This window comes from Xyrauchen texanus, chromosome 49 (assembly GCF_025860055.1).
Source record: "Xyrauchen texanus isolate HMW12.3.18 chromosome 49, RBS_HiC_50CHRs, whole genome shotgun sequence".
Taxonomy (NCBI): domain Eukaryota; kingdom Metazoa; phylum Chordata; class Actinopteri; order Cypriniformes; family Catostomidae; genus Xyrauchen; species Xyrauchen texanus.
Window position 1 is genome coordinate 4,827,417 of NC_068324.1, and position 121,896 is coordinate 4,949,312.

General features: G+C 38.9%; 1 protein-coding gene across 4 annotated transcripts; it reads left to right on the plus strand.

The window, feature by feature from the left end:
• The first annotated feature begins 16,825 nt into the window (after positions 1 to 16,825).
• LOC127640717 (leucine-rich repeat and immunoglobulin-like domain-containing nogo receptor-interacting protein 1) lies at positions 16,826 to 108,470 on the plus strand. 4 transcript variants are annotated; one of them, XM_052123420.1, is made up of 4 exons: positions 16,826 to 17,010; positions 26,236 to 26,334; positions 62,128 to 62,268; positions 104,545 to 108,470. In XM_052123420.1, the coding sequence occupies exons 2-4, from the start codon at positions 26,236 to 26,238 to the stop codon at positions 106,402 to 106,404; spliced, it is 2,100 nt and encodes a 699-aa protein (XP_051979380.1). In that variant the 5' UTR covers positions 16,826 to 17,010; the 3' UTR covers positions 106,405 to 108,470. The 4 variants fall into 4 exon arrangements, with proteins under 4 accessions (XP_051979380.1, XP_051979383.1, XP_051979382.1 ...); XM_052123423.1 differs by lacking the exon at positions 26,236 to 26,334; XM_052123422.1 differs by lacking the exons at positions 16,826 to 17,010; positions 26,236 to 26,334; positions 62,128 to 62,268 and adding an exon at positions 80,182 to 80,481.
• The last annotated feature ends 13,426 nt before the right edge of the window (positions 108,471 to 121,896 follow it).

The following is a 121,896-nucleotide window of genomic DNA, read 5'->3' on the forward strand; positions in this document are numbered from 1 at the left end:
TTTATACTTGGTCACATAAATGTGTCTCTGCCAAATGGATATACTGTAAATCTGATCTTCAGTTCCTGCGCTATATGTGTTAAACAAAAGTTGTTTAAATATTAATAATATTTCAAAACAATTCATAATTTTCTATGAACAAAAATCATAATTTTTAAAAGAATAGTACTAAACTATACTATGCTAACATTTACTTTTTCAAGAATTTCAGACTTTTTTTTATTTATTTATTATTTACCATTTAGGCTACGTCTACATTAATCCGGATACATTTGAAAAAAAATAAATAAATAAATAAAACAGATGAGCATCACTTCATTGGTAAATTTTTTTTATAAATACGCCGAATGTTAGTATATTTTGGAAACAATCTTGTATCGCTGTGTTATGATATGCCACGCACGTTCGGTATAGACAGTGTATTCGAATTTGTCTACATTTGAAAACAGCGTTTTCCTTTCAAAACGCTCTCCGTCCACACTAACGTTTTCAAGCGTTTTCCAAAAGTTGCTCGTCCACACTGAAATGTATGAAAACACTTAAATCGTGTCATTGCGTATGCGGAAAATCCCCGTTGCATGTACGGTCTGAAACGCAATTGTCCTCGTGTTCCGTCGCCGGACACCAATTCCGAGTAAACTTCCCTTCGCCTTTGAAGGAACGCAATGTGAAGGTTGTACAAAGTGACATTTATTTTTTAACAACGTTATCAGAGTATCAGTCACAACAGCGCCGCTATAACACAAGCCGCCATCTTGATTATTGTGGTTGGATAGATCACATGACTAAAAATACATCATTGTTTTCCAAAGCATCCGTTTTCACAGTCCACACTACAATGAGAAAACAGCATTTTCAAATTTATCCACTTTAGAGTGCGTTTTCAAAAAGCTCAGTTTTCGTGGACAACAACTCCATCTCTGTGTGGACGGAGGGCCAAAACGGAGAGAAAAATATTCGTTATAAAAACTAAAACATATTAGTGTGGACTAGGCCTTAGACATTTTTTACTTTAACCCCCATAAAAAAAAATATATATATATATATATATATATATATATAGATAGATATATATCAAAATGTCTTTGAATTTAGAATTTAAAAGAATGTTCATTAGAGTAAAGTTTTATTCAATAAAATGTTTCATGTGCATTTTTTTTATGTATGTTTCAATAACTTAATAGGTCCAGGCGAAGAAAAAAAAAAAAAATCGAAAACAGATGAGCATCACTTCATTGGTAAAAAACATAAATAAAATATGCTGAATGTTAGTACATTTTGGAAACAATCTTGTATTGTTGTGTTATGATATGCCACGCATGTTAGGTATAGACAGTGTGTTCGAATTTGTCCACAACAATAAATCCTTCAAGGCAGCATAATTTGACTCCCTACTATGTGGAACAGCCTCATGACTGGAGCACGCCTGTGGTGCCCAAAAATGCTGTGTAGGTAGACAGCTCTGTAGGGTTTGGAACAGAGCCATTCCCTCCTGTCAAATTACTTTGAGGGAGCAAATAAGAGACCAAAGTGACTTTTTTGTTGCACTAAATGAAATGAGAAAGGCAGTAGTATATACGGCCAGCAGCACTTTGAATGCTACTGACATTTCCCGTTGCTGATGACACACATGGTTCTGAAGCCAGTGATTAGTCACTGCATGTCTCTGCATTTACGTGCAGTTCAACGGTAAATGTCAAATATAATTGCAGTTCTATTCGTTAGCTAACCTTCACTTCTGAGCTTTCTTTATCTCTCCAATAACTGTCTCTATGACAGCGTGATTTTCACCCTGAGAAAGGCCTGTAATGTTTGGCCATTGAAGCAAACATATTCTGTTTTCTATCCACCAAGATTCTCGGAGAATTGGGGCCAGTGTGATCTGAAGATCTTGCCCAGAACAAACATGGAAAGACTCAAGCTCTGTCTTCCCACTGACTTCATATAATCTTCTTACATTAAAACCCTTCCCCTTCAATGATCTGGCCCTGATCTGGAATGTAATGTCCACTGTTTGCAATGCAATCAATTCCTGATGGATAACATGAAGTCCTGCTCTAAATGTTTCTTGCTGAATGTCACTTTTCTATATATATATATATACAACTGGTAGTTCTGGTCCTCGAATCTGATTGGACAAGAGACGTTCCATGAGCGCTGGTCTGACTCCATCATCACTCGGACACTTCACTGTGTGTATCACTCTGCTTGTGTCCATCGTCCTAAACTAAAGTGTAAGAGCAGTGCATATGTGATAAGAACTAATGTAGACTGTGTCTTTTTTTTGGACAACACAATATAATGGTGGTACTTCGATTAGATTATTTTATATTATGTGTTGTGATAGTATAATCTTTTTTGGATATGTACTATATCATGTTTTTTGGGGCATTTACCATGGTTATAAGATAAGATTCAACTTTATTGTCATTGTGCATAGTTCAGGTACAGAGCCAATGAAATGCAGTTGTTTTCACATATCCCAACTAAGCTGGGGTCAGAGCTCAGGGTCAGCCATGAAACAGCACCCCTAGAACAGATAGGGTCAAGGGCCTTGATCAAGGGCCCAACAGTGGCCCAACTGGGGCTTGAACCCCCAGCCTTTTGGTCAGTAAACCAAAGCCTGAACTGCTGAGCCACCACTGGCCCAATACCATGTTTTTGGACATGTACCATGATAATACTGTGTTTTTGGACACTATCATGTTGATAATTTTATGGTATTCTTTGAAGTGCCTTGGAGCACCATATAAAACTCAAGGTACAGTATATGGTAATCGCTCATATATAACCCTCACAGTAGTTTTTGTTAAAAGCGTTGATTGATTGGAAATTCTGGCTTTGAACTTGTAAATATTTGACCAGTATACTATACAAAAAACTGAAAATGATTGAGAAAACATGATCAGGAAATGGTGCAAGCTACACTCCAACTCTTACTGGCCACACACAGGAGCACAACATCTCAACGTGCCAGACCGGCACGTTGTTTCTAAAACAAAAAAAGTTATATTTGTGATTCACACTGTGCAAAATAATCCCGCTCGTGTGGCGCAGAGTCATTTTTCAGAGGCTTTTCCAGTGAGGAGTCATTTGAGGGGAGAAGGATTGTATTGCACTCCATCTGAGAGGTAATTAATTTCAATTCCATTCATTCGTCTCTTCGCTTGACATTTTAAGGAGTGACACTGATGGGTAGTTTATATGGATTAATACCCAGCTCGTTCCAGTTCAGGCATTATCCTGCTTTTTTGTGTGTTTATCAGAGGAAAACAGACCCGAACGGGAGCGCGGCTGACCCACATCATTAACCAGAACTAGAACAAACGTTTACAGGTAGTCTCAGGTTAATGTGACATCTGATATTCGTTTACACAAGTGCGGCCTGTTTACTGTCCTTCACAGGGAGCCACGGAACAAAAGATTGCGGGAATATTAATAAAGAGGCTTTTGTCGTGAGGATGCAGTACATTTATCAGTCTGAAGCCGTCTAATGAGAAAACATACAACAAATATAAAAATTCAAAGCAGTTTTAAGGGTGAACAAACGTGACGGTTAAATATGAATTTTAACTGGCCATGAATGGAACACAGGACTCTGAGCTGGGTGAGGTTATCATTTATTTGAACAAAACGTGTTTATTCATTCTGAAACAGGCCTTGTTGGGTTTTCCAAGGTCTGCAGGGATGAATAGAGACTCTCGATAGGAGAGTGTGAGTGGGCCAAACCCCTCTGGGTGTTGAGAGCTTGCTCAAACAGAGACCAACAAAAGCTTCATCAAGCACTGCTCCCAATCCAAAATACCAAATGCCACAGCACTCTTTAGAACAAATGCATACACACACACACACACACACACACATCTGGACACACGCTCACCTGCACAACAGGGTTGTGTGCCCTTCAGGATTGAATTGATTGAAAAATGCCTTTTAATTTTCAATAACATTTCTGAATTTGAACGAAGGTAGACAACAGGAGGCGTACTATTAAAATTGAATTAAATTCTAAGAAACATAACTGCGGCAAGTGTCATTTTTAAAATAACACATTTCATGTTTCTGTATGAATTATCCATAAACATGTTTTTCTAGAATGATCTAATTTACTCTATAGCTGTATAATATAACCAACATTACAGAGGTGGGGGACTCGAGTTTCATGACTTGACTCGAGTCGCAAATTTAAGGACTTGTGACTTGCATGACTAAATGAAGAAAATGACTTGACTTTGACATGAGAACCAGCGACTCGAGACTTGACTTGAACTGCATGACTCGACAATGACTTGAATGTTTTTTATGATTATTATTTTCAATAATGTATTATAAACAGTAATGAAATGTGTTTAAAAATTCCTCTCAAGTTTGAAATGACCTGACATTGTCTCTAAATGTGTGTGTGCCTTTTCTAAACCACCTCCACAGTCAACAATATACCATAACCATTTGTTGGCAATATAAAAACATAACAGACAGATTTGCAGTCACAACACTTTATTTAAAATAGTATAAAATATACAGAATGACTCGTGAAGAAAGTGCTCTCTTAGTGATTATGACTTCTGATGACTTTAACTAAAGCTCTTGAATGCAATACTTTTATGACTATTTTACATAAATATATCTCTGAAGGGAAGTCTTCAGAAAAGTTTTGATAGCATTTTCTTTTCATATTACCTCAGTAAAATGCCTAATAAAGTATTGTTAATAAGCAGGGCTGCATGTGTACAGGTGTTACCAGGGTAACAGCTATATTTCTGCTGCATAAGCGCCACCTACTGTCAGAAAGCGAATTTGCATTTTCATTCAGCCGTCTGCCGTTTCTGTTAGATAAGTGTGAAAATCTGACTGCATTTTTACACAACATACAGTTGCAGTTTTATACATTTTAACTGGTTAATTCTAAAAATCAAAAACATTTGGATAAGAAGGTATTCCCAGAATTTTTAAGTGCCCACAATACCGTGCATGTTCATTAACGCGATTTACTCTCTCAATACATTTTTGTATTATTATGTTTTCTCATAAAAATAATATGTTGCATTATCGAAATTCCTCTGTTCCTATGTTTAGGAAACCCATTTGCTCTTCAAATGTTTTCTTTTTTTTTGTGCATGTTTATTATGTGCTACTAGTACAACCCCAGTTCCGAAAATGTTGTGCGACAATGTTGAAATTCTTGGAACTGTAATTCAGTAAATTACTCTTCCTTTCATTCCAATTTAAATTCCAATTCATGTATTGAATGGGAGCCAGTTCTTAAATCCTGGATTTTCCTCTTCCCTGCACACACACAATTTTTATGCACACATTTGAGATTCAGAGGGCCAACCTTGGTCCTCTCTCCCTCTTTTATTCAACTCTGTTGTGTTGCAACATCTGCTGTTGATGGATGATGTGCTGCTCTGGATATAGCTGCAGTGTGTTCATTGTGCAGCGCTGAAATTTGAAGCTGCGTGAATCTCTCACTCTCTCTCTCTGAACGCCCCCTTATTGCAAAGCAGCTTTCAAAAGCAGCCTCTTCGTCCTGTGTTATTATTTTGATTTCTCCAATGAAGTCTGACAGTATCTTCCCACCACTTTATGATTGTGTGTGTGTGGCTCTCATAGGACAGCATTCTTGGTCTCAAAACACAGGAGCATAATTGTCACCAGGATATGTTGTGTTTAGATGATGGTGTGCTGGTTTTCCAACTAGGCCTCCAACTGCTAGGTCAAGCATAGGTCAAGGACCAACCACGAACCATCAATAACCATCATAAACCACCCTGGACCAGCATAGAAATTCATTCTGGTCTAAGCTAGTCTTACAGTGTGTCTATATATAATGTATACAATAGAGATGGTTGTTGACTTTAGGAGAGCACAAGGTGAACACACTCCGCTGAACATCGACGGCTCCTCTGTGGAGATCGTCAAGAGCACCAAATTTCTTGGTGTTCACCTGGCGGAGAACCTCACCTGGTCCCTCAACACCAGCTCTATCACCAAGAAAGCCCAGCAGCGTCTCTACTTTCTTCGAAGGCTGAGGAAAGCACATCTCCCAACCCCCATCCTCACTACATTCTATAGAGGGACTATTGAGAGCATCCTGAGCAGCTGCATCACTGCCTGGTTTGGGACTTGCACCGTTTCGGACCGCAAAGCCCTGCAGAGGATAGTGAGGACAGCTGAGAAGATCATTGGGGTCTCTCTTCCCTCCATCAAAGACATTTACAAAAAACACTGTATCCGCAAAGCAACCAGCATTGTGGACGACCCCACACACCCCTCACACAAACTCTTTACCCTCCTCCCGTCTGGCAAGAGGTACCGAAGCATTCGGGCCCTCACGGCCAGACTGTGTAACAGCTTCTTCCCCAAGCCATCAGACTTCTCAATACTCAGAGACTGGTTTGACACACACGTGTCCTGAGTTGCACTTTAATAACTGTCACTTTATAACCGTCTGCTACCTCAATAACTGCTATGTGCATAGAACATTATCTCATAGTATGTTATGTTTACATTTTTAGAAACTGTCATCTTTTTGCACTACTGAGTACTGGTCGGCGCTGCACTGTCTATTGTCCTGTTCATTGTCAGTAATTTGTTGTACTGTCCCGTACTTTTTGCACATGTTTGCACGTGCACTTTATATAGGTAGTTTATATAGGTATTTTATTTCGTTGTGTAGTCTCATGTGGTCCTATGTTGGTCCTTTGTTGTTTTTATGTAGCACCATGGTCCTGGAGGAACGTTGTCTCGTTTTGCTGTGTACTGTACTAACTGTATATGGTTGAAACGACAATAAAAACCACTTGACTTGACTTGACTTGAGTCTTTATGTGTGTTGAAGTTTCTGTTCAGTCAATCTTGTCATTTTTGAACTAGTATTTTTACATTTTAATGACTTTTATTCTCTTTCACACAAATCACAAGTAAACGGCAGAATATCAGTTCATAAGCAATTACTTTTGGCCCTGCTCATCACACAAGGATAGTTTATGACATTAAAACACTTTAGTGCATGACTTGTAAAGCGATCCATTTTAACATTGGCATGCATAACAAACTACTTTACAAGCTTGTACAAACACGATTCAATTGTGCGGTAGCTCAACTGTTTTGCACCTGCGATTCAAAGGACCGGGGTACGTGTCCTGAAGAGCGAGTTGACATGTGAGCCAAAAGTCTCATAGAAGCATCACAAAATGACTTGGTTGCAATTCAGCAAGGGAGCATCCTATAGCTTTCCTGTTGCCAAGTGCATTTACTCCTAACATCTGACCAAAGGTTTAGTTCAGGCTGCTGAATATGTTTGCACCACTCAACATAGTTGGTAGACATGGGGAAATGGTATCTTAATGGTATCTTTATCTTAATATGGTTGGCAGTTATTGGCAATTAATTGAATCAGAATTAATTAAGCAAATTTCTGATTGGTAAAATGCTTCAGCACTGACTTGTTTGACAGTGCAAAGAACATTGAGATTTGGTTGACAAAGTAGAAAAAACTATTTAACATAAAACCCTATTCAAGTCAAATAATTTGTATTTGTATAGTCTTTTATTTGTTCTTTCCCAGTACACATTATTCCAAAGCAGCTTTACAGAAATTAGCTGTAATGTCTGTAAAGTCTCAAAATCATGAATAACCAACACTCATGGATACATAATAAACAATGTGTTAAAAAAAACATTTCATAGCTTGGTATTATTAAAATGTCTTATTTAAAAAGGCCCATTGCCCCCATATGAGGACATACATGTTTAGGAAACCTATTTGCTCTTTTTTTTTGCTAACAAAAACAAAAATGAGTGATTTGTTATATTTATAGCACTAGAACTACACATCATATGATGTTTTAAACTGTGAATTTCATTTTTTTTTAAATGTACAGTAATTTCAAATCAGATGATTGCAACACGCTGAGTGTTTACCACTGTGAAACATCATTTCTTCTAATGACATTTATTAAGCGTTTGGACACTAAAGAAAAAAGCTTGTTAAGTTTAGAAAGTGGAATTTTCCCCCATTCATCCATTATGTAGGTCTTTAGCTGCACAATTGTACGGGGTCTTCGATGCCGTATGGTGTGCTTCACAATACACCACACATTCTCAATTGGAGACAGGTCAGGACTGCAGGCAGGCCAATCTAGCACCCACACTCTCTGCTTACACAGCCATGCACTTGAAATCCAGGCAGTGAGTTGATTGCAGTTGTCCTGCTGAAAAATGCATGGACGTCCCTGGAAAAGATGGTGCTGGATGGCAGTATATGTTGCTCCAATATTTGTACATATCTGTCTGCATTCATGGTGTTCTTACAGATGTGCAAGTTACCCATGAGCACTAACACACCCCTGGCCCAAACAGACACTGCCTTTTGGACCTGACACTTATGACAGCTTGGATGGCCCTTTTCATCTATGGTCCGAATAACACGACGGCTGTCTTTTTAAAAAAAAAAAATCAATGTGAACTCATCGGACCAAAAAACATAGTTCAACCGTTCTACTTTCCATCTAAGATGAGACCGAGCCCAGAGACGTCGGCAGCGCTTCTGGGCAGTGTTGATGTACGGCTTCTGCTTTGCATAGAAAAGTCTTAATTTACATCTGTGGCTGCAGCAGTGAATGGTGTTGACAAACAAATGTTTACTAAAGTAATCCCAAGCCCATGTTCATGTTCATGATATCCATTACAGATGAATGACGGTTTTTAAGACAGCGATCAGAGATTGCGCATTCAGAAATGGTTTTCGTCTTGCCCTTCCCTCACCGAGATTTGAGTATGACATGCCCAAAATCCTTCCAATTTGTCTTTGGGTAACTGGCCCTGCTCTCCCTGCTCCGAATAGGACTCGAACCGTCATCTCCAGCGTGAAAGGCGGGTGCTCTAACAAGGAGGCTAAAGACCTCTAACGTCGTCGCTAGTGCACCTCTTGAGGTCACGAGAGTGAGGTTTTACACACTGCACAGCTATCTATCTACCAGCTAGCTCTCATTACACTCACCCCCCTAAACCTCACTCCCATCCGTGTCACGGCACCATTGTAACCGGCCATGCTCGCCCCGCGCCGAATGGGACTCAAACCTGCGTCTCTGGCGTGGGAGGCGGGTGCACTAACAAGGAGGCTAAAGGCTACAGCCTCTAGCATCAGTGCACCTCTTGAGGGCAGGAGAGTGAGGTTTTACACACTGCACAGCAATCTATCTACCAGCTGGCACTCATTACACTCACCCAACTAAACCTCACTCCCATCCGGGTCACGGCACCATTGTAACCTGACATGCTTGCCCTGCTCCGAACAGGACTTGAACCGGCATCTCTGGTGTGGGAGGTGGGAGCGCTATCAAGGAGGCTCAGTCGCAAGCGCACCTCTTGAGGTCAGGAGAGTGAGGTTTTACACACTGCACAGCTATCTATCTACCAGCTGGCTCCCATTACAGTTACAAATCAAAAACGGAAATTAAATAAGCACACAGCAGTTGTTCTTGGGTCTCAAGAGTTTACAACATCTTCTTTTGTGTTTTGGATAAGAAAGGACACCATTCAGTTTTAGAATGACAGGATGGTGAGTAAATTATGACAATTTTGGGTGAACTATTGGTTTAATACACTTCCCTGTTTTTACTGTGCACAGTACACATTATTAAAAAGGAAAGACTACTGTCTTTACATAAGTCAAAAATGCAGAATCCCTCGCAATATTCAGATGCAGTCTCAACGTTCACTTCTTTCAATAATTCTTCTTGGGCCATATCATCATGACACTTGTTGTGGCTAGACACACTCCACTTCTAGTAAATAACCATAGAAAAATCATTTCAGTGATGAACTGGCTGAATGACACATTTTGGAAATAAAGCCTCCTGATGGTTGAAAAGGAGTGTGGTTATGACACTACTCGTGGGCTACTTACAATGCCATTTCAACATCTCTTCACCAGCAGTTTTGCTCCAGTTCACATAATGTAACAGAGGGGTACAGGAATCTTGATTCCCACTTTTAGTGAAGTGAATTCTACATTTCACTCTGCTATGATCTATATGAAAAGACCTTCAGAATAGCCCTCTATAAATCTGGTCTATTGATCATGACAGTTTTACATAAGCAAACTAAAACACTCTTTATGTCCCTCTGAATATACAGTAAGCATCTACTAAATGTTTTGAACATAAATGTAAATGGTGAATGTACTACATTATTAAACACTGTGGGAGTTGATAAGCTTAGCACATCTTCATTCCATTGAAACCAAATGCGATTGTAGAGCAGACAAATGCACTTCCGGCGGCACGATTTTTGCGTTATAGATTCACACAAGCACTAAAGAAGCGCTAAGCTGCTTCTTCCCTTTGCTCCACAGAACTATTCATTTATTCATCATGTAATAAAGGCAGCCTCTTCTGTGAATGATTTGGCTTTAAAAGTGTTCTGCAGAAAATTCAGGGTTCGGACAGCTCCTGTTCTGGTGCTGTGTGTGTGTGTTTGAGACTCTCACCAAAGCTCGATGCCAAAACTGAGAGATAACAAGCCCCCTGATGATCATTAGCTTGAATGACTGTATAATGAGCCTGGAATATATGCAGAGGTCAGGGATGATGGCCTTGATTTAAAGTATTATTAATCCACAAGGGTCAAAGATCAGGACGTTGAGAGCTGAGGAGTGCTCCAAGGTCCGGTTGAAGGAACTCAATGGTCATCTGTCACTTCATGAAAGGGCTAAATATACAATCATATAGCATTATATTGTGATTATTTTCTGATGAAAATGCTTTAATACTATAAATTAGGAGTTTTCAATATTTACTTACCCTTTTGACCCCATATATAAAAACATAGATTTTCTAAGCACCTCTTTATAATAACTTTCATAAAAAATATGAACTTACATAATTACAATATCTATTGCTATTAGATCATTAGTTCATGTTCAATTCAAATACTTGATACTAAGCACCCCGGCTTGAGATCATTAATGTGATATTTATTTATTTATTTATTTGTATGTACATTAATGTATTATAATTTCCAACATCTAAATCAAAATAAGTGCTAATTTTACAACAGTATGTCACAGTGCTATCAGTGAGATGCCATACTAAACAAAAGAGATTGAAACGAATGCCTGGTCGAATTATGATTTAATATTCAGGGTTGGAGAGTAACGGAATACATGTAATGGAATTACGTATTTAAAATACAAAATATAAGTAACTGTATTCCACAGAAGTAATCCAAAGTATTTAGAATACGTTACAGACCTTGAGTAATCTAACGGAATATGTATCTATAGTGGAATAAATTTCAAAAGTAACATTCCCAACCCTGATCATATTGCATCACAATATATTGAATCTTGTATGTATTATACACACCAATTACTGTCTTATTGGTCATTATAATTCTGAAAGTGGTCCGATACGAATAATGAAGTATTACACAGTATAGTTGTCGTGTTTTTCACAAACATCCTTGAAACAAAATTGAAAATAAAAATTACATAAGATATTTAGTATAAAAAAAGCCATCTCTATATATACACTATATAGTGTGTGTGTGTATATACTGTATATATATATATATATATATGTTAGAGTGGTCTGTCCACACTGTGGCCATTGTGAAGAAACCTCACCAGTGCCACTTCTTCATGTATTTTTATTGTATAAAGTCTTCTTATTTTGTGTAAACTGTATATTGTATATTATGTTGTATAACAGATGTGTAAACTGTGTTATGTGCAAATCAAATATAGTAACACAATGAACCAGGAGAGAGATGGTGGTGGAACCCAAATGCATTATTTTTTATTGTATACAGTATTCTTATTTTGTGTATACTGTAAACTGTATATTACAGAACAGTTTGTGACAGACTGGGGAATGACCTCTGTGTTCGTGAGCACTGGCAGTGACTGGGATCGACCTCTGTGGTCATGATCATGGGCAGTGATAGGGGAGTAGAAGCTCTTCTTCTCCGCTTCCGCTTACAGATGGACGTGAGCACAGCTGTGGGAGACGCGGAAGGCGGAGCTGTGGGATGCTCGAAGGGCGGAGCCATGGGAGGCTCGAAGGAAGTCTCCAGGTTCACCGAGGCTGGGGAGAAGTTGATCTCCGTTGAACTGGTGCCATAGGGCGAGGCTTCAAGAACTAGCTTGTTAACCATGGCAGGCGGGGGCATTGGCTCGTTGGCCGTGGCAGGCGGGGGTGTGGAAGGCCTGGAGGTAGGAGCCGTGGAAGGCCTGGAGGCATAGGAGCCGTGGAAGGCCTGGAGGTAGGAGCTGTGGAAGGCTTGGAGGAAGTTGCCGTGGAAGGATTGGAGGATGGAGCTGTGGAAGCCACTGCAAGAGTGTTGGCCTCCTCCATCACTCCTACAATGAAGGTTGATCCACTATAACAAAGCCATTTCAATGAATTTGGCCAGGGTCCAGGGACTTTTCCCATAAGGCATAAGGGCCTGGCTCACTCAAATCAACCCGGAAGAAGTCTTTCAATGCCACATCATTGAAGTCCACCTCATTGGCCAATTCACAGAATTCCACAACATACTCTTCTAGCGAGCGATCCTCTTGATGCAGCTGGAAAGTCTCACCACTGGGTTCATGTCTTCAGGTGGTCTAGTCTTCTGTCACGCAATGAACCAGGAGAGAGATGCTGGTTGAACCCAAATGCAGTATTTTAATGAAGTACAATATAAAAATACAAATAGCACAAGGCTTGGAAAAAATAAAGGGGCAAGTTAGCTTCACTGCTACTATGGATAAGACTAGACAAGGAACAATTAAATATGAAGGTATAAATAGGGGCACAAATGAAGGCAAACGTAAAACGTGTGGAGTGGTAGTGGTGGTGGTGTAGTGGGCTAAAGCACTGGTAATCAGAAGGCCGCTGGTTTGATCCCACTGCCACCACCATTGTGTCCTTGAGCAAGGCACTTAACTCCAGGTTGCTCCGGGGGGATTGTCCCTGTAATAAGTGCACTGTAAGTCACTTTGGATAAAAGTGTCTGCCAAATGCATAAACTTAAATGTAAATGTAAAACAGCTGAACACAATGATGGGGGACAGGTGAGGATGATGACTGGCCTCTGTGGCAGTGAACACTGGCAGTGACTGGTGAGTAGAAGCACTTCTTCTCCTCTTCCACTTCCAGATGTTTCCAGAAATGGACAGAGCAGGATTCCTCTTTGAAATCTCATGTTATTGTAAAAGATTGTGTGTAATAGAATTCAAACAAAATAGCATAGAGAGATGGGGGAATCCAGGAAAAGCATCTCTTAGGAACTATCTCTCAGGTTCTAAATGGTTCCTCGATCTGCTGTCTGATGAATTCAATTATTTAGCCCTTGCCAAACCATCAGGTGTTCAAAGCAAATAATATCGCACTGTTATATACTAGCCATCTTCAGCAGGGTTAAAACATTCACATCAATTCTCCAGCTTGTTCCGAACAGGCACACACACGTTTCACAGTCGGGGCAAGTACCTCTGGGGAGCTGCTTTTTCGCGAGACTCTTTAAGCTAAGGTCTTCTGTGTCTGGCATCCGTGCAACAGTGCAGCATCTTGCTCATTCTGGCATACAGCAGCAAATGCTAAATTAGGACACAGATTGCCTTCATTCCAATAAAGCCTCAGCCTCCTGAGTCAACGGACAAAAAGATCAGGGTTTGCTGGAGGAGCTGGTAAATTATTCATGGCTTCATACGATTTGCTTGGAGCAATTCTCTCTCTCTCTGTCTGTTCCTCTCTCTGTTTCACTCCTCTAGTCAGTCTTCTCGCTTCTCTAGAAAATTTTCCTTCAACCTGCCACTCAAGACACTCAGTTTCCTGTCAAATATTTGACAGGATCTGAATATTACATATCTGAAAATTCTAACTTCTAACTAATTTGATTACTAGATTTGCTGAGATTTTTATTGCTTTAATTGTGAAAAATGTTGACCCTAACTCTAATAGTGAATCAAATTGAAATGAGTGTGATAAACTAACAAGCGACAAATTCTGTAGCTTCCAAGTTCATTTGTTTGTCCTAACTGTGACCATGACAAGCCAGAAACAACTAGATATTCGGTTTGTCTCATGGTATCTATTTCAGTTTGATTATACTGTGTAGCTCCGCCCACAGTGAAATCTCACTGGTCCAAAATCCTGCTCCATAGTTATATATCGAACATCTGATTGACAGTGTTTTTTCGCCAGAAAATGACTTTATGCTGGAAACTTTCCTGTTGACATGGTGTGACATTATTTTCATACCTAACAAAAATGTTTTATTTTTTTTATGAAAACAGATTAATGTGGATATGGCTTAATAAATGCAGCACTCCTGCACAAGGCACTGAAAAAACAGCAAGACACGGTGCAAAATAGCAACTTGCCGCATTAATATAGATTTCAAGTAATGTGCAGTCATACTTTAGGTGTGGATGTATCACCATATGACTTGAAACATCCCATCAGAATATAAAGTCAACACTTTTCTTTTCCCACTATTTCAGTTTTAAATGTCCTCATTTTACATAAAAGGTCAATCCAGTTCAATCCATGATCAACTTCAGCCCCAGAACAAATTAATCTGACCAAACAAACAAACAACAGCCTTTGTTGTCTTCGCTGAACAAGGATATTTGAAGAATGAAGTCTTTTATCTCATGTGAGGAAACTTTCTGAAGTCACACTGATCCGTCGCTTTGATCCTGAGCTTTCTGTTCTACAGGATCCTGTTTCTCTTTCTCGTTTTCCTCTTCTCCAAAGTATTTCTTTCGCTGTGCTATGTTGTCTCTACCAGGCTGTTAGATTGCGGTCATCATTGTCTTTTTGTCTGTCTATCAGACTCATGATGTTTAGACTTCAGCTAATACACTTTACAGGAACATACAGTAGGAGATCCATCACTGTCATGCATGGAGAGAAAAGCGATTGTGGGACAAATGCAAGGAACATAGGATGTTCCAACTGAAAAGACCAACACATGTTGAGTCTTTGATTCTAGTCCTTAACATGGGATGCTGGTGTGCTGGTGTTGCAACCAGGCTTCATAACTAGCTAAACCAGCAAGACTTCATTGGTCAAGCAGCTATGTCAGAAAGACAATGTGGGTCTTTCGTAGTTCAGCTGACTTGAGGAGTTCTCGGTTAGTTAAGCATCAACTGTCTCAGATGATTCTCCTTAAATTCCAACAATTGTTGACAATCAGTACAGCTATGAAATTACTGTGGATGGCATACTGTAGCTCAGATATTCTGGTCTTGGAAACATGAAATGAGAAACATTTTATTTAATCCTAAAATTTCTGATGTTTGATTGCAGACTTTGGTATTACTCCTTTGTCTTTCATGTTGAAGTTCCTTTTGCACATATGGAATAGCATGGCACGAACAATATCAAGGAAATTGGTTCCAGTCACAGGGAATGTATAAACTGTGAAACATGATAAAATGTATATTCTTTAATGCACTCTAAGGGGCTGTTTAGACCAAAAACGCTCTTGCACTAAAAAGACAAGACGCAGCGAAACGAATACAACAGAGCATAGTTGAAGTTCTTTTCACCTGACATGGCCACTACGGCTACATCCACACTAATACATTTTAGTTTGAAAACGCATTCATTTTGCTAGGTTTATGTCTCTAATCCACACTAGAAGGTTTTCCTCAATCATAAACAAAGCATTAGGAAATATGGCGTTAGGAAACTTATTAGTGTGATTCGTTTTCTTTAATGCATTAATTTAGTACATTTACTCCTCTCATCCACACGTTTTCCTTCAAACAACACAAAGCGTTTCAAAAACACTCATTGGAAAGCAGTGAAGTAAGGAAACTGAAAACGTGCAAGAGACAGGTCAAAGATTTCCGTCTAGTGCATGTTTGCATAGAAAAACAATTTAAAAACAGTACAGACAGACGCAAAAATGCATTTCCTAAGTCACTTTGGATAAAAAGTGTCTACCTAATGCATAAATGTATATCATTCAACATCATGTACTGAATCTTGTCAAAATGTTAGCAGAGTTGGAGTCATATTTGAGAACTCTTCTGAAACTCTAGTGGAGACCAGTGTTGGGAAAGTTACTCAAAAATGGAAATCTGCTATAAATGACTAATTCTCTAAAATTGTAATCAGATTCATTTATGATTACTTCATTGAGAAAATACTCACATTACTAATTACTTTACTTTTTAGTAACTTTCTAAAACAAAGCTTTTTCACACAAAAGTTTTTGTTTTTCCACTCAACAAATGTTTTTATGTCCTGTGCAAGTCAAAACACTGAGCACCAAACATTTCTCGTGGAAGCCCTTCAGCTGTCACAAAAATGCAAAAAGATATGTAACTAAACATCATTTATATTTTAAATATTTTACATAAATATTATACGTTAATTTACTTTAAACTAATTAACTTAATTAAAAGTAATTAACTGTGTTACACTACTTTTTTCTACAAAGTAATTCGTAATTACTTTGTAATCAGATTGCACCCAACACTGATAAAGTCACATTATTCTTTTTTTTTTTGTGAAGATAAATCTATGGAAAAAAAAGACTTGAGCAAAAGTTTCCATTTGCTCCCCATTTAATCTCATTGCCATCTATGATAAACAATTGAGATGTAAAATATTCTATGAGCCAGTTTGTTCCTCTTAAAAACAGATACTGTAATGGTAGTGAAGAGAACCAATTTGATTGGCTGCATCTCTCCCAATGCATTTTTTCCCTCCACCTTGTGCGGTCCTAACACCTCCTCTCCCTCTCTCTCTATTTCTCACTCTTGCTCTACCTCTCTTGGCTGACTGCAGGTACACCCTCTATGTGAGTGTGTGTCGGTGTGGTCGGAACGTGCCTGTGTTTTCATGCATGTTGGAAACAGGCGGATCATGGATGTGTCTGTAAGCTGTTAATCAAGATTTTGCCTTCTTTTTGCTGCCGTGTGAGGAATCCTAACTGGATATAATAATCTTGTGGACGCTAAGACACGTTAATACAGACAGCTCTACTGTCATTTACCATCTGGTAAGAGAATGTTTTATGAATCTGTTATAGGGTGGTTTTTTGGGACTGAGAAAGATCCCATGATTAATCTCTGCAGTCTGTTTAGCCCAAAGTCAATGTTAAAGTGAGCAGCATTGCTGTATGTGTGTGTTCTAGTCAGTGTATGTCCTGACTGAGGTTCGTTCTGGTCTGAATACTGCAAATCTTCTTTCAGACATTCAGTTTGTGCTTGTCTTCGCAGTGATGCTTTGGGCAGATGCACATAAAAGGCAATCCAAGCAAGCATACACAAACACTCACACACCGAAGGTATGGTTTGCCATTAAATGAAGCTGTGTTTTTTTGGAGACTTGCAATATGTGAAGTCTGTTTGTGTGAGATACAGGAGATCTGTTAATATTTCAGAGATCGAATCGTAGGTCTATATTTAGCTGGTGCGGCTCCACAGAAATGCTTTCACAGTACGTACGTTAAGATATCAATCTCTTTGGTCTCCACAGGATGGGTAGATCATTTAAAGAGAAGGAAGGGAGGGGCTGGGTACAGCTGACACATTTAGAGAAGCAAAAACAGGAGGCGAGAGAGACAGGTAGAAGAGCTTGTGAGAGAATGAGTGCATTTACTGTAATGAACATCAATATTTATTAGATTCACCCACTTTGAAGGAGGAACTTTAATTTCACTCGGTATGCTTGAAAACTAATAAAAGAGAAATGTAATTACGCGGCATGGCTACAATGGCAGTTTGCACTCTCCTCTCATAGTTATAAATCTAAAAGGGACGTCCAGAGGGAATTTAAGAATTGTTTTTGAACATTTTAAGTGCCTGGAGTGGTATCTATTGTGGTTTTTATCGCTAAGAAAACGTTAATGACCTTTGTTTTTCCAGTTGATCAATACCCACAAGTTATTAGCATGTTTCCGCCCCATCTCTTTTGCACATTCGAGCCCAAAACATGAAGGTTGTATTGCTTATGGTTTCCATAAGGATTTGTATTTCACCGGAGTACATACTGACCACAAAGCTCTCAGCACATCATGGGAAATATCACCTGCCTTTCTCCAATAGAACAATGATGGCATAGTGGCCAAGATTCCATTACTCCCTCTGTTATATCACCACAAACAGGCTGTCAATGATGATGTGAGTTTCCTGTCTAATATGAAAGGGTTTGGCATGATGAACTCATTAAGGGTGCTGTAAAGTTTGTTCATTTATGAAACATATTAACCTCTTTTCTTGGTCCAGCTGTTCTCCCAAACTGACCAAGCTGGTCTTATCCGGTCACCCAGCCTGGCCAAGTTAGTCTTCAGTTGGTCTTGCTAGTCTCCTAAATTGATCAAGCTGGTCTTATTGCTAGTCTGGTCAAGTTGGTCAAGTTGGTTTTCAGCTGGTTTAGCTGATCATCCAGCCTGGTGAATTTGGTCAAACTGGTCTCCCAAACTGACAAAGCTGGTCTTAATCTGCTCAAGATGGTCTTCAGCTGGTCTAGCCGGTCACCCAGCCTGGCCAAGTTAGTCTTCAGTTGGTCTAGCTAGTCTCCTAAATTGATCAAGCTGGTCTTTAGTTTGTCCAGCTGGTCTCTCAGCCTGGCCAAGCTGGTCTTATTGCTTGTCTTACAGCCTTGTCAAGTTGGTTTTCAGCTGGTTTAGCTGATCATCCAGCCTGGTGAATTTGGTCAAACTGGTCTCCCAAACTGACAATGCTGGTCTTAATCTGCTCTAGATGATTTCAGCTGGTCTAGCCGGTCACCCAGCCTGGCCAAGTTAGTCTTCAGTTGGTCTAGCTGGCCTACCAGCCTCATCAAGTTGGTTTTCAGATGGTCTATCTGGTCTCCTAAATTGACCAAGCTGGTCTTAAGCTTGTCTAGCTGGTCTCCCAGCCTGGCCAGGCTGGTCTTCAGTTGATCTAGCTGGTCTACCAGCCTGATCAAGATGGTCTTCAGCTGGTCTAGTTGGTCTCTCAGGCTGGCAAAGCTGGTTTTCAGCTAGTCTCCCAGCCTGGCCTAGCTGGTGCTCAGCTGTTTTAGTATGTTGGCCAGCTTGACTCCCAGGCTGACCAACGGAAAATAGCTCAAAACACCTCTAAAACCAGTGATCAATTAGATTTAGCTGGTTTTAGTTATCGTTTACAAGATTGCAAGTGTTCAAAACCTCTCTAAAATCAGCAAAAAACAAACGAGGCTGGGGGATCTGCTAACCACCATAGGCAGGATTCCTTTCCCCCAGTGTTTTCAGTGAACAAACAGTGTAAGTGATTGATCGGTCTGGGAGTTAGACATCTCACTTCTCTGAGACACTCAGACAGAGACATTAGCAGATACTGTGGCATCTAATTTTTCCTTTTTTGAGCTCAGCTAAATGTATGGTGTTGAGAGTTTAATGAGTTCTGGATGAGTTCAGCTAGTTAATGCTAATGGTGCTAAACCTTCTGTATCAAATTCTCATCATACACAACGTCATCTGTTGTGCCTTGAATGCTTGTTCCCCCATCAGACTTTTAAACTCACTTAACCAGCAAAACATCCTTGGTCAATCAGCTTTAAAAAAAGCATGTTTATGTTGGTCCAACAACTAAAATAGCATCAACCAACCTAGACCAGCAAGGAAATGCTGGCAGCTGGTCTTTTCAGCAGGAGATTCATCAATTTGGCTGATGCTATATTCATTTACCATATGGCGCTTTGTGGCTCAAGCTTACATGAGTTGGATTGTTTTTGTCTGTTTTTATGGTTAAAATACCTTTCTGTTGGAGCTGTAGTATAGCAATAACACCGTAACAACTTCCAATCAACCTGTACACTGTTAAAAAATTTCATTCCAGAAATTTGAGTTTGGGGTGGGACTATCTGCTAATACAACCAATGGAAGATGGGAGTTTTCTGGAATCCTTTGAAAATAATTCTGCTCTGCTACACGTTCAAGATGCAGGTGAAGAAATCCCACATTATCAACCAAAAGGAAAATCCACCCTACACACCTGCAACATGGAAGGCAGAATGAAAACTTCAGAATTTACGAAGTCTCCAGAGGATACCTTTCACAACAGAAAAACCTGTTTCTGTAAAAATACCTTCACTTTTACCACTACATATTATATTCCCCCAAAACACATTGTATAAAATCAATCTGCAGCAAACTCTCAGCAGATTCTGGTTTACTACACATGTTTCCATTTACCCCTCTTATTGTGTTCAAACGAGCATAAATGTAAAAGATTTATTGTTTCATGCCTAGTTTAAAACCTCACACATATACCACTCCAATTTCCCGATGTGCCCAATGCAAGACCATTTTTGAAACTACTTGAAAATGGTTACTCATGTCTTTTTCTTGATTCTTTGCCCTTGAAGTCTAGGACAGGGTTTTCAAACTGGGGTCCGCAGGGGACTGCAAGGGGGTTCATGGAAGATTTCGGTGGAAAATGGGTAACACTTTACAATAAGGTCTATTTGTTAACATCAGTACAGGCATAAGGGAGCCTGACAGGAGGCTATTCAGTTAATGTGAGTAAATAATGTGATTAATGTTTCAGTGTTTGGTTAATAGCACAGACCAGTTACTCTGAAATATGGATGACATGTAGAGACATAGAGAATACATTTCTTTCAATGTTGTGTTAGTAAAAGATGAAGTGATTTGAAACAATGTAGCATAAAAAAGCAGAACAACCAAACTATCTGTATCGGCAGATGTTGCTCTTAATAATTGACATTGTATCAGCACACACATTTTCTATTGTTACATCCTTACTTTTAAACTTAAAGGCTATATGTTAAATTTAATTTGATAAATGCTGTAAAAGAAAACTTTTACAACTTTACTGTAAAGTGTTACCTATAAATAAAATGCTTAAAAAGGACTGATATTTGTTCTATTGACAGCCATAGTCTTTAACAGACATAAATAAATACTAATTTGCATATGGGTTTGAATATTTTGTATTTGTGTTTTAGATTTATGTCAAATAATTTTGTCTTTATGATACAGTATCACACTTTCTAGCTTTCTTACACAGTATAAATTGGTTTTTATACTGGAGGATTCATCATATTTGGGGGTCTTTTGCATTATAAATTGTCGAAAACCGTGGCCTTGTCTATTTTTGGAAAGGTCCAGACAACTAAAACGATGCAAAAGTTTGAATCTGACTCGGGTCATTTCCCAATCTCATTCCTCGTTGTTCTCTCCATCATTTCCTGACTTTTCTCCAATGAATAAAAAGTGACAAAGTAGAAAGAAAAAAACTCAAACGTTTGGATGAACGCCTCATTTTAAACCTTCTTTACACCTAAAGGTGCCAGTGTACTTAAGGTTAGGCCGAAGGGTGTGGGGCCCGAATTGGAAGAGTGCTGAGGTGAGGGTGGCTGTCCCTGGAGGTGGGGGTGTCAGTGTACTTAGGGTTATGCCGGATTGGGGGCCCCGGATTGGAAGAGTGCTGAGGTGAGGGTGGCTGTCCCTGGAGGTGGGGGTGTCAGTGTACTTAGGGTTATGCCGGATTGGGGGCCCCGGATTGGAAGAGTGCTGAGGTGAGGGTGGCTGTCCCTGGAGGTGGGGGTGTCAGTGTAGTTAGGGTTAGGCCGAAGGGAGTGAGGGGCCCGGATTGGAAGAGTGCTGAGGTGAGGGTGGCTGTCCCTGGAGGTGGGGGTGTCAGTGTACTTAGGGTTACGCGAAGGGTGTGAGGGGCCCCGGATTGGAAGAGTGCAGTGGTGAGGGTGGCTGTCCCTGGAGGTGGGGGTGTCAGTGTAGTTAGGGTTAGGCCGAAGGGTGTGAGGGGCCCCGGATTGGAAGAGTGCAGTGGTGAGGGTGGCTGTCCCTGGAGGTGGGGGTGTCAGTGTAGTTAGGGTTAGGCCGAAGGGTGTGAGGGGCCCCAGATTGGAAGAGTGCAGTGGTGAGGGTGGCTTAAAGGAATAGCTCTCCCAAAAAAATACAACTTTGTCATCATTTCCTCATGCTCAATTTGTTTCAACCCCATATGATTTTCTTTGTTCTGCGCAAGACGCAAGAGATCCGGTTAGGACACATGACTCTTCAACAAAGATCAGAAAGAGGCCTGAAAGCATTACATCTATATATCATAACGCATATCATCTGTCACCTAAAAATATATGTATTTCAGCACATTTGGGAACTGAAATCTGTGATGTTTGATGCATGTCAAGCTTCAAGTCATCACTCTCTCCTCTCGCTCTGACCCGACATAAAGATCAGGATGGATTATTAGACATGAAAGAGTGAAAGAGAAAGACAGAGTGAAGAAGAGAGAGCATGACCTTAAATTCCCAGATCCATCTGTGTCATGTTCAATGTTCTGTACTCAGCTCAAACCAGATCTGATAGTTCTGGATGGTGTTGCTTTGGGTTGATAACATCAAAATCCTGTCAGATATAATTCATCGCTCTCCTACATCTGTTCTTTAGCACATTTAATGAAAAAGGAAAAGTCTGCTCTCCGCCTTTTATCAGAGACAAATCGCTCACTTCTGAGCAGTGGTGGACGAAGTACACATACCATGGACTTGAGTTAAAGTAAAGATACTCAAGGTAAAATATTACTCAAGTAAAAGTAGAAGTGCTGCCTTTAAACATTCACTTGAGTAAAAGTACAAAAGTATTTGCCTTCAAATGTACTTAAGTATCCAAGTACTATGATTTTTTATGGTCACTATAATATCCTATTATAATTTGTCACAAGACTCTTGCTTAACTCAGTCTACATGAAGACTAATGTCACTCTTGGCACACCAATCTATTAATAAAATGACATTAATTAGTCAGATGTGTATATATATATATATATATATATATATATATATATTTGAATTGAATACATTTTTTGTGTGTTTAATTTTGGAGGGAAGGGACTGTTCCCATAAGGTATAATACAGTATTTACTGTATATTTTTCTCGAGTGTCTATGGTCATAATTATTAACATCCTAATGTTATGATACATTCACATAAACCTGCACAATGCCATAAAATATATATATATATATATATATATATATATATATATATATATACATATATATATATATATATATATATATATATATATATATATATATATATATATACACACACACATACATACATATATATATATATATACACACACACACACACACACACACACACACACGAGCACACACACATACATAGAATATATATATATATTCTATGTTATGGGAGCAGCCAATTTCCCTCCAAAATTAAACACAAAAACGTATTAATGCAGTGTTTCTGCTACTCCCCAGAAAAAAAATGCTATTATATGCAAGTCATTTTAGTGTCAACATAATAAGCAATGTACATTATGCGTCAATATTTACCGATAATTGCTGCAATAATAGCTGCTGCTCTCTGCCCCGCTTAAAATCATTGGCAACGCAATTTGTTTGGAACTATTGAGAGCTACACGAATCACGTGACCGCGCGGCGGCAAGATCACTGTCGCAACCGTCTATGTTCGCAACTCTCATATTTAACGGCTCTGGGGTGCGTTTCCCGTACAACAACGTAACTTGCTGCTCCACTACCGTAGTACGATGCACTGTTGAAGAAATCAACTTGCTAGTCACGACTGTTTCCGAAACCGTATTGTCGCAAATTGGTTGTTCAACCACGTTGGTTAATGATGTCACACATGTGGTGGAGTAAAACTACTTTTAATGAATCTGTTTGCGATCGAATTAATGCTAGATGTTTTGCTATAAATTACGGACATGTCATCTGAGGACTATCTCATATTTTTCTCAGTTATTTGCTTTATTTCCAGATTCAATCATAGGCTCGTTCTTACGCACTAGAGCACGTTCACACATGCGCACTCTTCAAAAACGGTGCTTTAATCTATTGACAAACTAAAAGACATAAAGGACATTTGAATGTCTTCTAAATAAAAGATACTGAATGTCATCTTGCTTATTTGGCTCAAGATAATAATTTATTAAGCCCACATGTTATAATAACAATAAACTCTGCTTCTAACCACAGGTTGAGAGTTGTCGTTCCAACCACACAACTCTGTGATGCTGTTTGCGAATGTTCGTTGGAACGATGGTTTCGGGAAACACCGACTCGTTGAACTATGATGATAACGACGGAACTTGCGACCATAGTTGGCTAACAATGCTTTAGGGAAACGCACCCCTGGTTCATGCTTAGTAGATGCCGCCAAGGCAAGTTCAAAACAAAGCGCGCACGCTGTACTGTGATTGGTGGCTCGTTTGACCAGTTACATTTTTATCCACTCATAAGTAAAAAGGAACGACTGATTTTGAAAATGTAGTAGAGTAAAAAGTAAGATATTTGACTTTGAAATGTAGTGGAGTTAAAGTAAAAGTCTCCCCAAATTTAAATACTTCAGTAAAGTACAGATACACAAAAAAGCTACTTAAGTACAGTAACGAATTACATTTACTTCGTTACTGTCCACCACTGCTTCTGAGTGTTTCCTGATCAGAATTCAATGCCAGGCTCTGACATTTAATTTGCAGCTAAATTGAGGTGTGAGAATGGTGTGTATGAACAGGGTGATTCTCTGATCCAGAGGTGTGTGAAAGAGGACGTCTGTTATGCGTTTTAGAAAGGACAATGACAGAAGGCACAATAAAAGCTTTTAAAGGAGACAAAGAATATTGTGTAAAGCCAGAATAAAGTTTGAGAGTGTTCAACAAGGATGAGTCACTAGAATCTGCACTGCAAAACAACAACAACAAAACACTTTTTCTTATTCAGTATTTTTAAATCAAACAAGAACCTTACAACAAGATACATTTACTTGAAAAAAAACATTTCTAAAATAAAACGATATGGCTTCAGAGAATATGTAATTATTATTTTTTTAAGCATAAATCAAACAAAATTTTGTGAGGTATATGCGAAAATCAAGAGAGGAAAAAAATGCTGATGAGGTAAGAAAAATGATTGTAATTCAACATATCCTTTGTCCTCTGAAGACAAGTCTTAAAAAATCCCTAAATGATTGGTTTCTACCGGAAATGAAAGTAATAGCCTTAATTAAATGATACTACTAATGCAAACTCATAAATCATATAAACAATCTGTAAATACAATCTTTTAATATCTATTTTGAGTACTATAATTTGAATCTATTCTCAAATTTCAGACAAAAAAAGGTGGCTGTGGCTCAGGTGGTAGAGCAGGTTGTCCACTAATCGCAGGGTTGGTGGTTCGATTCCAGGCCCACATGACTCCACATGCCGAAGTGTCCTTGGGCAAGACACTGAACCCCAAGTTACTCCCAATGGCAGGCTAGCGCCTTGCACGGCAGCTATGCTGTCATTGGTGTGTGAATGTTTGTGTGAATGGGTGATTAAGTCACAGTATAAATTGCTTTGGTAACCTCTAAGGTTAAAAAAAAAGTGCTATATAAGTGCAGACCATTTACCAAATAACCATGCAGCATATTCATTCATGTATTGATAGAAACAAATAAATGAACGACTGATTATGAAAACAAGCAGTTTGATTAAGTCAACCTGAAGTCAGAAAAGAACTAAATACACATTTTTCATCTTATGTGAAGGATTTATTGGTGCGTGATATTCCAAAAAATATAACGGCTTGCTGCCCCGCCTCTGAAATGACTTTAGTTTTCAAATGACATCATCAAGCCCTCTTATTTTTCAACCTTGCTCTTTCAACCATCTGGCTCCATTTTTGTGAGTAACATCTAACATTTTCTAACAATCCAATCAATTCTTGAGGTATAAAATCATGTACCGCCCAAATTTTCTTCCTAAATATCCTGTTTCACTCGGTAAGTTTGCATGTGGAATTATAATCGCGCTACAGCGAGTTTTTGTGGCGTCAAACTACAATCTTGATCTGTATGTCCAAGTATACATGACGCAATTCGTAATCGAATATTTAAAGGAATTATGACAAATACACCAGGTTAAATACGCATTGCACGTCTTTCGGAGCATAGGAAATCGCAGAGGTCAATGGTGGTTCGATTGACGCGTATACATGCTACAATCGCATTATCTACAGTAGATCTGTTAGTCTGATTTTGCAAAAATCAAACTGGTCTGATTACAGTTGGACTAAAGTGTTTTCATGACATTTTAAAAAGATTAATTATTGTTTTAGACTGACTGAAATTGAACTTTTAGGGTGAATGTAATGTATTGACTCCAAAATACATTGCATTACGAAAGTAAAATGGGTTGTGAATGGCATTTCATGTTGACTTTGCTGTTGTGTCTCTATATAGATGCACTGGGTTGTCCCTATTATTCAGGACCATGCAAAGACCTGTTTGGTGACCCAACTTCTACCGGCTCCTGTGTACAGTTCATCCTGTGTTTTTCAGGTTTGGCTCTATTTGTATTTTTTTGATTTAATGGCGTTTTGCATGAAGCACTACAGAGGCGAGCATATCCTTGGGTGAACACACCTTTGAAATCTCTGCCGTCAGAGCTGATTGCTTTTGAAGTGGTCTGGTAATGAAACGGTTGTGGAGATTCTTGTGCGAATAGGGAATGTTGTTGCACGTCTCTGTCTCACCTTCAACCTCCTGCAATCAGAAAGAGGTGATTGAAATCCGCTCATTAACAGCGTGAGCACATTGGCTCCGTTCCAAATCCTACTGAGCTTCCTATCTAGATAGCATTTTTGACATCAAAGGACAATAAGGGTGTACGAAATCTTTATGCTAGCTTCAGCATGACATACTTCTGTAATGTGTCATATTTCAGAATTAAACAGGATAATTGAAGAAAAAACATGCAGGGTGGGACTTGATTTTATCCATCTGGAATTAAATGGATTGTGAAAAGTGGGTGTTCAATGCCAAAATGGAACCAGACCTGAAAGCAAGTGTTCTAAAACAATGCTTAAAGTTAGCTTTTTGGCTACTGAGCGTGTTTACATGAGCGTTCTTACACTGATTATGGTTAAACGTCTTAAACAGTTTTCCAACACCAGGGTTGGGTCATAAATGATTTTAGCAGAAACTGATCAGCGCTCTTAGGTTTTTGGCGTTTCTCTGATTTTGCGTTGCATGTAAACACCTTTACCGCCTTTCTTACCATCTTATCTAATGTGCATAAATGTTGTGTGCATGACAGATTGGATTTTGACATCAAAAGTAGAGAATGATCTAAGGGTTTTAAATCTCACATAAACACTATTTTCTTGCATTGTCTGACTTTTTGCATAAGCTGATTTTTGGCCATTATGAGCATATTGGTTTTCATGTAAACACACTCATCCAGTTGCCAGCATGGCCTAAATGATTTAAGTGGGAATGTCCCAATTTGTCTTTCAAATAATGTACACTGGTGAATCGTTATGGTCAGGAATGTGTATTAAAGGAATTGTTTGCCCCAAATTGTAAATTCTCTCATCATTTACTCTCAGATATGTGTGGGTGAGAAACAGATCAATAGTTAAGTCATTTTCTACTATAAGGTCTCCTCTCTGCTCAGTCAATCTCTACTTTAACTTTCACATTCTTCTACTTGTGTTTTTGGTGATTCACATTCTTCATGCATACCACCCCCTACTGGGTAGGGAGAAGAATTTCATACAAAAAAAAGACTGGTATTGATATTAAAATTGGTCTGTTTCTAACCCACACCTATCATATCACTTCTGAAGAGATGGATTAAAACACTGGAGTCATATGGATTACTTATATGATGTCATGAAAAAAAATGTAAGTGTGAAAATGTTGGCACCCATTCACTTGCATTGTATGGACCTACAGAGCTGAAATATTCTTTTAAATATCATAATTTGTGTTCTGCAGAAGAAATAAATTCATACACATCTGGGATGGCACGAGGGTGAGTAAATGATGAGAGAATTGTAATTTGGTGAACTATTTCTTTAAGAGGGTAAAAAGGTCCGTTCTTTGTTCGTGATTTCTGTTGACTTTAATATACCTTGTTTTGGTCCAAATCTAAGGTAGTATTGCAAATATTGCTTGCAGATAAAGCAAGAATGTACTGTGATGACCTCAGTGGACCAAAATGTCAGATAAAGTCAAGGGGAAAAAATATATATTTGATTGTACAAAATTGAAGTTCCATTTCGGTTACAATGCTGCCCGCCCATGTTGATAGTAGAGGCAGCTCTCTAGGGTTTAAAGCAGAGACATCATCTATAACTGTGCTCATCTCATAGATATTCTTCCCTATGACTGAGCTCGTTATTATTAATATTTATAGACAGATCTCATTTTGTATTTCAGTCAGGTCTGCATGCATTGATTTGGCATGGAGAAGCACAGGGGCGTCCTGGGGCAGTTCGCTTGACCGTGAGCTTTACCAGCCCTCTGTAAGCATCACGCTCTGCACACCCTATTAGCTGCCGTCAAACTGCAGCTCTGCCTTACCAAGATTACAGTTGTGGTCTGGTCCAAGAGTTACACTATCTGCTGAGTATGAATTATTCAGGGTTACAATAATATCACTTCTCAGCCTTATCTGTCTCGGGTGAACTCGCCATCTGGAAAAATACACCCTCAATCCAACACCATTAATCAATGCGGAGCACGCAGCAATTTTCCAATTCATTGTTAATTAAATTGAGTAACTAGATGCTGGTCAAAATCCTGGACATCTGTTCATGACAGTCATTTTTAAATTATTATTATTTTTTTTTTAAATGGCCAGACAAATATTAATTGCAACCTTAAAAGGGCAAAAAGCCCTGATCACCATAAGCTGTCTGGGACATAATCTCTCGTAACCGCAGTACGACCTCAGCGCATAAAGATCACACATCCTGTCAGTAAAATCTGCTCACATTTTAAAAAGTTCTAATCTCAGATGTTTTTATTTCAAAACATTTAAACACTGATTAAATAATTGATTAAAATAGCATATACCTTTAACAGTAATTCTGTTAATTAAATCGTTGACTTTAATTAAAGATAATGATTTGAATACATTTTATGTAAGGGATTTTTCTTTCTTTTTTATATTAAAATAACAGTTCAGCCAAAAAAGAAAATTCTGTCAGAGTTTGGTTAATTTGCGTAATTTTCTGTCATAATTTACATAATTTGCTTATTATTTTTTATGTGAAACACATATGGAAACATTCCAGTCTGTCTTTTCAATACAATGTCAGTGGATGGTGACTCACTTTAAAGCTAAAAAGGTAAAAATGGTTCCAAAAGTATCATAAAAGTAGTCCATGCAACTCTACACATCATATTCCAAGTCTTCTGAAATAATTAATGTAATTGTAGAGCTGAGGAGGGTGTGGCCGGGCTGGAACAACGCAAGCCCTGTCCCCAATCAGCCTAATGGGGGCACGCAAGGGATAAAGGTAGCTGGTGACGACGGTTCGAGAGAGAGAATTACAGGCAGCTGTTCGGTGTGTTTATGTTTGTGTGTTTTGGTTCAGTTTTATATTAAAACTATTATTTATATTTTCAAGCCGGTTCTCGTCTCCTCATTTCCCTTAACCCGCTTTACACTGGTGCTGAAGACCCGGGAAGGAGGAGGGATATGCCGTAGGGGAGTTCTCGCCCCTACCATCCACCCCAACAAAGCAGCCGCGGCCGTCCCGCCTGGAAGTGGAGCAACGGCCACTGGCCGCGAGGGGAGAAGGGGCTCCTAACCGACTGCCTGGAGCGGTCAGGGCTGCAGCCAGGGGCAAAGGAGACCCCTACCAGCTGCTGAAACGGTTTACAGAGGGGAGAAGGGGCTCACTGCCGACCGCCTGGAGCGGGAGAACCGCTGCCAGGGGCGGGGGAGACCCCTTCTGTTCCCTGAGAATGCGGCGGGGTGTTCCGTCCATCAGGGGCTGGAGGACTGCCTCTGATCCGTCCGGGGAGGCGTGGCTGTCATCCATTAGATGGTGGAGGAGTGGCCGAGGACCAAGCTACGGTGTATCAGAGAACAGGCGAGTAAGTGTTTTTTTTTTTTTTATTTCTCTCCCACTGTCACTCCGCGTTGGCCTTTTCCCTCTCTTTCAAATGTTACTGTTTTTTTGTTGGGGTGTACTGCGCTGTTACAGGGAGTACCCCCCCTATTTCATAATTTTTTCCCTCCCCATCCACTCCCAGATTCAGGAAGGCGGGGATGACCTGCCAGCAGATGGGGCGTAAAGCACACCCTCCCCCAGGGAAAGGGTTGGGGAGGGCTGTACATCATGCCGGGGGCTCCCCGGCCTGAGAGAACGAGGGAGGAATGTGACAGGGCAGAGGGTTAACTAACATTAACAAACTTTAATAAATGCTGTTAAAAAAGATATTGTTAATTGTATGTTCATGATACCTAATGCATTATCTAATGTTAACGAATGGAACCTTATTGTAGAGTGTTACTAATGTCTGTTGTCATAATCTTTCGTCATAATGCCTCTGAAATTATCATCATTATCATTATCAATGCTCCATTGGTGGAAAATAGTTTTAACCAACAATATTGTAGTCTAACAATGATGATAAATCCGAGTCCCACTTAATATTCTGTTTCACTTACAACTACCTCATATTATAGAAGTTTACATTGCGGTACTTGAGAGCATTTTCTAAAGTCTCCATCTTTGTTGGAGGAAAAAGCCATTTTTGTTTGGTTAAGAGACACATGTTGCAAAATCAATGCAGTTCCAAATGAAAATGTACAGTATTAGTCTGGACATGGCCTAAGGGTCAGAGAGAAGGTGGAAAATGGTCATGTCAAACTAAATGTTTTTGTGCAAGAAACCTTGACGAATGTAAATGGACTTTAGTGGAGGGAAAATGGCCCTTTAATTTGTATTAATCTTTAGTTTACACAGTTTTCCACACACCTCAGTATTTATGTAATGCAATTTCAAGACAGAAATGGACATATAAACTCTACGACAGCAGTGATGTTCAACAGAGTCAGTGTGTCAACTACAGACACCAGTTCAGACTGTAAATTAGTCACACTTCATTATGACTGACTGCAGGTGATTGTAATTATTACATTAAGGTCTCCCTGTTATTCAGACACATGAGCCTTTGATGGCAAATTCTCTGCAAAAAACAAAGGTCATTGCTGCTTTTCTTAACAATAATAAAAGCAATCTGGGGAATCTCTCGAGGTAATGGGCCAGAACCATGTAAACAGCCGAATGTGTGTCATTAACAGCAGAAACCAGCGGCCACCTCATTACAGACTGGTTCACAGTTGTGGCACATTACGGAATATCTGAAGACAAACAGAGATGACAGAGAAAATCCAAAGACATTTTAATTTTCTGTGCTTGATCCATGTTGAGTAAGAGTAAAGTCGTATTTTAAATGGGCATGTTCTAATCATTAGTTACATTTTTTGTCCCTTTGTGTCTTTCAGTACAGTTTCATACTGCATTTCGGAAACAATTTGCAATACATTTATTAACACTAGAAGCTGAAGTATTTACCTTTATTTGTGTATAATCAGAAAGACTTGGAATAGCATAGAATAAAGGGAAAAACTATTTATTGATGAACAATAAAATAATAAATGAAAGTATCTTTAGCGTAATCCCCCATCTGATGGTCCGGGAAAATTTTTGTGAACCGTCAAATCTTGCTGGGGAAGACAGCAGAGGCGAGGAGCCTACTCCCCGTCAGACGAAGAATTGCTGGTGGTGGTGGTGGTGAGGAGGCAGTTACCACATTGACACCTTAAGGCAGCAGAGTGGTTGGCAGCTGGCAGACCATTAAAGCAAGAGGTAAACAGTGATTGGTTAGAGGAAAATATGAATGAACCGATGACATGTACCATGCGAGTCTCCCTGACAGAACTACTGCTTACACTTCTATTTCTATCAGAAGACATGGAATAGCATAGCATAAAGGGAATAACAATGTATTGATGAACAATAAAATAAATTTTTGTGAACCATCAAATCCTGCCGGGGAAGACAGCAGGGGCGAGGAGCCTACCCCTAAAATACTTTTAATACTAGGACCCCCCCCCCCAAAGAGAGGGAAAAATAAAATAAGGAATACTGACTGGGTCTTCATTTTTGCAGGAACAATCTGTAAAACAGTTAGAAACATATAGTATTTTTGTTTTCAGGGGGGGCAATACCCTTGACAAGAGTAAGCAAAACTTATGATATATATGAGCCCTGGATTGGGCAAACATTTAGTGTGCAATACCCTTGAAAAAAGTAACCAATATTTATGACACTTGAAAGGGAAGGAGCATTGGTTGTGCAATACCCTCAAAAAGGATAACCAAAGCTTATGACACATGAAGGAAAGGGAGGGCATTGGTTGTGCAATACCCTTGAAAAGAGTAACAAGTGTTTATGACACATGAAAGGGAGGGCATTGGTTGTGCATTGGTTGTGCACTGCCCTTGAAAAGGATAACCATAATAATAATAATATTTATTTTTATTTTTTGAGAAATAAAAAGTCAGAAAAGGTTAAATTCTGAGAAAGCAGGAAAACTAGAAAATATGACGTGAATTCCCCACACCTCAAGCCATACAATCCCATGAGAAAAACTGTTTTTAAAAGAAAGTCATTGAATTTAGAAAAACACCCTTTTCTGAAAGTTGAAATAAGGAGATGTAGAATGTCAAAAGTGATAGGAAGCCGTTTATCGGGAATGGTTGGGTAATTTTTTTTATTAATCTTAGAATTAGCTGGAAGCAAAGGAGAAAAGACTGGGGAATTTGGGTGAATGACATCTAGCGTGAAACTGAATGCCCACCACCATTTTATTAATGGATGAGGTTTCAATAATCAGCATTAAAACAGAAACCAATTGACACTGCACAGACAGTTGACACTAACACTGGGAATAATGGGGTCTTGTGAGAGTTGAAAAATGAAGAAAATTGAGACCAAGTGGAATCGTAAGCTTTGAGCGTAGAAGGGGCAATACCATGCCCTTTTAATCTTTAGTGGAATCTAACAGGGACAAAAGGGTTTAAACATACAGTGTGGAGCTGTGAGAGGACAGGAATGTGTACAGACAGAAGCTTAAAATATTGGATGGCTCCAGATAAGCCTGCCGACAGAGAATTAAATGTGAGGACTACTTATAAACTCAGTTGTGAGCCGGACAGAAAATACATTTTTTCACATTATGTCGAAATGGGCTAGTCAGCGAGGTGAGTGGGTATTATTTTGGAGCATCGTGATGTTTGCATTGGTAAGGAGGGCGCAATGCCCAGCCTTGAATGGGGGTTAAAATATGTGAAGCGAAATATGTGATTTTTGAAGTTGAAGCTCTGATAAAGCTTGTAAAGCCAGCAATACGACACATGGTCCATGACATGTAAAGATTCAGTCGACTGAATATTCAGTATCTGCTTTGCAATACGCTAATCCGGCATGTTTTATCAAGAGTGAACAAATCTTACTTACCTGCAACTAAATGTAAGCTGCCCTGACTGCAAATATATTAACAGTGAAAGGAACGGAGAGCAAAATGCATTGTAACTTTAAAAAATAATGCATTTGGCAAACATAGTTGTAGAAATAATGTAGAAAGCATTATGAGGAAGTTTATGTCTTACCAGCAGATATAGAAAAGTAACTGTAGCGGAATTGAAATATTGAGCTTTTTAAATTTTTAACCTGTGAAAACTAATCCAGTACGGGTTTATCCAATGAGTAAAAAACCTTACTTATCTGTTACATATCAAACCTCAAAATTAACCATAGATATTATTATATGGCTCCCATTACTAAAACCATGTTACCATATGGTACTACAGTATCCTGAAGTAAAACCGTGGTAAATTGTATCTGTATTGTATCTTACTGCCAAAAAGAAGAAAAAACATTTACTACAGTTGTGGTTACTATGGTAATAAAATATTACTACAGTAAATCTATGGTCAATTTACATAAGGGTATCATTTATTAATGAGGATTAAAGATCATTATCAATGTTTTAACAACTCTGAATTTAAATAACCTGTAAAAATGGTCACACAAGCCCATTATAATAAACGTCACATCTAGGTTTGTCATTACTTTGTGTGAATAACTCCAGATGCTGTTTTTCTGTCATAACCTCATGAAAGCACTGCTCCCTCTTTGAACGAGCGTGCTATGACTGAAAGAGTGAGCGCTGTCGGACTGCTGGTGTATTTTAGCATTTCTGCACGTCAAGATGAGTGGAAGAAAAATAGATCCAGTGCCATGCAACTATAGCTAATATAATTATTGTATTTCCTCTTCGAAGATTATGAGATGCATTAATATTCATGTAATCTAAATAATAAGATCACTAGTTAAAAGATAAAACAAAACTTCTGAATCAATATTTTTGTGTGAGGATCGATATTCTTGATACCGCATCTTATTTAATATCTGGGATGTTTTAAAGGCTTTTTTGTTTCTTTAAAGTTTACACAGAGAATCAGCAAAACCTTTTATCTCAGAGCAAAATAAAATTAAGTTAGGCTTGGATGCTATCACTGAATTTGTGGATATGATATTTTCCCAACAAGCACAGGATTTTGACAGCATTGTCTAAGAGAACAGAACCGGTGTTTCAGAATAGAAACAGGACAATTCCTTCTTTGATGTCAATTATATTATTAAAGAAAGTAAAAATAAGTAATGAGATCTCAGTTCAGAATGAATTTGAAAAGGAACATCTAAAAAATAGATGAGGCACCGATTCAATTTCAGAACCACAAAAAGAACATTCCGGTTGAATATCCATAAATTTAGATAAGAATACATTTCAAGGGTAAAAATTGTGAAGGATTTTATGATGAATCTCTCAAACCTTCTGTGGTATTACAAAAATGTTATGTACAGTCCAGACATTATGAAACGATTTTGAAGGTTAACTTTGTCGCCATAAAACCATTGCTTTTGGAGCAACACTGCTCATAGAAAGTAATGTATGTTGTTGCACTTTCAATAAAATAAATCTATTCCTCTAATCTATAGCGTTAAAACCCCCGTCAGCGTAGTTTCTAATCATTGGCTTCCTCTTAACATATTCAGTCTTATTTTTCCAAATGACTTTGAATAAAAGAGAGTCAAATGAAGCAGCTGTTTTAGAGTCAACATGTAAAGATAAGGCAGGATAAACCATTCTTGAAGCCATTCATTGAGAATAGTCTTTGTTTTCTGCATCTTAGGAGAAAAGTTGTCATCAAGTCTTTCACGAGCCGATTTGTTGATTGTGATTCCAAGATATTTCACTGATTGTTTGACTTTCACTCCACAGATAGAAGATTTGTTAGATTCATGAACAGTTAGTATCTCTCATTTGTCCCTAATAATTAGAAGGCCGGAAGGTTTTGAAAAGATTTCCAATCCATCCATAACACTCAGAACCTGGTTTTCATCTTTAAGAAAAATACATGTGTTATCTGCTAGTTGACTGATTAAGACACTATTTTCACCTATTCTTATACCCTCAGCATTGAAGCCATGAACATTTCCTAGAATTAAATATAAAATCTCAAGCTGTATCTGTTACAATCATCTGCCCTCTGACACGAAATAAGACTCAAGTATCAAGTTCACCCTGCTTCGCAACAACTGATTTTCCATGCTTAATGCTGTTAATTTCTCCTCTGCCGTATCCATCCTGCCGTTTATGAAACTCACTTGCTATTTGATTCCTTTCACAGCGTTCCCAACAAACAGCAATTTCTCCAAAAATTACTGTTGTGTTTCTCCAATCCTGTTAATTGCGGCTAGCAAGGTGTTGTTAGAGACCTTCTCAGGCATTTCCATTATTATTGCTTTTTTTGCTGAGCTATTACCCGGTGTCTCTAGAATTGGCTTGTCTCCAGGCTTGTCAGTGTTTTGTTTCAAATAGTCGTGGATCCGCTTGACCCTTTCTATGTCTGTTTCCATTGGTGTGGATTTTTGTTTAATCTTCCGAGAGTTTACGGTACTTATCTTTCGTTCCCAATAAATAAATAGCTAATAAGTGCCCTCGTGCAAATTAGCTATTCACAGTTGTAATCACAAAATCACTAGGAGGGGTTTGATATTGATCCTGTTTTGGTCTAACACCTATGAGTTTAAGTTTGGGTAACCGAAATCTAAGTTTTGCACAAAAGAAAATGCACCTCTCAAAAGTTAGCTTGCTTCAGCGCCATCTTGGTGCCCTCCCTGTCCATCCCTACTGTGGAATAGGAATCACACCCCTGTTTGACTGATCATATAAGGCAGACAAATGCATTGGCTGGTAATGAAATGAGCTGTTGAAAATGGAAATGTAATGAGCGGAGCCTGCCGCTACCTGTCAGAGGCACGCAACAACAAGTGGTGCTTCCTTATTTGGAAAACGCGGGAGTAGATGTATGATGTAAGAACACTTCGTTATTTACGTGCAATAGGAGTGACCAACAAAGCAATGCATCTTATCTGGAGTAATAGACCCCATACAATATGTACTTGTGCATCACGACATGCATGAATAATAGATCTTGATTTCCCGATAGGGGTACACTCAGGCATGCAACACGGTGACTGATTCATGCATTGTGAGCCTAACTCAGTTACCCACCATGGCACGGCCATCATGCTATGAAATGATTGATCACCAACCATGAACTATGAGAGCCGAATGTTCAATAGAAGTTAAATATTGCTGCTTGAATGTGAAATTGACACAGATGAGGGTTGTGAAGAACAGACAACATTGGCAGCAGAAAGCCTAAGACCTTTAAAACATCCTCATATACAAATTGATGAATATGATAGAGAACTTAGCAAATTTCTGATGGGGATCAGCTGCTGCTTTGATGCAATGCTTTTGATGGCCTTCCAGCACCGGGTCATGCATTCCGGTTGCGGTAGATGTGGTGGCTCGACCAAGGGAGGCCTCCTACATGACTGAGATCAGGATGAAGATCCGTATTTGCTGATCATTTATGTTTCATTAAAGTTGAGATGGAGCGGTGGCATCGTCTGGGAGGGAAGATGGCTTCCCAAGATGTTATGTGAACTGGTTCACCTGTGGTCTGGAGAGATTGGGGTTGATTGAGATGCCTCGTTAACATGTCTATTATTATTCCAAGAGGGCCGCGATCCCATTTAGACTCCGGAATTGTAGACATGTGCTGCTGCAAGGTGCTGCTGATCCTGGATAAAAGGTAAGGAGCAGTGATTAAATCCACGTTAGCTCATCGGCAGAGAAGCTGGCTCGAAGAAAGAATTACCACATTGACACCTGAAGGCAGCAGAGTGCTTGGCAGCTGGCAAACCTTTAAAGCAAGAGGTGAACAGTGATTGATTAAAGGAAATTATGAATGAACCGATGACGTGTATCGCATGAGTCTCCCTGACAGAACTACTGCTTACACTTCCATTTCTCCTATCTCAGCTTAAATATGAATAGACAACTATTAACAAGCTATTCATAAGGTTATTGTCTCGAAATCTCTAAGCTCTTTATTTTTGAATCGCTATGAAAATTTTTGCCCTGTTTTGTGCGACAAAGTTTATTTTTGCAATTCTGTTTGGTGGCGCTAGTGGCATAGAATTTACACACTTTATCTTTAACAAATGTTATCATGTTTATAACTTTTAATTTTAAAAATGCATTATTATATGTTCAATTGAACATTTACTAAGTTTAATAATTGGAGGAAAAGTATTATTCATTGTTAGTTCAAGATAACTAATGTTGTTAAGTAATGTTAACCTTATTGTAAAGTAAAAACCGATATTTTTCACTATTTTTGTATTCATTTTTACATTGAAATGAGTATTAAAAATATTTAATATTAAAGATAATTTTGTTTTTTCATCTCTTTTTTTCTTCAAATTTTTTAATTACATTTTTTATTTATTTTTTTCAAAATGCCTCTTTAATAACTCTTCTATCTTGCTCATGTAACCAGATCTGAATAGGTGGGGGAAAATAATTTGAACCTATAATATCATAGCCTAACAATGAAGATCCAATCAGATCCCAATAAAAGATGGTCCCGCCCTACGTTTAACCCCTTACAATATTTGTTTTACCAGAAAATATATTATATTAAGGAATTTGGAAATGCAATTTCATGCTGTATTTCAAGAAATGTATACTGTTCCTAAACTAAATAATATAATTTTTAATAGAGAAACGTCAGTGATGCGATTAGGCATTTCTTCAACAGACAGGTCACAGATCAAATATCTCTTATAATATCCTGCAAAGATTTCATTTCCTCTCCATTTCTTCCATGAAAAAGCTCCTCTTGGAGAGGAAAGACCCTTAAACCACAAAACAGAATAGAGAAAAGTATGTTTACTCCACAAAAAAGGAACTCATTTAGTACAGGAAGTGACTGTTCTCATATTGTTCTCACAAGGAGTGCATGTGATTTCTCATATCTCTGGTTATGATCGGAACAGAATAATAGATTACTATTTACTGAACCTAACAAAGAGAAAAGAAGAAATCTATTACTTTAAGCTAACTGCAAAGGAAACAAGTTTGTTTTATTTACCCTATTGGCAAATAGTTGTTGTTGTTGTTGTTGTTGTTGTTGTTGTTGTTGTTGTTTCCTTGTTTTGAACATTAAATATGATTAGATTTCCCTGAAAACGAGACATAATATCAGTCATTTTACTTCTCATGTAAATACATCTTGTTTCAAGAATGTGTAGACCTTTTTACTGAAAAACAAATACAAAAATTCTGCTTAGGAAAATGGTTCTATACAGCAGCAATAGTAAGAGTAGTATGGTAGTACTATAGCTTTGCTCTCTGCTCTCATCTGGGCATGTGTTTTGGGCTGAAAATGTCTTCTGGGATTTTGACAGCGCTCCTCAGATTGACTCTGTGTTGCGTAAACACTGATTGGTGACCAATTTAGCTCTTAATTAAAGTCAGAAACCTGCTAGGGGACAGACCAGGCCATCAAATATTAATCTCGACAGTCCCTGCAGCAGGCCAGCCCTCCACTCAGGGGCTTTAAGCAAGTGTGTGTCACCATGATGTCTCATCACACATGGGCCAGAGGGATCACAGGGTGTCAAGACAGATCAAATGATGCAATGGAACTGAAGGGAGAACGACACCTGTGAACCATTCAGATGATGGCCTGTGAACAGTAGCGGTTCTAGCTTGTATGGCACCCTGGGCGAAACCCGCCTCAGCGCGCCCCCAAAGTTGTCGACTGGTGGTGATAGTAAATGAGATTTTGAGCTTGTGGAGTTCAGGGCACCCACTTGTCCTCTGGGACTTATGAACTAAGGATTTAGGATTAAATTTATTTTAGTAAGGTTTAGTTTGTAGGCTTTGGAATCTTTCTGGTGTCAAGGAGCTAACTCCTTACTAAGAGTTAATATTTTGGCCAAACTATGTTTATAGTCGAAAAGCATTGATTTTGTGAGGTTTTTACACCTCTCACCCACACTGGAACAATGTTTTCCTCCATCAAAAATGGACACTTTTGAAAACACTCTCTAGTACAGCCTACTTTGATTAAACAATGATGTTAGGTAATAGAAAATGGAGCTTTTAACCAAAAAAATGTGTGTGGCATAAGATGTAAGTTTTGGATTCATTTTAGGGTTCAAAATGTATGCATAGTTTTTATAGTTAAGGAGTTAATGGCTAGTCTGGTTTAGGTTGTAGACGTTTTTAGGTTGATGATTAAGGCCAAATTCTTAGGGATTACAATAAGGGAACTAAAGGAATTAGATTTAGACTTAGGGTTTTGGTTGGGGTGGGGGGTTGGCTTTCTGAGGTTAGTAAGTTAGTTAGTTTGGGTTTATATTTAGACCACACTAAATTGTTTTCAGATGAAAACACAATAATTTTTGCTACGTTTACACCTCTCATCCACACTGGAACAAGGTTCCATCTAGAAACCATCAAGAACCGCATTCTCTGGAATACAATGATGTTAGGAAACTAGAGCTTTCAACAAAAAATGGATTAGAGTGGGCCTGACATAGGTTGTATTTGTATTAGGTTGTATTTTGTATTCAATTTAGGGTTTAGAATTTGGGCTTATTTTTTATAGTTAAGGGTTAGGGGTTAGATTAAGTCTTAATGGTTTTGATTGTAGACTTTTTTTAGGTTTAGGAGTTAAGGAGCTAAAGGAATTAGATTTTAAGGGTTAGGGTTAGGTTGTTAATTATTAAAGATTCAGGATCAAGGAGCAAAGCGCAAAGAGGTTTATATTTAGTCTAAAGGGTTTAAAATTTAGGTTTAGTGTGTAGGGTTAAGATAGGGTTAAGTGTATAATTAAGATAAGGGGCTAAGGATTGAGATTTAGTTTTAAGGGTTTTGGTTGCAAGTTTTGCATGCCCCGTTTATTGGGCCGGGCTGACAGACGAGAATAAACCTGTTAAAACAGGACAGAATGAAGAGACAAGGGAAACGGGTCTGCGCTGCACGTAATCCCCAGCAGTTAAGAGGCGCACAGGCGCAGTATCGCTATTTTCACACGCGATCTCCCAAACTCCTCTTTCAAAGCCACTGTCCACTTTCAAAATATGAGTCCCATTCTCATTAAATAGAAAACTGCGGTAGACAAATGTAGTCCATTGTCCACAAGAAGTAACAGCAATAAAGCATCACATTACTGTTGAGATATTCTTCTGCAGAACAATACAAACATTATCCAAATGTGTATACTTTTGGTGTGTCACACCAGCTTTTAAGTTTAAGATTTAGGTTTAGGGTTTTATATTTAATGGCTTCAGTTGTAGGGTTTGGTGTGGGTTTTTTTAATGAATGTTTATTAGAGTGTAGGGTTTGTCGTATTAGGTTACAGTGACTCTGTTGTTAGTTGATTGTTGACAATAATTGAGTTCAATCATATAATCCAAGTATGCTGTTCAGGATTGTCTTGCTGTGAGTAAAGTTGGAATATAAGCAAGCATGCATTAATTAGTACCTGGTTTCATAGGATATAGAATCCTAGATCTACATCTTTCCGAAATAAGTTTTACGTTGTACATTTCGTTGCAGTTTTCTGGTAAATTCAACATTAGAGGCACTAAAAACAACAGTAAGTAAAACAACAGATTACTTACTACTTGCTTGTTACTCACACAGGCATCTTATGACATCTAAACACTTTTACTATAGCACATGACTTTCAAGGCAACACATTTTTATGTTTGCATTACTTAACCTACTATATTGCAAACAAATTGTATGGTACAGTAGCTCAACCGATTAACCTTTAAATGCACTGACCTTAAATACCTCATCAGTTTTGAAGAACATTTTACTTGCTTTTAGTGCCACACAGTGGATATTACACCTCAGAACTGCTTATAAATACTTATAAGGTGACAGGTAATTTAATTTTGTGCAAATGTCTCCACAGTTATGAGGTCAGGCTCATTAATTATAGTAAACATAGGTGAAGCTGGGGTTGCTGAGAAATACCGGAAGTATATCTACAGCTGTTTATTTATCATTGGTGTTGTGATTGGATCAAATGAACTCTGTTTTTGGTGCAGTGTGTCTTTAAGAGGGGGTGTTCCATCAGAAAGGGTGGTAGTAGATCTGTTTGCTTTTTAATTGATACACAGACGATTTGAGTAGCAAAGCTCAGAGTGTGGGCACAACGTTTAATTGGCCTACTGGAGACAAAACCTCACAGGGAAAAGTTTCAAGACTAATGTCTGCAGGACACACACACACACACACACACACACACACACACTGCAGTTCACAAGCTTCACTTTTCCGATATAACATGCTTCTTTATTTCCTGTCCTTCATCTCTGATGTCATTTGGCTGTTTATATGTTTTATAGCTGTAGGAAGCATTAACAATTTACAAGGATTGCTTTAGTGCACCGTGGTTTTATGGCTTTCAGGGTTGTAGAATACAGTGATAATGATCGTGTTCTTCATTGATCCGTTTCAATCATCCAATTAATATTTATTCTACTTCCTGTGTGTAGAATACATGAATATCAATAGAAACCGAGCGGAGATATCTGGTAAAGTGCTTCCTTGGAGCGATCTGTCCTGGTTACTCTAATCTAAATGGGTGATGATTGATTTTTGATTTACTCTAATACTCCGTGCAGCTTAAGAGGCTCAACTTGAGGAAAATGTTATTGCTCGGTTGCTTTTACATAGTTTAGGAGACATCATGGAATCCTCAATTTTGTTTTAGGTATGAACTTTGCAGCAGATTGTTGCTCTTAAAATTAATTTGGATAAATAAGGGGATGAAAATTGTATAGAGGTATAATATAAATGTGAATGCCATAGTTCAGAATTTGATGAGAAATGTTTGCGTTCATATTGAAATCTCTTCATAGGACAGAAAAATCACAAATGAGGTCTCATTAATATATCAGTTGTTTCTCAGAGAAAGCATTGTAAATAAAGTTTCCTGCTTCTGATTTTTCTCTCGAGCAAGGGCCCAGTAAACTCATCTGTCTCAAAAAAAGGGCCGGGCTGGAATGATGCATGCCCGGTCCCCAATCAGCCTGATGGCCCGCGCAAGGGATAAAGGTGGCCGGTGATGACAGTTCGAGAGAGAGAGAATTACGGGCAGCTGCTCTGTATGTGATTGTGTGTCTTTTTATTTAATGAAATATTATTTATATTGTTAAGCCGGCTCTCGCCTTCTCCTTTCCATTACTCTTATTACACTGGTGCCGAAAACCCAGGAAGGAGGAGGGATGCCCGTCGCAGAGTCCTCGACACTGCCATCCACCGGCCGCCGTCCACAGGGCGAGTGCGGACTGGACTCCCTGACCGCCTGGAGCGATGGAGCCGTTGCCAGGGGCGGAGGAGTGCCCTGCCATCCCCCAGAAAGTGGAGGGGTCGGGAGAAGAATGCCGTCCATGAGGGGAGGAAGCAAGCGACTCACCGACCACCTGGAGCGGTAGGGCCACTGCCAGGGGCGGAGGAGTGTCCCCAGGTGCTGCCAGAAAAGCAGAGGGGTGTTCTGTCCGCTGGGTGTCGGAAGTTTGACTCCGGTCTGCCCGGGGAGTAGCAGCTGTCATCCGCCTGAGAGAGTGGAGGAGTGATCAGTGACCACGCGACGGCACATCAGAGAACTGGTGATTGAGCTGCTTCTCTCTCTCCTCTCTCTTTCTCTCTTTCTGTCTTTCCAAGATGGCCTTTTCCCTCGCCTATTTAGTTTTTTTGTTGTTTTTTTCCCCCCTCCTGTCCCCTCCCAGGTCCAGGAAGACGGGGATGACCAGCCGGAAGACGGCGCAAGGTACGCCCCTCCCCAGGGAAAGGGGGGGGGTGTACATCATGCCGGGGGCTCCCTGAACAGAGGCAATGCCGTAGGAGTGTAGCGCGGAGGAGGGGTTGTGCCGGGCTGGAATAACGCACGCACGGTCCCCTCTCAGCCTGATGGTGCGCGCGAGGGATAAAGGCAGCCGGTGATGACAGATTGAGAGAGAGAGAATTACGGGCAGCTGCCCTGTATGTGATTGTGTGTCTTTTTATTTAATTAAATATTATTTATATTATTAAGCCGGTTCTCGCCTCCTCCTTTCCCTTAACCCCCTTACAATACAGTATATGTTCAAATATATAGCTATATATCAGATTTCTCTATGGGTTTTAGGAGAAACATCTGAAGCAATATTATGAGGGCTTTTCCAAATCTCAAAGATACTGTACAAAGAACAAATTGTGAAACATGTATGAGAAACTCTACATTAATTATCTAGAGCTATTTCTGAGCAATAACGTCTTACCAAAAATCTCTTTAGAAACTTTAGATGAGACACATGTGAGATTACTGCGGTCTTTTTCTCAGGAGAAAAAGGGAGACCTAAGGAAAAGTCTCAATTTGTTCCCAATTTATTCCCATTGCTGTCTAGGAGAAACAATTATAATATTGAAGCAATCTCATTTGTGTTTGTCTTTCCGATGGGTATATTTAATCAGAGTGATGTAGGTGTGTAATTCTATATAACTTTTAGATTTTATTCACATGAAAACAAGAAGTGGATTATAGTAAAGGACTTTCATTAATGATAAGAACATGCAGTTCTGTGAAAATCACAAACATTGTTTTGTCTCCTTTTTTCTATTTTTCCCTTGATTCACGGTTCCCTTTATGTGTTGTGAGAGTTTAATTCCGATGTGAGTGGAAGATCAGTTAGTGATCCTAGAGCTGAGAAATATAAATTAATTTCCCATGTTCTTCTCCTGTTCTTGCCTGGTTTCCATGGCAACATCAGAGAAATGAAGGGTGGTCTATTGGCTGTAAAATATTAGAGAGCACTAATTAAAATGCTCCAGGAAGTGTACACAAAACACATCCATACACACACACACACACACACCGATCAATCACATATTTGCATGCAAAGCCAAAATATTTACTTTGCACAAATTCAGTAGACTTTAAGGGTTAAAAAAAATCACCAAGAAACATGGTATTATGTCCTTTTGAGCATGGCACCATGGTACCTTGGAGTACAATGTAAATATAAGGGTATATGAATATGGTAAACATACAGTACCATGGTATTGATATGAAATTACCATGATATTACTATCTGTTTCTAGTACTGTAGACCTAGTATGAACTCATGCAATTTTGGTAACGGTCGTGATATCAAACAAAACTTTCTCATGAGGTGAGACGAGAGGCAAGGAGACAAGAAGAGACTAGATCAGATGAGGTGAGGCAAAAGAAGGTGAGATGAGAGAAGACACAAGGAAATCATATGAGACCAGATGAAATAAGGGAAGTCAAGAGAAGCAAGGAGATAAGATGATACATGATGACAGAAGAGACAAGGAAATCAGATGAGACTCAATAAAATGAGGTGAGACGAGAGGAGTGGAGAAGCAATGAGATGAGAGAAAATACAAAGACATGATGAGATAAAGTGAGACAAGAGGGGAAGCATGGAGATGAGACAAGATGAGAGTAGAGACAAATAAGTCAGATGAAACTAGATGAAATGAGGTGAGACAAGATAGCTGAGATGAAAGGAGAAGCAAGGAGAAAAATTAGATGAGAGAAGAGACAAAGAAATCAGACTAGATAAAATGTGTGACAAGATGAGATAAGCTGAGAAGAAGGGAGAAGCATGAAGATGAGAAGACAAAAAAGAGACAAGAAAATTAGATGAGATTAAATGAAACAAGACAAGATGAGAGAAAAGACAAGGAAATTAGATAATATTTTGATGAGATGAGACGACCTGAGAACAGACAAAGAAATCAGATGAGACTAGATGAAATGAGGTGAGACAAGATGAGATAAGTTGAGACAAGAGGAGAAGCAAGGAGATGAGATGAGTTGTGACAAGAGAAGTAAGCAGATGAGAAGAGACAAGATGACATGAGGTGAGAAAAGATGAGATAACGTAAGACGAGAAGAAAAGTAAGGACATGAGATAAGATAAGATGAGGTGAGACAAGATGAGAGAAGAATCAAGGAGATGAGATGACAGAAGAGACAAGAAAATTAAAAGAGATTAGACAAGAAAAAAGACAAAGAAGATGAGACTAGATGAAATGAGGTGAGACAAGATGGGATGATTTGAGACGAGAGGAGAAGCAAGGAGATTAGACAAGAGAAGTAAGCAGATGAGATGAGAAGAGATGAGACAAGAAAATCAGATGAGACTAAATGAAACAAGGTGAGACAAGATGAGATAAGGTGAGACAAGTGAAGTAAGGTGATAAGATGAGACAAGAGGTGAGATGAGAGGAGAAGCAAGGTGATAAGATGACAAGATGATAGAAGAGACAAGAAAATTCAAAGAGATTAGACAAGAAAAAAGACAAAGAAATCAGATGAGACTAGATGAAATGAGGTGAGACAAGATGAGATAAATTGAGACGAGAGGAGAAACAAGGAGATGAGATGAGAGAGGTGAGACGAGAGAAAAAGCAGAGATGAGATTAGACGAGAGAAGAGACAAGAAAAACAGATGAGACTAAATTAAATGAGGTGTGACCAGATGAGATAAGGTGAGACGAGAGGAGAAGTAAGGTGATAACATGAGATAAGATGAAAGAAGAGACAAGAACATTTGATGAGATGAAACAGAGAAGAAACAAAGAAATTTGGTGAGATTAGATGAAATGGGGATAGACAACTTGATATAAGCTGAGACGAGAGGAGAAGCAAGGTGATGAGACAAGACGTGAGAAGAGACAAGGAAATGAGATGAGATGAGAAGCAAGGAGATGAGACAAGATGAGAGGAGAGCAGACAGGCCGAGACGTATAGCTCTTGTGATGATGGGAATGGTTTTTCAGCATCCATTCTTGTTGGCATCCATGCTACCTGTGAGATGTTCACTCTGACAGCATTGTTGTGTAAACTACAAACAGAAGACATTTTAGACATAAGATGTTTATTTTTGACACGCTTCTGTGGAGTCCCATATAGGAGTCACTGGGTTAAAATGGTGGCTTCCATGCAAAGAGAAACATGAAATATTGAGACAAATATAAACCTCTGTAGCGAAAATATCACCATTTAACGCAACAGTATTTCTTCCTTCAAAACAATGAGCTGTCAGCAAAATAGAGAGGGGTTTTTATGGACTGCACTGCCTGCTGGGTAAACATTCTGTTGTCTTAACACATTCAAAACCCAATAAACCAATTAAAAGTGTATGTTAAAGACAGGAAATGGCATATTAATGGAGATTTGAGGTATGATAAAGTCCAAATCTAAATGGAATTATGTCGATTTTATATTGCATTTAAGATAAATTGATCAAAAAGTCCAAATTTCCATGATTGTGTAAATTTTATAATCATTTTAATCAAATACGATCAAGTATGCTTACATTCAAATCTATTTATGTAGATTCTGTAATAAATGTAATAAAAAAATAATCAAGTCTAAATCTCTACAATTCTGTACATTCTTATAATCCTGTTAACCAAATATGATCAATCAAGTATGGTAAAGCCTAATTCAGTTCAATTTGTTTAGATTTTATAATGTTTTCAATAAAAAATTATCAATCAAGTTTATAAAGTCCAAATCTCAATTGAATCATGTAGATGGCACTTTTAAGCTAAAGGATCAAATATAAAGTCTAAATATCCATAATTATGTACATTTTATTACCATTTTAATTACATCTTATCAATTAAGAATGGCAAATGTATTTTTTAATTTTATAATCATTTTAATCAAATATGATCAATCAATTAAGATAAAGCCTAATTGAGTTTAATTCTTTACATTTTATATGATTTCATAAAATACGATCAATCAAGTATTTAAAGTCCAAATTTGTTGTATTATGTAGAATTTATTATAATTTTAATTAAACATGAGAAACCAAGTAAAGTCACATTCTTGAATTATATAGATTGTACAAAAATTCAAATTAAATACACTGGCTGGCCAGAAGTTTGGAATAATGTACAGATTTTGCTCTTTCGGAAGGAAATTGGTACTTTAAATTCACCAAAGTAGCATTCAACTATTCACAAAGGATAGTCAGGACATTACTGATGTAAAAAACAGCACATCACGATTTGAAAAAGTCATTTCTGATCAAATCTAGACAGGACCCATTTCTAGCAGCATCCCCCCCAACACCTTATCCTTGAGTAATCATGCTAAATTGCTAATTTGGTAACAGAAAATCACTTGCTATTATATCAAAAACAGCTGAAAGCTATTTGGTTTGTTAAATGAAGCTAAACAAAAGACTGGAATGTCTTCAGGTCAATATTAGGTCAAAAATAGCAAAAAAGAAACGGCTTTCTGTAGAAACTCATCAGTCAATCATTGTTTTGAGGAATGAAGGCTATATAATGCTTGAAATTGCCAAAAAACTGAAGAGTGGCATAGGTTGTAGGTGTTCACTACAGTCTTCTGTAGGACAACTGGCTCTAACAAGGACAGAAAGAGATGTGGACGACCAGATGTACAACTAAACAAGAGGATAAGTACATCAGAGTCTCTAGTTTGAGAAATAGACGCCTCACATGTCCTCCGCTGACAGCTTCATTGAATTCTACTCGCTCAACACCAGTTTCATGTACAACAGTAAAGAGAAGACTCAGACCTGCACTTTTTTATTGTAATAGTAATTTTTCACATTATTAATGTCCTGATTATACATTGTTGAATGCAACTTTGGTGAATAAAAGTACCAATTTCTTTCTATAAGAGCAAAATATGTACATTATTCCCAACTTTTGGCCACCAGAGTATGATCAACTAAGTATGATTAAGTCAGATCCTTTTCAATTCTGTATATATGTTTTATCAACTATGATCAGTCATGAAAGAATGTAATCCTATTGAATTCTGTATGGTTTCATTGTAATTTTGATCTAATAATATGATATAATGATGATTTTAATAAAATGTACAAAGCCGTTTTCTGAGCCTGGAGCAGGCTGCTCAGATATGATTTCTTCAGAAGCTCCTGACAGCATTAGAGAGTAGAGCAGCACCGCAGAAAAATCAATAGCAGCCTGGATAATTGATGCTCCGAGTCTGTATGAAGGTCAAACACAACTGCTGACTTCATGATGCACAGATTACACTCCACCGTCTGATATACTGGGATCTGCTGATCAAAATAAACAAAAACTCCTGCACATTTAAAAAAAGAAATGCATGGACAAGACACAAACATAAGAATATTTATATTCATTAAAAGAAGTATTCCTTGTATATCAGTAGCCAATCTTTTAGCACAACTCGTGAAATTCTATGTCTGAACATGGTTTTGAAAATGACCAGGATCTGTAACGTTTATTCCTGGGTTGGTTCTACTGCCTGTGGGGGTTTGATTTACATCCTCCCACCACATTTGGAGGCCAGGGAACAAATGATGGATGTGATTATTTTACACAACACACTTGATACATACTTAAACTCCACAGGGTCAACTGGAACAAATCATTTTGAGGGCAAACATTTTGTTTGGTCTATATATAGATGTCCATTATAGCAAATCTGTGACTTGTTTTCATGGTTGGAAAAAGAGGATTTTCTGCTCTGTTTACGAGCAGGTTCTGTTTGCTGTAATTAAGGAAGATAATGTCCCATCAGGGGAATTCATCACAGAAATCATTTTTAGTGTTACTGATGCTCAAAAGGCTACATTCAATTCTATTCTTTAAAGGGTTAGTTCAGTCATTGTTTACTCACCCCTATGTTGTTATTGTCACAGTCCTCTACCTTGTCAGGTTGCGTTTTTGTCTGATAGGACCATGACATCATCACCCAATGTTCTGTCTTGTGTTTCGTAACCTGTCTTTGTGTTGAGCGCACATGTCCAGGTGTGAGTTACCACCATGTGGCCTTCAGTGATGTCACAGTCCTGTCATTCTGTTGAGTATTATCTGGCGGGACCATGACATCGTCATCCCAGATCTTGTGGTTTGTATACGTTCTTTGTGTGAGCGCATGAGTCCGGTTGTGAGTTACCGCCTTGCATTCTTCGATCGGTCTTGTTTCAAGTCCGGAGCATGGTGTCTGGATCCTGACTTCCTGTATGGTTCGGTGTCGGTCTGTGTCAGGATCTGGACACTCATGCTCCATGTTCTGTTTGTTTTGTTCCAATTGTGTTGACATTTTCTCCCTCATGTGTTTCAGGTGCAGCTTGCACATGGAATCAGCGTTTCCATGGGAACCCTGATTGTTTCCATGGGAACCCTGATTGTTTCCATGGGAACGCTGGTTATACCAACTCTCAGCTTGCGAGCTGCACCTGTCTTGTAGGGGCGGTTGTGGCTCAGGTGGTAGAGCGGGTCGGCCACTAATCGCAGGGTTGGCGGTTCGATTCCCGGCCCACATGACTCCACATGCCGAAGTGTCCTTGGGCAAGACATTGAACCCCAAGTTGCTCCCAATGGCAGGCTAGCACCTTGCATGGCATCTCTGCCATCATTGGTGTATGAATGTGAGTGTGAATGGGTGAATTAGATGCAGTGTAAACCGATTTGAATACCGCTAAGGTTAAAAAGGCGCTATGTAAGTGCAGACCATTTTGTCCCTGCCTATTTTAATACCCCCGTGTGTCATGTTCTTGGCTGTAATGTTGAATGTAGCATGTCTTAGTTTGTTGCTTGTGAATGTTAGTTGAGATAAGTTACTTACTAACTGCACTCTCTCTCTTTGCCTAGTTGGTCCTGTTCTCATGTATCTGTTTGCTGCCCCGTTTTCATGTTTATTTAGCGGATGAGGTATGGAAAATCAGCTTACATGCAGAATGTTTTGGGAGTATCAGTAAATCCCGAGTACAGATCCTAATATATATACCTATCTTTGATGTTTTTCACATGTGTGAATTTGTATATAACAAGCTTAAATGCTTGGTAGAGGATCCAAATATCAGCGTGTGGGTGAGTCGCTGCTCTTGTATCTGATTGTGGTAATGCTGTGTATGGCTTTCTCTCAGTGGAGGTTCTAGCTTGTGTGGCGTCCTGGGCGAACCCCCCCACGGGAACTAAATTTGTTGGGGAGGCCTGGGTATTGAAGGGGGTGGGGGGGTCCGTACCACCGGCGGCAAGATGCCCATGTCGCCCTTGCCTAAATCTGCCACTGCTCACTATGTCTCTCTTTGGACATTAAGAGCAGAGTGGGGTGTTCAGCATCTCTGCTTGTGATGAATGGATGTTCTGATTTGACGGAGACTCTGCAATTGCTTTCGTGCTGTGGTGCTGTTGAAAGGCGCTGTGTTCTGAAGGACATTTCCCAGCTGTTCCCTCAACTCTTCAGCCCTTTATTTGTCTGCATCCTTGATAAAATAAGAGTCCCAAGTCACGCTCAGCTGTATTATGGTCTTAGTTCTTAGGGATAGTTCAAGCAAAAATGACAATTATGTCATCATTCACTCGAAAGTTGTTCCAAACCTGTATGGCTTTCTTTCTTCTGTGAAACATAAAAGGTGACTTTTAAAAGAATATTCAGACTGCTTTTTCCATTTAGTAAGTATCAATATATGGAGAAAGTTATCATACATTTTCCACAAACATTGTTCATACAGCTAGTATGCAATATTCCAAGTCTTCTGAAGCCATATTATAGCTTTTCTGTAAGGAACAGACTACAATAAAATATGTTACTTACCTCTGCTAGCTCTCAAATCAAACATGGCGGCATTGACTTTATTGATGTTTGGTCGCAAAACATGTGACAACAAATGGTATTTTGGTGTCAAAGGTGTCAAATGGCATTGATTCATCTTTTTTGTGTATTTCCAATCCTTCGGTGGAGGGAAAGATTAAAGGCGGTTTTACACGGTGGGTGGCAGGCTTTACTTGCATTCTTGCCACATCGCATGTGTAAAGGTGTTTTCCATTCACATAAGAAGTGGTGCGAAACGCGCCAATAGAAGTGCAAATGCTCCTACTGCTTCAGCTCAACTTATAGCGACCACGAGGAGGTTACCCCATGTGACTCTACCCTCCCTAGCAACCGGGCCAGTTTGGTTGCTTGGGTGACCCGGCTAGAGTCACTCATCATGCCAAAGAGCTGCCAGGATATTCTTAAAAAAAAATTACCCTTTGTGAAATTCCTTTAAAAGGTCAAGCAGCTCTTGAACAACATAGTGATTAAATTATGACAGAAGGTAATTTGTGGGTGAACATTTCCATTTAAGCACAACATGCTTACAAACACACATGCCTTGGCTCTAAGGTTCTGCTGTGGTTCTAAGTTTCCAGTTTGGCTCTGAGATATGAGTGGAACGTCCTGCAGGAGTGTTCTGATCCAAAGGTCTGGAGGTCGTTAAGAGTGTTAAGAGTGAGAAATGAAGTCTTTTGTGCTCTTGAGAGAAATAGAGTGGCTGAACTTGCAGTCTTTGGTGTGTCAGTCTCTGTGAATGGCAGCTCTTATCTCCAGGGCCGATGGCTGGACCGAGCCGTTATTTGCCCGCTGTCAGCTTCGCTGACTCTGTAAGGTCCACAATCCTCCATCTTTACTTTCAGAGCACTGATAAGGGTTTTCAAACAGTGGAGATCCACTCCTTAGCCTCTGTTCAAACACAGATTCAAATCATATCATGATCATATGAGCTGTAAGACGCCTGTTAATCTGACCACAAGTTCTGTTTCAGTGCACACAAAAAGGGAAAGTTCATACAAAAGTTAAAATTCTGTCCTCATTTACTGTGCCTCATGTAGGCACAATGTCAGCCTCAGTCATCATTCACTTTCATTCACATTTATGTTTTTTTCCATACAGTTAGGACTGAATGAAATGGAACAGAATGCAGGGGTTGAATTTGACATGCTACACTCATGGCCCAACGCTCAAAAAACTGTGTGAGACATTTTTAGATTTTTCCATCTAAAAATCCTTCAAAAATGACTTCTAATTGATCATGCTGCTTAGTTTGTTTTTCATAAACAACATTTCTATGGACAGATGGTACAAACTGGACTTTGATGGAGGATGTTTAAAGGGTCCATTCTCCTATCTCGTTCTCAATTAGCATGACAAGTCGTTTCATTGTAATGGCTCATTCATCTGGAGAAAAGAGAAAAAAGCCACTTTTCTGCACTTTCTGTCCATTCTACTGGTGAATGGAGTTAAATTCCTTTCACCAGCATTTTTATTCTTTATATTCATGCAGAAAACCTTCAACAGCTCATGCCATCTGCTGCTTAGCACATCCTAGTCTTCAGAATTAATGCATTTGTGATTAAATATTTGCTGGCCATATTAATCATTCAGATGAGATTTCACGAAAGTGCAAAATGGAATGGGACACCTGTTTACTGTCGGCACAACGTGCCACAATGGACACTTCCAGTGTAGACAGCATCATTGATGGGTTCTAATACTTTTGACATAACGTGACGTTCGCGTCCGGTGTAGAAAGCGTGTCAGAGTTGTAGAATTCCACATGAATCTAGAGAATTCTACAATGCAAATGCTCTTCTAGAGCAAAACTTTTGAGAATTCTAGAATTCAAAACAAATCTATAATCAGACATTTGGGAATTCTATAGTTCAATACTCTTTTAGAACCAATCATTCGAGAATTTGAGAATTCTAAACTAGTCCGTCATCTCGGAATTCTAAGGTTCCAAAATAATCTGATTCAACAGTCTGCGAATTCTCGAATTTAGAATAAAGCTAGGATTATTTTTGTCTGGCTCTTCTAGAGCCAATCATCTGAGAATCCAACAATTCAAAACTTATCTAGTCAGTCGTCTGAGAATTCTTATGTTCCAAAGGAATCTTAGGTTCCAAAATAGACTTTTTATTGTTGTCTGAAATGACTTGGCACAGTAGGTGTCTGCTTTTAATCTCAGTTTTACCCTGCTCAGCTCAACCATTCTGCACTTATGCAGTCAGCACTGTAGTTTAAATCTGGTCCTCATACAGATTTTATGATGACTCAATACACACACACACACACACACACACACACACACACACTAAAGGAATTTAGTCTGTATGACTGGACGCTACACTGGACTGGACAGATTTGTCAAGCAGGTCTGGTTAAATAAAACATTCAGCAAGTTTCCTTTAGCAAATTGTGAACCATAACCAGTAATTCCACAAACACACAGCCCACTGATAGGCAGTTTGTTACCCATTTTGCCTCGTGGCTTGAAGATAAAGATTTTTCACACCCCGACTGCACACATTAAATCAAAGAACTTGTTATCCAGAGGCCTGCCGAAGGGTTTTTTATTCACAGTGTATTGAAGTGTAGAAGAGATTTTACCTCTTAATTTTGAAGTCATCACATTACAAGCACTTTAGAAAGTTTTAAAGTATTCAGGCACTTCTTTTGTGTGTTTCATCATTGTTTTAATGAATTAGTTATCTTTCAAATCAAATTAATTGTCCAAGTAGAAGCCCAACTGAGTGTTTGATTGATTGCCTGTGGTTGAATTAGGGCACTTACATACTAGAGAAAGCTCCGATTGAGCATTTGATGGATACGAATTAATAAGATCGGTTTTAAAGGTTGCGGAAAACCCCTAGTTAGTGTGAAATCAAGTGGGACTACAGCAAATTGGATTTCTGTAAGCACTACTGGACCCACCTCTCTGAAATTCTCAGTGGTCAACAGATGTCTACGTGAGAGTGTGTTGCAGCAAAATGAATGATTAGCAGATGCTTTTATTCAAAGTCGACTCTGTGTAAATTCAAGTTATGCCTTTTTTCAGTGTTTGTGTTCCCTTGGAATCGAAACTGTGACCTTGGCGTTGCTAGCACCAGTTAAGATGCCACTTAAGAACCACTTTGGATGCAACCTCCCCTTTGAAATCAATGAATCTGCAGTGTTCTCTGATCTAGAGCAAACTGTGTATAATCGCCCTTAAAGTGAGAACTCTTTATCTTTTTGATAAACATCACTATGCCTTCTCTCTCTCTCTCTCTCTCTCTCTCTCTCTGTCTCTGAAGTTTAAGTGTTCACTGTGACCATATAAATCTTAAAAATAAACTTACACGATAAAGGCTTTTGATATTTACTCAATAGGAATTGAGTTTCCAGACGATTTATGTGAAGGTACATCAAAGCCCTTCCTGTTATTTACTTGGAAGCATCTAAAGCAGAAAGTATTAAAAGTGATATTATGAATCTCTTTCCATTCAAATCTTATTTTACAAGCTATGGCAGTGTGCAGGATGTTCTTTGTAAGTAACAATCATAGAAAAACCTAAATGTGAGGAATAAATGACAGGCATGGAGACTTCTCATCACAAATGTTTAATAGATTCATCAGTTTCATCGCTGTGGTGAAATTTAGTTCGTTTAAGTAAAATGCCCAGACAGAGACTCATGACAGAATCTTTTGAAAGATGTCAGAAATAATAAATGTCCTTTTTGAAAGTCAAATATGGAACTTCAAACAGATGACGAGAGAGATCTGAGCTATGAGCACTGCGGGGTTCCTGTCGAGGGGAAAGATTTCAGAGTTTTAAGGTAACTGTGAAGGATGTGTCATTTTCCTCTAAATCTAATGGGAACTGAATATGGTCACGCTTAGGCAGGTGTTCAGACTTTAATTTAGCTGAAATATTTTGCCCCACAGGCTGAGGTCAGGAGGTCAGGGAGTCACTCTGAGCCCCATGTACATACCGTGACAGCCGAATCATCTAACTCCTTAATGGTTCTGTCCCCACCTACGGCCTGCCTTAATAATTTCACCTACCCTGGACCCAAGCCCCACCCACAGTACCACCCCATTCATCTCACCCTTGTCTGGCTCTGTGCCCTGCCTCCCCATACAGCTCACTGTCAGGATTAGGCTCTATTGTACGGAGAGCGAGAGCCGGCAATAGGCCTGTCAGCTTCCTGGAGCCTAGGGAATAATTACGCCTGGACTGATAGATGGCCGTAACTGCAGAAGAAGAATGGAGTAATTCTCAAATGTGCCCTACCGCAAAATGCCGTCAGCCATTAACTGGAATGATGGGGAATTAAATTCTCTGCAGTATTTTAACAGGATCTCATTTGCGAAGGAAAGCCGAAATATTGCTTCGTACCTCTTTATTTTGTCAGTTGATTTCAGCGGCCTTTGATTGAGGCTCAGTGTGCTCTAATCACTCAGACAGGGCGACAGCTGGGAGATCAAAATGCTTGTAAGTCTATTCAGTAATTAAAAGTGACCACTCAAATAGATCAATGGGGATGTTTTGTGTTTAATGTGTTCAATCAACAGTATAAGATGATGGGTACAATCCAGGCAACTGGTCTCTGAGTTTTATTAAAGCAATAGTTCACTAAAAAATGAAAATTATATCATTTAGTCACCCTCATGCTCCAATGTATGACTGTCTTTCTTCTGTGGAACACAAAAGGCGAATTTTTGATGAATATCCTGGCCACCTGGTCACGCTGCCAAAAATCACTTTCTTAATAGTATTGCTCTTCATTATTTTGCTGTAAAAATATCTACATATCCCTAAAACAAGATATATTTACTTGAGAAGCAAAGATATGTAAGTATTCTTGTTTTCAGAGAAATTTAACAGATTGTTTTGCAAATGTGGTAAGCAAAAAGGTACACGCAAATAGGATTTTCAGAATTTGTGGAATAGTGTTGATTACCACAAAACTTACTTTTCTTTTAAAAAAAAAAACACAAAAAAAAAGCACAAATTCCGGGTTCCAGTGAAGCACTTACAATGGAAGTCAATGGGGCTAATAAGTAAACGTTAAAGTACTCACTGTTTCAAAAGAATAGCCATAAGACATAAACAATATGCATGTTAACATGACTTTAGTGTGATAAAATTACTTACCTTTTCTGTGGAAAGTTAGGTCCAATTTTAGGTTGCCATGATGACGGTCATGCAGTAAACGCAGTAAACCCTAAAACAACCATAAAAACTGTGATTTAAACACCTTTACAGCTCAAATAATACAGAGGAATTAATATAAGTGCTTTTATAAAATAATAAGCTTCACAATTATGCCTTAAAACCCTCCAAAATGTAGCCCCACTTCACTTCCATTGCAAGTGCCTCACTGAAACCTCGATTCTTGCTTTTCCTCCAAGTTATTATTTGTGGAAATCAATATTATGCCACAAATGTAAATGATTGAGCTAAACTTGTGTTGAATATGGAATGTTCCTTTAAGCATAATTATGTTAGATTTCTCTGTATATTTTGTCATATTTATTCTCAAGAATTTGATCTTGTTTTAATGATTTTTAAATATGTTTAAAAAGGCAATTTAAGGCAATATTACTGAGGTAAAAAAATAATGACAGTCAGTGTGGACTTGGTAAGTAAAACTCCAAAATGACAAGCAAAATAAATGTCGTAAAAACAAAAAGTCATAACAAAAATCATAAAAGTGGTTCTTACAACGTTTTTGCCATATTCCAAGTCTTCTGAAGTCATACGATAACTTTGAATGCGGAACAGAACAAAATTGAAGTTCACTGAAAATCTTTTCTTCCAAGAGCTGTTAGCTTCTCCGACTGGATCACTGAGTCATTGAGATCCGAATCAGTTTGATTTATGAATGAATCATTCAGACCTGTTTGGTAAACTCAATCAAAAAAATGATCCGATCATTCAACTCTGCCATTATTACAACTTACATTTCGGTTTATTCCTGACACAATCACTATCATAGTTCTTCAGAATAGCTACTTGAAATATAGTCATATTAAATTGTTTTGTTTTTTTTGGTCATTTCGGAGCTTGACAGCCTCGTTCACTTTCATCCTATGAATTATATGGAGTGGTCAGGATATTCTTTAGAAGTTCAGACATGAAGGTGAGTAAACAATGAAAGAATTGTAAAATTGGGGTGAAGTATTCCTTTCATTTGAATTTCTAAAACATGATGTTCTGATGTTTTTAATCATCTCTTTGAGGCTGATCAGAGAGCAATGGCTTCTGCTTACTACCATGAGATCTTCAGTCAGTAAGAATGTTTATTACTTATCACTGTACGGCATTAGAATAAACTCCGTTCCCGTGAGGAGTCGTGTCAAGTTGAGCAATAACTCAAAATCTCATTAATTAGTCTTTCGTTTGATTGCTTTTCCAGTATCCAGAGATCATGGTCTGGCACTCAGCATTACACTCGACTTTTTCAACACAGCAAACAAGTATATTTATGAGTCTATAATTGAGCCTTTGATCTTGTTTTGGGTCAAAGATTCATATCTGGATCAGGGATCTGCTTAAGTTGAGAACAGAACATATCCAGAACTCTTTGTGATAAACATGGTTCTGCATAACTTTAAGACACTGCTGTGAAATTATTTTAGGAGATGCAAGGATTGATGGCAAAGCAACAAGTTTTGCTTTCTTAGGATTTGAATCAAAACTGCTATTTAGGAATAGATTAATCGATCTTGACATATCAATAGAGCCTACTTCCTATGTTGTATTGGAGGATTGATCCATAATAATATTAATAGCATTTTACTTTTACTGGTAATGCTATTATTTATTTAGCATGAAAGTGTTGGCTGATGTAGGATAGGAACTGCTATAAGCTTTCTAACACTTTAACATCATGTCAAAATTTCTCTCAGCTAAATACTAATGAAGTTAAATAGTGTTTTGTTGATGTTGTGGTCTGATTATTAGATGTTTATTTGTTGGATTCCACTCTAATATAGAAATGAATTCCTTTGGTCTGTTGACCCTGTATTGTATCCTAACCCCAACTCTATATGTCTAAAATTGCCCATTTTATTCTTAGACATCACAACAAATAGGCGAATCCATATTTATATCAGCGAAATTTGCCTTGATCCTTAGGGCCTACTATCATGGCATATATCGCTGATATTAACTTGGTAGGTCCATTGATTGAAAAGAAAAGAAATGGTATCGCCCATCACTACTCGAATTCTTATGCTTTCTTTAAAGAAAATCAAAATAACCCATCATCTGATAGAAAAATCGCCAATGAGATCTCTTTAATATCTTAATTGTTTCTATTAGAGAGCACTGAGATTAAATAGAGCGCAAATTGAGACTTCCTGAAGTTCTTTCTGAAGAGATTGTCAAACTGTGCTCAAATTTTCCAAGATACCAAAAGCCACAGATTCTCAATATGACATTTTTCAAGTTTTGAAATCAACATTAAAGGAATATTCCAGGTTCATTACAAGTTAAGCTCAATCGACATCATTTGTGGCATAATTTTGATAACCACAAAAATTAATTTTGAATTGTCACTCCTTTTCTTTCAAAAAAGCTAAATTCAAGGTTACACTGAGGCACTTACAATGGAAGTGAATGGGGCCATTTTTTGTTAAAATACTCTCTTTTTCAAAAGTACAGCCACGTGACATTAACAATAAGCTTCTTAGCAGGATTTATGTGTCCTTTTCTGTGTAAAGTAATCCATCCATCCATCCATCCTCGGGGGCAGCAGCTCCAGCAGGAGGCCCCAAACTTTCCTATCCCGAGCCACATTGACCAGCTCCGATTGGGGGACCCCGAGGTGTTCCCAGGCCAGTGTGGAGATGTAATCTCTCCACCTAGTCTTGGGTCTTCCCCGAGGCCTCCTCCCAGCTGGAAGTGCCTGAAACACCTCACTAGGGAGGCGCCCAGGGGGCATCCTTACCAGATGCCCAAACCACCTCAACTGGCTCCTTTCAACGCAAAGGAGCAGCGGCTCTACTCCGAGCTCCTCACGGATGACTGAGCTCCTCATCCTATCTCTAAGGGAGAAGCCCGCCACCCTTCTGAGGAAGCCCATTTTGGCCACTTGTACTCACGACCTAGTTCTTTCAGTCATGACCCAGCCTTCATGACCATAGGTGAGGGTAAGAATAAAAATTGACCGGTAGATCGAGAGCTTTGCCTTCCTCACTCTTTTCCTGACAACGGTGAGATAGAGTGAGTGAAATACCACCCCCGCTGCCCCGATTCTCCGGCCAACCTCCCGCTCCATTGTCCCCTCACTTGTGAACAGGACCCCGAGGTACATAATAATAATTATGCCACAAAAGCTGTCAATTGAGCTTAACTTGTATTGAACATGTAAAATGCTATAGTGCTCTTTCTTTTTCTCATAAATTGTCTACTTCAAATTGATCAATGAAACATGATTCCTGAGCTATGAAAAAGCAACATCTGCATCCTATTATGTGTTCTCGACCGTTTCATGTTGCCTCCTCATTAAAATAAATTTCGTCAAAAAATTCCTAAATCTGAGCAGCACATTTCCTTCTCAGCTAATGGCTGTGTTTTTGTTCTCTCAAACCCAGTCGGGCTGGTTTTATTGAGGGTTTGGTTATAACTCTGGCTTGCTGTCACAGTTCATGGTTTTAAAGCAGAATGTACTCTTTTCATTTACTTCTGTTTTAGAGGCAGTTTTTGTGTTACAGGAATTTTCTCAGTGTTCGAGTGGGATTTTCAGATTTAACAAATTTCAAGGCGAGACTTTATGTAGATGAAGTGCTACTATACCATTATTCTGGTATTACGGATATGCTAACATTGGAATTGAATACTGGCGTACTGCTTACTGCATACTGTGCATTATACTTTGAATACTGCCGACAGGTTTTTAAATTTTTATTGTATGTGAAATATTACTGATAATGACATTTCAAGCATTAGTATGCAACATTGTTAAAAAAAATGCCTTAACTCCTGTCAATCTGATCAAATAATGTAATAAAAATGTAAGTTCTTAGAGAAAAATTGCTGATATGATTGGAAAGTAGGTTATTTTGGGAATTCCATGCATCGAGAAGATTTGCATCTGTGCACACTATACTATATTGCAGTATGGTAGCATGCTTTTTTAAACAGCCATTGAATAAGCTCCAAGACAAGAAATTATATCATAGAGCTAAAGATGCAGCTTCTCATTCACAGGTAACTTTCAACACTAAGCTGACATTTAGGAGAGTCATAACTCTTAGTAGAATATTCCATTTCTCTACTGTATAATGATCTGATTCATGAATAAGTATAATCTTATTTCGACAATTTGTACAGTCCCCCTATTATATAAAATCTGCACATTCATAGTTATTAAAAATACCCACATCCCTGTCCCAAACTCCCCGAGCAGAGAGCTGTAATACAGGAAGTGGCTTTGATGATTTGCGCAGGTGGGATTCAGGTGGAGATGAGACAGCAGCGGGAAATTCACTCCGAAAATGATGGGTGGGCAAGATGGTCTTTCAGCGTGTGTCCAACTCCTGAATTACTTCCTGCAGTCGCACCTCACGACTAATCAGAGACAGAGAAACTCTAATTGTGTGGCCAGGAGGAGAAAAGGAGACGCTCCCAGTGGAGCCAATCAGATACAGTGGATATTCACAGCAGGGGCGGATTGGGAAAAGAAATTGGCATTTCATGGAAACTGGCACAAAAGTTGTTGAGCAGTTGGGGGAGGGGGTACTTTTTCGCTGTACTTTTCAGCATATTGCGGCCCCCTTCTCCATATCATAGCACCGTTTTGCGGCCCATTCAGCGAAACGCGGAGGCCCGTTTAAGCTTATCATGGCCTGTTCATCACCATTTCCTGGCCGGCCCACTGGAAAAAGTCCTGGTTCTCCCTATGGCCAGTCCGCCCCTGGCTTGCAGTAGATCCAATCATAATTCTCATTTCAGAAGTACTGGGTATCTTTACAGTAAATCTGCAAAAACTCTGGTTTAAAGCTTGGAAACATGTACTGTATGTTGCTCAATTTAAATAAATATTTTATCCCAACTTAATGAACATTGCCAATCGATTGATTTTCCCAAAGTGTAAAAACTATAACTTTCGAAATATCGTACTGTTTGTTTAAGCTTACCAGCCATCCAACAATAGCAATCTAAATGTATACATTTGGGGTGGGGCTAACTATTTCTGCGACCAATGGCAGGTTGAGAGACTGTTTGAAAAGAATCCATGTTTTTGCATTTTCGTTTGGTGCTGCTAATAGTGCAGAAATTTCACAAAAAAGTACCATTTAAACTAGATTTTCATCGTTTCTAAAGGAACCTTGCAGTCAGAATACTAGGTTGTTGCGGGTCATTCGGGTCATTCCCAGGGTGTTGCCATGCAGTTGCTATAGTGTTCTAAGTGGCTACTAGATATTTTGGCCAATTTTATCGTCCATGAGGCAAAAAATTTACATTTGACTGCTTAGAAAAGTAATTGTACACCTCACAACACAAATAATCTGCTCTGGGTGTTGCTATGCAGTGCTAAGGTGTTCAGAGGGGTTTTTGTTGTTTTGCAATGCAGCTGCTATGGTGTTCTGGGTGGCTGCTAGCCTTTGGTCCCTCCTTAAATGTAAGTCCATGGTATTTTTTGCCAGACAAAACTCGTACGTCACTTTGAAAAGTAATCGCACAGGATAGCACATGTACATCTCTGAGATGTCTGTTTTAGATCTTTTCATATGGAAAGCATTGCATTTTAATTAACACCAGCTTAGCATCTTAAAAGGATAAAATTTACAAACATTCTAAATCGTAAACGTCTCAAAAACATCTGCTGAATGTCTTATTGACATCCAATAGCAAATGTCTTGTAGACATACTGCAGATGAACAAACAACCTAAAAATATGTTTTCCAGTTGTAAACACATGCATCGGACAGACGTCTGGGGGATTAACGCGTGCCACTAGATGGACGTCTTTGACAGTTGTGCCTTGTTTTTCATACACAGTGTCATGTTTAAAAGAACTTCAACAGACATGTCTCGAGACTGCTGCATTCTGTTCTATTCATAGCGCTGTGTATCGCTTTTTTTAGCACAAGAAATTCCGATAAGACATTAAATGCAATGAAAATAAAATTGTATGCAAGGAAGTGCAGTCAAATAAAAAGAAAAACAGTAGTAGCTATTATCCTTATTACTTTTATTAAAATATTCTCTCTGTTTCTCTGAACGTAGGTGTTTCCTCTGCCTTGGGATTGTCCACTGAGCAGACATAAAGTGAGGGCATGTGGACCCAGGAGAGAACGAGTCTCTATCTCCTGCACAACTCCCTGTGAACCAGCCTCCACACTAAAGAGCAGAGAAGCGTTTACTGCTGTGAGTACAACTCAGTCTCTCTTGCCGAGCAGATGATTTGTGTCTCTGTGATGTTATATAAGTTCTGGCATGGTATTTTTCTCGGTATACTGCCGTCTCCTCCAGCTACACTTTAAATCATATTAAAGCCGATGTGCCAGAGATGAAATAGAGTTGATTTCAGAATAAAAGAGATGTGCTGTGTTGACAATAAATGAGCATGGTGAGTGATGTCAGTGTATATGAAAGGCAGCAGCTACTGTAGGAGTTTAAAAGGGCCAATCAAAAACGTAAATGTCACTAGCTGACCTTTGTAAGGTGTCCACACCTGCAAGTTCAGAGAGATCAAAACAGCACACCCACCAATATGTAGTCAGTTTTAGTTTTGGCCCAAGTCTACAATAACATAGAGTGGTGGTGGTGTAGTGGGCTAAAGCACTAAACTGTTAAGCAGAAGGTTGTCGGTTCGATCCCCACAGCCACCACCATTGTGTCCTTGAGCAAGGCACTTCAATCCAGGTTGCTCCGGGGGGCGTATGGACCACCTGGTGCTTATTAAACACAAAAATCCCAAGAGCTTTCTCAAAATGTCAAGCTGTAATCGGATTGGCTTGCTTCATGCAACTTCATGTATACTGTATATGTTACCAGGCATCAACAATGAGCATTTCTGTGGAAGAACTGGCCGCTGGATTTGCTAAAGTTTCCGAGTTTCATTCCATCAAATCCTCCATTTGTTTGAGACACTTCGTTTTAGACCAGGTCCATACTAATCTAATTTAGTTTCAAAACACATTTTCAGTTTCCTAACATCATTTTTGTATTTATTTTTTCAAAGGATGCCGTAATGGAGAACGTTTTCCCTTATGGTGGAGGAAAACGTGGTTCTAGTGTGGAAGAGAGAAGTAAACGTAGTGAATATGAAGCCGTATTAGGGTGGAATTGGCCTTGGACTACCATTATGAAAGTTTTGGAGGAATTTACAAACGTTTGTGGCAATGAATCTTTGAAAGATTTTCAAGAGTGTCATTGGAGACACTTATCTTGAAAGTAAACAAGATACTTTCTTGCAGGGTTATATCCAATATTGTCTGCTTCGACACATTTGTTTGAAAATGCATTGATTTAGCGAAGTTTTCGCATCACGTTCACACTGGAACAGCATTTTCCTCCACTATAAATTGTGACTTTCAAACTAAGTGTACAAGTGTGGACTTATTTACATGCCCCAAAACATCACAAACTGATCAGTCCCACAGTTTCTTCCTCCCTGCTGAAAAGATCAGCTTAGACTAGAATGATTTTCTATGTTGGTCCAAGCGGTTTCGCTGGTTAGTTGCTGGTTTGTGCTGATCTAGCTGATCCAGCTAGCTGTCTTTTCAAAATAACTTTGGGCATTTCTTGGGGGTTCTTGGCCAATAAAACCTTAATGTGGGTGATATTTTAAGGAGATAGTTAAAAGTCTAGCTATGCAATACAGCATTCAACACAGTTTTATTTAATATACTCAAGAGTCACTTGTTAGATCCACCATTCCTTAATGGCTCTTTTCATGTAATTGGTTGTAGAGTAGTTTTTGTTTTACGCAGAGCAGTTCTCATAGCTGGCAGAGACCATGAAGGAAAAGATCCATCCACTGGAATGGAATAAATGAACCTTGTATTACTGTGGTTAGTCATTTTGAATGATGCCATATGAATTCCAACCCATAAGCCAGGATTTGAAATCCATTTCTGTGTGGAAACATTACAGCTCTCCCTCCCTCTCTCTTTCGCTCACGTCTTGCCTCTATTCTCCATCATTTATTGTGGCTGTGCGTAAAGGAAACAAGCCTGCAGTAAAATTGATGGACGGCATTTCGCATGACTGAAGACAAACGACACACTAGATTCTGCATGTGTGAATCTCTTTCTCAAAAACAGAGAGCATAAGGGGAGCTCGATTTCCATCTGAGACAGAGAACAGACGGGTGGGGCGTTTTCCTTCCTCTGAAGATGGTTTAACTGTTCAGAGTCTTGTGGATGTTCTAGGAAGCTCTCGTCTCTTTCTGTCAGATTGTAGATATTGACTTTGTTTTGCATTTGTCTTGTCAGGAGCGGTTATCTTGTTGAAAAATGTGTTTTGAAACACGGTAGATGATTTCTAGCTAATCTGTTTTTAAGATGGTAGACCAGCTTGGGCCAGCAACAAACCAGCTACCAATTATCTACCTTTAAATTGGATTTTTCAGCAGGGTAGGACATATCTCCCACAATTGTCCTCTACATGGCTTCTGTTAAAATGTGAATGTTTCAGAAATTCATCATAAATGCTCCTGTGAGCGTTTCTATGCATACTTAGAGAAGACCGGGTTGGGAATGTTTCTCTCCATGTTCAGGACCTTGAATTATATCACAAAATGTTTCAATCAAATTATTAAGGGGTTTGAAAGGATAAAGGGACTATGGGACAGACCACACAAGCCTGCCCAATCCCTTCTTTAACTATATGTCAATGCAGAAGGTCACATTAGAGAAACTGTTTAATTCAATTTGATTTAAAGATGTGTTGAGTCTCTGACTGAGATAGCCCAGCTATAGACCATTCACTGAACATTTGATGCAAAAATGTTCAGTGAATGGATTGACACAAAATTGGCAAGAGCTTTCTCAAAATAGCCAACTGTCAATCTGAACAGTCCACTTGGAAAGTTGTTTACAAGGTACCAGGTTGCTACAATAAGAGCTACCAAGGAAAAACTAAATTTTTTTTTTTTTGCTTTTAAGTGTCTATCATAGCTCAGGAGATTTCTTTGAGTCCTTGGTTGTTTCATACATGTATGATTTATTTTTATCACAGTCTGTCTCAAGAATTTGGTATCTTGGCAAATCTGAGCACCATTTGAGACTCCGTTGAGATCTCATATGAAACTCTAGAGGACCATACTGGGGTCTAATTCTTTTGCCCTTCCTTACTTCCTTCTTCCTTTCTTTCCTTCTTCATTTTTTCTTTCCTTATTTTTCCCTCTTCCTTTCTTCCTTCCATCTTTTCTTCCTTCTTTCTTACTTTCTACCATCCTTCCTTCCTTCATTCATTTCCTTCCTTCTTCTGTCCTTCCTTTCTTCCTCCTTTCTTTCCTTTATTTTTTTCCTTTCCTTCCTATTTAATTTAATCTTTTCTTCCTGCCTTAATTCCTTTCTTTCCTTCTTTTTACTTCCTTTCTTTTTCCATCTTCCTTTCTATTTTCCTTCTTTCTTTCTTTCTTTCTTTCTTTCTTTTATTTTCTTCCTTCTTTTTACTTCCTTTCTATTGTATCTTTCTATCTTTCTTTCATAGTTTATTTTTCTTTCTTTTCTTCTTTCATACTGTATTACTTCCTCTCTTTTTTCTTTCTTTCTTTCTTTTTTCCTGCCTTCCCTATGTCGTCCTTCATTCCTTCCTTCCTTTTTTCCTTCCTTTCTATTTTCCTTCTGTCTTTCTTTTATTTTCTTCCTTCTTTCGTTCCTTCTTTTTACTTCCTTTCTATTGTACATCTTTCTTTCATAGTTTATTTTTCTTTCTTTTCTTCTTTCATACTGTATTACTTTCTCTCTTTCTTTCTTTTTTCCTGCCTTCCCTATGCCGTCCTTCATTCCTTCCTTCCTTCCTCTCTTTTTTCTTTCCTTCTTTTTTACTTCTTCCTTTCTATTTTACTTCTTTAATTCTCAATTTGTTTTACTTTTAGTCCTTTGCTGACTAGAAGCATCAATTGAGATGTAATAGAAGCCTTTTTGAAGTTTTGTTTGGAACACTTAGTAGCATGTTAATGAGATATCCTTGAATCATGAAAAAATAAACGTACTGTGTTTAGTCCCATGTTCGGTAGGCGGTTCTTGGTGTAGAATATGCTGTGAAGTGGATTCAACTTCATGCAAAAGGTCTGGCAATGTGTGACAAGGACTAAGTTGATCATTAAGGATAAACAGATAGTATTGTCCTGATCTACTGGCACTTTTGGTACATGGACTGATGGTTCCTTTGCATGTTTCATGGTTCAGGTACCCAATGGCTCTTCTGTGATTTATTAAAATCGCTAGATGTATTGAAAAGTGAGTCTTGCTGCTCTCCTCCAGTCGTTTCATCACAAGGTGCTGGAGCATGCTAAGGAACGCTGCAGATATCAGTTAAAATCTGTGATTTTCTGATCGTAGTTGTTAAAAACTCAAGCATACAACAACCTGCATGCTTCTGTTTATGTGTGTGATTTGTGTGTTTGATTGGTTGAAAAACCAAGCAATACTTTGTGAATATTGATAAGAACATTTGAATATTCATGCTCAGGAATCCATACATGCTTAATGAGATAAAGAAATGATTGTGCTGCCTCACAGTAAATCTGACTGTAGTCTGAGTGTCCTGTTCGTTTGAATAGTGCTGCTGAGATATAAAACCATCAGAAGTGGAAAAATGGATTTCTGGAAGCATGTGTTCTGGCTTAAGATTTGGTGTAATCTGCGTTTAAGAGTGAGGACTTGTCGTCAAGGTCAGTCTGTTCCCACTGAGAGGCAGCAGTGTGAAGACATTTTTTGGGTGGTGAGGAGGCTGCTGGGAAGGAGATTTGTAGCCAGTGGTGAGAGAAATGGAAAGAGTTTGGAGAGTATGCCACAAATGTGTGTCTGGAGGGTTATAATGTGAGCTGGAACAGGAAACTGGTTACCAGAGGTCTTAGAGAACATAACAGTAACTCACTCAAACTCAGTTGCTCATTGGCAGGGATAGTTAATTAAACTTCTGTCATCATTTACAGTACTCACTTTTGTGTTACATTAACGATTCTTACTTTCATGAAGAAATATTTGGAAATAAGATGTGTGATTTTTATGCATTTGTTGCCCTCAGCAGTTGCCAAATGATGAGGCCATCAAGATTTCAACAACGCTCTGTGTTTCGCTCTGCAAGAAAGGCAAATTATTTTAGTATGGTGTTCCGTATGCATCTGCAGAAAATGCACATTTAAGAATCGTTAACAGAACCAAAAGTCATGACAATCATAGACTTTTGGTATTTAAAAAAAAATTAATCGGTTACAATTAAGAACCGGTTCTTGACACACTGTCCAATAGCATTGGGGGCCGTTCACATCGAATGCATTTTTGCATCCGTCCATGCTGTTTTTCAATTGTTTTCAATGTCAACATGTACTAGATGGATGTCTTTGAGTGTTGAGTCTTGCCGTTTTTTAAAGGTCTCGTGGAGGAGTGCTACTTTTTTGGATGACATGTCAAATTGAAAAGAACCTCAACTGTTGAAAACGCATCTCGAGACACCTGCGTAGCACTCTAGCTTTTTTAGCGCAATAATGTCTTCAATCTGAACGGTCCTTTAATCTCATTGCAGTGTAGTAGAAAAACAACCAAGCTATTTAATAAATCTCTTTTTTCTTTCCTAATGTACCTCGTTCAAACTCACTTGCTGATTTATTATACAAAATTTGTGTTAACTTTCTATTATAATAAAAGCATTGTGTTGTTCATTTTCATCAGAAAGCACTTAATTACTTAAATTATTTCTTAATTTAATTATGTTACAAAGCACTGCCAGTAATCAAATAATAAATAGTTTTGTAGTATTATGAAATGGATGGAAATTTCCAGCAGTGATTATAAACCTGGGATGAATCTAAACCAGCCTGTGACCGTTCTGAATATTCCATCTCTATAAATATCCTGCCTGAAAATAGATCCTACGTGCAATGTTGCTTATCATAAGGACAATGAAGCCAAAGCAAACATGAACGTTTGTCAAGCCACAATGAATCCATCAATGACATTTAAAGGGATGATTCATCCAAAAATCTAAATAGTGTCATCATTTACAAACTCTCATGTTGTTCCAAACCTCTATAACTTTTTTCATCTGTGGAACACAAAATGAAATATTAGGCAGAATGTTACCCTCACTCACCATTGACTTTAATTGTATGGAACAAAGCTCTCCTTAACATTCTGCTAAATATTGTCCTTTGTGTTTTCTAGAAGGAAGTTGTACAGGTTTGGAACAACATAGGGGGTGAATAAATGATGACAGAATTTTCATTTATGCATGAACTACCCCTTTAATTAGATGTAAAATGTCTCCATCATGTATAGGAACAAAACCACTAATACACCAGGGAACATTGACGTCTTTCTCATGGAAAATTCAAGCAATAGTTCCAGATGAGTTCAGCTGCTTACATCAGTCACATGAGGGGCCCTTTTGTGTAACTCTGTGATTCGCACCCTCTGTGTGGTCAATGTGAGACCGCCATTACATTTGGGTTAAGCAGTGATGGCTTTTTAATCATCATTGAATTACATCAAACTCTGCAGGATTATCTCCCCTGCCACCATCTGCCTCTTAATTAAATTGTCTTTAGATGGGGTTTGTCTTTAGGGAGGGTATCTACCTAAAGAAGATCAATCAAATAGCCACATGATCCCTTTCTAAACACTCTGTCACGTTGTTCTTTCTCCTGACCTGTGTGAAACATACTGTTGGTAAAGATTTTTCCATTTATTTCAGCACTAGTGTTTTACCAATGCGGTTTGCTTTGTGATTTTAACTTTAAAACTGTTCAACAGCAAATTTTTTCATTGAAATTGCACATGATGGTTTCCTGTCTTAATGCAGTTTTATTATCATAAGATGTACTGATTGTATTTGCTCTTACTAAATAGGACAAGCTTCTTGCTGGTCTGCATTCATACTCCCAAACGTCTGTCTATATTTTGCTTTCCCTGAAGTTAACTTTTCACAAGCTAAGTGTTTTTTAATTGATCACAATTTTAGCATTCGTCTGGAAAATTCCATAAACTGAAGTCGTGATTGAGATGCAAGATAAAAATAGACTATTGGTTTCCAGACATATTATACAAGATCAATTCTCATTCCAAGACTGAAACCAAAGAGGATTCAGTTCTGGTGGTGTTGGAGGATTTCAACACTACATGGTTTGGACATTGTAAGATTTCAATACCATAAGACTTCAATACTGTAAGATTTTAGTGTTGTAGAATTTCAGTACTGCAAGATTTCAGTAATGAGGTGTAGCAGGGCATGTTGTCACGCTGTATGTGGTAAGTTGTCAGCAATTGCATTTTTCAGGTCGTATTTGCTTTTTATGATGCTATGGGTTAGGTGTAAGGTAGGTTTTGTTGATTTAAAACTTGATAGAGCATTAACCTATAAAACCTCATCTGTTTGGGACACATTTTGTACTCTCTTTTAGTGCCACATGGTTTTCACATTGGAACTGCCACAATACATGTAAAGGTAATATTATTTTGCAAAAATGTCACCATAATCATTTAAGGTTAGGCTGAATTCAAACCAACATGCAAAACCACTGCTAAAGAAAACACATTTTTACTTCTAACTTGTACTTCTACTTTAATCCAAATGACTTAGGAATGAGAATGATATGAGGAGAACTGTTCTGTAAGATTTCAGCACTGTAGGGTTTCATTATTGTAAGGTTTGAGTGCAGAGGTTATTCCTCAAAGAATAGCTGCCTTTGAGTCTGGAGGAAATAGATTCATGAAGTGTAAAACCTGATTTCTGAGAGAGAACCAGTATACTATCCTTGCAGACAGCCAGTGGGTATGTTATGCCTGAACAATGGTTTGAACCCAAATGCTGAACACACACACAGAGACAGACAGACAATGGTATTTTGGAAACTGTGGAATGAGATGGAAGATGAACAGACAGGTGGTTGATCTGCTCCTGGAGGCAGAGGGCTGGGCAGGCAGGAGGTAATGGCGGAGCAGAGCGTGATCTGGATGGTTTGGAATGGCAGGCTTGAAGGTGAGTGGATCTGAAGATGATGGAAGAGGTAAATGGTTGGTGGGTAATACAGGTAGATGGGTTGGATGGTGGATCTGAAGCATAAGGAAACACACATGAGCACAACAACAAATACTAAACAAGGAAAACAAAGAAACTAAAATCAAAGTTGGCCTAGGGTTAGTACCACTCTAGTAGACTGAACAATCTGCCGATGATATAGAGCATAAATAGAGCAGCTGGTGATGAGATGACTTGCAGATGAGAAGTAATAAGAGGGGAGAGCTGCCACGTCAATGGAACAGATCAACTCACAAACAGAAAAAACACAAAAAGCCAAAAGCCACATCCTGACAGGATTACGGGCTGTTACACATCGTAATGCTGCTTTTACTCTTGATTGATTCTCTCCGCTTGACCATTGGACTGAGGATGGAAGCCAGAAGATAAACTCACTGATGCATCAAGAGCCCGGCAGAAGGCTCTCCAGATCTGGGAGGAGAACTGTGGTCCACAATCGGAAACAATGTCCAATGATATGCCATGGAGACGGAAGAAATGTTAAATCAGCAGATCAGCAGTCTCACTGGCTTTAGGGAGTTTGGGAAGAGCTACAAAATGTACTGTCTTTGAGAAGCGGTCAACAAGGAGGGGGACAATCCTGAAATGAAGCCAAGGGAAATGTGTGAAATGGGGCTTCTGAGAATAGGCAATGCAAAGCCTTCCCACGAGCATATACAGAACAGGCAGCGACAAAGGCTTGAGTATCAGTGTCCATGGTAGGCCACCAGAAGTGTCTTTAAGAAAGTCTAGTGTGCGACTGGCACCTGGGTGACCGGTGAACGGGGAGGCATGTCTCCACTGGAGAACTTGGGAATGAGCAGCATCAAGAACAACTAAACATCCAGGAGGACCAGTATCAGGATCGGGTTGGGTGTGTTGAGCTTCTCAAACCACTGGCTTGATCTCCCAATTAATAGCCCCCACAACACAGGAAGGAATAGTTTCAGGGCTCAAATGGTTCTCCTCAGTGACAAACTGATGGGAGAGGACATTGGGCTTGCCATTCTTGGAGCCAGGGCAGTAAGAATGAGTAAAATTGAAATGCCCCAAAAAAAAGAAAATATAGCCCAGTGGGCTTGCGGTGAATTCAGTCATTTGGAAATCTGTATGTACTGCCAGGTTTTTATGGTTGGTCCATACCTGAAACTGTTTTTCAGTTTCTTCAACCAGTACCACCACTCCTCCAGGGCAAACTTGACTGCCAGTAATTAATGGTTACTGACATGGTTACGTTCAGCACTGGTTTGGCTGCGGGAAAAGGCACAAGGATGGAGTTTGTCATCGGGGCGAAGCATTGGGACAGAATCGCTCCCACACCAGAGTCAGTAGCATCCAACTTCACAATGAATTGACGAGATATGTCAGGCTGAAATCAACACCGGAGATGATGTGAACACGTTTAGCAAAGGCTTGATCTGCTTCAACGGTCCAATGAAAAGGGGTGGAAGGTGATGCGAGCATGGTTAATCCCTAATGAATCGATGATAGGTTTACAAAACCCAGAAACACTGTAGTGATTTTAGGGATGTAGGTTTAGGCTATTCTGCCTCTGCTTGAATTTTCTCTGGATCGGTCTTCACCTGCCCACCTTTGATTATGTAGCCCAGGAAACTGACTGAATTGATAAGGAATTAACATTTCTCTGCCTTGACAAACAGTAGATTTTCCAGAAGTCTATGCAGAACCTGACAAACATGGCTGATGTGTTCTGAAGGGGTGAAAGGAAAAGATCAGGATATCATCAAGGTAAACAAAGAGGTTGAGGAAATCATGAAGGACATCATTCACCTAGACTTGGAACACAGCGGGGGCTTTAGTAACACCAAAAGGCATCACGAGATATTCAAAATGGCCTAGGGGTGTGTTGAAAGTAGTCTTACATTCGTCCCGGTCTTGAATTCTCACCAAGTGATAGGCATCACACAATCCAGTGTAGTGAAGACAGTGGCTCCGTGAAGTGGTTCGAAGGCTGAGTAAATGAGAGGGAGGGATTATTTGTTTTTTTTTGATGGTGGTGATGTTGAGACACGAAAGTCGATGCAAGGGCGGAGGGTGCCATCTTTTTTAGCCACAAAGAAGCCAGCACCAAAGGGTGAAGAGCACATGCAGATTATGCCAGCAGATAGGGAATCGTGTATACATATTTCACCATGGCTTCCCATTCAGAGGTTGTACAAATGACTGGTGGGCAAAGGGGCTCCAGGCAGAAGATTTATCGAGCAGTAATAGGGCGATGAGGTGACAAAGAGATAGCCCAATCCTTACTGAAGACCTCACCTAAGTCGTGATACTCAGAAGGAATAGTGGACAGATCCAAGTTTTCCTGGGTGAATGGCACAACAGTGACCTCTGCTGGAGGTAGGGCAGACTAGAGTAGAAGATTGGCAGGATATACTCCAGTTCATTATCTTTCCTGAGGTTCAGTTGATGTGTGGGTTATGAATTCGTAACCCGGTAGGTCCCAAAACCAGAGGAGATGTTGGTGAGGATATTCAATTAAACAATGTACTCACAGTGATTTCCAGACAGGACCAGGAGTTGGGGAATGATGTGATGATTGATATGGGCTAAAAACTCTCCAAAGGGACAAGAGGCAAGGAAATGACCCATTTGAGTGCAATATATATACACACTCACCTGCCCTTAATCTCTGGAGTCATTCAGCAGTAGGTTGAGACATGGGAACTAATAAGTCATCCGGCAAGCTGCTTTCCATTCAACCAGGAACAGACACAAGAGCGTGCGGAGTGAGAGAGACTGGATTTTTCCCTAAGGCATTTGCAGACGGTTATCTCTAGAATGATCAACAGAGAGACAACTGAGCCAAGAGTCAGAGCTGTCATTAACAGCCAGTTCATGTTTAATTCAGTCATCGAGTCCAAAACATAGCCATTGAATATTCAGCCATACTTCGAGTGCCCTGACGGAGTAAGAGGCACTTCTTGGATTCAGCTTCATTAACATGGTGGTCAAAAACATTCCTAATTTCAACAGTAAAAGAGGGAAAAGAGTTAAGATGGTTTGACCACTCCAGACAGCTGTGGCCCATGCTAATGCATTTCCCCAAAGGAGCCCAATGACATAAGAGATCTTCACCTCATCTTAAGAATAGGTGTTTGGCTGCTGGCCGAACACTGAAGATGAAAGGACTTACATTTTCCTAAATCACCGGAGTTCAGGATGTCAGGATCCAGGAAATGAGCTTCACGTAAAGTATGAATGATCTGAGAAGGTGACGGAGGTGCTGTGGAAGCGGACTGACTGGAAGTCAGACTCGTAGACCACTGAGTGAGTAGAACAGAAATTTCATTTATTTTTTCACAAATTTGAGAGATCTGACCTGTCATGGCTGTGAAATCCCATAACTGTCTTTCGTGCTGTCCCAGAAGTATTCCTTGCCCATAGAGATGTATTCCAAATGCTGAATACAGACACAGAGAATTATAAAATTTTATTTATTTACAAACTGGGGAATGAGATGGAAGATGAACAGATAGGTGGTTGATCTGCCACTGGAGGCAGAGGGCTGGGCAGGCAGGAGGTAATGGTGGAGTGGAGCAGTGAGCTGGATGGTTTGGCATGGCAGGCTTGAAGGTGGGTGGATCAGAAGATAACTAAAGAGGCAAGTCGTTGAATACAGATAGGTGGTTGGATGGTGGATCAGAAGAATAAGGAAACACACATGAGCACAACAACAAATACTAAATGAGGGAAAACAAAGAAACTAAAATCAAAGTTGGCCTAGCAATGGTAACGCTCCAGTAGAGTGAATACTCTGGCGATGAATGAGTGAGTACTCTGGGTATAAATAGAGCAGGCTGGTGATGAGATGATGACTTGCAGGTGAGAAGTAATCATATGCCACATCACCGGAACAGACCAACTCGCAAACACACAGGGGGAGACACAGACAGACAGAAAAAACACAAAAGGCCAAAAGCCACATCCTGACAGGGAAAGTGATTATTTAATATTTAATACTGACCTCGTGACCTCGGTCAAAAGGTTACAAGGCTTGTGTTTATCTGTCAACTTTACTGGCATGATTTACTGTGTTATTAAAGCTTGGAATTTGACAGCATGTATTGTGTGATTGAGTTAGTATTAGATGTTTACTAACATAGTGATGTGGAAGATCTTCTGTGTGATTTTTTTTTATAGCATATATTTAATTTACATTTTTGGATTACCTATTCCTCTTTAATCATTGATAGGTTTGGAAGCAGGATATGAAGGGCATTGTCTGGATGGAAAATCTCCATTTATTTATGATCTCTCGCTTCACTGGTGCTCTCAGAGTCAGGGAAAAATAGGTCAATCAAAAACTGGTTCAGGGGTTGTTCATTTACCCATGTGACCAGGTTTATATTTTCTCAAACCCTCAATCTGTGATCATAAAATAAGATGCATGTAATCCTGACTGTCCTTTATTCTGTGTGTGCGTGTGATCTGGGTAGATGTGAATATGGAGCATAGAAGAGAACAACAAGGAGAGAACAAGATTTTGTTGGCTCCCTGTTAGATGATTTCTGTGCAGACATTGGTTGGAAACATCTTTTAAAGTACCAATTGCTGTTTCTGCACTACAGCCTGGGGCTTGGAAATGTCATAAGTACAACACAGAGAAATATCTCAACATGGTGTCCAGAACCATGCAGCCCGATGTTGGAAAAGTGCATAAACTATTATTTCAAGAGTCTAATATTATGTTGGCTTGACAAAGCCAACATACTGTTATTCTACAAACCTTGAAATCCCTAATTGAGACAGTAACTGCTCCTAGAGCTTTCAAGCTACTAGGGGTGTAACGATATATTGTAGCGTATTGTACCGTACGATTCAACACACATGATTCAATACCATATGTATCGTATGATACATAAACAAACATATTATAGTGTTTATAGATCGAGCAGTGCAACATTGAAAGCTGTGAAGCAGTCTCTTGCTCGGAGAGGCGGCGCTGAATGCTCACAGGACAACAGAGCAACACATTTACAGTACATAGATGAGAAGATAGATGCCAAACGGCAAGTAGATTGTGAAGCAGTAGACAAATAAAGCTTGTCAAATTTGCCAAACAATTGCGTCATGTCTTGGTGCTACAATACATCAAACATGTCATTTTATTTACCGCGGTACCGAATCATGCATTACTCATGTTTTTCTCATTTCAATCAAACTGAATAAATGCAGTGCTGTTGTTAAAGTAACGTTTTGTAGAGCTCTACTTTTTGTTGCCAATGTCAGACACTGTTGTGTCATTTCTGACAAACTTTTTGTTGAATCCTTGAATAAGTTTGAGTGAAACATTTGTGGGTGCTGTTTTGTTTTTTAATCGTATCATATTGTGAGGCTTTGCATTGTATCGGATGATATCGTGAAATTTGTATATCATTACATAAATCCACAAGAGTCTACCTTCACACTGTGGATGTAATAATATGCCTCTTTGCTCATGGAACTCCAAGAGACAAGAAAAAGTCACTAAAAATATCTCTGTAACACCTCTGGCCATCTTCTCTTGTCATTCACCCATCGTGTTATAGTGAAGGTCAGAAGATTTTTTGAGTGTTAAACCGGGATGAGGGAAGGGTGCCACTATATTCACACATTCACTCACACACACACACACACACACACACACACACACACACACACACACACAAATACATGCACGTATACATGTTAAAATGTATGATTTATTTTATATTCCTTTTTCCACTATTTTAATCAAATGTAAGTGTTTTGAAAATGTTAGGTGACAAATTAATTTTAAAAAGTACAAATGTAATTTCCTTTAATGTCATGAACTTAACATGAAATATATACAAGCTGTCACTGTTTGAAATTTTAACACAAATGATAAAAATAAACACTTGCACTGTATCATGAAAATGTGCTTCAATACAAACAGGATGTTAGATAACAAAATCCGGAAGAGCCGTGCTGAAAAGGTGTGGGGCTGAATTGATGGAATGTTTAAATGGGCCAATGGAATGCTTGTTAATTCAAATTTCAACTGTCAAAAATTCAAATGTAAACAAACACTCAAAAGGCCTTTGATCTGCTTTAAGTTTCTCTCTCTCTCTCTCTCTCTCTCTCTCTCTCTGTCTCTCTCTCTCTGTCACTCTATCTATCTATCTATCTATCTCATGGTTTATCTGACTATCTAAGTGACAGTGGGTATTTCTCAATGCTAAGAATGCAGAATGCACTGCGTTCTTAGTCTTGTCAAGCTACCTTGGAAGAATTAACGCGGAAGGACAGGAGGATATATAACACATCTATTGTGAGCTTTGAGATGTGCTGCGATTTACCTGTTGCGCAATTGAAATCAGTGAGAATACTACTGCCATTATCACACACCAGTGACTGCATTATCATCATACCAGTGAGGTTTTGCAGGTAATATGTTCAAAAAATTACTTCTGTTAACACTCATTTCCTCCATGTGTTTATTACTTCATTAAAATCATGCCCAACAAAACAACAAACATTGACAGAGTATGATTACTTCACGAGCCGTCAGACTTTCGCAAGCTTAGCGGGAATCTCTTGAGGAAAAACACAACAATAATTGTCCTTCGTTTACCACCTTACTGTAATGACTTCTGGGACTTCAAATGGGTTCTTGCCCACAAGTAACCATCTGATGCATCCTCGATATTCAGCCTGATCCAGAACACATTTGGGTATTTTTATCCATTCGCTGTACTTGCGTTCTTGAGTACTGGAATTTAACTTCGGGAGTGGATGATGATGTCGAACGAGTCCATAAAAACATAAGAACACATAAAACGCACATTGAGAAACAGCCAGACTGTCTGATTATCTAGCTAACTAGCTAGCTAGTTGTTTGTCTTACTGTCTGTATAACAATAATAATAATTTTGACAAACTTTTCCTATCTAGTTGGAGTATTTTACTATAAACTATTTCATATAAATTGCCCCTAAAAGGCAAACTTCGGTTTTTCACTACACTTGTCGGTCAGATGGTCTCTTCTTGTCTAAGTGGGCGGTTCTTGGCCAAAATAAGCTGCAAAGTGGATCATACTTTTCAGATTTTCTCAAATCTGGCTATGCGAGACCAGGTCAGAACTATATGGGCAATAGTCCCAAATCTGGCTATGCAAGAAAATTCTGCCAGTAGAAGCCTATTGTTTCTGTAATGTTTAGTGTTGCACTGGGTTTTTTTTATCTCTTTGACCTTTCTAGTCTTGGAAAGAGAAGAAGAAGGGACAGAAAGAGACAGATTATTCTAAAACTGAAAGCCATTCAGTGTGCAGACGGAGTTTTGTGTCACACTGGACTTGTAGATCATATCAAGTGTCGCTCATACGTCAGATTAGGCCTAATATGTGTCTGCCCTTGTCACAAATTTATACGCCTTATGAACGAATCAGATTTGTCATGCTGTTCCAACATTAACTGTGAAATAAATCATGCGATTTGGAAGATGCCATTCTGATGTTTGTTTTATCCCTGCTGAGGGCTCTATTACTGTCTGACTTATTTTCCCCAGTCACAAAGAGTCTTGAAATACTGAGGCTGTCTCTTTCCACTCCCTATTTCCCTTAGGCATAAATAAGTCTATTGGTAACATGAATTCAAGCACTAACAAGCACCTTGAATTTTTCGGTGCAACAATTTTGACCTAAAAATGGCCGACTCTCTGGGCAGCACACTTATTACTAAAATAGCGTTTTGAGGCACACCCTAGTACACACATCACGCTCCCGTCTCTCTCTCTCTTCCTCTTACTAAGATAATAGAGGTTTCACCATCTTACAACTGGAAGTTCACTTTGAGAACTTGAGGCTTGTTAAATGTGACACTGACACACACTCAGGTGTTAAGTGACTCCCGTCCTGTCTCGACATACTTGTGGCATCTGCAGAAATCTCTCATATCTCATCTATTAATGCAGCTCTGTTGGAATAAGGCCATCGATCCAGGCACACGTCTGTCTGGAAAATCTCCTGAACGCAGCTTTAATCTGATTAATCACGCAGAGAGGAGCTGAAAAAACCCTAGGCCGCCCATTTGCAAATGCAGTTATGGTTGTGTGCAATGTGCGCTGACCCCTGTGAATTTAAACAGACAGCTGTTATGTCATAGGAGGGCATTTGTTTATGCTGCTCACAGCTATTGTATTCAAACAGCTTCTGCAGGCAGATCCTTGAGGTTCCCAGAAAATTATGTTTTAGACGAAGTGAAAATCTGAGTGAGAGCAACAGCGCCACCAGGACATCATGTACAGCACTGCAGTCAACAAGAGAAACACTGGTTGTTTAAAAATAATAATAATAATAATGAAAACTGCTGTGGATGGTAGCATGATTCAGTTATGATATTAGAAATAAAGTCATAGTAATCTGATACAGACCCTGGTACTCTTTGATAATATTCTTATACCATGGTGCTTTAGTGTTTTAATCGCATCTGCTTGCATTATCCTTATTTGTTATTTGTAAGTCGCTTTGAATAAAAAAGAAAATACCTGATAAATTAATAAATGTAGGCTAAATTGTGCTTCAAATTGTTATTACCATCATAGAGTGATAGTGTCAATTTTGTGATTACCATAGTATAGCTCTATTAGGGTCAATTCATTCTTATGAATTTATAAACACCACTCATACTTTTACAAGTTCTTGTCAAAATACCCTAATTATTAGTTATAGTTACTGTTACTAAATTGAAAGTGTGGTAAGTTGCCATTTGCCTCCACTGTCTTTTAAAACAAGTCAATAAATAAAGAAATAAATTAAGCTTGTTAGGGGCCGTTCACCCCAATCACGTCCTTGCATTAACTGTGCATTCAGTAGCTTTTCCTCATTAAAAAAGTTGTGCTCCTTATGAAATAAATAGTAATTTTCAAACATATGTATAAAATCATGTCCACTCACATGAGATGAAGAATCCGGCCATATGAGTAACCTTATAAAAGCTGTTTTATGCTTCATGGGGGAGGGGTCCCCTCACGGGGGCAGCCATGTTGATATCACATGACCAGGTGTTTACTGCTATCTTAATCTCAGTAACCACCCTGTTATTTGACATTTTCACTCATGGATTAAACTAATCATAGCTGACTGTGTATAGTGAATTGCTACAAAGGCACTGTTAACTAAAACCTACTCCGTTTGAATGATGCTGCATCCACACCACTAGTGTCAGTATAAGTCCAAAATGACAAGCAGGTGTCTCGAGACGCGTTTTTAACTGACAGTGTCTCACTTGGAAGGATGCGTCCTCCGAAGGTCGCATTTGTCGGCTATAAAATTAAATAATGAAACGAGACAGCCTCGATGACGTAAGCGGCCGACAAATGCGACCTCCGGACGACGCATCCTTCCAAACGAGACACAGTCACAGTGTAAAAAAAAAAAAAAACGTAAATAAGAAAGCTGTAAAGTGTATTGAAATATTTAAACAGTTTTATATTTTTATTTAAACTGTTTATTTATTTGTATTTTTTTTTCCTTTTTGTCTTTTTTGTTGTTGTTGTTTGTTTTAATATACATCCTGGCTATTGATGTAAAAGTTTTGTAAGCATTTATATAATAATAAAATAAAAAAATAATAATAATTAAAAAAAAATAAAAGTGTCAAAAAACGTAACTGAACAGATAAGTACGTCCGGCTAGCTCATGTTCGCGTGTAATGCTCTTCATTTGTATGTCGCTTTTAATAAAAGTGTCTGCTAAATGAGTAAATGTAAATTGTTTACATAGGAAAACGTTTAAAAAACAAAAAACAGCGCAGACGCAAATACGCATTCTGTGTGAACGACCCCTTAAACACTGTTTGAAGTTGATCCCAAATACATTTATGCTGAGTCAACACTACTAATTAGAGGCTGTGATAAACTGACTGTTGTGAGGGAGATTTTTCTCAAGTGTCCTTTGATAATCTCTATCTCTCTCTTACACGGAGACATAGGCCTAACAGTTTGCATTCTGATGAGCTTACTGGACCCCTGAAAGAACACGACAGTCAGGAGACGCGCGCGCTCGCGTTATTTGTATGCGCGTGCAGCGTGTCTATGTGTGTGTGCGAAGCTCTCATTCGGCGCTGGGTGAGTCCAGACTGTAGACGGGAGAGGAGCCGAATCACTGCTGTGGTTTTTAACAGGATAGAAAGAGACTGTTCGACTCTTTCAGCTCATCGATCAGCAGATAGATGAAGAAGATGATGTTTTTGATCATATGACTAGTTTTTACCTGCATAGAGCTGATCGTCTATGGTTATATTAAGGTTTGATTGAACGGATATTTTACTCGCTATGAAACCATCTAAGGCGTTTCTGGCCGGATCGTCACGTTTATGAGATGAAAATACCAGTGTTTGTCTTACTGCAGTGATACAGAATAATGCTGTAAGTTCAGAATGAATCCTGTGTGTGTGTGTGCGCGTGTGTGTGTGTGTGTGTGTGTGCGCGCGCGCGTGTGTGTGCACAGCCTATACCGGTAATAATATATAAATCATAATATGTATTAGGTCTATTGAATTAGTATATAATGAATAATAATAAGACTATTATATAATATTACAGATAATACCTATCAATGTATCCATAACGTAATTAATAATGTCTATATATGCTTCATGTATCTCGTTTTTACTGTTATATCTCTGTTAGAACTGTTTGTTCAGTTGTCATTATGCTGTCAGAATCCCACAGTGAGTCTTATAACATAGGTCAATCTTTGTCTGTGAAGCTTCCTTCTAGATTTATGATTTTGCTATTGAGTTATTTAAGAAATGGTTGATGTTTCACTACATAGGGAGAAATCTGTTTGATGTGTTTTCTTATTGTATTGCTTGGTACACTGCAACCAATTCCACCAGAGGCATCCTAGAATAGACTTTTAAATGGTTTGGGACTGATCTAGTACATTTAGGCAACTATAAAGGTCCGTCTCAAGGCAGGTTGTTGAATACTGTAGGATGACCAGCTGGGGTCTTTTATGAACCGTAAGCCATTCAGTGAAGGTGATTGCTGAATTGATCTGATTTGGACTTGAAGAATTGGTGTGTCGGGTGCTTTAGTATCAGTGACAACACCAAATATTAAATCAGTCTGTGCAATTCAAACACAGCTGGTTCTGGGTTTTGTGTGTGTGGGCTATCCATTATACCTGCTGTTCTTTGGATTTGCCACTGTAGCTCATATAAATCTCACAGGAGCTCATAGGTTTCCCACACAAATACTGGTCCTGATATCACTTCCTCAGTGTGAGTTATCAATTCAAGACCCAAATGTATTAACAAGTTGTGTACACGCAATCTTGGAATGCAAGGCTCGGAAGAATGCAGATGTCATTTTGTTTGCCCTCATGGGGTTTTATAATCAGCATACTTGATGTGACAATGTGCTTTCCATCATGCACACTATTTACTGTGTGTGCACACATTTACTGGCATGCCGTTTTGCTGTCTAAAGTGATGGCTAGTGAACTGAGCATTAAAAATGAGCTTTTTGCACTGGGATCACTGGTTGTACGAATGTAATCTGTGCAATTGACTGCACTCATGGTGCAATAAAGGCACTATCTGAGAATTATTATTTCATTTGTCAACAGAAATGTTACTTGTGCATATATACTGATGCCAAAATGGGTCTGCTTGACCGTTTGTATTTTAAAGCGGCCTGGATCAATCCATGATTTGTTCATTTTCAGTATTTAATTTTACGGTAGATGATAACCGACTTCTTATTTGAGTTGTGCATGACAAATCTGTGCTTTTTGGTGAGAAAGTTTGAAGAAGCATGTTGTAAGATTCCACGGAAAATAAAGCTCACACCTGTTTGCCCAAAATAACTTAACGCTTTGGCCTCTGGGGGGCAGTGTTACGCATTTCAGGAAACACAGAACGAGTTTGAAATTTTTTCGTTTTCTAACATCATCATTTTCCAAATCACGAGGTTAAAGAGAGCGTTTTTGAAAGGCTCTAAATTCGTTTGAGAAAAAAATATGTTGTAGTGGATAAGAGGCATAAACGTAGTAAAATTAGCGTGTTTTCAAACGAAGATGTATTAGTGTGGACGTGGCCTTAATGTCATTATTTTCATAAGTATACGGTAATGGAGAGTGTTTTTTAAAAACTCAGTTTTTGATGGAAGAAAATAGCGCTCTAGTGGGCATAAGAGACATAAACTTTTCATTAAATATATTAGTATGGACATTGCCTCAGAATCTAGAGAGAATCTGCTCATAGCTATATGGAATGGCCAATTTCATGTTGAAAATTTGATGTGCTGCCTGTAAAATCTTTTTGTATCGCCAGCGGTAATGATGGTAACTTCAGACTATTTCTGTTTTCTGAAGTATAGAAGATGTCACTCAGCATTCTCTGTTTTATTGGAAACAGAGTTATTTTATTTATAGGGTCAGGAATATTTAGCCTAATAAAGGGATTTTTTTTAAAGGTGAGTTGTTTAATTTCTGCACTTCTAGTGGCACCACTTTTTTTCTTTGCAACTGATTTGTAAAAATTGTTTCCAAACAGGTTACCTCGCTATTCAGACAAACAACTAGCCACACCCCATTCTTTTTATTTTTTGTGGCTCTCTCTTGGGTTCTATTTTTTCAACAAAGAAACAGATCCATTAATTAATTATTATGTGGATATAGGGGTCATAAATAATAAATCAAGGTGTTTTTTTAAGGTACAGTGTGCAATTTACACACCTTCAGTGGTACCAAATGGAATTACAAAAATAAAAATGGTTTCTAAACAAGTTGCCCATTTGTTCGGACAAATAGGCAGCCCCACCATAAACTCATGCAATTGTTTGAGCAAATGTTGGCATGTAGGATGATTTCAATGTTGGGATCAGTAATTTGGAATAATATTTTTATTATAATTTATTTTAAAGCAGTGAAACAAATTTGTTTTGAAATGTTAATATTTAAGATATTTTGTCCACGAAATTAAAGCTAAGGTGCATACACACTGCCAGCGACATCGCGTGCGACAGCGACTCAATGCCATTCATTTTCAATGTGAGCATAGCGACATCCGGCGACACGAGCTGTCGCGACCGTTGGCGCTAGATGTGGGCGTGTCCAGCGACGCGACAAAGTTGAGAAAAGTTCAACTTTGGAGCGACTAACGGAAGCGACAGCCAATAGGAGAGAAGACGGGAGAGCTCACGTGATCCTTCTCTCTCCTCAGATCCTGCAGTAACGGAAAGATGGATGAAATGCTAATTCTTGCTGTTAGAAATTTTCCAGTGCTTTATGATATGTCTCTTCCCACGTACAAGGACATTTTTAAGAAAAATACTGCGTGGAAAGGTGTATCTGAGATCGCGGGGATTTTATGGACCCAGACATACCGGCATTTGCATTTTCGCCGCAGATAAACAGCCGCTATGGCAAACAGCACGCCTTGTTTCTCATTCATCTTTGATATAAAGCATTTTATGTACTGATTCCATTTATATTTAGTCTTTTCCCTCCAAAGTGTTTGTTTTTAGTGGCAAGAAAAGAGATTCGACTGTCAACAGCAATGGAATTGACATCCGTGAATGTCATTTATAAACGTTACTAGGCAACCAGTAGTGGGAACACCCACTAGCGACTTCACTGCCAGCCACTGGCGACCTGCAGCGACAAAGTCACTGGCAGTGTGTACGCACCTCTAGGGTGTGTAATCCAGACGGGCTAGCAGTTAGCAAGTTAGCTTTGAAAGCATAGAGCCCGCCCTCACTTCAGAGGTGTCTCCAAAGCCACGCCTCCTCTAGTCTTACAGCTCTAGTCTTACAGCTTTTATAGCTTCCTGTGTTTTTATCACATTTTATTTTATTTAGTTTTATTCTATTTCCATTTTCTTATTCTATGTTTTATTTCTTTTCTTGATTTATTTGTTATTAAATGTATATTTTGCTATCTTTTACTAATCATAATGCCAGTTCTGGTGCATCTGAATAACAATAATGTAACAATTTGTGGATGATGGATAATGCAAGTTCTTGTGCTGCTGTTTGGACATTGATGTAGGGTATTTTCTCACAAAAGGACTGATGAGTTTATCCAAGTTGTATCCACAGTAAAGCACAATGAATTGATTCTATGTATGAATTGTGCTATATAAATAACATTTCTTGCTTGCTCTGTCACACATGAACACACACAGAGCAGAGTCTAAGCGCCAGGAGGAGAGATGTGTTGGTGGAATCAATCGCAATGGTTTCAGATTAACTCATGTCTCATTCACAGGTTAGATATTATAATAATAATGAACTTAATTCTTGCGCTCGCTCTGCACAGCGTCAAGGAACCCACGCTGATGATGTGTGATTGTCTGCGCGAACAAGTTGTGCGGTGGTATGCAAATGTAGATTGATAGACAGGAAGGACATCCTATCATTACATTCGGACTGAATGCAACAATTGGTCAATAATATATATATATATGTGTATATATATATATATATATTTTATTTTTACATTTTGACCACTGAAATTATTGATTGGTTTCAAGATGTGAAGAGACTTTCAACCAGTATAACAAAACACATTTCTGTAAAAGATTGCACACCCTAGCTTTAAAGTTTGCAAAGGTTAGGTGGTCTAACCATCACCATATGGGTAGCCATTTTTATGAAAAAGCACTGTAGTGAAATTTAAGGAATGCATAGGAACGAGGAAGCGGGACCGGATTGACAAACACAAACATTAATTATACAACTTAGAGACAAACCATATGCACTGCTTCCCCGCAGTCACGTTTGCAGACACACCATGTCCATTCATCTCTCTCTCCCCGTCAGCCACTGTGTCCTCTGCTTAAATACTCCTGCCGCCCCTCATTGGAATGCGAGACCGGTGTGGCACACAGGTGGAACTCATTCACCACTTATCTTCCCGGCCTCGCTCTGCCCAGACACCTCTCTGCCCACCCTTCTCACCATGTACCCCCATCGCCAAACACAGGCCGGGGAATTCTCCAGGCTGTGACCTCTCTCTGTGAGAGAGAGAGAGAGAGAGAGAGAGAGATGGGCTCGCCCACTGGTCCTCATCCTTCCTCTGCCCCCTGGTGAACGACAGATGCTTCTTCATCCCCTGGCGGATGGCAGGAGTTCCATAGGGCCCTTTGGTTTCTTACTTCAGATGGAAACAGTGTTTTATAACAGTGCCAGGTTTAGAGAGCAACTTAATGCTTTAAAGAACTGCCATCCCAGCTGGGCGGTTTTATAATTGAGAAATGGAGGGGTTTGCGAAGGGGGAGGGGTTTGTTAAGCTCCACCCACAACCTTCTGGATCTTAGTTTATTACTGTGTCACACATGCACGCTCACTGACCTCTGGCTCTTTAAAGTCAAATCACTTTCGTCTCATTGTCAGAGTGAGAGAGAGCAATAGAGAAGCTTACTGCTAATCTTTAAATTAAATGCTTTTTGCTCAGGAGAAAAGCCCTGTTGAATAACTATTATTGTATCCATTAGTTTTGCTTTAGTTTCCTGAAATATAAATTGGTGTCTGTTTAGAGAACAGTCAGCCCCAGAACACCCAAATTAAATTAGTTTGAAATCAGGATTTCGCCTGTGCAGTATCAAAGTAATACCTTCTATTTCTCTCTCGTTGTGCTAGTGATACAATCCAGCAGATGTTTAACAGTGCAGCATCATATTATGTTTTAAAAAGACATTACATACCGTTCTAGACATCTCCATAAAACTACATGAAACAGCATTTATGTATGATACATGAACGCTGGATTCATGTTTTTCTGATGACTCTGAGGATTTTCACGAAATGAATTGGCAGTAACGAGCCGACAGAGCTCGTTAGTGTTGCAGTGAGATGATGCTGTAGTTCTGCTGTGTAAATGTTAATTACAATGGAAGACTCCGACATAACAACCTTGAAATATCAGGTAGTAATGTCGGTAAATATGAGGATCTGCAAGACTACATGTTAAACATTAACAATATGACATTAAACATGTTGTCAATGCCTTTATGACTCCATATATGAGTAGAATTCACAACCGATCAGGAAAAGAAGCTGTATGAACCACTTGATTAAGATTTAAAGTAAAATATATGCAGTAGATAATGTGTAATTTGTAATGTTTACCTTTTGCATTCATGGTGCTACTGCACTAACACGCTATATGTGGCCATAATATACTGTATGCCGTTTACACCATTTACTCCTGCTGCAAAGATGGGTGTATTAAAGAGTGTTAATGTGTAGAAAAGAATGATGATAGGCATACCTTGCTATGGGCAGAAGCAGCATTTCAAACAATAGCGTGAATGGGCACTTAAGAGTATTTGAGTAGATGTGAGTCCTTTTGTAGACTAATTAAACAAAAATAATCATATATGGCATTTTCTTGGAAATTGTCTCTACACGAATGACCGCACAGATGTTGGTAAATTTGTACCAACTCGCTAATAATTCTACACGCTTGTGTCTTCATTTTGACCGAATGGGAATTAGTTGTCAGCTTCAAAGTAGGTGGAGCTCCAGGTCACACCTACCGATGACGTGGACCAATGGCAGTAAGGTGTTTAGAAGCCGATAAGAAGTTTTCCTGAAAGTTTGACCTGGCGAGTTGTTACTAACCACAGAAACTAACTCAAAACACCTTCTTTTTGGCCAGATTTTGGTCTAAATGTCATCACACCCATTTTATTCTTCATTTTCGTAGGAAGTGGGCAGGGGCCTGAAAAGCAGCTTCTATTTATTGGAAAGGGGAAAGACTGAAACCTCCAAAACACCGGCAGCGTTTGCATATGGAAGTGTATGGCAGTTGCCATTCCCTAGCTTGCAGACAAAATCGGGAAAATATATGCCTAATTAAAATGCAGTTTGCTCGTCACTTCAGTCTATATCTGTGTCGTTTCCCCAAAGCATTATAAGCCCAATTATGTCATAGAAACGACCGTACGAATCATCTTATAATAATGGGCTGTTCCCCAAAGGCATCGTGATTTAAGTGCTTGAAAATGGTCTTAGATTTAGTGTTCTGGAGTAAGAACATATCTGTGCAGGGAATGTAGGGAACCCTTTTAAGAGTTAACATCAATCAGTATTTGATTGGGAGGGGGGGTTCCATGGGTTTTTTGGCATACCCTAGGTTTTTGTGAAACGCCGCCGCTGCTCCAAAACGGTTGGTCAAGATTGCAGTCAAAGAACATATTTCAAACAGCAGTCAACAATCTGACAACATTGGTTTCATCAATTGTGCTTCTTTAACTCAGATCATGATTTAAAACGCTGTTTTTGAAGTTGGTCATGTAGATCTGAATCAGAGAGTGTGAGAGTGTGTATTCTCGAATGGCTTAAGTGTGCTAATGTGTTTCTGAGTGTGTGTACCTCTCCTTGTGTGAGTCATAGATCAGGATGCACAGATTGTACCTGAGAGCACTGTGTGTGTGTGTGTGTGTGTGTGTGTGTGTGTGTGTGTGTGTGTGTGTGTGTGTGTGTGTGTGTGTGTGCGTGTTTTTGTGATTTACGAGGACAATTTTGTAACTTACAAACTGGTAATTACAAGGTTATTATGCTATAAATGTGATTTATGAGGACATTTCTAGTGTCCCCATAATTCAAATCGCTTAAAAATCATACTAAACAATGTTTTATTGAAAATGTAAAAATGCAGAAGGTTTTCTGTGAGGGTTAGGTTTAGGGGTTGTGTTAGGTTTAGAGGATAGAATCTATGGTTTGTACAGTATAAAAGTCATCATGTCTATGGAAAGTCCTCATAATGATAGGTAGACCAACGTGTGTGTGTGTGTGTGTGTGTGTGTGTGTGTGTGTGTGTGTGTGTGTGTGTGTGTGTGTGTGTGTGTGTGTGTGTGTGATCAGTATTCCTCTCAGGCCAGTAGATCGATGGCAGCTCAGCAGCTGGTTTTGCTTGCTGAATGAGATGACAACACCCATCAGGTTTGTGTGAATGTATGTGTATCCTAAGTGTGTATACTTACATACAGTATATGTGTTTGTATCTTCCGTTGATTGGTGTTGGTGAGCTATAGTTCCCAGTGGTTATAAATTCTACTGGACGGTCATGCGATACAGTGATGCTCCGTGTCAGTACTGCTTAGAGCTCAGATTAGGGTGAGCGTGTGTGCGTCTTAAAGAGGCTGAGGTAAGCATTCCCTGCCTAACGCTTTCTTTAATTGGATTTGTTTATTCATCAACAGAAGTCTTGCTGGATTTACTGTGTGCATAAATATGCCAAGAGCACCGGCAGTTACTCCAGATCATCTACATGAGAGGAACCACAACAGCTCAGAGCCTCATGTGATAGCCCAATACATGCCAGGAAACCTCAAATGAGTGCATGGCATAGCATTTTCTATATTTTCTTTCCCATGTAGTCCACTTATAGTTGATCTGGCTCTCTTTGCTGTTGTACTGATAATAAATCTATATATAATTCTATTCAGTTTAGAAGGCTATCCTTCATGGGCAAAGTTGCTGCACAGTGTCAGAATGTTGTTTGCCCACCCGGTGTTTATTTTCAGGGACATAAAAAATGTCAAGGTATTAAAATACTTTCCTTGCACCTTGTATAAATGTGAGTGTACACAATGTTTTTTATTTTCTTTATGGTTACTCTATTTGACCTGAACAAAACGTGCCTTTTTATAAAACCGTTCGAAACATCTGATATTTGTTTCAATATGTTTCAATATGTATGTTCAAACTTCATACACGTTTTTCTTGGTTTTTTTTGTGTTTTTTAGGAAAAAGATTATTCAAAATGTTTTCAAACATTTCAGCTTTAAACGAGACTTCTATTTATTCATTTTTTACTCATTCCGGATGGTTGCACCAGTTCGACATTTTTGTCCGAAAGTCACAGAAAAAAAGTCAAAATGACTTTAAATACAGAAATTGAAAACACGTTATCACAGTCAAGGTGAATTCAAGTACATAATTGTTTTCTGTGAATTGCATTTTAATGTGTTTTTGAGTAACTCAATAGATCCAGACAAAAATATGAGCGCCATCTCATCGACTCATGTATTATGCGTCATCCGTTCATATCATATACTTCAATTTAATGAAATAAGTCATATAAATTCTCAATCTGAATTATTAGACACATTAAATTGGCATCAACTAAACAATAAAAACAATATTTTTTGTGATAATGTTTAAAATTATGCCTAGAACATAATATTAATATTAGATATGCACACTTCATAATGAATAGGCATTTATATGCAAATACAGGTGGCAATATGTTAAAGGAATGTTCCGGTTCAATACAAGTTAAGCTCAATTGACAGCATTTGTGGCATAATATTGATTAACACAAACATTTATTTTGACTCTTCCCTCCTTTTCTTTATAAAACAAAAGCAAAAATCGAGGTTCCAGTGAGGCATTTACAATGGAAGTTACTGCGTCCAATTTTGAAACGTTAAAATACAAAAAAAAAATCTAAAGTATAGCCACAAGATTTAAACAATATTCATGTTAGCATGATTTTAGTGTGATTAAATCACTTTAAAAACGTTTCTGTGGAAAGTTATAGCCAATTTTATAACTTCTTTACCATGATGATGTAATGTCAACAAATCCCCCCCAAAAAATGAAAATGACAGTTTTTACAAAAAAGGAGGGACGAGATGAGATTCATTTTTGTGGTAATCAACATGATGCCACAAATGCTGTCAGCTGAGCTTAACTTGTATTGAACCCGGAACATTCCTATAACATGCACATGTTTGTGATGTCATAAACATGATGAGTTCAAAATAAGGCATTTTTCTGATTAGCTTTCATAAATAATCTATGTTAACTGGGTAAGGAGTGTTGCATTGTGAACGTTAGATGTCTACATAGTACATACTACATGCAGACGATGTATTGTTGGCCTAAACAGCAATGGAGTGTGTAAGAGTGTGTTTTGTGGTTCTGCGTGTGATCTGTATGATTGATTTGTGTCCATGATCCTTCTCTCTAAATCTTTCAGATCAATTCTTTGTGACTAAAATAGAAGCAAGCAGAGGTCTGTGTTATTCAGAGAAGAAAAGATGGAGCGACAGAGCTTTGTAGAGGCAGTGGAGTTACACAGGTCATGTGATTTCATTCGAGGGTTTGTTTTTCACGAGAGGATGAGTGTGTGGTGTTCAGCAGATGCCTGGGGAAAGCACAATTCATGATCCTGACCGAGAGAGACACAAAACTGTTGGTGAGAACAGAGCTAAGTGTGTGTGTGTGTGATATCCCTGGAAGCGAGAGTTAAAGGAGGTAGAAGAATGAAGGGGCGGTGTCATTGAGACTTGTTTTTTAAAGTTGAACTGTTTTTAACTTGACATGCTGTCTTAAAAATGCTTAAAGATTTTGTAAACAGCACAGGACATGCTGCAGCAGCCAAAGATGTTTGTCTGCATGTGTATGGATGTAGAGGCGATGCATTTAAAAACAACCTTTCCGAGAGGGAGCTGCCAAAACACTATTGAACCTCACTATCTACTAGTCAATTGTTGGACGATTGAACGGGCGCTGTGACTCATTCCTATTAGGTTCCATTTCCAGTTTGAGAAAAAGGGAGAGACGAGAAGGATACTGGCTTGGCTAACATGTCGACTTACAGGCAGGAAGTTAGACGGAGCCACACACTTCTGTGCTTGTTGATGGATGACAGAGTGATATCAAGAGTCTTTCCGTATTAGAGTGGGATGCACAGATCAATTTCCATTACACAAACTCCATGATGAATCCGCTGAAATAGGAGAGGAAGGATTCGGCGCTCTGAAGAGCAGGATTAGGTGCAGCTATCAGGGAAAAGTCGTGGTTGCTCCCAGTAAATAAGAAACCAGGTCATTCCAGCTTAAGGTGGTAAAGCCGGTTATTGGTTGCTGGGTGAATCTCACAGAACATGCAAGAACATGTACAAGTTCTATTTCTCCCCAAATTGAAAGAAAGAAATATTCAATTCTATTTTGCTTAACGAAAATGAACCTTTAAGACGTTTTGCATTGTGACATTATTTTTATGACAATTAATGATGTATTCCCTCCCAAAATGATTTTAATTAAATACATACAAATTGTGCCGTTGTGATTTAATGTGCTGAGGAACGTCATTTTTCTCACCGTGTCCGATATTCAAATCTGTGCGACACTTTGCAAAAGGCGTGGGCATTGTCGATATGTCTTCCAGATATCAAATAAAATTCTCCCGTCGGAAATTCTTCCTTTATTAAATTTACATGTATATTATGTTTTTTTCCCCATTTACCAGTGATGCTTGATTCAACTTCCCGCATCTACTACCTGCGCAGATATCAACAGCGCAACTGGGTTGTAGGTTGACAGGTTGAGGTCACAAATGTCTTGAAATTTGTATGATGTGTCAATTGTGTGAGTAGGATGCGTTTCATACAAGATCTGGCAACTTGACAACCTTGGAATAATATATTGATGTGATTATTCATATAACGAAGTTTGGGCCATACACATTACGGGAGTTTCCCGGGAGAAATAACAAAACGGGAGGAGGGCGTGTAATACGGGAGACTCCCTGGAAAAACGGGAGTGTTGACAGGTATGCCAGTCCAACTTCCTCACTTCTTCACTTTCCTCCAAGTGATGTCTTTTTTCGTCCGGTCTCTGTAGATGTATGACGTTGTGCCATAGAATTCCGGGTGCACACACACCGCTACAACAATTTCTCCATTCATTTTTCCAGATTTCTTCTGCTGCTACGTCAGTGGCATCCGGACAATCTCAATGCTGATAGGCTTTCGCGTCAACGTGTCATGTGGATTTTTCACGAATGAAGTGATTTTGCGTTTTTATATTTACTGGACTTTGTATGATGTTAATTGATAAATGCATTATTTTTGAAGACAATTTTTATGCAACATTTTTCACAAGTGCCTAAAACTTTGGCATAGTACTGTATAAATACTTTACAATTGTAAAACTATGAACCACTAAAAGTTTTTGCATTGTGACATTATTTTCATGATAATCAAAATTATTTTCCCTACCATTTACACACATTTCCCCCACCAAAAATCTAATTATCAATATTTTAATATGAAAAAATTATATAATATTTAAATTGTAAGGTATATAAATATACTTTACCATTTTAATAATATGAACCACTAAGAATTTTTGCATTGTGACATTATTTTCATGACAGCTAAGATAATTACCCCACCAATTACACACATTTTTCTCACCACATATCTCATTCTCGTGAAAACTCATGTAAAAAATAATTATTTAAATTGCAAAGTATTAATATGCTGTGGTAGTATTTGTTGTACTGCCTTTCATTTAGGCTGATATGAAGAATGAAAATATTAATTTGAATCTATTTTTCTTAATGTAGTGCAATACAAATGCATTATAACAGTAATGAGAGTAATAAGAATCACAATTAGGTATAATGAGAATTACAATAAAAAAGCTTAAAGGTCTGGACGTGTTACAGTAACAAGAATGGTCTACCAGGTCAAAACCAGATCTACCAGCATAAACCAGCAAATTGACCATATGAAATTAGCTTGGACCAGCTGGATAACAAGTTAAACCAACTTATTAAACTAGTTTTATTTTTTTCTTGTCCAAAAGTTTTCTTTCAGTCTTTACCAGCTTGACCAAGATGGTCTACTTGCTGGTAGTTCAACAGATTGACCAGCTAATGACCATAACTGACCAGCTAGAAATCATGTGAAGCCTTAAACTGGTTTTAGTTGGATTTTCCAGCAGAGTTGTCTGGTATTTCAATCGATGCTGATCAATACTGAAGACATTAATGTGTTCTGACTTACAGTACAAACACTTCAACGAAAAGAGGAGCTTTTCTCAAGATGATGCATATGTCCATCCCTGTAGTTAGTGATGCAGGTCCGGCTGTATTTAATCTGATTCAGAGCAGAGAGGGACTCTTTAGAATGACACCGTAATGGCTTCTCTCTGACAAGACTGTCTACATTTTTGTAGATGTAGACAGTATGACTTTTTTGTGGTGGGATAGCATATGAATATTAGCCCTAACAACTCCAGTCGACAGTATATAAATGTGCTTCCATTTTCATAACTTCAACCTCATGCCTTCCCATCCAAACTCAATGTCGTCAAACAAATTCTGTCATTTTTTTCATTTTCTTACCCTCATGTCATTTCACTTTCACATACAAAGTAGATTTATTGGTGATTTTCAAGCTCAAGAATGTAAACTAGAATTTAATAGTGGTGGTGGTGGTGGTGGTGGTGGTAGTGGGCTAAAGCACATAACTGTTAATCAGAAGGTCTCTGGTTCGATCCCCACTGCCACCACCATTGTGTCCTTGAGCAAGGCACTTAACTCCAGGTTGCTCCGGGGGGATTGTCCCTGTAATAAGTGTACTGTAAGTTGCTTTGGACAAAAGCGTCTGCCAAATGCATAAATATAAATATAAATATAATATAAATTATGACATATGTATTTATGGGTGAACTATCCCTTTAAATTGACGCATGAATTGAAAATAAACTTTGATAAACAAAAACAATACAAACGTCAAACAGAGAAGAAACGCTACTAGCTTTAGTTAAAACCTTGTGAAATTGTTTCTAAATGCAGGTGAAAATATGTTTTTACATTCATAAATAGAGCGCTTTACTGAGCCAATAGCTACAGAATTTACAAATTACAACTAATCAACTTGATACAGGGATGAAATTGCATTTTGAAGCGGTAATCAGTGTCTGTGTGCCGGAGAAGGAGGCATGAAGGTGGGATGCAGAAATACATGCTGGGCAATTGATTATCTGCCTTGCATCTGTCAGACTCAAACAGAGACATTTAGACTGTGGATGAGTGCTATCATTCTGATGCATCATGGGAGATTCATATGCTCTTTGAGGCCAGCAGGGTTTCTCTCTTTTAGGCTGAACTGTACGGACACCCCTTTCCAGACCCCAATTGACCCCATATCACGGCAGTTACCTGGTGAAATAAACACTAGAGGCTCTAAAATAATAATGATTTTTATTTCCTTTCATACAAATCAGATTTTCAGTTTGTATGACACAGCACCCTGGAATACTCGAGTTGAATTGGTCAATGACGCCATCTAGTGGTCTGATATCTCTGAATAACAACCGCACATCCGGAGATTAAGATGTATCTGGCCACTCCTCTGGATATTGCGAGTCATCTTTCCTACTTCTCGGATCACTGTGTAATTTCTACAAGAAAGAAAAAATAATAATTTCAGCTCAAATCAATGTTTCACGGTCATTTATTTATTAATAATTGAATAGCTTTTTATGATACTATCATTTAAGTTTAGGTTTAAGGTTTAGGGTAGCGAGGTAGGTTTTGTGGTTTAAAAATTAGATCTGAAATTCACGATCACGCAGATTCCCATTGAGTTGACTGTATTTTGGAAGTTAAACGTGAAGGTAAATGTGATCGTGCCTTTAGCGCCACTCAGTGGACATTTCACCTCAGAACTGCCATGATGCGTGTAATGAACCATTTGATATCATTTTGCAAAAATGTTGCCACAGTTTAATATTTTCATGATGATCTGGGTTGCGTTTCCCTTACAACCACATAACTCACTGATTAAATACTATAGTCTGATACATTGTTGCAGAAATTAACTAGCTAGTCGAAAACCATAGTAACTATGCATACATCAATCTTTCGAACCACATTGGTTCAACAACACTGTCGTAAATGACGTTACGCAGGGGGTAGAGTAATAACTTCTGTGAATATTAAATTATACAAGCTAATTTATACACACAGTACACCAGAAAGCCTTTTAATGCGAGAAAGCTGCATGCACTGTGTAATGTGACAGACACATATGTGTATACTTTTGTGAACTCTTAAAAAAACATATAAATGCCATTTTTGCATTAACATAAACACATAAAAGCTGTGTTTTCCAACAGAAACCAAGAATGATTAAGCACTTTCTCTTAACAGCCATTAACAGCTGCATTTGCGTTTACGTGATGATTCAGAACGCCACTTTCTGGAAAACCCCGGATTAAGCCGTTTTCTTAAATGCATGTAAACAAGGGGGCTTGCGTAGCTCAGCAAGTAAAGACGCTGACTACCACACCTGGAGTCGCAAGTTCGAATCCAGGGCGTGCTGAGTGACTCCAGTCAGGATTCCTAAGCATCCAATTGGCCCAGTTGATAGGGAGGGTAGAGTCACATTGGGTTAACCTCTTTGTGGTCGCTATAATGTGGTTCTCGCTCTCGGTGGGGCACGTGGTGAGTTGTGCGTGGATGCCGTGGAGAATAGCGTGAAGCCTCCACCTGCACTAGGTCTCTGCATTAAAGCGCTCAACAAGCCACGTGATCGGATTGACGGTTTCAGACGTGGAGGCCACTGCCACCCAGATAGAGGCAAGTCACTACACCACCACGAGGACCTAGAGTGCATTGGAAATTGGGCATTCCAGATTGGGGTGAAAAGGGGAGAAAAATGTTTTATCTATGTAAATTTGGTCAAACTGTTCATAGAATGAAAGATATAGAAGCCTCACTGGATTTCTTTGCCCAATCTTGTCGCTTCAACTTGTGAATCTTATTCAGTGGTGGTCATGTTTCAGCCTTCTTGACCTTGGCCATGTCTCTGAGCACTTGACACCTTGTACTTCTGGATGCTCCAGGTAGGTTGCAGTTCTAGAATATGGTGGCACTGGAGGATAAAGTGTTCCTGGTAGCTTCACATTTAATTCTTCTCAAGTGTTTTGCTGTTAATTTGCGCTTTTTCTTCTCCATGTGTTTTTTGCCATGTTGACTATTCGCAACAAAACGTTTGATGGCCCATTTTACCTGAGGTAATGAAGCTGCCTAATAATTATGCACACCTTGATATAAGGTGTTAGTCACTTTCACCACACCCTTCCTCATTACAAATACATACCACCTTAAAATGATTGAATCCAATAAGCATTCAAGTTTATATGGTTTGGAGTTGGAAAATGTGCATGGAAATACCGATAAGATCAGAATACTCACTTGCCTAATAATTGTGCACGCAATGTATAAGGAGAGTGATGAATGCGGTTGTATAATATGTACAAAGAAACCATCCCACACTCAACAGTATGTGTGTAAAGGCTACGTGTTGATGTGTGTTGATGTTTCTCATTGCAGTGAGTCATGACTCATTCACAGTTCCTCAAAGTGCCTCTCTTTTCATTTATTCAGAGACGGAAATGAGGGAGAGAGAGGAGAAATGTATTTAGCTAAAAAGAAAAGAGAGCATGTGTTTTCACAGACAGGGGTTAGTTTAATGTGGGACAGGGAGAGAACGAGGCAATGGCTGGTCTAAAAGAAGAAACATCTGTCTGTGCATACTTGTTACGTAACTTCAGTCCATAACCGGCAACAGGAGATTAATTATTCCCGGTCTCTGCTGTAAAGTTGTTGTCAGGTTAGCATTAGCACAGGACGACACATCATAGGTGCGCTACAAACGTGTATAGGCTATTCCAAACTTTAGAAATGATGCTGTCTTAAATGGTAACTACATACCTTGTTTTGGTCCAAATCTAAGGCAGCATGATGTTTAACTTTTGTAATATATTTATTATTTAAAATAAACTTTCTATAATCACAAGGACAATGGCAGATCAGTTTCACCCTGTTCCTCATACAATGCCATGACATCTAAACACATTCACTGTAACGCATGACTTAGTTTTGAGGCCATACATTTTATAGTTTACATTGCATTGCCAAATACAAGCTTATTCTGGTGTGATCAAATTGCACGTTAACCAAAAGTGCCGTGGAAGCACACAAAATGACATGGTAGGGAGGTTTATGGTAGGGAGGTCGGTTTTGTCGATTTAAAACTCAACTTGAGCATAAACCTTAACCACATCTGTATTGGAGAATATTTAACTACTAATTGTGCCACATAGTGTACATTTCACCTCAGAACTGCTGCAATATCTGTAAGGAAGAACGTAATTTTATTATGCAAAGATGTTGCCACAGATCATGAGATCAGGCTGGAGGTTCCATCATGCTTAGGTCGCTGCCTGTTTAGACAGTAGGTAGTGAGATCGCGCACTGGGGTGTAAAAGAGTTTATATGTGTGTGCTGCGGTAAAACATCTCTCTTTTCACACATATCTAGAGAGAGAACACATCTCACCCTTTAAATTCCTCAGCACTCAGATACCGTGTGTTGTGAGCATCTGTGGACCTTGTTAGTCCTGATTCTAGCTGCTGTACTTCTGTTGATGCTCCTGTTTCTTCAGCTTGAGGGTCAATGTGTCTCCCTCTCTTCGGAGATGCTGAAAGAGAGAAAAATTAAGAGAAAGGGGAGGAGAGTTGCCATCTGAGATATGGGAGCTCTGAGGAGCTGTTAGGAGTGTTGACTGGAGCAGGATTTTCTGGGTGGAGATGTTTTCAGAAGGTCAGCAGCGGATCTAAAGCTCTGAATAAAACCTACCGTTCTCTCTCAGTAGAGGTACTTTACAGACAGGCGAGGAGAGGACCTCTACTGAGGGAATACTAAGTCACGAATAAATGAGCAGGTTCAGCTGTAGATCGTGAAAGAAAGAGGGGGAATATTTCAATGGTGAACAAAATTGGGTCCTTTGCTCAAATCATTTAAGTGAATGATACAAACCCGTTCCATGCACTTGTATTTTCTGTTGAAATGAAGTCTTGTCCAAGAGAAGTGATTGTTTTTGTGGCTACCTTTTTAAAGACCACAGCAAGATAACATAGTGCGGGCTATAAATGCCTAGAGGAACATTTTTGCTAACTGACTTTTTCTTCGCAGTTGCCTTGTTAAATCAACACTAGAGGTGTAAAACAACTGCATTTAATTTACTTTCACACAAAAAACTTTTATTCACACAGTACTATGTTATGATATTGTTTAGGGTTAAATCCTCCCTGTTGCAGGGGCGAACGGCCCCTATTAAACACAATGCTTTCTTAAGTGGGGGAACAGGTTTGTCATGAATAATGTTCAAAGTGAGCTCACATTGACTCATCCAATAATAATAGAGATTAGTTTGTTTATAGAATACATGAGACGTAATACAATTCCAAATGTGTTTGAAATGAACAGGAAATGGTTGACTTATTCTGAAGTAGTTATTTTGAGTAAGCATCATCTTAATTTGTTACTCAAAAAAGCATCTTGCTGTCTCAAAATTATTTGCATAAGTTGAAAATTGTGCTCTATAACTATTGCTGCGGTATCTACACAATATCACTTTAAACCCCCAAGGGGTCTTTTACCCCAAGTGAGAGAGCCTTTTACCCAAGTGTGGGGTAAAAGGCTGCCTCGCCACCTTTTCTTGTTTTTTTTTTCCAACTGAATTTTAATCGAAACAACCTTCCGTTATTATTTATTTTCACACATTATGTTGCTCCATCAATTTTAAATAAAAATGACTGGCCTTGATACATTTTGTGACCAGAAAAAAGCTACATTTCCTTAAGGGGTGCCTTAAGCGTTGTTGTACCCTACAGCTAGAGTTTTGCTTACCGCCCCCTGCTGAAAACAGGAGGTATTTCAATCTTAAATTGCTCCAATGGAAGGAATATTCCATAATTGATCTGGGGACATGATTCACTGAGAAACAGACAATAGAAAATAGACACAAATTAGATAATTGTTGATATACTGTATAGTCAGAATATAGAGCTATAAAATTAAAATGGATATATTTGATGAACATGGAGAAATGTAATTCAGAGTAAATTCTAGGGACTGTTGTGTGTAAAATCCCAGGAGAATCCCAGCAGTTACAGAAATACTCAAACCAGCCCATTCATCACCAACAATCATCCATGTGATTATCTAATCAGCCAATCGTGTGGCAGCAGTGCGGGAGCTTCAGTTAATGTCATCAACCATCAGAACGGGGAAAAAATGTGATCTCGAAAAAATGATTTCGACCATGGCATGATTGATGCCAGATGGGCTGGTATGAGTATTTCTGTAACTGTTGATCTCCTGGGATTTTCACACACAACAGTCTCTAGAATTGACTCAGAATGGTGCCAAAAACAAAAAACATCCAGTGAGCGGCAGTTCTGTGGATTGAAATGCCTTGTTGATGAGAGAGGTCAACAGAGGATGGCCAGACTGGTTCGAACTCTTCCAATGAAAGTCTACGGTAACTCAGATAACCGCTCTGTGCAATCGTAGTGAGAAGAATATAATCTCTGAATGCTATTCTGTGATGTGGGTTGGCGCTGTTTTGGCAGCAGGAGGGGGACCTGCACAATATTAGCCAGGTGGTTTTAATGTTGTGGTTGATCAGTTTATGTATATTATTGTGCTTTTTAGAGAATTAAGTAGTTAGCTTACAGTGTCTTAGGTTTTGTATTATAAAGAAAATGTCCTTTAAATTTAGTAAATGTTTCATCATGTCATAGTCATTCATTTCAGTCAGTTTTTTCAGACGTTTTATGACTAAAATATCATATAATTTTATTCTATAAATATAACATTCTTGTTGACAGTATGTGCAAAAAAAAAAAGAGAAACAATTGAGATATTAAAGAGATATCATTTATAATTTTGGTATATCATTAGCTGGAAGAACTAATTGGGTCTCACAGGAATCTCACTGGAATTTATGTCCGTATAAATAAACAACTGATAACCGCACGTAATTACTGTGATGTTAATTTCAAGTCGTTTTGGGCACACTGATCACCGAATAAATCTGCACAACATGTTTTGGTGAACAGATTTAAGAGAATCAATTCACTTGAAAGTCTCAAAGTTGCCACTACTACACAGTAGCTTGCAAAGTTTCTTTTCGGTAATTAATCAGCTTGATTTACGGATGAGCCGGAGTTGAGTTATTCCTGTACAAGTGTGTGTTTAACTATGTTTATCCTGTGAGGTGTCCGTGTACCGGAGTGACCTACAAGAAGCCGAGGCAAAAGAAGTGTGTGTGCGCACTCCGCATGTGTGTATACACCGGATTAGTGTACGGGCCGATTGTGAACTAGATTAAACTCTTAGCATGCTGTTCCAATAGCCATGACAGATGTGTGTGGGATTCAACTGCTCAGGTGTTTAGCTGCAGTCTTTAAGTGGGATTTTTGCAGCTGGAAAACATCATCCTTAGTGCAGTAATTCACAATCAGACTGTGATAGGTTCAGATGTACTGTAAATATATAATGGTTAATGATGCAACTGGTTGAAATGTGATCATGGAGAAGATGCTACGTCATTGTGTTGCTTACATATTGGCTCACAATGTTGATTACAGACTCGCAGTGTTACTTTACAAAAGATTATTCCATGTCAAATCTACAAAATGTCAGAAACTTTCTCAGCCAATTTTTTGACAATTCACATATGAATGTGATAAAAAAACAACATGATCACACGTGAAGTCGGCATGATGTTTCCGATAATTTTGGCTAACATTACTTTTTTACCCCACTAATGGTTAAGATAAGATTTGGGTTAGGGTTTAGGGATAGAATCTATAAATATATGATTTTCACTTCATTGTATAACGTCCTGAAAAGCTGAAAACAACTTGCTTCACTACTAGCTTTTGGAGACTTCTCCTGGACATAAATGGAGCTCATACGTGCCCATATGCCCTACAACACTTACCGCTTTGGCCACTGGGGGCAGTGTTTTGAAATTTCAGTAAACGTATACCGATTTTGATGAAAGCAAATTCTGTCTACTCTTTCCGATTACACTGTGAGACATGCAATTAAGCATGTTACCTCATCACATTTGAGGTGTAAATGTTAATCCGTCCCGATTAGGACAGCAAAATGCCACCCTTCACCTGTCATTCAACCGCTGTGCTAAAGCAAGAGTTCAAACTTTGCCGGTTACGAGCGGTTTAAAAGGAAATAACGGTCCAATCGAAAAAATTTAAAAAGTAGATATGTGCATAAGCGTGATCGCTTCGCACCCATATCACGCCAGCAGTGCCCCTGCTCACCAAACCCGTTTTACCTGGTATTAAGATGCGTTTTTGGTGATTGGATCACATGTGATCTGCGCTAAATGCAGGTCTAAATGGGGTCTAAAAAGTTTTCACATGTGAAGTCGGCATCTGCAGCACAGGTTAATACAGGTAATTTACTAAAATTCTGCTCTAAATGTTGCATTTGTCCTTAGATTAAATTTCAGCTGCATCAGGGAGAAATAGCGCACCATTTTTTGCGGTTTATTATCACGCAGTAACACACAGACATAGTGATTGATATATGTCATCATGAAACAGAGACCCTCCCCTCCAATCTGATGGCAAGTGGTTACAGGAGACACATTTAAACGACCAGGTGTAAACAGTGATTTGTCTCACCTGCCCACATGCGATCAGATCACCCAAGAAGCATGTTAATACCAGGTGTAAAAGGTGTAAACTGCTCTATTACTTTAAAGGAAGACTGAAGGTCACTGACCCCGACAACAAGAGTATATTTTGAAGGGCTTTATATAATTTGAGGCAAGTTTTATTTGGATTATCTTCTGTTCTGGTTTTCTTTCTCTCGTTCTGCATGAAATAATACTTAATGCTATTTGATAAGACTTCCATAAGACAGATCATTTGCAATATATCTTACACCTTGTTGCTAGCCTGATGACCTGACAGCAGTGAGAGTTCTTTCATGTCGGTTTCATGTGAGGAACATTTACATATGTTCTCATGTTTAGGCAGTAGGCTGCTTCCTTTGCACTGAGCAGAATTCAGCCATCCCTCTGCAGTACTGGCGGTTTAACGTGATGGACTGCATGCTGAACACTCTCAAACTCTGTTTCTTCGTTTGCTTCATTATTGATCCCGAAGAACAGTTGGTGCTCACAGTGGGACCACTGCAGATTATTCATTACAAATGAACAAATAAAAAATAAGCATGTAATGTGCCTTCAGAGTGCCTGTAGCTCAACAGATAGAGCATAGCACTAGTAATGCCAATTTGAAGACCATTTTTGACCCTGGGAACGGTTTAGAATGCTCAGCGGCTACAAAAAATGTTGTTGGTAAATTTAGGTACAAATAGAGCAGAGCTAAATGGAATACTGTCATTTACATTTTAATTGAAAAGTTGTAAATCGCAGCAGCCGCAATCGCAATTTAGATTAGGCTCAGTGGGTAGCACTGTCACCTCACAGCAAGAAGGTCGGGGTTCGAGTCCCGGCTCACCCAGGGCAGTTCTGTGTGGAGTTTGCATGTTCTCCTCGTGTTTGCATGGGTTTCCTCTGGGTGCTCTGGTTTACCCCAGAAGTCCGAAAACATGCAGGTTAAGCGAATTGGAGACTCTAAATTGCCCTGTATGTGTGAGTGAGAGTCCCCAAGCCACTGGGGGTTGCGCCAGGAAGGGCATCCGGCGTAAAACTGTGCCAAATCAAATATATATGTGGAGCGGACCCTGCACCCATACAGGACAAACGCTAGGAAAGAAGTATATATATATATATATATTCACTGAATGCACTTTTTAAGATAAACACACATTTTAGATAAAAAAAATAAGATCTGAAATGATTTTCACATGTGAAAATCTGAAATGTTTGTGATGTTCTTCCTCAACATATTTCTTATAAATGACTTACAGTATTTTGTGTTACAGTGTTGATTATTCATACAAACTGATAAGACAAGATTTTAATTTGCACTTAGGAATTTGCTAAAAAGATAATTTCAGCTTTTAGCTTCTTTTAACACACAAGCTCATTTGGGAGACATGCATTGTGTGTGTGTGTGTGTGTGTGTGTGTGTGTGTGTGTGTGTGTGTGTGTGTGTGTGTGTGTGTGTGTGTGTGTGTGTGTGCGTGATTTCTTCTGCACTCCAATGACTCTTTTTAATGGTCTTGTGCTACAAGATTTTCAATTCCCTTAAGAACCATTTCAAGGATCACAAATGCTTTACAAGGTCTTTGAACTAAAAAGTCTTGCTTGCGGGGGCTCATTGTGATATAAGCATCAGGAGGTGTAATATTTACTAATATAATGTTTATTACAGGGCAAAAGCAATCATCACTAGCATCAGATTTCTTAATGCAAGTTGTATATCTGTTTTATTATCGTGCGACAGGGATGTTGTGTAATACAGAGAGGAAATGAACATCATTGATGTTCAATAAAAGGATTTATGCGCTGTGTAGGTGGTTATGAACTATAAGTTGCATTGCCTTTTATTTATGTTGATTTTAGTTTTTTTTTAAAACATACTTTAAAAGTCATATAAAATGATGAATTGTCATGAAAATAATGTCACAATGGAAAAATTCTTAATGGTCCAAAAACTATTTATTTTTCTTCTTATTCTTCTTCTTTTAATTTTGGCATGAAATGTGACCTGAACATGTATTAAGGGTGAGATTCACGTTTAAATGGTCAGCATGCCTTTTAGTTTATTTGTAATTCATCAGAGACATACAAACACACACAGAGAGAGAGAGAGCGCGAGAGAGAGAGATGGAGAGTTTCAGATCTGTCTTAAAGCAATCCTTTCTCTATTGTTCTCTCTGAGGTGTTTATGCTGATAGCAGATGCTGGTTTACGTGCACCCCTGCTGACTTTCTATGAACTGCATTTTTCCCTGAATATTGTAGATAAATTCACACCTACACTTCTGTGCCGTCATTTCAAATGGGATCCAGACATGCAACTGTGAATACTCGCAGGATCTGAGATTGAAAAGGCTGGTTGGGACACAGAATGTGCCTTCTAACTCACCGCTCAGCTGTTTAGGTGCACCAGAGGTTTAGTCGATTCATGAATATCTTATAATGGTGATGTAACCCTCGCAATGGATTCCAAGTCAAGTCCCGGCGCTCTGTGCACACGATTGCTACTGTGTGTTAACAGCCTTTGAAAATGCACTTGTTCAAAGCAATGGAGAATATACCTAAAAGTGCCAATTCACACTGTTATGCAAGTAGATGCCATTGGCGCTTTTTATCTTCATAGAGGTCAGAATAATCCAACAATCTTTGTGACTGCAATAGTTTTATGAACCTCAAATGCATGTGGTTTGTAACATTTTTGAGTGGATAGAGAGACAAAGTAAAGACCCCCTGTTACATATTGTATAGAATTGAGTGTTGCACTTTTGTTTGAGTGAAGCCTGCTATATAATCATATAATGCATGTAGTGCCAATATTAAGATATTCACTCTACTTTGTTATGATCCTTACATTGCAAAGTCATAAATGACTGATGTACAGAGTCATATCCTTTGTACATTACATTTGTTTTAGGATGGGCTTTAAAGATTACATATCAATCATTCGTTTTACAATTGAGTCATTATCCTTACAATTGAATGCATTTGAATGTGGGAGAGACAAGAAAACGTTGCAGAACTCATATTTTAGAACCACATTTCACTCACCAAAGAAAATTACAAACTGTAAGCTTAAGTCAATAATGTACAGTTTAATTGTTTATTGATTTGGATGCCTTGAATATTATCAGTTTATAATATAATATTCCTCTTGCTCTCCCTCTTTCTATGCAGGTAACCGGTAGGATGGTAGCAGGGGAAGTGAGTGGGCACAGCTTCCTGGTGGCATGCTGGCAGCCCATTCTAATCTTAATGCTGGGCACAGTGCTGTCTGGCTCCACCACAGGCTGTCCATCGCGCTGTGAATGTAACCCTCAGGAGCGCTCTGTCATGTGCCATCGGAAGAAGCTGATGTCCATTCCAGAGGGAATCCCGTCGGAAACGCGACATTTGGACCTCAGCAAGAATCGAATCAAAACCATCAACCCTGATGAGTTCTCTGCCTTTCCAAACCTTGAAGAACTGGAGCTCAATGAAAACACAATCTCTGCTATTGAGCCTGGAGCGTTTAACAACCTCTACGGCCTTCGGACTCTGGGACTTCGCAGCAACAAGTTGAAGCTCATCCAGTTGGGTGTGTTCACAGGTCTCAGTAACCTCACAAAGTTGGACATCAGTGAAAATAAGATCGTAATTCTGCTGGACTACATGTTCCAGGACCTCTATAACCTGCGCTCACTGGAGGTGGGGGATAACGACCTTGTCTTTATATCCCACCGAGCGTTTCATGGCCTCAGCAGCTTGGAGGAGCTCACACTGGAAAAGTGCAACCTGACCTCTGTCCCGACAGAGGCCTTCACGCACCTGCACAGCTTGGTTACTCTGCGTTTACGAAACCTCAATGTCAACAGCATCAGAGACTACAGCTTCAAGCGACTCTACCGTCTCAAAGTTCTAGAGATTGCCAACTGGCCCTACCTGGATACAATGACCACCAACTGCTTGTATGGATTGAACCTCACATCTCTAACTATCTCCAACGCAAACCTGACGTCAATTCCGTACTTGGCTTTGCGTCACCTGGTTTATCTCCGGTTCCTCAACATGTCTTACAACCCCATCCAGATGATCGAAGGCAACAGGCTTCATGATCTGCTCAGGTTGCAGGAGTTCCATCTGGTGGGTGGACGACTGACAATGATCGAGCCGTACTCTTTCAGAGGACTCAACTATCTGAAAATCCTGAATTTGTCCAGCAATGCCCTGACCACCCTGGAAGAGTCTGTATTCCATTCGGTGGGAAACCTGGAGACCCTTGCGTTGCATGATAACCCACTGGCGTGCGACTGCCGTCTGCTTTGGGTCTTCCGACGTCGCTGGCGACTCAACTTCAACCGCCAGCAGCCCACCTGCTCCTCACCCGAGTTCGTTCAGGGTAAAGAGTTTAAAGATTTCCCTGATGTCCTTCAACCCAACTACTTCACGTGTCGCAAGTCAAGGATCCGAGAACGGAAGCCGCAGAAGAAGTTCGTAGATGAAGGCACCACTGTCCACTTCGTGTGCCAAGCAGATGGAGACCCAATGCCCGTCATCATGTGGCTATCGCCTCAGAAACAGTTCATCACCACCAAAACAATTGGACGGCTTACCGTTTTCCCCGACGGCACTCTAGAGGTACGCTACGCTCAGATTCAGGACAATGGAACATATGTGTGCATTGCTAGTAATGCTGGTGGAAACGATACTGCTTTGGCCCACCTTTACGTCCACAGCTACTCCCCAGATTGGCCCAATCAACCCAACAAAACTTTGGCATTCATCTCCAACCAACCAAACGATAATGGATCCAACGGAACGAGAGCAACCGTCCCATTTCCGTTTGATATAAAGACGCTAATCATCGCCACCACCATGGGTTTCATTTCCTTCTTGGGTGTGGTTCTGTTCTGCCTGGTTCTGCTCTTCCTCTGGAGTAGAGGCAAAGGCAACAGCAAACACAATATTGAGATAGAGTACGTCCCACGCAAATCGGACGCTGGGATGAGCAGCAGTGGTGCCGATGCCCCTCGGAAATTTAACATGAAAATGATATAATCCAGACAGGGAGCTCAAAGGACCCTTTCAAAAACAGACTTATAAAGACAGATACAAAAGAATCCCTGCCTGAAGAACCTCTGGCTCTGGAGAGAGCTCCCCGTAGAGGAGGTGTATTTTCCCTCTCTCAACTCAGAAGACTGATGTGCGGCACAGGGGCTTGTGCTTTTGTTCAATATTGAACATGAGAGAGGGGAAAATGAACCCTCATGCGTACTCCTCTGTGATGGCCGCTTAAACTCTGCCAATGGGGACCAAAGGATTTTGTTTTAAAGTACTTAAGTTTCTGTGGATTTTTATGGGCAAAAACGTGAAAAAACAAACAGAACCTCCAAAATTATTTGTGTCAACCTCCAGAATGCAAAGGCAGAGCATCCATATCCCTGCTGCCTGCATCCTCTTAATTTGTTTGTTCATTTATTTCGTTTAACCCATTTGTTTGATTTTTACTAAAGCAAATAGTTTTATGAAAGAAAAACATGGAAAATCAGGAGTGAAAAGCACATTAACAAAACTAACAGCTGAATTTGCCCAGTATCATCTTCTATATTATGTTAAACTGCACAATGTGGAATATAATAGATTATGTTGGATAAAAGTCCTGCCATATAGTTACAGAAATGTTTATAAGGCAACTTTAATGGAACATTTCTTTCTTTGTACCTGTACTCTGCTGTTTCTTTTCACTTTGCTTTGGGATTTCTGTTTTAGATGTATTTGTTGAGTAAGTTGAGAAGTTTTCATTAAAGGAACATTGAAGCTTTGTAGTGACACCTAGATGAACAGGTACAGGTTGTTTGGTGTTGGATTAATGGCAAGGTAAGTGAAATCAGCGGCAATTATGTGATATTTGTGTGTGTGTGTGTTTAGCTTTGATTTTATATAGGCTGCAATGAGCATATCTGTTGTGCCTGGCCATATTTTAACCCATTTACCAGAACACAATGTCAGATTCTGATCTAACACGCTATTATTCTCTGTCAACGCTTTGAATCAACAAGTTTTATTCCCCCAAATGCAACACTGAGACTGTCTAGCTGTGTTTGAGATTGTTTGTATGTTTGTGACCGAATCATTAATTTCATAAAAAGATGTGTTCGAAAGCCCAAAATGATCCACAGTCGATACCACTGCTGGGTCTCACACCTGTCTCTTGGTCTCAGATCTGTATTCTGGGTCTTTCACCTATTTTTTGGTTTACCTTAGTATTGGTGCCCAAAGAAATGTTCTCAGATGTTAGCGCGTCAGTTTTAACGTTATCCAGCGTATCTAAGGAGGCAAACAGTGCTGATTTGGTATGTTTGTAATAGCGCAATGTTGATTGTGCCAGTCAAATATCGCTACGTTTTGTAAAAAAGGTGCAAAAATCTATAATGAGCCTAATTTACTTAGAATGGAATTTCAATTAAACTGGATTGCTGGTGGTTAGTGAATAAAACACAGGTTTTTGCGCTGAACTACAACATACAAAAATGCCGCAACATTTCAGGGAAGTCCAACTGTCTGTTTAGTGTGTGGGTAATCTGGGCCATGCAGGCCAGTTGATTTCTGTAGAGCTGTGTTAGTGCACTTGATTTTGCTGTAGTGTGGATGGGTTTCACCTCACTAAGTGATTTGTACTGCTGACTGATGCCACAGATGGTAGAATTGCACAGATGGTTTAACCCTTACTGATCCACTTTAGTTAATCTGTGACACGCGCGCACATACACTCCTGAATCTCTCTGATCCTCTGCCTCTGTGTTCTACCTGCAGTTTCCATCCTATTACATCTTATACATCTATATCTGACCACTGCCCTCTCTGACATTCAACCCAGGATGATAATGTGTATTCATGTGGTCCATAATATTATTTTATCCTGATGAAAAAAAAAATTATAAAAGATCTGAGGTGAAAAAAAAAATCTAGTATGACAAATGTTTAAATTGTTCTGTGCAATAAAGGTAATATGCTTTTTTTTCCTTTTTTTGTTTTTTTTTAATTAACAAAATTTTATTGATGTTGAATTGTTAAAAATATGGTATGTTGTATTAAACAATCTATGGAGATTTTTTTACCAAAAATTGTGCCATGTTTATTTTTGCTCTTTAAACATTGTGTGGACATGCTAAGCTAATTTAAAATTATTTTATTATTTAAAGCAAACAAAACCAGCATCTTTGCAGCCCCCCTCATGTTGCAACTGCAATATTTGATGTCTAAATAACAAGAAAAGACATCACAAATTAAAAATACTCGTGATTGGAGATATGTCTAAATAATGAGGAATTATATCTTAAATATGAGTAGTTCCAATTGTGAGCTGTATCATCGAAATAACGAGAAATGACATCACAAATAAAAATTGTTGCAATTTTGAGATGTACATTTATCCATTTGGCAGACGCTTTTATCCAAAGCGACTTACAGTGCTCTTATTACAGTGACAATCCCCTCGGAGCAACCTGGAATTCAGTGCCTTGCTCAAGGACACAATGATGGTGGCTGTGGGGATCGAACCAGCGGCCTTCTGATTACCAGTTATGTGCTTTAGCCCACTATGCCACCACCACTCCTGGGTGTAATGTATAAATAACATGGAATTACATCACAAACATGAAAAGTAGTAACAAATGTCTAAAAATGAGAATTTGCATTACAATAGTTGCAATGTCTTTTTAAGAAATGAAATCCCAAATATGAGAAGTAGGCGCAATTGTGAGGTGCGATGTCTAAAAAGCGAGAGTCTGTGTTTACCTCACAGATCTGAGAAGTCACAATTGCAAAAATTGACAAAAATAGTGCAAAATGACGTCGCAATTATTAGTCGTAATTGCAATACGCTCTTTAAATAACAATAAACGACATCACATACATGAAAAGTAGTCCGTCGCAAGATGTAACGTCTAATAATGAGAAATTACAATTAAGAGTAATAGCAATGTCTTTACAAGAATTACATCACAAAAATTTGTAGTTGTAATCGTAAGAAATTACCTCATAGATATGAGTAGTCACAATTGCGAGACACATAATGACATTAACACAAATGGAAGACGTAATGTCTAAATAACGAGAAATGACATCACAAATCACAATTGTGAGACGCAGTGTCTAAATAGCGAGGAATTACATCACACATTAGAGAAGTAGTTGCAATTGCAAGACAATGAGAAATGGTCGCAATCGTGAGATGTAATGTGTAAGGTATGAGAAATGACATCACAACTACGAGAAAGAGTCGCAATAGCATGGAAGTCACACAGTTGCGATTACAGCAATGGACTCACCAATTGTGCAATACATTGACAAAGTAATACATTGTACATGTACCATAACTAGTATACAACATCAACGCTGCACTAATGGCACTTTTCCACTGCACATTACGGTTTGGTTCGACTCTACTCGCTTTACTTTGCTGAGCTTGCTGTTCCACTGCTGTTTAGTGCATGCCTCAACGTGGGCGGGATTATAGGCTGATCGTCATAACTGCGCTGCCTCTACTGCCGTGACATCATCTTAAACGTGACACAAAACAATAAACAATAACACGACCGCTAGCTGTTAGCTACTAGCTCATTTTGCTACATAAAGCAGTTGTTTCATGGTGATTTTACACAAGCGTAACAGTTAAATTGGCCTGGTTGTTTTAGAAGCAAGCTTTCCAGTTGCTGGTCAACTAAAGAAAGTGAAGCTTTCAAGCAGAATATAGAGTTAACGTACCATCCTCCATCGTAGACTCCAGCCGTGGGGTGGCTGTGGCTCGGGTGGTAGAGCGGGTCGGCTGCCAATCGCAGGGTTGGTGGTTCCGTTCCCGGGCCACACCACTCCACTTGCCAAAGTGTCCTTGGGCAAGACACTGAAACCCAAGTTGCTCCCAATGGCAGGCTAGCACCTTGCATGGTGTATGAGTGTGAGTGTGAATGGGTGAATGAGACAGTGTAAAGCGCTTTGGTAACCTCTAAGGTTAAAAAAAAAAAGTGCTATATAAGTGCAGACCATTTATATTTACATCCATTTGGTCGAACCACTTACACTGTAGCCGTGGTCTGGTGGCCATGTGCGGCAAAGAGCTGAGACACTTCCTGAAAGACTTTTTCGTTTCACGTTGCTATCGCTGTAGCTCAATTTAAAAATAGCGGGTTGATGTCCTGTGATGCAAATCCAGTGACGCTGGTAGTGATGATTCTCTCTGACCAATCGGTGATCTGAAGGGTTTTCACGTCACATTTAGTATCGTCCTAGCTTGCTTGGAACCTCGACCAAGGTGGATACTAAAAAAAGTACCAGGTACCAGGTACTATCCAAAGTGGGACAACCCCAAAAAGCGAGCAGAGTCGACTCGAGTTGTACCGTGCAGTGCAGTGGAAAAGCCCCATAAGGTGTTCAGAAGTCACTTTTAGTGCTAAAAAGTGGCCATAACATTTCTAATTTCATTGATTATTTCACATGAAGGGCCCTTCAGGAGGCCACAGGGTCCCATCAGCCCAGTCTGTAAGCCATTCTTGCAATCATGTAGTGATGATGACATAAGATGATGATGATGCAATTATTGGAAGGGTTGCGAAACTCAGGTAAGTTTTAGATTTCCAATATGCTGTGAATTTACGGTATATGTAGGATCTGAAAAAGAACATAAGAATTAATAAGAAATGAATACGTTGTGAATACAAAAACCTCTGAAATCACTAAAGATGAGATGGTCATGTTACTGAACAATACGGTAGATCATTAGAACCTTAAAAAGGAGAAAATAACCCAAACCTGAACATAACTGTACAGAGTTCTGAGAGTAAAATCCTGTTCCTCATAGTACTGGAGATGATGCAGTAATCACTTAAAGGAAGAGGAAACAGAGAGACAGAGAAAATTATGCTTTTCGATGGAGACACAGAATCATCCGGAACTTCCCAGAATGAGGCACTCAACCTAATTGATTTAATGAATAAAAAATAACTGTTTTGGCTTGAGTTTATTGGAGTCTGACTGACACACACAAACACAGAACTTTGATTCCCTTTTTTCATGTTGTGTTCAGTTGTGATTTCCACTGGCAGGCCTGTTTCACGAGTAGAGATGAAGATGAAGGTGTAATTATCCATTTGAAGGGTACTCGTCTCCCTTCAAAAGACACTGGAATAGAGCACTTTAAAACACTTAAAAGCGCTTAGTCTTTTAACGCAGCAAAAACAGGATATAAATATTTTCCTTTGACAGCAAATACATTTCCTGTGTGTTTGGTGGAAGCTTTAAAAGTATAAGCAAAATTAGAAATATATATATATACTCTCTCACACAGTTATACTGTCCGTAACACATTCGCATTTGCACATTCTCATATTTACTAACAGATTTATTAATAACACAAATAATAGCAAAACATGAATTTTACACCTACCACCTGCCAATACAGCAGACTTAGAATCACATACCGTGGCATTGTTTTATTGAACTCAGATAATTTGTTCCTGTAAATAAATCACTGCACATCACAGGATAAGTGTGCGTGTGTGTGTGTGCGTGTGCGTGTGCATGTGTATATGTGTGTGTCTGTTTGCACATATATCTGTGCAAATACATTTTGGTCTTCTAAAAAAAGTTGTGATTGAAAGTGATTGAACATTAAAAGAGTCCTTTTGAAGCTAAAACTGCACCTGTCTTCATCACTTACTCTAATCTGTGTGGAATACTACAGTAGTGTACTAGCTTACTGTATACTGTGCAGTACTGTACAGAAGGGGCGGCTGTGGCTCAGGTGGTAGAGCGGGTCAGCCACTAATCGCAGGGTTGGTGGTTTGATTCCCAGCCCACATGACACATGACCAAAGTGTCATTGGGCAAGACACTGAACCCCAAATTGCTCCCAATGGCAGGCTAGTGTCTTGCATGGCAGCTCTGCTGTTGTGTGTGTGTGTGTGTGTGTGTGCGTGCGCGTGTGTGTGTGTGTGTATTTATCACTTTGTGGGTACCAAATGTCCCCATAAGGATAGTAAAACCTGAAATTTTTGACCTTGTGGGGACATTTTGTCGGTCCCCATGAGGAAAACAGCTTATAAATCATACTAAATTATGTTTTTTGAAAATATAAAAATGCAGAAGGTTTTCTGTGAGGGTTAGGTTTAGGGGTAGGGTTAGGTTTAGGGGACAGAATATAAAGTTTGTACAGTATAAAAACCATTATGTCTATGGAAAGTCCCCATAAAACATGGAAACACAACATGTGTGTGTGTGTGTGTGTGTGTGTGTGTGTGTGTGTGTGTGTGTGTGTGTGTGTGTGTGTGTGTGTGTATTTAGGATAGTTAAAATATTAGCTATGAAAATATTTTCATTAGGTATTAAATAGCGTAAAATAAGTGTGTGTGTGTGTGTGTGTGTGTGTGTGTGTGTGTGTGTGTGTGTGTGTGTGTGTGTGTGTGTGTGTGTGTGTGTGTGTGGCTATATATACAATTTACTGCCTATTTTTTTTTTTTTTAAATAGTATGTGAAACAGTATGCATTTTGGAATGATAAACATTTTAAACAGTGGCATGCTACATTGCTGTCACATGAACTCACTAAATTGCATTTTGAATTATCCAGTAATCTTATAGGATAAAAACAGTTATTTTGCATTTTAATTAAATTTGCAAAAAAAATCAAATGCTGCACATAGTATACATATTGCAAACTGCAAAAATAGAAGGAGTAATATGGAAGTGTGCTAATCTGAACATAGCCACTGTTGCTAAGCTACTACTCGTCCTTTATCCGCACATGCATGTGAAGGAACATTCTGTGAAAATCACACCGAATTTTCACAGTTTCACAGTTTCCTTCTCTTTTCTATTCATTGAAATGTAGTGCATTATATGAGTGTAATTGTAAAATATTAATTATCTCCAAGTGTCCCATACCTTTTGCTAGCATGTTGAACATGGGAAGTGCTAGGATGGGGCTACCAGTGCTTAACAAGTGTTTTTATCATCTTGTTGTGATATCAATAGTATCAGTGCTTCAGTATCAGATTTTCATATACAGTACCATATTGATAATAGCACAAATCTAATTAATTCAGTACCCACGACTGTCTTGTCGGCATGAGTGCACGCATGCAAGAGGAGCGCTTGCGACTTTGTGTGAACAGTCAAAATACCTGTCTTGGTGAGATATTGAAACTAAGTTGAGTGGGTCGAAACACTATAGTGCACATGTACAGCCGTGGCCAACAGTATTGGCAGTGACATACATTTTGTGATGATTCACATTGTTTCTAGATTATTGTGTAGAGTGATCAGATGCATTTTAAATAATTGCAAAAAGCTTTATCACAAAATCCCAAATTTCACTGTTTTTTGGCCCTGGCACAAAATGATCATCTAACATCGTTTCACTAATCATATCAGCAGCACCTGGGAAAGTGTGAACGAGTACTAGTCAGGTGAAATCACTCTATCATTCTGATTGGATTATAAGAGAAGACTGATTGCTATAAAAGGAGGGAAGAAGAGTTTCCAATCATTGTGTTCTTGTTACCAGTGGTTATCTCTAAAGAAAGACGTGCAGCCATCATCGCTTTGCATCAAAATGCTCTTACATGCAAGGAAATTGCTGCAAGGAATATTGCACCTGAAAGAACCATTTACCGGATCATCAAGAACTTCAAGGTAGAGCCCGAAGCCATTTGTTTTGAGAATAATGGCTGGCTGATGAAGTTATTGGCTGGCTAGCCGGCTCAGCCAAAACCTAAATGGCTGCTGCAGCCGCCAAACTTTTCATAGCTGCAAATGGCTGAAGCTGCCACTTCATGTCTACAGATGTCTATGTTCAGTGGTGGACAGTAACGAAGTAAATGTAATTCGTTACTGTACTTAAGTAGCTTTTTTGTGTATCTGTACTTTACTGAAGTTTTTAAATTTGGGGAGACTTTTACTTTAACTCCACTACATTTCAAAGTCAAATATCTTTTTACTCTACTACATTTTCAAAATCAGTCGTTCCTTTTTATTTATGAGTGGATAAAAATGTAACTGGTCAAACGAGCCACCAATCACAGTACAGCGTGCGCACTTTGTTTTGAACTTGCCTTGGCGGCATCTACTAAGCGCGAACCAGGGGTGCGTTTCCCAAAAGCATCGTTAGCCAACTATGGTAGCAAGTTCCGTCGTTATCATCATAGTTCAACGAGTCGGTGTTTCCCGAAACCATCGTTCCAACAAACATTCGCAAACAGCATCGCAGAGTTGTGTGGTTGGAACGACAGCTCTCAACCTGTGGTTAGAAGCAGAGTTTCTTGTTATTATAACATGTGGGCTTAATAAATTATTATCTTGAGCCAAATAAGCAAGATGACATTCAGTACAATCAGTATCTTTTATTTAGAAGACATACAAATGTCCTTTATGTCTTTTAGTTTGTCAATAGATTTAAAGCACCGTTTTTGAAGAGTGCGCATGTGTGAACGTGCTCTAGTGCGTAAGAACGAGCCTATGATTGAATCTGGAAATAAAGCAAATAACTGAGAAAAATATGAGATAGTCCTCAGATGACATGTCCGTAATTTATAGCAAGACATCTAGCATTAATTCGATCGCAAACAGATTCATTAAAAGTAGTTTTTACTCCACCACATGTGTGACATCATTAACCAACGTGGTTGAACAACCAATCTGCGACAATACGGTTTCGGGAAACAGTCGTGACTAGCAAGTTGATTTCTTCAACAGTGCATCGTACTACGGTAGTGGAGCAGCAAGTTACGTTGTTGTACGGGAAACGCACCCCAGAGCCGTTAAATATGAGAGTTGCGAACATAGACGGTTGCGACAGTGATCTCGCCGCCAGCGTCACGTGATTCGTGTAGCTCTCAATAGTTCCAAACAAATGCGTTGCCAATGATTTTAAGCGGGGCAGAGAGCAGCAGCTATTATTGCAGCAATTATCGGTAAATATTGACACATAATGTACATTGCTTATTATGTTGACACTAAAATGACTTGCATATAATAGCATTGTTTTTCTGGAGAGTAGCAGAAACACTGCATTAATACGCTTTTGTGTTTAATTTTGGAGAATATATACAGTAAATACTGTATTATACCTTATGGGAACAGTCCCCTTCCCTCCAAAATTAAACACACAAAAAATGTATTCAATTCAAATATATATATATATTACACACATCTGACTAATTAATGTCATTTTATTAATAGATTGGTGTGCCAAGAGTGACATTAGTCTTCATGTAGACTGAGTTAAGCAAGAGTCTTGTGACAAATTATAATAGGATATTATGGCCATAAAAAATCATAGTACTTGGATACTTAAGTACATTTGAAGGCAAATACTTTTGTACTTTTACTCAAGTGAATTTTTAAAGGCAGCACTTCTACTTTTACTTGAGTAATATTTTACCTTGAGTATCTTTACTTTAACTCAAGTACATGGTATGTGTACTTCGTCCACCACTGTCTATGTTATACTGATTTACTAGATCTCAATATTTCCAAGCAATGCATGGCTTACACTATATTTCTACAAAATGCAATACAATGTAATAAAGAAAACACCAGATTTTACTTTCACAACGTATGTACATATTTATTTTGTAGTCTGTATGCTACTAAACATTTTCAAATAGCCTACAATGTGTTGTGTTTAGGCTAAATGTATGTAGGCTAAGTTGTATACAATAACTTGGCATTATCATGGATGAAGCTTATCATATTACACCTTGATTAAGAATGCAAACTTTTGTTGAATTTTATGAGAAATCTACAGACGCAAACAGACGAAGTGTAGTAAAATAAAGACCTAAATGTGTATTTCGGACATTTTTTCACCACAAGTCTGAAAGAAGACATGTTATTGAAGACAAATATCCAAAAATCTCAAAATTGACCAGTAAAAAAAAAACTATGTTTTTGCCTGCCGTGTCTCGCCTTAATATAAACGCACACCGTTATCAGTAGCCTATTATTTTGGACAAAGTTTTGCACATTTCACTTCAATGTACGCTGAAGCATGCGTCGTGAATTAGCAATGTGGAAACGGTGGTTTGTTACTGCAGTAATATCACGTTCAGTGCTATAAATCTCTCCGTTCCAGAATATTTGGTTCATAACATCAATATTTGATTCAGGTGTTTGTGCAACCGTGCCCTGAAGATTTAACAAAAGTCTGGGTAGGCCTAAGTTAAGAAAAAAGTAAGTAGGAATTAGGAAATTATGTGAGAAGTGAGATCAAAATTACCTTGCTTGCTGCTTTCCGCCATTTCACCTCAGTGCGAGAAAAAAATGCATCGCTTCTTCTGTACGGAAAACGAGCAATTTTAATTGGTCGTCAATTCACTGTGAGTCTGCGTATCGTAGTAACGAGCACAAGACTGTGCTGTTATGAATCCAGTGGGAAAATAGATCTCGTGTATTGTTTATATATTTCCTGTGTGTATGTCTCTATGTGATAGAATTATTATTTGATGCAAATAATTCTAGCCGGCTCAGCCAAACTTTATCAGATGGCGGCTCAATTTGGCTTACGAAATTATTGGCTGGCGGCGGCTGAAATTCTAAATGGCGCAAATGGCGGCGCCTGGCGGCGGCTTCGGGGTCTACTTCAATGAGAGAGGTTCAATTGAACTGAAGAAGGCTTCAGGACGTCCCAGATTGTCTAGCAAGCACCAGGACTGTCTCCTCCTGAGGACTCAGCTACGGAATCGTGTCACCACCAGTGCAGAGCTTGCTCAATATTGGCAGCAGGTTGGTGTGAGTGAATCTGCATGCACAGTGAGACGAAGGTTTTTGGACAATGTCCTAGTGTCAAGAAGGGCAGCAAAGAAGCCACTTCTCTCCAAAAAAAACATCAAGGACCGACTGAAATTCTGCAGGAAGTACAAGGATTGGACAGCAGAAGACTGGTGCAAAGTTATTTTCTCTGATGAAGCCCCTTCCGACTGTTTGGGACATCTGGAAAATCGATAGTCCAGAGAAGAAAAGGTGAACGCTACCATGAGTCCTGTGTCGTGCCAACAGTGAAGCATCCTGAGACCATCCATGTGAGGGGTTGCTTTTCATACAAGGGAGTGGGCTCTCACAATTCTGCCCAAAAACACTGCCATGAATAAAGAATGGCATCAAAACGTCCTGCAAGAGCAACTTCTCCCAACGACCCAGGAGAGATTTGGCAATGATCCGTGCATTTTACAGCATGATGGAGCACCATGTCACAAGGCAAGAGTGATAATGAAGTGGCTCGGTGATCATTACATTGAAATTTTGGATCAGTGGACAGGCAACTCCCCGGATCTTAATCCCATAGAGAACCTGTGGTCAGTCCTCAAAAGGCGAGTGGACAAACAGAAGCCCACAAATTGATCAACTCAGAGCACTAATAAGGCAAGAATGGATCGCCATCAGTCAGGATTTGGCCCAGAAGCTGATATCCAGCATGCCAGAGCGAATTGCAGAGGTTATGAAGAACAAGGGTCAACACTATAAATATTGACTCTTTGCATATATTTAATGTTTTTGCCAATAAAAGCCTTTAAAACTAGTTAAATACTTATCATTGTTTTCCAGTATACCATAGAAACATGTGAAAAAATAAATCTACAAATACTGAAGCAGCAAACTTTGCAAAACACAACATTTATCTCACTGCCAATACTTTTGACCACGGCTGTACGTACGTGAATGCAGATGCATCTTGCAGTGCAAGCTCGATTTCACACGTCGTTGCATTCTGAAATGTGTCAGGCCTTAAAGGAATAGTTCACCCAAAAATGAAAATGTGCATTTTTGGGTGAACTATCCCTTTAAGTTGAGCCAGGACGTTTGCAAAACTAATTTATCAAGAACCAATGCCATGAACCTTGCAAACTTTGTCAAATCTAGCAACTGATTCTTCATATTAACACATATTTTGCCTATTTACAGCCAGCTAATGTCTAAACTAACAGAAACACCAAACGAATATTTTATCAAATGACATCCCCATACGTATCCACGGAGGTTTGGTCTAAGCCAGAAATATTCATTGACCCAAGAACCACCCCTGATGTTGAATAGTTACTGACTGTTAGCATCTCTACCTGTCCTGTGAGCTACACGCTTAGCACTTTTAAATGTCAAACATACTAGAGGAGACTTGTGAACCATGTTCAAAGACCTTGAATAAGCAAACAGCCCTCTGGTTAGCAGTGACACAAGCATGTTAATTATGTTAATATTATGTAAATTTGTGACTGGAGGATGAATGAACTGGTGTCAAAAGAGGAAGTAGGCCAAATCTGCTGGAGGGAGACCATAAAGCTGGCAAAACATGTTCCTCCATTGATGGCCATTCAAAAGTAGTCATGTAGGCCTATTCTGATTAAATATTTTTTTTTGCTCACACATCACACATATGTATTTGATTTGTTTCTTTAAGTGCTTTTAAGACGGTTTTGCACAGTATAATAACTATACATTCCTCTTGACAGTATATTTTCAGAGTTTGCCTTGGTTCTCTTTTTTCCATCCCATCTATTCTGCAGCTTAAAGGGATAGTTCACCCATAATATAACAGTTGTGAATGAATTTCTTTCTTCTGTTGAACACATGTGAAGAAAAATAGAAAAATATCTTGGCTCAGTAGGCCTTTAAAATGCAAGTGGATGGTGATCTGACATTTTTAGCTCCAAAAAGAACAGGCAGTTAGCATAAACATCATCCATACAACTCCAGCGGTTAAATTAGTGTAATCTAAAGCAACACAATTGCTTTGGTTGCAAAAATATAAATATTGAAATACTTTTTAACTCCATCGCTTCCGGTAAGCTTCACAAGAGCACCGAGATCACACGGTCTATTGTGTGACGTTGCGTTGGCATCTTACGGATGTAATCTCACGTTCTTCTCTTGTTTGAGTAAAGAAACAGTTACAAATACAGATCTAAACCAAAACCAACTAAGCGTCTGTACAGCATTCCTCGTACTCAGTTGTAAACAGCACTGCTCTTTCGGATGTGTCGCACACGCATCAGTCCTAGCGTGAACATGCCAAAGCAATTACATTACATTCGCATACTGCTGCTGACCAGTAGCGATGGTTTAAAAAGTGCTTAAATGTTGATTTTTTTTCACACCAAAAGGGATCATGTCACTTTAGAGGACATTCATTTAACTGCTGGAGTCGTATGGATGACAAATATAATGACTGTCTGTTCTTTTTGGAGCTTAAAAGTCAAGACACCATCCACTTGCATTTTAAGGACCTGCTGAGCTAAGATATTTTTCTATTTTTCTTCAAATGTGTTCTGCTGAAGAAAGAATGTCATACACACATGGGATATCATGAGGGTGAGCAATTGATGAGCGAATTTAAATTTTTGGGTGCACTATCCCTTTAAAAGCGACGCCATGTTCCTTCAGTCCAAAGAGCTAATGAACGTCTCATCAACATCAATGTTTTAATGGCTGTATTAAAGCAATTGGCACAAAACTGGAGAACATGCTTACTCCCCCTCTGGAAAACGGTTAACTGGTGAAGTTAACTTTTCACTTTCACTGAATGCAAAAAATAAATAAATAAATAAGGAAATTGAATTGGGACTGAGACTGTCAGTTCATAGCACTCTGCCTAACATATTATCCTTTTAAAAGGAAACAGGATGTTCTCAAAACTAAGAGACAGAATTTTTTTTTTATCAAATCAAACAGTCTGTCTCAAACATTTTATATGGGACATATTCTAAAGAGTCTCTATGAACAGCAATATCAGGTTGAAAGACAATGATTTAAAGGATTTAATTCAGTTCATATTTTCAAACTAATCCTGGCTATCCAACATGACCATCCAAAGCCTCTCAAGCCACTGACAGTTTGCTGTGATATGATTAAAGGCTTGTTCTGCACTAACGAGTGTTCATCGCATTACTCATATTTAGCCAGTACAGAATTAGATGGTGCTGTTCGCCCACGGCAACATCCACAGTCACAGATCTGAGATGCCTTTGAAAAGCAGTTTGCCAAACAAGAAATATCAGCTCGGATAGCAGTCCGGACGTCAGTATTTGATACAGGGAGCTGGTGTAAAAGATAGGGCGAAAAGTCTTGTGTTGAAGCAGCAAAATGCTCAAGTGTCCTGTATTCACATGGCGAAAAGTTGGCAACTCCAGCAAAAAGCGAGAGAGGTGTTAACTAAACCTGCTGAGAGGTAAGACTTTTAAATGTTGTTTGTTTGCTGTCCAATTCCCAAAGTGTCAAAGATGTGGTCTTTGATAAAAAATTGCACTGACTTTGAGGTCACACTTTTGTGTTTCTGGCGTTTGGTCTCTGAGAGCTTCCCTTTGATGCCGAAATTATTCTGTTTTCAGGCCAAACACCTGCTCTCTGGGGGATCTCGGTGATCTGGAAATGTTTTTACTCACAAAGGGATCGTTCATCCAAAAAGGAAAATTCTGTCATCAGTTACTCACCCTCATGTCGTACCAAAACTGTATGACTTTATTTCTTCTGCACGAAAGTATAGTGACCAGGGATTGTCCGCAAAAAGGAGAGGAAAAATTCCATAAAAGTGATCCAAATGACGCGAACGCTATATTTCAAGTCTTCTGAAAACATACAATAGCTTTGTGTATGTATATATGTGTAATTTGCTGATAATCTTCCCATCAGCTCTAGCTTTTGCATGTCATTTTAATGCTTTTGCATACTCCAACTTGCTGCGTGAAAAGCTTTGCACTAAGTTTAACGTCTTTGACACCAAACTCCTTTGGTTCTCACATGTTTCTCACGTTTTTTTTATTTCAATATAAAACTTCATATCTGATCATGACACATTATAACATTACTTTTTTTCCTTTTTGGGTAAAAACTATTCTTTTAAAGGTGAATCGTGCACAATTTTGGATACTTGCTCCAATCCCAGTGTACTATGCAAAGACATCTTAGCCATTCATAGGTTGATTTCCACAAAACGTTCAACTCTGTGGCACTGTGGAGCTCTTAAAATTCCTCTGTTTGTTTGAACATCCTGAACAGCCCAACACAGCAACCAATTGGGTGAGTTTGGGGAGGGAATGTCTTTGTGTCCAACCATTGGCAGATGGGGGTGTGTTTGGGAAAATGGTTTGAAAACAGTGATTATTTTTGCAATTTGGTGAAGCAGAAATTAGACACTTCACCTTCAATGATGATTTTGTTTGGCTTTTATAATTTTTTTTTATTTCAATATAAAACTTCATATCTGTTATCCATTGTCTACTAAATTCTGCCAAAAGCATTGTGGACTACCTTTCAAAAACAGAAACTGAATTCTAATTACCTTCATAAAGTGCTCAGTATTGTCAAATTTTCTTTGTGCCGTGACAAAGAGCAATTTCACAGATCAGTTCAGCTGTAAGGGACAAAAGTGGCATTTGGAATCACATTAGTTTCATGCTGCTTATTGTTTGGCAATGCTTGCTGTCCATGTCACATCCTGTCTGCGCTGTGTGGCTTTATGTCAGACCAACAGAGTCCCCTCTGTGCCTTTAATAAACATATTAAGATG

Bases quoted from the DNA above. Each gene is read 5' to 3' on its own strand.
- LOC127640717 (XM_052123420.1), top strand. From the start codon at position 26,236: ATGCACTGGGTTGTCCCTATTATTCAGGACCATGCAAAGACCTGTTTG. The intron at 26,335-62,127 runs GTTTGGCTCTAT...CTCTGAACGTAG, and splicing joins GTTCATCCTGTGTTTTTCAG to GTGTTTCCTCTGCCTTGGGA. The intron at 62,269-104,544 runs GTGAGTACAACT...CTTTCTATGCAG, and splicing joins GCAGAGAAGCGTTTACTGCT to GTAACCGGTAGGATGGTAGC.